This window comes from Alternaria hordeiaustralica (assembly GCF_023758085.1).
Source record: "Alternaria hordeiaustralica strain BMP 2776 chromosome Unknown scaffold_26, whole genome shotgun sequence".
In the NCBI taxonomy this organism is placed as follows: domain Eukaryota; kingdom Fungi; phylum Ascomycota; class Dothideomycetes; order Pleosporales; family Pleosporaceae; genus Alternaria; species Alternaria hordeiaustralica.
The window spans coordinates 1-115,198 of NW_026056798.1; the positions used below are offsets into that span (position 1 = coordinate 1).

Consider the following 115,198-nt stretch of genomic DNA (forward strand, 5'->3'; position numbering starts at 1 on the left):
CACAACCCAACCTCATCACCACCACACCCCCCCCCCCCCCCCACCCCCCCCCCCCCCTTACACACTCCTCCTTCTTTCTGGACCCATCCCCCCCACCATCCCCCGCTCAACCATCCCCCTCGCAACTCCCCCAACAACCCCCCTATACCATTCCCTATACTCTCTATACTCCTCCTCGCCCATGTCATCGTGCAGACCACCCATCTCCAACCCCCCAGCATCAAGCCAAGCGTCAAGATCAAGGAGGACTTCATCTAGGAAATCGAAGGATTTTTTGTGATCATGGTTGTTGTCTGGTATACCGCTTTCGCTTTGTGTGTAGAGAGGGCTGTAGAGGGAGCTAAGAAAAGGGTGGAGAAGAGGGTCGTCGTTGCTGTAGACTGAGCTTGATGCTGGACTGTGTGGACTGGCGTCGTCTTCCTCTCCCTCGGCCATCTCGACATCTCCAGCATCATCGTCGTTGTTGAATCTAGAATCCGTTGGCCCAGGTTGCTCGGTGTAGCGATCGTCTGGCTCAGCCATAGCTTCCGATCGACAAGACGTGACACTATCCCTCCTACTCCTGCTCCTCAACGAAGACGCCAGCGCATCCATACCGAAACACGTATCATCTAGCCGCGAGTGCAACGTCCCATCACCATCCCGCTCTCGCCCAGTCCCGTCCGAATCCATCGTCGCTGTATCCACGCTCATCCTCGAACGTATCTCATCATAAACCGATGATGAGGACGAGGCTGAAGGTATCGTCGGGATACCATCACGTTCCCGTTCGTACTTGCAGAACCTGCAGTTCTTCGCTAAACATGGCATTTTCATTTTCGTGAGGATATGCTGGGGTGTCGTTGTGAATGGTTTATCTGGATGGATGTGCATGAGTGTGAAAGTGTTGGCTTTTGAGAGAGAGTGTGTGGGTGAAGTGATATAGATGGTTATGCGAGAACAGAGTCGGTACTTTGTAGCTTTTTATATGTTCCTGGCTGAGTACAATGTCTGTACGACCACATGTGTCTTCAAGGAAAAGGTAGTAAGACAGTCTGGGTTACTGTCTTGGTGTTTGTTATGGGTCAGGTGTGAATCTTTTGGCTCGAAGACAACTGATGCGATCCACTCACGTGTGCATGTCTTGAATATGGGGAGACAATGGCATTGATGACCGGGCTTGACCCTCAACTAGTGAGTCACATCGGCGGTACAGTCAATATTGGAAGAGATGTCGGGTTACTATGGTATCATTCTATATCTCGCTCAACTACTATCTAAAATACACTCGCTCGTACATAGAATTAGTCTGCTCCACTCCTACCCCCACCTTTCCACTCCCAGTCCATCCATGCATACCAATCTAGCTCCTATCTACAAAAGCATACTCCCGCGCACGCTCTCAAGACTCCTCCCTCCATAATGCTGCAAGCGCCTAGCACGCACAAAAACATGCCAACGCTCACACGCACTCCATTCGCCAGATACGCTCGCTCGCTCAGCCATGTGTGAAGCAGAAAATGCTTCTTCAAAGAAAGCCAAAAACACGTGTGAAACTCCGGGGTATAGGATACTTTCTCCCAACCGCTAAAACGCCAGATGGAAAAAAGCAACAAATCAAAAGTGTGGATATAATTGGTCCAGAGGTGAGATGGATGTTTCGATGATACATCGCGGGGAAAGAGAGAGATTCTTATTCGAAAGAATGTAGATGCTTAGTACTAGAAGGCGATATTAGGGAACGGGGGTTAGGACCAAGCCAGGATCCAGGCGCGAAGTGAAAGTTGGGGGTGAATAAGGAGGTTTCGCTAACAGTGATTGCGTGATGTTGCTGTCCTTCGTTTGGAAACAAGAGGTATCGATCAGGTCTGCGCCGGTCCGTCGAGGTGAATTGTCCGATTTGCAAGTGCCTATCTCCAAATCGGTCTGTCTCCTACGCTTGACTGGCGACCACTAACACGGCTTGAAGTGCGACTTTCGGCCAAGCTATCAAGCCTGCTGCTGGAGCGTCCAGGAGGGGTCGACTTAGCAGGAGGAGTTGACTTGGTGGCCTCGGAAGTGGATGAGGTGCGCTGTCTAGGTGTAGGTAACAGACTGCTGCGACGGCTGGCTGCGGCACTCGGGGGGCGTGATGCGCGACGGGCCACCGGACTTTCTTCCTTGGCAGGGCTCTTGCCGCTTTCTACTACGGTCGAGACACGACGGCTAGACGCTGGTGTACTTGTACTTGAGGAAGACAGGGGTGTAGATCGTATCGGCAGCTTGCCCTTTGCAGGAGTAACGGGAGAGGAGGTCATTGGGCTTGGCATCAATCGAGCAGGGCGCTGCTGTCCTGGAGTGGTAGATGGAGAACGACTGGATGCAGTCGGCGAAAGAGCTGAGGAGCGACTCAATGGGCTTCTGAGGGGTATCGACGAACGGCTCGCTGAGCCCCCTCGCGATCCGTCGGGTGATCCGTCTTTCCGGAAGGGCGAAGGCGTAGTCAGAGTCAAGGGCTTAAAGTTGTGTCCGACGACAGTGTCGCGCATGTGCGTGTCCGAGTTCCAACGGGGCTTGGGCCCAGGCCTATCGGTCGGCGTCTTCGCGCGGGCTTGACTAGCTGCGGTGCCAGCCATGGCGCGGGAAGGTGTAAAGTCCAAACGTGCGGAACGCTCGAGTGTAGATTTGCGAGAAGCGACACTCTCAGCACCTAGTGGTATGCTGGAGTATCGGCGGTTGGGAGGGGCCGACGATTTCAAACTCGCAACACTGGACTGACGAGGCTTCTTGCTTACCGGAGTAATAGAAGGCCGCTGTCCACTACTCTTACGGCTCATGACGACACTCGAAGCGGGGGATGTGCCTGGTGTGTCAAGGCTTGACTGTGGTAAGGAGCCCTCTGTCAGTACGGTGGAGACTGAGTCGCGAAGCTTTCGCGATGTAGTGAAGTCGTTCAAGATGATGTCCGTGTTTCCAGTCACGTCTTCCAAGTCCTCCACCTTTGCGCGGACGTCTTTTTGGATACGCAGGATCTCACCGTTGACTGTGGACCTGTGCTTCATCTCGATATCGATGAGCTCAAGCACACGCCTCATAGATGGAGGGTAGTGATCTCGCTTGTCTTTGTAGGTGGCGATGCGCGTAGCCAGTTTCTCCTCGTCGCTGTCTTCGATGGCCTGCTGCAGTCTTTCGATGCTCTTCATGCACGAGTCGTACATGGCAGCAGCCTTGCTGTGGGCTTGACGGAAGCTGTGCACCCATTTGTCTTCGCCCAACTCTTGCCTCAGCGCATCTGCGTCGGCTTCAAGCTTAGCCTCTTCCTCTTCTAGCGATTCCTTCCTCCGTACCAGTTCGTCACAGGCGGAGGGAAAGATGGTGCTCGCGCGCATTTGGAAGGCGCTGAGTCGCATAGGGAGGAAATCGAGCGAAGCGCGCAGTGGCTGTAGCTTGGCGAAGAGGGCTAGCAGTCGCGAGTTCTCTTGTTCGATCTGCGGGATGGGTGAGGTGGGCGAGACGATGGACAGGCTGGGTGGCATACTAAGCCGCTTGCTGTTGATTATCGACTGCTTCCGGGGGATTACCTCAACGACGGTCTCGAGCTCGGAAATGTCAAACTTCTCTGGAGCTTCGGCGACTGAGTCGGAGATGACGCGGTGTCTGCGCTCCTCCATCTCAAATATCAGACGACTAAGGTTTCTGACCTCGGCGCCGATTTCGCCAAGCACGTTGTTCCACAGCTCTTCCCACTCCATGGCGACTTCGACCTGGTTCTTGATGTTCTTGAGCGTCTGCTTGATCTCGCCCCAGTTCATGACGATGTCCTCCATCTGGCTGACAAGCGTCGTCTGGTCTTTGGTGGGCAGGAGCGCAATGTCGGAACGCGACTGCAGGTCTTCTATCGCGCTAATGTAGACGTTGACGAGCCCTTCGAACTTGCCGATGGCGGCGTCCACCTCTTCCAGGCCTTCTCTTCCGGCAGCTGCGGCCCACTCTACGTCATCGTCGGCGTCGAGGCCGCTGAGGACCTCTTTCGTCTTGGAGATCCATAGGCGGATGTCGTTGGCTGCCTTGTGGAGGGCGCGTCCGGCCTGGGTGGAAGTCGGGAGGGCGGTGATTTCGGAGGCGATGGTTGTGGGCGGCAGCTTCATCGAAGTCAGCTGCTGGATCTGGTTGGTGAAGCTGGCCTTGGAGAGGGTGTAGATGGAGTTGGCGCGGGGGTAGTGGCGCTTCTCGAAGTAGGACGCGATGTCGATGCCATTGTTGTCGTCGAGGACGGATGGCTCCTCTTCGGGTACGGGGGCGGGTAGGGGTGGCGTGTCTTTGGGTGGGGGAGTAGGCGCGGCCATGGGCTCTGGCTCGGCAGGTGCGGTGGGCTCAGGGTCGGCAGGCGCGACAGGTTCTGGTTTGGCAGGCGCGACAGTGGGTGCTGGTTCGGCGGGCGGTGCGGGCGCGGGTTCGGGTTCAGCAGCGGTAATGGTGCCGCTGAGTGCTTTTTCCGACTTGGTGACGTCGGGCAGGCGGTACTTTTGCAGGTCGAGCTCTATTTCGGCTTCTGACTCAGACGGGAGAACTTTATCGCTGGTGCTGACGACGCTGCTGTGGTCGCTGTCAAAGTCGGGCTCCATCACCAGCGTGGGCACGCTCTCGCCCGTCGACTGGGGCACGAGCGGCGTCTCTCCAGCGGCGGGAGCCTGACCAGCCTTTCCGGACCACGCAGTGCCGCGGCGCTCGACTTCGAGGCTGCGGGCTTTGCGGAACTCGTCCAGGCGGCGCAGGCGGTCCTCCTCGATGCGGCCGACGTCGACGGCGCTCTTGTTGTTGGTGTCGGCAATCTGGTTGAGGAATTTCATGCGTGCCAGCAGGCCCGGGGAGACATTTCTCGCGAGTTTGGTGGTGCTCTCAATGTGGGCGGGCGTGTGCCGAAGGGGTTTGGGCGAGGATGACGACGTCGTGGTCGTCGGTGGTGGGTTCGGCGGTGTCTTCGCTGGCAAGTCAACGGCAGTCGCGGCGGGGCTGCTGTCGAGAACTGAAGGCGGCGCGGCCGTGTCGCTCATTGAGCATGTCTGTGTGGACCTCGAGGATGCCTCCAGGTCGCGTTCAGACAAAAGAGGAGGCTGCGCAGGACTGGTATCGCTATGCACGGATCAAAAGATCAATCGGGAGATGAATCGACGTTCTTTGGGTTGGCGCCGAACTCGCGTTAGCTTAGTATCTGCACGCGTTGCTTCTGTTTAACAACAATGCGGTGTGGCGCAACAACAATGAAGAGGTTTACAGTGCTTGCGCGCGTGGTGTGTGTCCATTGTGTGTCTTTGGAGGAGGCGTTCCATAGGTCTAGAGACATCCGTTCACAAAACGTCCCGCTTGTGTCTCACCGGGCGCCGCTGTGCCCAATTTCCGCCAGCAGCCAGCTCCCCCCTGCTATCAGTGCTTTCATTCCCACTCATTCCACTCATTGGCACTCAAGGTGCAACGCCTCGGTCTGTGCCAACCTTTCTAGACGCCTCGGTCGTCGATCTTATCGTTTGTGTTATACACGTTCACTATGTGCTATGCATGGTCATGTGCTCTCTACCCCGTATCGTGGTGGACCCATCCCCGGTCCTTTGAGCTGGACGGACTTGGATCGAACGGGATTTCCGATTGAGGACCTATTATACATTGGTACACATTATTTACATTCCGACTTGACTGTATATAACACTATAGATCTGCAAGCCGCAGGTGCAAAGGGGGTATCTATCTCAAGCCGCCTCCTATCGGCACGCTCTGAGCGGAATGGTAAAAGAGCCCTGCTTCCAACCAGGGAATACTCTTTGAGGAAATTCTCTATGGTGTGGAGTTGAGATTTGGGTGGACATGAGCTTCGTGCAAATTAGATAAAGGGTTAAGTGGGAAACATGGACAAGAAATGAAAGAAGGGTGAGATCCATGAATACTTTGCCATAAGGCCACTTCACAGCGCCTCGTAATTCGGGTCGATCTGTAGTGTAGGGGTTCTCGTTTGGTTCTTCTGCTTTTGCCATTCCGACGTGATTTCCTCACGCACGCCCTGGCACCATTGCAGGATGGCAGCATCGAACTTCTTCCACGCTTCTGCGTCCTCGCCGTGGACCACGTCCATGACATTAACGTCGAGTTTGATGTCCCAGCGTAGCTCGGCGGCTTTGACCCAGTAGCGCAGGTTGTCAGCGCAGCGATACGGCTTGGCTGTGTCGGTGTGGTACGTCTTGATCTCTTCAAAGTGTCGTTTTGACTTTCGGACGAGAGTGTTGTGGAGATGTACGAGGCGCAGTCCGTTCTGTAGCGCGGCCAGGAAGGGTGTTGGGAGTTCGGAGTCAGCAGCGCTGGTCCACTCAGGCAGGGGCTCTGGATTGCTGTCAAACGACTTGAGGAAGAGCAGCTCCCTCTCGCGTTCTTTGCCCGTCCAGTCACCCTCGCGCCACGACCAGCTTTCTCTTTCTGCAAGTTCCAAGCGCTCCTTCTCCTCTTCCGTGTCGAGCAGTGTGCCGATGTCGTCGACCCACTGCTTAAGTTGGGTGACTTCATACGGCTGCACGCCGTTTCCAAAGTTGCGAATGGCGAGACGTTTCAGTACCTCGAGTGTATCGTATAGTTCCTTTCGGATCGTCCGTTCCGACTTGATGGCGTAGAGTCGTTGTGGTTCTTCGTGTGCAGTGTAGTAGTTCTTCGCGGCGCGGATCGCGAGGGTGGTGACGTCCAAGAGGTTTATGCCTTGTACTTCGTGCCAGCCTGACGCTTCCTCGCCACCGTTCTTCGCGGTCTTTCCGTCCGGCTGAACATCAGAGAAGCCCTTCTCGAGTTCGTGCAGATGCTTCATAGACTCGGCCAGCGATTCGCGTAGCTCGCGACGCAGGACAGTCATATCAGGCGGCGGCGGGACGTAGACGGGGTTGTTCTTGTAGGTGCTGACGGTAGGCGGGAGCATCATGGGCTCGGGGTCCTCCCACTGCATGGACGCCGTCTCGTCAAGCGGTGACTCAACGAAGCCCACTGGGTCGTTCATCCCGTCTGGCGACGCCAGCGACATGGTCGAGAAGTCGGCATCGAGGCCGGGCGACATTGGTTCGTTGCCGCTCGCTGTTCGCGATCCGGGCTTGCGGCCTTTGGCCACGCGTCCCGTCGCGGTGTCGAGCAGGCCCGTCCGCGCGAAGTAGTACTGGAGATGTGCGATAGTGCCCAGGTTCATGACACTCTCTCTGTTCTTGGCCGACTTGGAGAATTCGGTGCCCTCGGGGCGCATGTAACCACGTCGCCTGCCGCCATCGGAGAGACGCGAGCTCACTGAGCGCGCCGACGAGACAGACGACGCGGTGGAAACTGAGCGGTCGAGCGGGGGAATTGCGCCGATGGCCAGCGATGGGGTTGCCCACGGGTCGGGCGAGGTTGAACGTGCGGGTGGGGAGTTGGGCGTGTCCATGGTGGTTGACAGGGGTGGCAGGTGCAGGGCCGTCGCAGTCGTGAGACTCCTTATCAGCAGAGAGATTCGGTGTTTTCGAATCCTAGGCATTTACGGAGCGGTGGCGGGTTATCTAGCACTGCTCTTGTTTGCGGAGCCTCCTGGGCAATGTGCGGTTGTTGCTATGTCAGTCGGGGTTGCGATAGGGGGCGTTTGATTAGAGGTTTCAGTAACGGGGAGCGACGCGAGATTGTATCCGAAAACAACGCGTGACTAGCGGCACCACATCGCCCTGAGCGTCCTCACCGATGCAATCTCCGTATAGCCGCGAACGCAGGCCATTGCGATTATCCTTTGATGTGAACAGGTGTCAAAAGCAAATTCTCCTTTGCCGCGCCAGATGCCTCCCGCCCGCCTAAGGTTGCTTCTGGCCCCGCAATCCAGGTGAAAGCTCAAGGGTTCCTTCCCGAAGTAGCGTGTACCTTTCGCAATAACGATGACGTCGCACGCCTGCATGAGCATACGCCCTATATTACAAGCAGACATTTGCATGAATTTGATCTAACAGACACCCCTCTCGCAACAACCCCACTCACATGAGACGCTTCTTTGCAACTACAGCCAGAATGTCAAGCAAGCGAGTGCGTTGTCTGCCCACGTCACTAGTGGCAAAGCTGATGTAGCCACTCAGATCCAGTACAAAGTCGAGGGCGAGGTGCAGGGCGTCAACTTCCGATCCTTCACGCAAAAACAAGCAAAATCTATCGGTGTAACGGGCTTCGTGACCAATGCATCCGATGGGAGTGTGCGTATTTGACTCATACTTGCGTCGACCACCACTCACACCAGGCAGGTCCAAGGCGAGGCTCAGGGCAGCGAGGACAAGATCAAAGAGTTCGTTCAACACCTGAACAAGGGACCGTCGGCTGCATCAGTCTCAAAGGTTGACCATTCGGACATCTCGACCAAAGACGGTGAAGGCGGTTTCAACGTCCAGTAGTTGGTACTCGGCTCCCCAAACACAACCTTGGAAGACTCAACACACCTGCCGGCATTGACATGAACCAACATCTGCCAATCATGTATGTCCTGCGCTACCGTAGCCCATCAATGGCATGAAAAGAGTAGTGTAATAGCATGCATCAATTATGTGCGATATCGGACATTCCCAACCACAGGTTTTGTCTCGAGCACGCTGGCTACCTGACTATCATGATTGAGCTATAGTGCAGCAACATACATCGCGCACCGATAATATACTTGCTCAAAAAGCATCTTGCTCGTGACTTGCCGTGCGCACAATCTGGCCGACTCGACGGCAGTCTTCGCCCTTTGTCCATTGGTCATCGGCACGATGCTAGAAGTTTTCTCTCTAGGTGAAGCAAGAGCCCGTCGCTAGTGTGTCGATGAAGCCTAGACAGCTCGCACGTCCACAGGTGTGATTGATCTGAGTCGAAGATCGATATGCTGAAGTTACCAACACCACCTAGACATAGCACCGCGTCTTGAGGTAGCAGCCACAAAGCATTCTACCGCTCAATGTTAATCATGAACCCATGTACCAGGCCACCAAAGCCACAGACGAAAGATTACTATCATGGTACAGCGATATTTCGAGGTTGCGCCGTGGCGTCAGCCCTATCAGCGGGTCTACGGCAAACGACGAGACCCCGATCTCAGTCAGCGAGCCCCCGACGAGCTTCTTCCGGAAGCAGCGACCACGCATCCGACGCAACAACATCGTCCGTTCACTTTACACGGTTCCGAAAAACTACCAAGCTTACCTTTGATGAATCGAATATACTTTCGTCTCTTTTTTTCGTCGCCAAAGTCCCCCTTTGAGCTGTTGGACAGGGGCATGGCAAATGTCTTGGCAGGGCGATCCCGGTTCCTTCCGTCAGCTGAATCACCACTCCTCTCAGCCACCTCAAACTCGTCTTTGCACGCGACCGTTTGCGCCCGTACTGGACGACTGCTGACACTTCCGACCTTTGGAACGAAGCCCATTCGCTCGCCGATTCCGCCGCAGGACGGGTATGGCGCGGTGTAGCGGCGGCATCCCATGCCCATTCCTGCTTCACCCTAATGATGACTGAACGCGCCAGGCAGACACGAGTACTGCTTGATAGTTTTTTTTAGGTGTCAGATATAAAGGACCAACGTGTGCCTCAGCCGTGCTTCTAGCTAACCATCAGCACTTACCATTGCAGTCGACATCACCCCTTACCCTACATACGCCTACTCAACATATACAAGTATACCCTAAACCGCAGATGATCTCCACCAGAGCAGCAACACGGGGATCAAACACCTCGAAGCGGGCTACGGCTCAGCTTATCAAGTCCTTCCAGAGCTACAATGCTGGATTCCGGCCTACATTCGTTGCGGTACAGCACTTCCAATCACCAGCTGGTCAGAGGCACTTCACCTCTTCACCAAATGGCGGAGCCAAGATTGTAGAGTTCTTTGAGAAGCATCCAACAGAAAAGGTCCGCAAGACGCATGCAGCATGGCCTCATCCAGGTACGTACCTTCCAAGTACACAACGCCTTGACAACTAGCTAATACCTATCAGTATACACCGAAGAGCAGATGAACCAAGTCACGATCGCGCACCGAGAAGCGAAGACCATGTCCGACAAGGTCGCCCTCATCGCCGTAAAGATCCTACGCTGGGGTCTCGATAAGGCAACTGGATACAAGCATCAAAAGGCTGTGGATGTGGATGCCAAAGACCCACTGGCAAAGCGGAAGGCTTTTGCAATGAATGAAGAGAAGTATCTCATTCGGAATGTCTTCTTGGAGAGCGTGGCTGGTGTACCCGGCATGGTCGCTGGTATGCTTCGCCACTTGCACTCCATGAGACGGATGAAGCGCGACAATGGATGGTATGCAGACTCGCTTATTGGAATACGAACGCGTTGCTAATACATCATTCGCCAGGATTGAATCGTTACTCGAAGAAAGCTACAACGAACGAATGCACCTACTTGTCTTCCTCAAGATGCAAAAGCCAGGACGCTTCATGCGTCTGATGGTACTTGGCGCCCAAGGCGTGTGGTGTAATGCCTTGTTCTTCGCCTACCTCCTCAGTCCCCGCACCGTCCATCGATTCGTAGGCTATCTCGAAGAGGAAGCCGTCATCACATACACACGCCAGATCGAGGATCTCGATGCTGGCCGCCTGCCCAAGTGGGCGAAGATGGAGGCACCCGAGATCGCGGTAGACTACTGGCAGATGCCTGAAGGCCACCGCACAATGCGAGATCTGCTCCTCTACAGTGCGTATACCCCTGATCCTTCCATGCAGCACAGCCCACTAACCCAATCCTAGTCCGCGCAGACGAATCCAAGCACCGAGAGGTTAATCACACGTTCGGTAACCTCGACCAGAAGGACGACCCTAACCCATACGTGAGCGAATACCGGAACCCTGAGGAGCCTCATCCGACCAAGGACCTTGCCCACATGAAGCCGACAGGCTGGGAGCGACACGAGATTATCTGAGGACCTCCATTGCTTTACTTGTTAGCGATTTGCTCGGCATACACGGCGTCTTTGGTTTCCATTCTCCGCTCTCTTACAAAATTGCATTTCGGCGTTACAAGACATCTTGGAATATTGGAAAAACGATACCCAGATCACGATGAGTGTCATGAGGAGTAGATGCATCATGTATCCCTAGACTTTCGGACCTTCTACAGATTCAGATTCAATTTCAGTTCCAAGCGGTGTGCTCCCATCGGATCCGCATTTCGATATACAGTAGCTCCAGCACAATAGCCGGTGGTGTTGCTAGGTATAGCAATAATTTGATATCACGAAGCTTCATCGGTATTCAACACAGAGTCGCTAGGGGGATCGCGGCACATCCGGAGTTGGAGTAGGCTCGAAGAAGGACCGCCCAGGACCAGGGCGCATTTCGCGCTGACTGGCGGCCTGAACGACCGATGCCAAGTTCAACGCGAATGCAACGCGTGCCCCAGCCTCCTCCTTGACTTGCAGAATAGCGCTTTCAGGGAAGCGGAAACTTTCCGGTCAGCGTCTGCATAAACATCTCCACGTAAGCCCCAGCCCATGCATTCATGACGAGTCAGTCACACAGTGGCGCGTGTCGCGCAGCCTCGTGCAGCCTCAAAAAAGGAACCTCGCGGTAGCCTGCCGATCTGGACAAGCCCAAGACCAAGACCGCCAAACCTCAATATCGTCCTAATGCAGCTACTGCTGAGTATGATTCGATAAAAACACACGTTCGCTTCGCTATGCTGTGGCCGATGCAGAGTTGCGATCGCTGAGGTTTACAGTTTAGTGGACACGAACTGTACATGTACCTCGGGAATAAGGTAACATCGTGACATTGAGTGACGCCTTTGGGTTTGCGGCTCACAGGATCTAGTAGCAAGTCGATGTGAACTATCTCGACGGACAGGGTGTACGACAGTAGGAAGCCATTCCTTTCCCGTACGAGACCGTTTACAACGACTGGTTTACCGTTCTTCCGTGGTTCGAAGCGGAGCTAACCCCGCACTTACTCGCACTAGCTTCGACGCCAAGGGCAGACCTCCTCTCAACGTGAGGCATAACGACTACGGCACTGGGTGGGTGGGGGAGTGGAGTTGGAAGGATGGCGATGGATGCCATGTCTATGCTGACTCTCACTTTACCATCGATGCCATCAACGCCGATGATAACCTCCAATACATCGATGCCTCCGTTAACAACGATTGCGCCGAGCGCGTGAGGCACTCACAGTACATCCGTGCATCCAGCATCTCTCGTGGAAGAATGCGGATGTGGGGTGCAGTAGTCGCCATGAGACGTCAGCGCCGCAAGACCCCCGCAGAGGGACGCGAGCTAATCCCTCTTGCCGCAGCTGCATGAGCTTCCAGGGCTATCATCCTTGAAGCTGCTTGGAGCTCTGGAAAGCACAGCATAGAGTGCTTGAACCTGTCTGGCCATTGCGAAAGCCCGCCCAAAGATACCGGATCAATTCCTTCTCTGTGCATCTGTAATGAACAAAGTCATGTCTCGGTTATCACTTTCCCGACGGCGGCTCACTCAAACGCCTCGCTCATTCCTGTTTATACGTGATACGCTGAATCTCGACGCCTGGGGACGCTACATCGGCCTCTCAGCTTCGGGTCCGCAATGCTTACCCCCAAGAGTGGGCCTGTGTACGCAACCGAGCATGTCTTCTTACTGGATATGTTGCTTCTCCGCACCCAACTAGCAAACATGCGACAAATGCAGCGTCTATCCCAGTCCGGTCTTTATCCAGTACCGTCGGGACGGTATGTACCCTTGCGCGAGCATTCCGACCAATCATTGTTTGCGCACCTACCCTGTGGAAGTCCGGCATAGACGCAGCCTACCTTGCGGATCCGCAAGTTTAACATGCCGCTCCCCTTCGAATGGCCTCGACGGCGACCCCTGCGGTCCCATGATGGATGGTCGCAGCCAACGTCTAAGCCTCTTTGGCTGGGGAGGCTGGCCAAATGGTACATGTCCCCTCTTCGGTGCATGCATCTTGCTGCTATCGGAATTGACGGCTGATGGACAGCGCGTAGTGACACAGCCTAGATGACGGACCCTCCTTGAAGCCGAAGATCCTGGAGATGCGGGGTCTGAACAGTTTAAAGAGACGTCGTGCCTTCGACTGAGAAGAGCATCATGCCCAGTTGACTTGTCTCCTGCGGTCAACGATACAACAATAACACCTTTCTAATTATATCTTTATCTCATCGACAGCCTTCAAGATGACGATTCCCGATGAGGTCGACATCATCGTGTGTGGAGGCGGTTCTTGTGGTTGTGTGGTTGCTGGACGTCTGGCCAATCTCGACCACAACCTCCAGGTCCTCTTGATTGAGGGTGGAGAGAACAACTTGAACAACCCATGGGTCTTCCGTCCGGGTATCTACCCGAGGAACATGAAGTTGGACAGCAAGACTGCCACTTTCTACTACTCTCGTCCCTCGGAGTGGCTCGATGGCCGCCGAGCTGTTGTGCCCGTCGCCAACATCCTCGGAGGTGGATCATCCATTAACTTCATGGTAAGAGCTTCCCATCCACATTCTCATTAGCAGTTATTGACTTCCCATTAGATGTACACCCGTGCCTCCGCGTCCGACTACGACGATTTCCAGGCCAAGGGTTGGACCACCAAGGAACTCATTCCTTTGATGAAGAAGCACGAGACCTACCAACGTTCCTGCAACAACCGCGACATCCACGGTTTTGAGGGACCCATCAAGGTCTCGTTCGGTAACTACACCTACCCGATCAAGGAGGACTTCCTCCGTGCCACCGAATCTCAGGGCATCCCGACCACCGACGATCTCCAGGACTTGACCACTGGCCATGGTGCCGAGCACTGGCTCAAGTGGATCAACCGCGACACCGGACGACGATCTGACTCTGCTCACGGCTACATCCACAGCACCCGCGCTGTTCACCAGAACCTGCACCTCCTCACTAGTAACAAGGTTGAGAAGGTCATTCTTGAGGGAGACCGCGCCGTTGGCGTCAAGGTTGTCCCGACCAAGCCTCTCCACCCCGAACAGCAGATGTCGAGGGTCATCAAGGCTCGCAAGCAGATCATCGTCTCCGGTGGTACTCTGAGCTCTCCTCTCATCCTTCAGCGCTCTGGTATCGGTGACCCAGAGAAGCTCCGCAAGGCTGGCGTCAAGCCTCTTGTCGATCTTCCTGGTGTTGGTCTCAACTTCCAGGATCATTACTTGACCTTCGCCACCTACCGCGCTAAGCCTCACGTCGAATCATTCGACGACTTTGTCCGTGGCGACCCCAAGGTCCAGGAGGCTGTCTTCCAGCAATGGAACATCAACGGCACTGGCCCACTCGCCACCAACGGTATCGAGGCTGGTGTCAAGATCCGACCGACCGAGGAAGAACTCAACATGATGGACAGCTGGCCATGCAAGGAGTTCCGCTCTGGCTGGGACTCGTACTTCAAGGACAAGCCCGACAAGCCCGTCATGCATTACTCCGTCATTGCTGGTTGGTTCGGTGACCACATGGTCATGCCACCGGGCAAGTTCTTCACCATGTTTCACTTCCTCGAGTATCCCTTCTCTCGTGGTTCCACGCACATTGTGTCGCCAAACCCGTACGAGGCCCCCGACTTCGACGCTGGCTTCATGAACGACAAGCGCGACATGGCTCCTATGGTCTGGGGTTACATCAAGTCTCGTGAGACTGCCCGCCGCATGGACGCCTACGCCGGTGAGGTGCAGGCTATGCACCCCTTCTACGCCTACGACAGCCCAGCCCGTGCCAAGGATATGGATCTTCAAACCACCAACGCCTACGCGCTCCCTGGTAACATCACGGCCGGTATCCAGCACGGATCTTGGACTATGCCCATCGAGAAGGGTCGTGCAGCCAAGCCCAACTTCTTGAGCTCGAGCTGCCAGGACATTCAGGAGGACTTGCAGTACTCCACCGAGGACATCAAGCACATTGAGGACTGGACCAAGCGTATGTATCCCCTTACTCATGATTCGTCGAACTTCTCACTAACACACTACAGGCCACGTTGAGACCACCTGGCACTCGCTCGGTACTTGCTCCATGGCACCCAGGAACGGCAACTCCATCGTCAAGCACGGTGTGCTCGACGAGCGCCTCAACGTCCACGGCGTCAAGGGCCTCAAGGTCGCCGACTTGTCCATCTGCCCCGACAACGTCGGTTGCAACACGTACTCGACTGCGCTCCTCATTGGCGAGAAGTGCGCCGTGCTTACGGGTGAGGACTTGGGCTACAGCGGCAGCGCCCTCGACATGAAGGTCCCCAACTACCACGCCCCGAGGGAGATTGCTGGATTGTCGCGCTTGTAAAAAGTCGCTGGGATAGGATGTCTGTTATATAGTTTTCATGATTCAAATGAGTTAATGTTATGTTGTGTATAGTTACATTTGTGTCTCGTCATTGTGATTGTGGTTGTGACGTTTGGTTGTGACTGCTGGCTTACTCTTCCGACGATGTCGTGATCACGCTAGTACCCATCTCCACCTCATTCATTGGTTGTTCCTGAAGTGCTAGCCGCTGACCCACATCGCATGAAATGTTTAGTCGGAGACCGGAGGCACCGCGTACCTCGCTGTGTAAGCCTTCTTGTCTGTCTTTACATTCCACTTTTCCTTTTCCCTTCCTAGTCATCGCGGACAGTCGCCAAACCCAGCCACCATGTCCGCACTAACCCTCAAACGTGCATCGCAAACCGCGACCAAGATCACGCGACCAGCCTTCCAACACACCATCCGCAATCTAGCAACCGTATCACCAGTACAAATAACGACCCGCAACCACAAAATCGTCGTAATCGGCGGCGGCTCAGCCGGCATATCCCTCTCTCACCAACTCCTGCGCAAAGGAAACTTTTCTCAAGACGACATCGCCATCATAGACCCCGCGCAATGGCACCACTACCAACCAGGCTGGACGCTCGTAGGCGGCGGTCTAAAAAAGAAAGAAGATCTGCGCCGCCCCTTGAAAGAGCTCATGGATCCACGCTTCAGATTCTACAACAGCGCTGTAGGAAGCTTTGCACCAGAGGAAAATTACGTCCTGACGAGTAACGGCGAGAAGATCGGGTATGAACAGCTGGTCGTTGTGCCCGGTATCACGCTTGACTATGGTAGTGTGAGTGGCTTGAAGGAGGCGTTGGAGGAGAAAGATGCCATGGTGAGCACGATCTACGACTACGCGTACTGCGATAAGGCGTATGCGAATGTGAAGAAATTCAAAAAGGGTGATGCGGTGTTTACGCAGCCAGCCGGCGTGGTCAAGTGTGCGGGCGCGCCGCAAAAGATCATGTGGCTTGCGTTGGATTACTGGAAGGATGCTGGGCTGTATCCGAAGGATATCAACGTCGCTTTTGCGACGGGATTGCCTACGATGTTCGGTGTGCCGAAATAGTAAGTCTTCTCCTCTGCCTGCCAGCATGTAAACGAGGCAGAAATGTGCTAACACCCCACCAGCGCAGCAACGCTCGAAAAGCTCCGCGAAGAACGCGGCGTAGAAGGTCTCTTCCAACACGACCTTACTTCCATCAACGGCAACACCGCAACCTTCACATCCCCCAACTCCCCCACCCCAGTAAAGAAACACTTCGACTTCCTGCACGTCGCGCCCAAGAACGTGCCTTGGGCGTTCATCAAATCTAGCGCTCTCGCAAACGAAGCAGGCTACGTTTCTGTCTCGGATTCTACAACGCAACACACTTCTTACCCCAACATCTGGTCCATAGGCGACGCGTCCTCTTTACCGACATCTAAAACCGTGGCTGCCATCACGGCTGAAGCACCGGTGTTGGTGTCTAACGTACTCTCAGCGATGGAGGGCAAGGAGCTGACGGCTAGTTACGATGGGTACACGTCTTGTCCGTTGCTGACGGGGAGGAAGGAGGTGTTGCTTGCGGAGTTTATGTATGGGGGTGTGCCGAAGGAGACGTTCAATGGGCTGCTGGGAATTGACCAAGGGGTGCCGCGGAAGGCGTTTTACTGGCTGAAGAAGGACTTTTTTCCGTGGGTTTATGGGAAGTATCATGTCAAGGGCGAGTGGGCGGGGCCGAAGGGGCTGGCTAGGTGAGTGGAAAGTGGGATGGGTTCGCGCCACGTGTGGCCGGGTAGACGAATCGTCGGCATGTGAGTGTATTTTGGCGCTTGGGAAGCTGCGGAGGCATTGTTAATCTATTTCAGAAATACCTACCTTCGTGATCTGAATCCAAGTATTATCGTAGCTGTTGCAGCAGCATACTGTGCAATAATCGTGGGCAATCGCTTGTTGCTTGTGATTGGTGGTGCTAAACAGAACTTACAGAGCTATGGCCGCGTACCGTATCAGCTAAAGGAAACTCGTCGAGATTGTGCGCCTGTTTACTGACGTCTTTTTGAACAAGTGCCTCATTGGAAGGTCAAAGCCAGATAAAGCGTTGTCGCCGGCCTGTGGCGGCGCAATTGGTTTTGCGCGGTCCGTCAAGCACCGCGACTGCGAATTGACGGGTACGTGCTCACCTGGGCAGTCTAGCGCTTGTGCCACCTCTGACACTTCCATTACCTCCGCCGTTTCTATTACTTCTACCACCCTCACCAGCCCTACCACGCCCATCACCTCCACCACCTCCACCACTTGCGATCCGCCATCAATCCCTGCAGCTAAGACATATTGGCGACCTTGCCCGTCTACCCATCTCTATTTGCACCATGACGAAACCCAACCTTCGAAGGTACCCGCGCGTACATCATCACCGGTATCTACAAGATCAACGAACTTGGTGAGAAGGAATACCACCTGACCCTGAGAACTTGGAGCGCCGTAACTGGATTTGAAGAGCGCGACGTCAGAAACTGGGTCACACAGACGGTCTTACCTTCATTGCCCTTGTTCATTGAATGGCGAGATGGCTGCCTCAGCCTCGAAGACAAGCCTGCTGCAGTTATACGTCAAGACATGATGCAGTTCATGAGCGATGACTTGTGTTGGAGAACGTTCTCATTTGGGACTGAACATGGCGGCACGGGTTGCTTTTGTACGAGCAGGGTAGGAGGATACATGACACTTTCAATTTTTCAAGGAACTGGCAACAACCACCCTGGCGACAACGTCGGCGTTTGCAGTCACCCAGTCTCTCGGATGAGGCCCCCAGAAGACGACAAAGTGGCGAATGCTTCACCGGTGCGGCCTCTATTTGCTAGCCGGGCACCGAAAACGATAATACAGCGAAGGAAACAAGAGGACATCTGAGCGTATGACACTCATGCTGGCATGCATTTCCACGACATGAGGGGACTGTATGAATGCAGTAAATGCCCAAAGCTTTGGTACGACCTGAACCTTCTAGCTTCACACGAGATCAGGTGTAAAGGCAAGGAGAGTTCGAAGTACGCGCGGTTCGACGGCGCACATCGGGCTGAATACATACCTCAGTCAACAACTGGCAAAGCGAGAGGCGTGCTCGCCGGGGCAAGGTCTTCCAGTGCCGCACCGAAAGCATGGAAGTCTGGAGAAGAAGACATGGCAAAAGGCCTACCGATATTCGCCAGAAAAGTCTTCGACACGTTGATTGACGACCACGGTAGCGACCTGGATGTCCCGGGAACACTTGTCGCGTTGTATGACGTCCACACGTCATGCGTTCCAACGGGAAAGTACTGCCAAGCACACACTACCATCGATCCGTCCATAAGGTCGTACTATGCTCGCGCGTACAAGTCTACCAACACGATCGACAAGAGCTTAGAGGATTTCGCCGCTCGCGGGATCAAGCCCTTCGTCCTGTCTATAGGTCTAGATGGCCTTGCGTGCAAGGTTGAACTGATACTCCCGTGGCTCAAACGCTCGCCGCCATTCACCCTAATAATCCGGGAGACTGAGTTAGTATATGGTATGGAAGCAGCATATTTCCCTCGGCAAGAATTCAGCTTTCACCATGGGCTTTTCGAGTCCCACGACCTCCTTGCGGGATTGTCCACACAAACGGCGGTAGATGACGCCGACAAGAGCCTACTGGTGGCCTGGAAGGCTTGCCAAGACTGGAAAGACTACGGTCAAGCACACAACGGTCGCTCGATTGGGCGCGACGGCGAACCGCAACGCGTGCTCAAGAAGGCAAAACGTGGCCCAAAGATATCGCCCGTGGCTCCGACTGGCAGAATCACCAACATTCTCAAAGCAGCATGAGCCACACAAGGACATAGATCATGCAAACCGCCACGACTACATTATACCTGGTCTTTACGACTCTACGAAGTCACGACACCCTCGCTACGTGTTTATCTTCCTACCATTTATCTGTTTAATTGTTACGCCGGTAGAGCATGTCATATGCCATATGGCGAGGAACTCTCGGACTACATCAATTGAGAAGGTCTCGCTAAAATAGTTGGCGAGAGGAGGTAGAAGACTAGCACGTCTCGTACTACGGTTTCGTGTATACGAGATGGCGACATAGGCGTTAATGACACTCATCTCGATAAACACAGTAGAGAGTTGTGTATACATCATTGTCTTCAAAAAGCGGATTGAAGGCGTATTTACGCTATGTCCTTCGGGGTCTAGACGGGCACGTAGCAGACTACGTCAAAACCTTTGTTCGAAGACGTCGCCAGGTCCAAGATGGTCATGAGAGGGCAGCTCGGTGACGACGCCGAGATCATTGAGTGTCTTCCGCCAGGAGGAGCGAGGATCCATTGCGATCAGGTGAGCAGCGGTTAGGAGATGTCCACAAACGCCACCAGATTTGCGGCCTCCACTGGCCGAATCTCATGGAGTACCTGTACCAAGCCCTTTCAACGATGGCTTTACGTATTCAACAGTCGCGCAACGCGGGCACGCGCTATCACCACCAACGGGATATGTTATCTCCTAGCCGTTGTTTAGTATTAGGATTCATCTTAACGATAGCTATTGTAATCTTCCCTGTCAGCTTTGACAATTAGTTATATCGATGGTGCACTGTATAGTAGCTTCCTGGCTATCCCCTGTCATACAGCTAGCATCCTGGCAACTCTAGCTGTAGCTTTCTAGTGCACGTATTGGCCTTAGTCATCGTTATTCATGCTGCAACGTAGCCATCCAGCTGGCTTATGCGTGTCACTTGTAAGTTCTCCAGAAGCTATCTTCTCTCCAAAGGCATGTCTGTCACTGGTGGATTGGAGCTGACCACACCGGCTTCGTGGCGCCTCTGGTAAATGCCCTCGATCAACAGTCGCACGATCGGAGCCGACCTACTCTACCGATCTGCCCTTGCCCTTGCCTTTGGCCTTTGTGATAGCATCCTCCTTGGCTGATTGCACGTCTTTGTCGTCGCGGCCTCGCACACGATCCCGGACTATGCCGAATACACCTTTCGCGATCTCCTCTGTCGTCATCTTCTCCCGGTCCTCGAGGCCCTCACTTGCAGATTGCAGCTCACCAAAAGCGGCAAACATGGAGTTGGCTTTCTTGATCATGCCCGCCTCATGCAGCTCCTGGTAAGTTCCTTCGGTGAACAAGCGCACAATTTCGACCTCTTCTTCTTGTCCAAAACGATAGACTCGTGAGGCCGCCTGATGCTCTGTAGCCCAATTGAACGCCGGCTCAACATGCACGACGGTAGCACAACGATGTTGAGCGTCATGGTCAGCGATGTTGAGAGCATACGTTGTTATGAGGATTTGCGGCATGTCCTCTTCGTTGAAGGCCCGGATATTCTAGTGACGCTCGTCCGGAGGCATGTTGGTGTCCAGGAGGACCGCACGAATTCCAAGGAACTCCACAAGCTTCAGGAACATCTCAGCAGATCTGGGGAATTGGAAGGTTGCGAAGATCTTCCGGTGGCTGGCGACCTTGGTGTTACCCAAGATCACCCGCTGGATTTCCCAAAGCAAGTACTTTATCCTGGGCGAGCCCCACAAGAATTGCCGTAGAACCTCTTCGTCGCTATCCAGCGGGCGATCTATATCCTCTGGGTTCAAGGCTCCAGCTGTCTTCATCCTCGCGGTGAGAAGAGGGAGAACCTCGCGCCGCTGCGCACGGATGGCCGCCGTCGACATATTGTCGAGCCCGGAGAAGCCGATGTGCGTACACAGCACCGACAGCTTTGCGAACTTGGATCCGATCTTTGCTAAGTCCGTCTTGGAGTCCTTCACCTTCGCGCTCTTTGCCACCGAGGCCGCTTCGACGTGCTCGGCAAACTCACGCTGGTATCTGTCTTCCCGCTCGTTGTAGGTAGCCAAGTCATCAGCGGTAGTCAGGGCTTCCCCACGAGGACTGACACAGGATCTTTTCATCGCTTTTCAGTGGGCGATTCTTATCTTCCGAGTTCAAGGCTCCAGCTTTCTTCATTCTGGCGGTGAGAAGATGAAGACCCTCCTTTCGCATCGCGCGAATTGCCCATATTGACATTCGAGCCATGAGAACCCAATGTGGGTGCAGAGCACCGAAAATTTGGAGAATCTGGAGCTGGGGCTTCTATGCACTGCCTTTCTGGGTTTCTTTTGGCGGCCGTATGCTTCCATGTAGCTACCCAGGGTGTCGCTTTCGAATTGTCAGACAACTGTAAATGGTTTGTATTCCTCTGCAATATTTATATATTGATACCCGGTATCTTCTTGTTGGGTTTTAGGCTTCTAACTATGTATAATCCCATGGATCAAACCATCGGTAAAGCTAGTGTCTTCTCCAAGCTGATTGATAACATTGTTGGACAGATGGATTAAGGAATTGTAGGCTCCTCGATACCTACATCACGAAAGCATGAACCAAAAACAAGTTCAATGTTTCCTCTGGTCTCGACAACGTCATTACTGAGCAAGTTTCTTGACAGAACCAACATGGCAAGGATCTTGTGGACGCGTGTGGCGACGATCTTTACATCCACTTCATCCATGATGGCCTTCTTGATATGCCTTCCAATGTAATAACGGAAGGCTGCTGTTGAACAGCACTTCAAGCTGTCAAGATTGGCCGGGTGGTAATTGTCGTATGGGTTTTCTGGGAAAGGTGCTGGTGTGTCTACCAGTACTGATCGGCCATCCACCTTCTGCCGGGATTTACGGTCGAGACTTGACAGTTGGTCGCGGTGGTACTTCAGCAGCGCGGTCTAGTACGCGCACTACCAGCCGTACCATATCTCTGTCCTGATCTCCATGTCACCAAGACCATCCATCGAGTTGTAGTCGCTCTTCTAACCCCCGATCGACTCAGAGCGGTCCTTAACGACAGTGTGATGCAGTGCCTGGAAGAAGCGATCGAGTAGTACTTGTTACTATTCGAGACCCTGGAATAGTACATATCGTTGGGGCTCTCCTGAACCGGAGCCGGCACGTCCTTCACGATGATACGACCGTCGATCTTCGTGTGGTCTTTGCGATCCAGGCTTGGTGGACGATCACCGTTGTATCTTATGAGCGCAGGCCAGTGCGAGCACTGCCACCCGTCTTCGATGGACTCCTTGATTTGTTGAGCATCTAGCTCGTCCACCAAGCTGCAGTCGCTGTGCCAATCCTCGAGGGGCTCAGAGCGGTTGTTTACGCCGGTCGCCAAGCCCTCATTGAACTGGTCATACCGCGACTCTCGAACCTTGTCAGTGCTGTGGTTGAGTTTAGGTTGGCGACCCATCCCCATCCGACGAACTCCAGGAAAGCCAAGTACCCATCAAAGTCCAGGATAGTGTCAACAACAGACGAACCTGTGAAGACAGCATTGAAGTAGGCGTCAAACGACATCAGGACTTTTCCTTGGCGAGTCCGATCACATCTACGGATGCATTGAGCCTCATCAAGAATGATGCGGAGAAAGAGCTTGTGCCGTTGCCCACGCGCACTCTGGGTATCTTTCAGGTTTTGTAGCTGGCTGTAATTTGCCACCACTACTGTGTGGCCCGCACGAGCTGACACGTACACGCTGCGCCTTTCGTCGAAAAGGAGTCGCTGCTTGCGAGCACCAGCTTCCTCGCCGTGGTTGTAGACGTCACCGTCGATTTTCAGTTGATTGATATCGCGGCTTGCCTCGTCTTTTCGCACTTGCGGATGCATTGTCTTACGTCCTATATGATCCTCAAGAGTCTATCGCGTTCTCCTCACTTCCTCTTGCCGTCTTTGAAGACTTGGAGCTGATTGTATGTAGCCGCCGCAACGGTTGGACCTGCTCGGATTGACGCATAAGCTGCGTGCTTGGGGTAAAACAAGAGGCGCTCCCTCCGAGCTCTGGGTGGTTGACTGTATTGTAGACGTCTCATTCGGTCGATCTTGTGACCGTGGTAGTATAATTCTCTGAAGTGGTCCTGGTTCATCAGTCCTCCGCGCGCCGGGCATCGACTCGGAGTTGCCATAGATAGTGATGACGTCCCGCTCGGTCAGACTAGCGCGAGCATCGCGTAGAGCCACCTGCCACGAGAACATTAGTGGCGACTGGCGTCCTATCGTTCACCATGGCATGTGATACAGGCGAGGTAATTGAGTGAGGCGCTAGACCAGTCGGAGTAGCTAGCTTTTGAAACAGAAACGGACCCGGTGAGGTGGGCGCTCCTCCAGTGATTGGGGTAGGCGTTGCTTCGGTTGAGTGAGTTACCAGGTCAGTCAGAGCACCTAGATGGGGTTGGTTGAGGGCGGCAAAGCCTTTGATCGCGGAAAGAAAGACCGAATGTCCTGCGTCTTGCGGGCCAGGGCGACTTGGGTTGGCTTCTTACGCACCATCTTATACTGTCTAGGCATCGTAGTGCGAGTGAAGGGTGGTGGGATGAAGAAACTTGTTTCGCGACGCGTTATGATCTTAGCGAGACGGCGCGTCACGCACGCGAACTGCGCTCCACCGACCGCGTAGAAACAAATTGAACTGCGCGAACACACTATCTCAGTGCTGGTAGAGTGAACTTCCATAGTATTGCTAGCTCCAGGGAGACACGCACACTGTGCGTATGTTAAGTTTTGTTGAAATGAGCATTAGGTCAGTCAAGGGTTCCTCTGGACCCTGTTGGAAGCGCCAAGGCCGATGCGACTGCCTGTATCGTAGGTGAAAGTGAGAGAAGAGAAAAGGTGAAGGCAGAATCAACGCTACCAGGACCATTTAAGCTCTTTCCACCCTTTTCTTACTGCCTGTCTTCACACCACCTCGCCACATCCTCTGCGACTTGCACTTCGGAAAGAGATGAATACCGATCAGAACAGCGCTGATCCTGGTGCTGGCAAAGCGATGGCGTGGCGAGAGAGTCCCGGAACTGTACAGCCGGATGCCAACTTCACACTGTACGAGCTGGAGCTCACCGACGGCAACTTCCCAGGACATATTCAAATCGCGATTCCAAAGCCCCCGTCCACGGACAGCACCCACCCCAGCTCTTCCCACTGCGAAAACACCAACTCGAAACGTCTGCATCCTTCGGCGTCTACAAATGCGAGGAATTTGAAGCGTAAACGCACTGGTGATGATGCAGCTCGAGCATCGAAAAGGGCCCCATCACCAACGTTTTGTGGGGGAAGAATTGCAGATCTAAGAGGTCCACCAATGGCCATACAGCCAGCATCGAAAAGGGCCCCATCACCAACGTTTCGTAGGGGAAGACTTGCAGATCTGAGAGGTGAACCGATGCCCTTACAGCCAGAGGTTCCTCCTGTGGACACATTCGAGTTCTTGGAATGGGTAAGAAGCGAAATAGTGGGTTATGCGCCAGCAGTTGCCAAACGAATGCTATCAGCGATCGGCTGTTTGAGAGGTCCAGATACTCGGGAGCTTGGCTTCGAGATTGCGTTGAAGATTTTGGGCAGACACACAGCCACGCTGGTGGAAGAAGCGAAAGAGATGAAAACCAGGTACGACAAGGTCCAGAAGTCAGGTGGCCCTGGCGCTAAGTCTGTCTTGCGAACTATCGAACAGGCAACTCGTCAGCTCGACAAGAGAAGGGACGATTTCGCCGAGCGAGTGACGGCTTTCGAAGCGGAAGCGAAGGCATGAGGTGGGATGACAAGAGACGCAGCGAAGCCGTCCGTGGACAGCATTGTTGATGTCGGCTCTCCCAAGTTGTCAGTCAGTTAGTCATGGTTGAGTAGTCATTGGTTTGACCGGTCAGCAATTAGTCCTTCCGCGAGGCTCAAGTACATAGGTACGTGGCTATACTCCCGAGGTCGTCCATTCACTTCATACACGATCTTCCCCCTTTTGTTTTGGCGCTTGCCGACAGCTTAGGCTAACGACCATTACCTTAGAATACGTACGGGAAACAACATACTCAATGAACCAGCATTGAGATTTCAGGATTTATCGGAGCTCTGCATTCCTCAAAGGTCTATTGTCGAATAGTGATGGGATGATGGTAAGAGATGTTCGAAGTTATCAAGTTCAAGTTCAGCTCAACGTCCCCGCACTTACCGCCCGATTACCCGTCAAACCTCCAGCCCCACGAACACGTCCCACCTTCCTGTCGCCACAACTCAACATTTCTAGCCCTCCTCCACGAGATCCACCCAAAATTTCAGTTCTCGATCTCCAACGCCGGCATTCTATTGTTGACATTGTGTAAGTATCAAGTCCAAATTTCTTCATCAATCAGCAACCAATTCACAGAATTGAAGGCACTTTGGCGTACGAGCTACCCAGTCCATCTATCATCAACGCTTGCTAATCCCAAATTTCAGGGAGTGGTTAACGCGCTGGCCTGCTAGTCCTCTGTCTAGAGGGAAGTTAGCCAGTTCCTTCGGGAGCGTGTGTTCGAATCACACAGGTGTCGCTTTAAGGCGTTGTGGCGGGTAAGCTACATCTTCTCTAAACCTCCAAGCCCGCTTACTAATTTCGGGTTTCTAGAGTGGTTATCGCGCAAGACTAGAAATCTTGTTCCTTCGGGAGCGTCAGTTCGAATCTGGCCAACGTCGTCTTTTTGCTCTAGTGGTGGCCTCGTGGTGGTGGTGGTGTTGATAGTGCGATGTTGAGATTTACTTTTTTGGGGCGGGGGAGTTGGGCTTGAACGTTAGAACATTAATGCGAAGCCTGCAGTAATCTTGTCTTCTAAGGAACATCAAACAAGTGCGATGGTGCTGTAGCATGTTGAGTAATATTCAACGTGCACTGAAGACATGGTTCAAGTACTTCTGTATCTTGTTGAATGCTGTGATTAGACTTGAGGTTATTGGCTGATCTCTCGTGATCTCCTTACCTACGATACCCTTCTACATTGACGACCTCCTAATCGATAGTACAGATGACCTTGCCCTTAGTCTTGTTCTCCTCCAACAGCCTATGCGCATCCTGCACCTTCTCCCATGGCAGCACCTTCTCCACAAACAGCTTGAAGCTTCCGTCCTTCATCTTAGGCAACGCATGCTCCACAAGCTGATCCCTCAGCTTGCCTTGGTAGTCCTCGTCTCTCGATCGCAGACTGCTTCCAACAAAGGTACACCTCTTCCTGATGAATGCGCTGATATCTGTTCCCTCAGGCACCTTGGTTCCACCCATGAAGCCCAGATTAACAATAACACCATCTTTGGCGATAGCATCAAGGTTTGCTTGGAAGTAGGATGCACCGATGAAATCCACGATGATGTCTACGCCCTTGCCATCTGTAGCCTTCATGACCTCTTCCGCCCAGTTCTGAGATGTTGTGTTGAATGCGGCGGTTGCACCGAGTTCTTTGACGGCGAAGTCGCATTTGGCGTCTTGACGTGCGGTTGCGTAGACGGCGGAGGCGTTATCGGCGAGGGAGAGTTGGATACCGGCGATCGAGACTGAAGAGGCGGCGGCGTGCCAGAGGATGGTTTTGCCAGCAGCGAATTGGCCGACGAGGTACATGGCTTGGGTTGCTGTGATCCAGGTCTACGAGGACTTTGTTAGCAAAACGATAATTTACGGTGCGCTGGACGCTACGAGAAGGCATTGACTTACCTCAGGAATACCCGCGCATTGCTCCCAAGTCAACTCCTTTGGTTTCCGTACCAACATATGTGTCGACACTGCAATGTACTCGGCATACGCTCCTCCATATGCCAGACCAAAGACCTCGTCTCCCGTCTTGAAGCCCTCCTTGCCCCCGCCTTCTGCGCTCAACTCTGCGATTGTACCCGAGAACTCTACACCAAGGATCTTTGAAGCACCAGGGGGTACTGGGTACATTCCTTCACGTTGCAATAGGTCCATGCGATTCAGACCAAAAGCTTTGATCTTGACGAGCGCTTGCGACTTTCCGAGCTTCGGCTTGGGGATGTCGGTGATGTGGAGGTTCTCGATTGGGCCTTTGCCATCTTTGATGTCTTCGCGAAGTTAGCGGATTCAGCGTTGAAAAGTACAATGATATCGGTACGCACCTACTGCGCGCATCGTGTCGCTCATTGTAACAGTCGAATGGGGTTGTTGGCCGTTGAAAATGAATACCAGTCAATTGAAAGGTGGAAAAGTGGCGCTTTACAATTAGTGAAAGGTTGTCAGAGAGATTGTCAGATTGTCAGATTGTCAGATTGTCAGAATGTCAGAAATTCATAAGGAAAGTGGTAGTCTGTTCCGAGGCCATTCCGGTAGCTACGGAAATGATTGGTAATGACGTTTGAGGGGCAGCTAGTCATTGAGCTTGAGCTATAGTGGGGTCGGACAACATAGGCCGCGGCAATAGACTCGTAATGGTATGGTACAACTTGCTTCATTCGGGGGTTTGTCCGCGCGGAACGTCGTGTGCATCTATCTAACATCCATCATTCGAAGCTCTCATGTACATTACTAAATACTACCAAACGTGATGCAGTCGCTCGAAAGAGACAAGCACGATTCTAGTTGACGAACAAGGTGTCGTCGTCGATGTTGTACTGCTTGATGAGCTGAGCCAGCTTGTTGGCCTCCGCGGCGTAGTTGAGCTTGTTCAAGTTCTGAACCTGATAACGCGGCCTGCAGAATATTAGCAGATGTCAAACCACGACGTGCAGTATACTCACTTTGGCTGATCCTGGTATGTCTCCATCTTTGCCCGCACCCTGAAGTTGAACGTCTTGCATGTAGCCTCTTGCATGACATTCATGAAGTTTTGCGTGTTGTTCTCATCATCTTCCATCTTGATCTTCATGGCATCGTTTGCCGACATGCCAACAATGTCTTGTCCAGCTTCGTCGAAACAGCTGAGCCACAGCGTGCCAGTGTGGTCGCCAACGTTGACGCTAAGCACATAGCGGTATTGAGGTTCAGGGTAGGTAGCCTGGCACTTCTCGCACCACCAGGCACCAGGGTTCTCCTCAATGACCTTCTTGTTGCAACCGGTGTTCGAACACGCAGGGTATGCAATGGTAGTATTCTTGACGTACAAGACAGATGCTCGGAGGCTTAGCCATGTGGGTGTGTCTTGGAGGTAAGCTTCCTCCTCGATGACTGCCGAGATGGGTTTGACTTCGTTCTTGGAACCACCTGAAGCCGAGGTCAAGTTCTGGTGTGTAGAGAATGTCGCAGTCTGTCCAGCAGCATTGAACCATCCTTGCAGCTTGTGAGCCTCATCAATGTCTGGGTCTACCATCATAGTGCCAGAGCTCAGCAGACTCAGGCTTCGTCCGCCAAAGTCGGAGACCTTGGCTCCCTTGAATGCAATAATGGATTCTAGCGGCGCTTCGAAGCTCTCGGCGGCTTTGCCCCAGATGGTAAGTCTGACAGACGTCTGGCTGTCATCGGCTAGTGTCAATTCTCGCTTGCTGTAGTCCTTGTTGGTGTTCTTCGATGTTATCGTAGTAACCTCTGCGACCTCCTTCAAAACACCGATAGTATCGACCGTTGCGTCCTTCTCGATGGTGTTCAGGTCACCAATCTTGGTGAAATTGAATCGTATCTGTGGTTTGTTCTCCTGATCCTCCGCCTTCTCAACTTCGGTGTCGCGTTCGAATTGCAGTTCGTAGTCGTTAGGCAGGTTGGAGAATTGCTTCTTAGCAAGCGTGACTCGGCAAGGTGCTGAAATGTAGTATACGGTGCCCACCTCGAAGACGGGGTAAAGCTTATCGGCGATTTCGGTGAAAGCCGTCGCTCGGATCTCGCCGGTGTCATCGAGTAGGTTTACGCTGAACAGCTTGCCCGTTCCCTTCTGGTTGTGCCATTCTTTCATATCGCTCTTGGCTGTGCATCGTGCGCGGATAGTCCACTTGTGTGCATATGGCGAAAGAGACTCGATGGGGTAGAGGTTGGGATGCGAGGAAGTACCGGGATTGCTCTGGTGAGTAGGGAGGGATCGCTGTTGTTGTTGAGGGGCAGGCGCGGGCTTCGATCCGTAGAAGTTGTTGCCTGAGATGGCTGCGGGTTGTGCCTCAGCGGCCTTGGTGTCGAGAGCTTCGGGCTGTCCAATCTTGTCGAGTTCGCCGTATTGCGACAGGACCTCCAGTTCCATGATGATCAGGATGCTGGCAATTGTTAGGACAGAAGACTTATCAGGGAAGAAAATACGTACTTCTTATCCTTGACACGCTGAGGGTTGTACTTGAGGAGGCGAACTATCGAGCCCTTCTTAAGCTGACCAGAAGTGACAATGTCGTTGGCGGCTGCATGGGATTAGCTACGTCCGTATAGTGCCTGCGCTTGACTTACTCGTCGCGATCATAGTCTGTATGAAGTTGCGAATGTCGCTCAAGACAACGCGGAAGCGCTGCACTGGGTTCGCCTCGCCCGCCTTGGGCTCCATCGTCTTGATCTGCACGCATTGCAGGACGGGATTTTCTACGAAGCAGCCGCTGGGCTGGAAGATGCTCCTAGGCGGTGTCAGAGTGCGACATAGAATTCTTCATCGTGCCATTACTCACTGAATAGCGCCTTGCGTGATTGCTCCCTCTGCCATGGTGACTGTGTATGTGTGTTTGCGTGGTGTTGAGATGGCGTGTGTCGGTGGCGGGCACACGTCGAAGATGAGAAAGCGCGTCGACGCGTCTCGACACGTGACTCAGTGGCCCCGCTCTAACCGCATCCACGCGTCCAAGTGGCTCTGGGGCTGTGCGGGGCTACGTAATTGGCTTGGACCCTTCACAGCCAGCTGCAGCTCACTCATACCAGCTTTCGCGTATATCGACTCAACACTACACAATCTACAGAAATCATGGCGGACAACGACATTGCTACGCGCGCACCCGAGAGTGATGCGCAGGAGAAGCCTCAAGAGCAAGCCCAAGAGGCAGCAGCGGAGAGCGTCTTCCCCGGAGACACCAGAGCGCAAGAAGGGCCAAGCATGGGTGTAAGTCAAGTCATTGTCACAGGAAACTGCACATGCATGCCCAAAGTTCTGTTGCTCAAGATACCTTGAGTGTGTTGTGGATACCTGCATCTAGTGCCCCAGCTCTTACTCCCATATACTGATTATCCAGGAACACTGCACCACAGATCGTCCAACACCTTCCGGCGAGAAACCTACCGGCGACCTCACGAAGCTAGGCGGCGTCGAATGCTACATCGCGAAACCGGCCGACTACCCACACTCGCCCTCAAAGCTCCTGCTTATGCTGACAGGCGGCACTGGCGTCAAGTCTACAAACAACCAGCTGCAGGCTGACAAGTACGCTTCGGAAGGCTACCTCGTCGTCATGCCCGATCAGTTCGACAACGACCCAGCGCCGAACACTGTTGACATGACAGAGATACCCAAGGAAGCATCATGGCTAGAATCGGTCAAGCTGAGGACCGCAGAGGGCATCAAGTCATTCATGATTGACATGTGGCTCGCTCGGCATACTCCTGAAAAGGTCCTTCCGCTGCTGCACAAGGTTGTTGAGAGTGCAAAGGAAGAGTACGCCGATGCTGTTGCCAACGGTGGAGGAATCTATGGCATCGGCTACTGTTTCGGCGCCAAGTACATCCTCATGTTGGCATCCGAGCTGCCTGACACTGTTGCCTGGGGTCAAGAAACACAGAAAGATGTAGAGCAAGGCACGACGAAGAAAGAACCCGTTCTTAAGGCCGGCGCTGTTGCGCACCCAACCATGACATACAAAGAGGACCTCGAAGCTGTCAAGTCACCCGTCTACATTGCCGCGGTCAAAGACGACCCTATGTTCTCGGAAGAAGACGCATTGACACCTGGTCGCAGAGCCATGGAGACGAACAAAGTCGAGCACGAGGTTCAGGTCTTCGAGGGCGTACCTCACGGTTTTGCTGTATACGGAGACTATGAGGATGCCAAGATCAAGCAGTCACAAGCGCAAGCTTTCGGTCAAATGTTGGGCTGGATACAGTCTCACTAAGGCTGTTGTACAACAAATATACGTGCCTTGGCATTCTACGGATGCGTACCATACGCACACGATCCGGCTATGTTGGTACCACGGCGTTACGGTAGGTAGGCATGGCGAAAGCCAAATCTGAATTCTATCTCATCAACGATCCAATTAGACATGGAAAGCTTTTGTGTCTTTTATGTTTCCTCTGACGCGTTTTCTGTCTCATTGTACGTTCTTGCTGCATCTGCTAAAATGCATTCTAGTGGCAAGCTTGTTTCCGATAGTCTAACCTTGATATGCAGCAGATCTTCAAGACTGTTCCGCGTCACTTTGAGTATCGTGCGTCTCTTTTACGCCCCAATTCGACGGCTTAGGCAAAACGTCAGAATGGGGTGATATACCCTGCAATATTCCTGATGGGTAACCGCTTCAATGCACTGATCCCTGCTCCAACGTCATCCATCGGGATACTGTAATTGCATGCAGAAATCCAAGACTGCCATATTCTCCCGGCGTCACAAAGCTCTTGTGGCGGTCAAGACGTGAGCAAATACATATAAGCTCGAAGTTCGAGGAGAATCATTCAATGTCAGAATCAGATATTCATCGCTCATACTCCGCATCATGAATTCATTACTTCTACTCGCCGTTGTTATCATCCAGCTTCACCATGTTGTCGGACTTACGATCGCATCCTATCCCCTTTGGATAGAGCGGACGCCTCAGCCCTACGCCATCGAGAACTTCTACAACGGCAGTACGCCTGCAATTCTCATATCAGGTGGTGTCCCCGACATCCTTTCCAACCAAAGCGTCGACCTCAGCGCCAACGCCGAAACACCAAGTATCAGACAATATGTCGATCACCGCAACATCCGCCTCATCTACGTCATCTGCGAGGTTTCGTACCGCCTCGTCGCCGATAGAAGGAAGGGTATCAACAAACTTGAAGATCTGAAGGGCAAGAGGATTGGCAGTTTTCTGGGTTCGAGTGCGGAAGTGTTCGTACACAATATGATGAGTAGTGTTGGTGTGAAGGATAATGAGTACGAAGGGGTTAATGCGTGGTGGTGTATGAAGACGCCGTGTGCAAACGATACTCTGCCGTACCTTCTCAACAACGGAAGCCTGGATGCGTTCGGTATTTGGGAAACTTCTGTTGAGCTTGGCGCTAGGGCTTTGGGGGATGACGCGATCATCTTCCAAAACGCATCAATCTACAGAGAAGTCTATGCGCTTTTCTCTACTACAGAAGCTCTCGACAATCCCTCGAGGCGCAAGGACATTGTGGAATTTGTGAGGGCGCTTGACAAAACACGGGACGTATTCACGAATACGCCGAAGGAAAAGAATGTTTTTGATTACGTGGCTAAGACTGTTGATGCAGATGTGGAGGTTGTGGAGGCTGTTTGGAAACACCATAACTGGAGTGGACGGTGGGATGATGGGATGATAGACTTTTTGGTCGAGGAGGATGGGTATCTAGCGAAGCAGGATAACAGGACGATCACTCCGAGGGAGGAGCTGGAGAAGATGTTGGATTCGAGTGTTATTGATGAGTTGTAGAGGATGAATTAGGGTCATTTTCTGGGACTACATAGCTCAATACTGGCTGGAGGGGTACCTGAGCTGCAATGCATGTTGCAAGGCTATTTTGGCGTACTCTTGCAATTCAGTATAGCTTTGGCCTTGAGGAGAGGGAGAGGCTCAATGACACTGCGCTATCCACCAGCTGGACCCTGCATGACTCGCGTCTCAGTAAATTTCCAGGCCCCTCAACTGCCCCTCCAGACACTTGGAGAACACAACACCAACACTACTGACATAATCATGGACGACCCGGAATTCGATACTCAGACTGATCTCCAGACGCAGAGCATATTGCTCGCCGCTGCGAACCACGACACCGCCTCCCTCCGCAACCTTCTGCGCAACTCTTCCGCGAACGTCCAAGATTCCGAGACTGGTTTTACGCCTCTGCACGCCGCAATCGCTGCCTGTGAGCCCGACGAAGATGACGCAAAACAAGTCAACGGAAACTCAAATGGAGAAGCAGCGGACGGGGCGGAAGATGCGAAGAACGAAATGGACAGCGCTGTAAAGACCCTCAAATTCCTTTTCGAGAACGGTGCGATATGGAACGACTTGGATTCAAATGGCGAAACACCGGGATGCATCGCGCATCGATTGGGCCTGAAGGAACTATACGAGCTCTGTGTCGACGCAGGCGTGCGCGCAGAGATGCTGCTGAGTCGCATGGAGCAATACCAGCTTCTTGGAGACGATGATTCAGACGAAGAGGACGAGGAGGATGATGAGGTGGAAGAGGTGGCTGAAGGCGTCGAGGTAGTGGACATCAGCCAGGAAGAAACACAAGGCGATGAATCAACCGAGAACCCCAATTATCTCTCTTCCAAGCTCACGTTCGACCGCGACCGATTACTGGACGATTCTTCGAACGGAGTCATGATGGAATGGGAGACAACACTCATGCGCAGATCTGCCGAATTATTGGTGCCGGCAGAAGGGCTTCGCGTTCTGAACGTCGGTCATGGAATGGGTATCATCGACGGTATTTTGCAGGAAAAGAAGCCAAAGGCTCACCACATCATCGAGGCACACCCAGATGTCATCAAGCGCATGAAAGAGCAGGGGTGGCATGAGAAGCCGGGCGTTGTCATCCACGAGGGCCGCTGGCAGGACATTGTACCAGGCCTGGTCGAAAAGGGCGAGCTGTTCGACGCGATCTACTTTGATACCTTCGCCGAAGAATACAAAGCACTACGCGAGTTCTTCACAGAACATGTCATCGGGCTCCTCGATCCTGCCGGTGGTTCCGATGGCGAAGGAGGCAAGTTCGGCTTTTTCAACGGCATGGGAGCAGATCGCCAGATTGTCTACGACGTTTACAACAAGATCGTAGAATTCGATCTCTTCGAGGCTGGTTTCGACACAGAATGGGAAACGGTCCCTGTACCGAACTTGGATGATAAGGGTGAATGGGAGGGTGTGAGGCGGAAGTACTGGGTACTCAATGAGTACAAGCTGCCGACATGCAGTTTCATCGGTTGAGAATAGATAATTCCAATAATTGATCTGGAGATGGACTTGATGATGAACAGTATTGGAGAATCTATCAAGCGATTACGGAGACTTTCCAGGCTCGATGAAGCGATTCTTCCAAGCCTTACTCCGGAACACCGCGCTGAAAATAAGATGCGATAATCTCTAGTTGCCATTCAAACCGTCCATGAGACCGTGCATCTGTAGCAGCTTGTTATATCGGTTCTGTTGCGGTTCAACCAACTGCTTTGCTGCCTCCGCCCCTACGACAGGCATCGCCTTCAGTCCATCATTCTTCAACTTCTTCGGAACCATCCTAGGATCCAGCAAGCCGACCTGCACAAGAACAGAAGCTTGATCCCAATACATATGCTCTGAAACCAGCTTGTCTCCTCTTACCGCCACGATACTGACCATGGGTATCTCCACCCGCTTGTTCGTTGGCGGCACGCCTGGCAGCACCCAGTCAACCTCGTCCGAATGCGTAAAAGACACGACCATCTCGTCCACTATACGGTTGACACCCATAGTCCTCGAGACCAATCGTATGGAAAAGTCATCCACCAAACTAGGTACGAAGAACTCTCCGTAAAACTCCGCAAGCTTCTTCCTTCCCACCCCACCCTGCATAGTCGGCAAGATCGTGACATGCGGACTATCCTGCGTCATGTTCTTCACCACACTCATACTCGCTCGATCTGGGTCGTCGTCTTCGAACCTCGCGTTCCAGTGACTCAGCGCAATCGGTTCTAGGTCCACGTTCTTTCCAAATCCTTTTCGTATACATGCTAGCGCTCTTGTCCATGCCAGGTTCGCCTCCACCTCCGAATACGCTCGCGAAGATGGATCCGCAAATCCCGTGGCACACTTCTCGTACCGATACAGCTTCCATTCGCACATATCTGGTCTTGGGCTAGACTGGCTGAGTCCCGCTATGTGGACTTGCAGCTGATGCGAATTCGGATACATGGTCTTTGGGCTCGGTAACACACTTGGGTAAAACGCTATGATAGCGCAGCATTTCGCCAACGGCTTCTGTGCTGTTTTCAAGACGACGCTCGCTGCGTCGCCATAAGCTATTATCGCGTAGTTCTCGCCCAGGTTCAAATTTATGGATAGTTCTTTCAGGGACCGGATGTAGGCTGCTTGGTTTTGCGTGTTGGGATCGTAGGGCAGGTATTGCGCATCGTAGCCTTCTTCGCGCCAGGACAGCAGCGCTTTCTCTGGGGCTGGTAGAGCGCAGGTGAGATAAATGCGCGGCGGGCCGGAGTTGAATTTCAGGAAGCCGCCTGTTCCGGGCTTGTTGTCGAAGGACGTTATGGACATATTGGGCGATGGGGAAGCGAGTGTAGCTAGGCAAGCGCTGCCGAAGACGATTCGAGTGTGAACACAACGTCTTCGGCGCGCGGGGCTGGGCCTTCAACGGCTTTTCATTTCTTGTTTCTCCGCTGCGAGGCGCGTGGCCCTGATCCCCAGCCACATCGACCAAGTTTCATGTGGAAAGCTCGGGGTTCGACAATGCGGGATGACGTCATGTTCGAGATTCGGAGTGGGGCACTCGCGTGGCATGTCTGCGACGGCAGGCAACAACGAGTGTTTATCTCGTGCTTATGCTCAAGACCTATAGGAACGCGAATGAAACCTGCAAGGTAATTCATCTTCAAGAAAGCCCTTCACTCTTATTTCCCGGTGTATCCACAGGTTCTTCTGTTCTTCTCACGTACGAACCGCAATGACCAAATTCCCGATTCACGTTCAGCTCCACAGCCGCTACAACGTCTTCGACGCATCAGAGAAGCTACCATTCAGTGTAGTGTTTGGTCTTTGTCGGTTACAAAAGTCTGATACAGACCCTCGATCAATACTGATTGACACAGTCGGTTCAGTCTTCGATGTGCCTTACGCCATAGCGCATGGCCTGTTAACCCTGCATGAAGAACGCCCCGGGGAAGCTAGGCAATGGGTTGAAGTGGATGTAAGCTCGCTTGGAGAGGTTGATGCGAACAATCGAGGTTGCATTTCAGTTCCATCCCGGGTTCATCGAACAAAGAGCTGGAGACATGATATCACGGTATATCTATGCGCTATTGATCTCCAGGGCGTGTTAGCGTCAGTTTTGAAGCCGGGAAAGAGATACAAAATAAGACTCGCAAGTCGCGACCTTGGAGTCAAGAAATGGACATACAGTAACCAAGAGGATTTTGCCGACAGCGACGGAGATAGCGAGGAAGTGAGACTAGTCAACAGCTGGCGCCACGGTAATGCAGCTTTCAAGGTCGTCGATGACCTGAAGTTTCCACCGCGACTAGTGACGAGCATGTGTCTCGTCAATGATATATCGTTGGAAATCACTGTCGTTAATAGTGGCTCCGAGACTGTGACCGTACAGTCACGGGGCCAGCAGAAGTTCCTCGCCCCATGGGGTCCTTCAGCTACCGAAACGAATACCCTCGACGGTCGCCGCAGGGTCATTGATCAGTCAGAGCTGAATCGTCTGCCCACATCAAGTTTTCTCATCGTCAATGCCGCGACTGGTAAAATGATGCACAGGCAACAGACCAGCATCTGCCAATTGCGGCATGCGAAAACCGACCTGAGAGCCAAGATGGATGAGTTGGTCACTTTGAAACCTGGAATCCCATTAGTGAGTTCATTCGATACTGGACGCACGCTCCGAAGCCTTGAGGATGGCCGATATATAGTTCGGATGCGTCCAAAGGGTTGCACATGGTGGTGTGGTGAGCTGGAGAAGGAAGAGGGAGAAGGCGACAGGGTTCCCGCCCGTTTGTGGAAGGGTTTCACTGTTCCAATCATGCTGGCTTCAGAGGATGAGTTGGACATAACCATCAAGGATGGGAAAGTAGATGGAAAGGTGTGAGATATGGTCGGTGGCTTCGCTGGTGCTAATGCACGCACGCTGACGTCATGCTGGATATGTCGCGTGGCATACGCGTGGCAGGGTCGTTGCTGCTGTCCGCGCGCAACATCAATTCGTACTCCAGATGCTTGCGATGGATGTCCGACAGAATGCCTCCGCGGTGTTGGAATTATTACTGCACGAAGAGGTAGAGACGGCCGATTTCGGACCGGCGGGGCTTTTTGATTCGACATGACGCCATGTCGAAAAGTCCCCGTTTTACTAATCGACGTTGCCGCCGCGAACCACCCTCCAAAGCTCCAGAACACATCTCAGATACCTGATCGTATTCTGAAAACCTCACAATGGCTTCATTCTTCCCTCGTGCAGCTTCTCGAGCTCTGCGCGCTTCGGCGCGTCCTGCCCTGAGGGTACAGCGCCCTGCTGCCCCGCTACTCCGTCGCGGAATCGCGCTTCCAGCTGAGCAGCCACGACTGAGGCTGGGATCCATTGGTATGTAGTGTCTGGAGTATATCTCAGATCAACGGTACTGACTACGCGCAGCGCCTAACTTCCAGGCGAAGACCACCCATGGCGACATGGTAAGCTTCTCCGACGAATGCTGCGCAACGCATGCTGACTTCAAGTAGGACTTCCACAAGTTCTTGGACAACAAGTGGACTATCCTCTTCAGCCACCCTGCCGACTTCACACCCGTGTGTACGACTGAGCTTGGAGCCTTTGCGAAGCTCAAGGATGAATTCGATGCGCGAGGCGTCCAGATGATTGGCTTGGTACGCGTCTATCGGCTCATTGACAGATCAAGATCGGCCTACTGACATTGCTATAGAGCGCCAACGACCTGAGCTCTCACGACCAGTGGATTGCCGATATCAACGAGACCTCCAACACCACCGTGCAGTTTCCCATCATCGCCGATGCCGACCGCCACGTCGCTTTCCTCTACGATATGATCTCGCAAGACGACCTCGATGCGCTCCAGAAGAACGGCGGCATTGCCTTCACCATCCGCTCGGTATTCATCATCGATCCAGCGAAGAAGATCCGTCTTACAATGTCATACCCCGCGAGCACCGGCAGGAACACCGCGGAGGTACTGAGAGTCATCGACAGCTTGCAGACAGGAGACAAGAAGGGCATCGCTACACCCATTGACTGGCAGAAGGGCCAAGACGTCATCGTGCCACCCAGCGTCAGCACTGAGGATGCCAGGAAGAAGTTTGGTGATGTCAGGGAGGTCAAGAAGTACCTGCGCTTCACTAACGTCGGGCAATAGACGGACAACAAGCGGTGGTGTAAGATAGATCGTTACCAATCCTATTGGAGGTGGTCTCGGGTGTAACGGCACAGAAAGGCGGAGGGGCGTTGGCTTGGGGCGTGGGCAAGGCTGCCCAGCACTGTCCATCACCATCGTTCACGTTCATATCATTCCAGCGTTTACTACTACTCGCGATGACAAAAATGGCAGTTCTGAAGTGTGCGTCACTTGCCGTCCTCCGACTTCGATCCCTAAGCTACATTCAGAATAGACTTAATACTTCGAATAGCCTCCTCTGATTCCCTCTCCGCAAGGGATCCAACAAAATACTGGCAGTGCGTTGCGTCTAGTCGTGCTCTGATTGCAAAAACTTGTTCAGAGTACGTCCTGATAAGGAACCAGATATCTTCGTAGTCTTTTCGTTCTTGTCTAAAATGATATGCATTCAGCTTGCTAGCCATTGCGCTCACTACGTCAATGATAGGAAGCTGCTTTGGTCCGAGTTTTGTGTTGTAGGTCACAATCTCTGAGTTGTTTTGAATGTCGGTAGGGGCGCCGAGAGAGCCTGTGGCGGAAGTTATCGATTTGTCCATCATAGTCAGCCGCGAGAAAACAAAGAGTGAAGCTTGCCTCCGAGGATTATATCTACGGCAACCCAGAGTTCTGGAACACCAGGATCCAAGGGGCCGCCGACCAGAACGAAAATTCTCATCACGCCGGACGTAGGGCCAGCAGGACGACGGACTCTATGACCTCAGTTCGTCGCTGGACAGATTAATGGCATGTTGAGTTGCTCACCTGGCTTGCACGGAAAGCACATCGATGGCCCGTTGCATCGTACATCCGACAGCCACGTCAACGTCTTGGGTATCGCGAATGCTTCCTCGAAGCTTCAGCGCAAATCCGCCCATAAAGGCGTAGGGGACGGCGTTGACTTGGAATACCCGAGACATGAGGTCTGCTACAGCGAATAATTGAGAGGTAACAGCACGATTTGCCGCAGCCACCAAGGCATGCTGTTGTTCAGGGCTATACGTTCCCGGTTGTTGTTGAGTTGCCCGGGAACGAGACATCCCGAAGATAAAAAGTTTGACTGAGAAGATGAGATGAAAGTCGAGTATTGTAATATACCTAGGTAGATATTATACAGAACAACGTGTATCTGACTGGAAGACGAAGAGTCGGCAGTAGCTAGTCTGAGAATGTGGTACAACATTTGATCCATTTTATGAGCAGTTCAAGTCACCAACAGATAAGAGGATCTCAAAATTGAAAGCGCGCGCGAATTTGACCATCGCGAATCCTGGCGCGAACTGTTTCGTTGTGAAAGGAGTGTGTGCCTTGAGCGTGTGTTTCATGATCATAGCGCGTTAAGTGCAACTGAATGGCACATCAGCGCTTAACTGCGCCGCGGCGAACCGCCTCCTTGTCCACCAGTGTCGCAGCTGAACAGAAGTTTAGCCAAAAACGACGAAACTTTGTCTTCAATTCTTGGTCATTTGAGTTCGAAGATACGACGGTAAACCAGACCACAATAGTTTCGGCGATCGTGGATTGGTGGTCGGGTATTTGATGTTGACAAACTCCAAATCACATCCAGACTTGCTTTTTCTCAATCACCAAACGGAATTTGTTGAGACATAGACGATTGTAATGCTCCGAGCTATCATAGAGATCTCTGCGTTGTTACTAAGCCTGCGTCCGCGCCTTATACGTAGTCCCTCTCCGTAGACCTTGGATCCGGGGATGCTACACCACGAAATCGCGTGGCCCAATATCCTTCGGCCAATTCCGCGCCAATACGACGCTCCTTGGTTCGGACAACGTCATTCCAGGACTCTTTCAGATTGATCGGTTTGTTTGGAATTTCCAGGAGACACGAGGTGAGGTCAAGTGGAACCGAAGCCCGGATCTTCTCGTTCTTTCGCCATACCCACGCTAGATCATTTTCGGCATCAAGGTTCAAATGCTCTAAGCCCCATTGTTCGGTCAGATTCATGCCGTCTATAAGGTCTGTGAGTGCTACCATATCGTTAGTGTCGAGAAGACTTTGTGCGAATACTTCTAGTATCGGGTACGGGAGACCCATGTGGCTACGCTCAAAATTGGTGGATACGCATTCGATGTGCGCGTCTTCCGAGGGGATCAATGTGAAGCACAGTGCTTTGTTTACGACTTTGAACCGGGGGAAAGTGTGCAGTAGCGACCGCGGGGCGGGTGGGCGCGGCGCATAGGTTTCGTAAGTGGCGGCTGAGCCCAGAAGTGCAGACGCTTCTTCAATCTGTTCTGTGGGCACGCACACCTCCCAGTCCTAGTAGTTCAGGTCAGCAGTGCAAGGATTGAGACAATCTAGAGAACGGGGCGTCACAATGAGCTTACCCTGCGTACCCTTCCGGCGCCGTAGTAGATCAGAGCGGAAATACCAACGAGACAACAGGTAATGCCAGCTCCATCTAGTAGCTTTGCCACTTGTAGAATCTCTAAAGTGCCGTGTCCCCCGCAACTTGGCAGCTCATCGTCGGGGCTCCTATTGATGACAGCGGGGTCATTGAAGTGCTCGACGGGGATCGGTTTGGGAAACGGCAGGTGAGTCAAGTCCCGTTTCTCCTCCGTTGTGTTGTGTGCCATGGTGCACTTTCTTTATACAGGCTGGGGATCGGAAAGAACGGTGGATTGATGACAAAATTGAAAGGGGGCGATAGCGCACGCGCGGGTGCTCGCGCCTAGGCTAAGGTGTTCGACCGCGGCTTTGAGAACGCGGTTGGCGATAGGTACTGATGTTGCAGGTGGGAGACGTCTGCGCTGCAGCGTAGCGAATGTTGTTGTCGCTGAGAACTGCACTCTGGTGTGAAGATGTTGCTTGAGACGACCGCTCCGCCCCGCTCCGCCCCACGCCACAAGCGTGGCACTGGAGGTATCCATGGGTATCTCTTAGCAGTAACTAATAAGATTCAGCACATTTTGAATGCGATCACCAAATCCAAGACCTCTGATGTATGTTTTCGTTATGCTACTTAGCTTGAGTAGTCACACCTATCAAACATGCCTGGCAGGAGGCTAAGGTACAGCCGCGCCACTTGTAACGGCCTTTCCGCATCTGGACGCATGCACGGGTTCGCAAGTGCCAGGCCAGCGAGGACCCTGGAGGCCATGATTCGTCAAGAAATAACATATCGTTTTGGCCCCCAGTCGCCGCACAAAAATCGTCTTACACAATCCCCCAGTATAACTTCGACCTGAATTAGCACCACCATGGCAGCTTCCTACACTAACTTTTGTGGCTGTATTATCCACCACATTTTTAAATCCTGGAATATTTCAAGTCATACCAGTAAACGATTTATCGAGGGCAATGTCTACAACGACTGAAGTTCTGCGAGGTATTTCAATTGTTCAATGTTCGTTTCAATGCTCTCTGACGAGTGTTTGCATATAGATGTTCCATCCTCACGACCAAGCCCCCATGAATCTATCGCAGACCCCTACTGGACTAAAGAAGCGCTCTTCGGGTTGTTCGGCATTCTGCTCGTCGTACTCATCCCTTGCATTGGTCTGCTATTTAAAGCTTGGCTGGCCAGACGTCGAGGCACGAAGCTATGGAGAAGAGACTCTAATGGTATGCTTGCTGACCAACTCTCGTCATTACAGTATTGACTGAACACAGGTACCAACGATGTCACTGCAGGTCATTCTAGAACACGACGAGGAAGGAAAGCTCGCAGCAAAAGAGGTCAGAACAATACGGTCGTTATCATGTGCTGAGGCTCGGATGTTGGAAGACGGATGGACAACAACGGTGTTCCGGTTTGAGGTATGGGGTGCCACGCAAACGATACAAGCGCGTCGGCGTTGAGGGAGTTCGGGGGTCATCTTTTGGGTTTGATTAGCATCGCAAGCAACGTATGGAGTCTTACTGGCATATATTCCTATCCGATCTCAATATCAGGGTATCATGCGCGATCTTCCTCTACATCCCGGCTGGTGCCGCGGATGACAGCCTGACGACCTGCCCTCCATCGCCTCCAGCTTCTTTCTTCCATCCAAGCACCTCGTCTTTGTTCCTCTCCTTGTTGACTTCCCACGGGTTGATGAATCCAGCGCTCAAGTTTCCCGTCTTGACACCTTGGATGGCCAACTTCTGCTTCGCCTGCGCAATGTACGCATTCAGATAACCTTGGGTGATGAGACTACCGCATATGCATTCCAACTCCAGCAAGTCATACTCGTGAGTATACGGCTGCACCCCTTCCATGCCGATAAAGTCCGGGTCGATGTATGTCGATTTGCTTGTTGATGCATGATCCTGGTAGATGTGACCAAAGTTGCGACGACCTGGACCACGGTCTTGCGCGGCCATTGCGGCATTTTTGATGAGCGAGCGTGCTTCTAGGAAGCGAAATACAAGGACAGCTGCATTGAGGTCGAGCAAAGCAGCCGACTTCGATGCTTCCCCTATGCTTCCAGTAAGGATGAATACCTTGCGGAGGAGTGACCACCATACGAGGGGCTCGCAATAGTTCCCGATTGGGTAGAAAATACGGTATTTGATCATGAATTCGGCACTTGGGTGGGAAAGATCCAGGTTCGTTATCCGACGGAACGTTTCTAGGTCTCCCCTACGAATCGCACGACACAGCGGTTCGAACACTTCCCGGAAGCCCATGCATGCAGGGTCGTTGTAGATGAGTTCGTTTGGGAAACGACCGAGGAGTATGTTGGCAGCGACAAGGCAGACTGCGATTAAGCGGCGTTGCTTTGGACACTGCCCGTGGCAACCTCTGTATGCTAGCTCCAGAACGAGCTGAGCTCCGTAGAAGTTGGTGTTGCTGAAGTGGTACCGCCCGAGGTAATAAAGGAAGGTAATGCGCTCCGCAGCCGGGTAGATGTGTAATGGTGGTGAGGAGTTCGATATGTTATTGAAGATGGTCTCGCAGCTCCCCAGCTTATCGGCCTGGAAGAGGGTCTTCAAACATATGTTTGCCATCTTGTAGATTCCAACCTTCTTCCCGTCAGGCTTACCGTCCTTGATACCTCCGGGTACAGTGTTGCGGTCGTTGAGACATATGATGAAGGCCTGTCGCACGATATTCGCTGCCCGCTCTGGCAATGACTCGCTTTGGCCATCCTCGTCCGCGTCGGTGGTAATGAGATGCATCGTCAAGTCCGGTCTCTTCTCTAATCCAATCGCTACTCTTGCGAATACCTTGGCATAATACATGATGGTAGGAAGCATCAGAATGCCCTTGGTTGGATGCTGCAAAGCGCTATTTGCTCGTCTGGCGTCGCGTTAGCATGAAGTAATTTGATGGCTACTTCCATCAACATACGACTGGAGATCTGTCATCAGCTCGAAAATCAACACAAGATTCTCTGCGTCCATGTCTCGGAGAAAGGTCATCCATCCGACAAGGAAGGTGACCAGCGAACCCCAAGACTGAATAGGTCTACCCTCCTCATCCTCAGACTCTGCAGTCTCAGTGACGACTCGCCTGACAAGATCCTCGAGACGTTTCTCAGACTGTTCGTTGTTCGCAGGGTAATTCTGCTGCAAGGACTGGATGAGCTCTTGATGGTCTGGCGGGAAAACATTGCCTTCGCCTGGCTCCAGCAGTACGATGGACTGCAATTGATGCGGATCTCCGGCTTGTATCGCAACGTTAACTGCCGTGCATAAGCGCGTCTCTACATCGGGTTGACCCCGGAAGAACGACATGGCTACAAAAGCCACCGTTGGTGGTTGAGGAAGGATTGAGCTAGAGGGTGGAGCGCAAATAGAAGTAGCTGCCCAGGTGCCCGCTTTCGCATTAGCGTCAGGTCCTAGCTCCAGACCTCGCTATCCGCCCCATCCCTGTCGACGATCCGGACGAGGTCTCTCATTCGTTCCATCAGCTTGGGTCGACTTTGGCTGCTAGGATACTACTGGAAGCAGTAAACGTGGGAAGATTACCTTTCAATAATTTAAGGATACTTTCAACTACCCGTCTTGCCAGCAGGCGGAATCAAGCCAGCCCAACGATGGCTCAGTGTTGTCAAAAGCAACGTTGCAGCCCAAATGGCTTTCACATGTCACCTGCAGGACAATGCAACGGGCCCACCGTGACATCACAAGTCGTAATATGCGAAACACAACATCGGAAACTGCACGTTTCCGCAAGGCTCCGTGTGAAAAGCTGAACGTCACGTAAAATGGATCAAGGTCATGCATATCAAGATGCCGCAGCCATCTTCTCGTCTCCGTCTCTCCATCTCCATTCTCTCCCAACGAGAGAAATTCAACCGTCACGATGGGCTACTTTATGAGCTACATCAAATACTTCCTCACTCACCCCATTCTCTTCATCTACGAAGTCATACAATATGTGCTCGACTTTGTGCTCTCGCCAGCACCGCCGCCACCGCATGCAAACCTCGTACGACCTAAGATCGCAGTCATCGGTGCGGGCCTGACAGGCGTATCCGCTGCATCGCACATTGTCGGCCATGGCTTCGATTGTCGTATCTTCGAAGCCGGATCCAAGAAGAACCTTGGTGGAATTTGGAGCCGGGTGAACAATACGTCTGGTCTACAAATCCACTCGCTCATGTACCGATTCCACCCTTCGGTGCATTGGAGCCAAGGATATCCGGATCGCCAGCAGATTGTATCACAGATCAGGTCACTTTGGGAACGGTACGGTCTTGAGAGTAAGACGGAGTTCAATATACGGGTTGAGAAGGTGTACAAAGATCCTCATGGACGATGGATCATCAACGACCCCTCTCACGGACGATTCGATGGCGTCATTGCTGCGATTGGCACCTGTGGTGATCCCAAGATGCCCACGCTTCCCGGCCAAGAGCACTTTAAGGGTGAAATCTGGCACAGTTCGCAACTCGACGGTAAAGTGGCCAAAGGAAAGAAGGTCGCCATCATAGGCGGCGGTGCCTCAGCCGTCGAGGCCCTAGAATTCGTCGCCAGCGCAGAAGCAGAGCACGCCAACGTACTGGCTCGATCCGAGAAATGGATTATTCCGAGAAACCCATTCATCGACAGTCTTCTCGCTTTCAACATATTCGGGATGGAGACCATCTTCAGTTGGATTCCGGAGTATATCCTCCGTCTCTTCTTCTACCGCGATCTCTACGACATTTCACCAGCATCCAACAGCGGAAAGGGTCTCTTCACCGAAACACCGATGGTAAACGACTCAGTCCTTGACCTCATCCGCTCAGGTGAAGCATCATGGCTCCGCGGCGATATCCTGGGCTACGACCAGTCTGGCACCGGCATCAAATTTAACAAGCGCGCACGAGGTGTCCCCAAGAACGGACCTGGTTCCGAGAAACTGGTCGAAGCCGACATCGTCATCATGGCGACCGGTTACAAGCGTCCAAGCCTAGGCTTCCTACCAGATGAGGTCTTTCAAGAGCCATACGAACCGCCGAACTGGTACCTTCAAGTCTTCCCACCAGAACACCCTTCCATTTGCGCAAACAACTGCACCTACGTCAACGCCATCGGCACGGTCGGCAACTACCACATCGGCATCTACACGCGCTTCCTACTCATGTACCTCGTTGACCCTCTCGCTCGACCGCGTACTTGGTGGATGAAGCGCTGGATCGACATGACGCGGTTCATCAAGACCAAGGCTCCTGGTGGCGCTTTCGACTTCTTCACGTACTCGGAGCTCATCTACTGGTTCGTGTTCACGATCGCGATCAACCCGTTCAGGTGGAAGTGGGCGGCTTTTGTGTTGTGCGGTATTGGTAAGGGATTGCCGTTGAGTGTGGTCGAGCAGGAAGACAGGGCAAGGGATGGCCTGGGTATGAGGCATATTCTAAGCAACCATGATAACGGGGAGGATTAGACGTGTATCGAAGCGCGATGTAACCGTAGATGTTTAATTCGAGAGGTTCTTCTACCCCAAATATATGCTCGGGAGATTGTAACCATCGTGCGCAATATGGTTTAATTTGTACCGCTGTCTTGCTGGGTGTCTGGTTGCTTCGTTCGTGGGGGTGACATGTCAACTTGACTCCACGGGTCGCATCAAGGCTCTGATCCCTTCTCTCGCGGCATCTAGAACCTCATTCAAGTAAACTTTCGGCTTCCAAGGGTGGGTGTGACGTGATCTCATGGACCCTGACAGCTGCTCCCGAGCTTCTTCAATTTCACCTACGATGCAATCTCTCGACTAGAACACCATCTAAATAAACTTTGAGCATCGCAGGGCGGGAGAGGCGTGATGTCAAAGACCCTGATGACCACTTCTGTAGTTCCTCGAAATGACAGACGATGCAATCTCTCGATTTAGCAAGCTTTTGGCATTCTAGGATGGAATTGACGTGATCTCAAAGACCCTGATGAGCACACCCGTACTTCCTCAAGATGACATCGGAGGCAATCTCTCCACTAGAACACCACCTAAGCAAAGTTTTGACATCCCAGGGTGCGAGGAACGTGTTCTCAAAGATCGGTCCAAGGTTATTTCCGCTCCCGAGCCTCTTCAGTCTGTCGACGATGTCACGATGCAATCTCTCAACACAGATCACATGATCTAAGTCCGCAAAAACGAAGCACGTGCAACGCAAGTTGCCTGTTGTAAGAATGAAGCGGGCTTACCAGTCATTAAATATCCCAATCTTGCTCTGTGAGGTTACTGTCTACCGTGTTCACTAAGAAAAGGAGCAGGCGGTGAGGTTTTCCTATCGATATCGCAGATTGCATGGTCGGTGCCTCTGCCACAAACTCCACCCCCTTTTGCACATTTTGAAAAGTTTGCTCGGATGCTCATAATTTACTGACTCTTGAGGGTATTCGGATGATACGAATAGAGTTGTGCAAAGAGGGACCGGCTGGGTACACATGAGGCGCGTCTGACCCCATGCATCGCCATGGCAACAGTGTTGCAAATGCGAAAGGCGCCGGGCAAAACCACACCGTCATGCGGAGGGATGAATCGCAAAGATTGGCAACGGACGATATGCGCGAGGGTATGTTTGGAAAATCATGAGGATGTACCCCGCGGGAAGACGAAACCGCGTTGCAGATTTAAATATACCCTTCTTTGTGGTGGTGATCTGAATCTGACGATGCGGATGCTCACCGGATGTCCCCGCAGTCACAGGCTGAAAGGGAAAGCGCATGTCACAGCGTCCCGCGTTGTCTCAGGAATCGCACCTTCCGAAAACGCCAGGCCGCAAGCGAAGGCGCCGCATGCATCGATGTGAAACCCGTGCTTCTTGTTGGACGCCGAACCCTCGAGGTACATTACTATAGTAACTATAAGTGAATCCTTTGTCACACGAAAGAGGGTCTGATGTGCAACGTGCTGGCCGAGAACGGGATGCACGCGACGCAAGGGATTGAATTTCCGAGATGGCTGATACTGGTGAACGCTTCAAGGAGCTCCAGGAGCTGTCTGGGTTTTCATGGTGAGTGACCCTCGGGCCCGAAACATGTCCCGCGATGTGTCTTGGGAATCATGGGCAGAGTTTTTCTTCACACAGAGTGTCCACCATGATGAAGCTCTTCCTGCACATCATGTCGGATGCGTCCGGCCAGGTGCTGACACGATATGGACGACGAGACACCATGACAAAGAGTTACGGCTAAGCTGCCACCAGTGACGAGAGTGCAGATTTTCAGGGTCTCGAAACGCGAGGCCTGCTCTGGCGGCGTCGTGAAGCGGGTCCCGAGGTCTGGGGTATATGACGCAGACCCTGTGGTGAGACTCGCCTTCACCTATTTAGGTCAGGTGATGGCGCGAAGTCGGTTGTTTGTGTATACGAAGCTCGACGCGTCGCACCTGGCGACGAGACGATGGTTTTTCGAGGCGCTTGCAACAAGCGCCACAGGTTGGCCGTGCGAAGGCTTGTCGTGTGTCTGGCGGTCCACAAAAGGAGGGGTCAGCCCGTTGGTGGTGGGGTCCAGCCGATCGTGTGCCGTTATGAAGGTTTTGTGCAGAGGTGTGGTGGGCAGAGCCGCCGTTCTCGAACAGCGACTCAGCTCGCCTCTAAATGGCACCACAGCGACTATGACAGCGGCCCCCGGCCTCTCCGAAAGCCATGGGGGGTCTGCGCTGACGTCTGTTGTTGTTGTCGTGTTGTTGCGGCTCTTAGCGAGGGTCGGTGGTCGACAGGTCGACAGTTGTCTGAACTGGTTTGCAGCAGTAGGCGCAAACAGGCGGCCGAGAATAGCAAAGTTGGCAGTTCATCTCAGCCTTATTGCCTATGACGTTTGCAACATGTCGCCATCGCGATCCCAGAGGGGAGAGCTCGATCGCGAGCACGGGACTAGAGCGGTAGCGCGTTGGATGGAGCCATTCCTGTTTTATGCAGCCGCTTAGGGCTAAGGGGATCAGAGGGCGAACGGGCCGGGGTGAGCTCACGTCGTCAAGCCAGCGGCGCCTGCGACGTCGGTCTCGCTGCACCGAATACAGTCTGAAAATCTCCCGCCCGCCCAATGAGTCGCCGACAGAGGAGGCAGCCAATGGCGACGCGTGCAAGCCATGTTACAGCGAGGCGGTTCCCTGGCAGCGACGCCAAGGCTCGTCGCTGGGCCGTACGATGACGAAAGCATGCGCAGATGCAGACCGAGCTTGCCTGATCAAAACAGCTCGCGCTTCGTGAACGAGGCTGGAGATGGGGTAGATGATGCCGAATCTAGCCAGCGCTCTGCCGTAGCGTGCATAGAATCTGGATAGTCACGATAGTGTACACGGTGGGCAGAGAGGGGTCGCCGTTCGGTAGCGAGTGCAGCTGGTTTCCCTGGGAGACGGTTGGTACGTTACGCAGGACGGCTAGACGCTCCACGCAGCCCACGCAGAACCACTCCGAGGGGAGAAATTCTCTCGGCGGCGCGAGTTTAGGCGGAGAGCGAACGTATGGTTTCACGTATCGTGCTGGGCTTACAGGGAGCATCCATTCCGCTTGCGTCTGACCCGTGCCGAGCTAGGCAATTGCTTCTCTGGCAACCATGGCAGGAGTGCGCTTTGGCTGCTTTGTCGAGCTTTATCTGAGATCGAGGCCGGACTGAAGCAGCGCGCGTTGGAGCAGTGTGGCCGTGGTGCCGTACCGTACTGCTATTCAATGGGTACTGCGCGAGGTGGAACAGCTGCGAACGGTTGTTTACGGGCGTGCAGCGTGACTTAGCTGCAGCTGCACGGCGACTACGCGACAGCCTACGCGTGGGATCGCGATCAAATCATGGGCCGGTGTACCTGCGGCGGAATTAGAGGCTGCGGATCAACAGCACCGCTTGGGCGTGGGTGCATAGCCGGGCAAGCAAACTCCAGTCCCCAGTATTCTTTGTCCCGTGCTGAGCAGTGAGGCCTCCGGTGTGTGCAAGCGCCTAGCTCTCAAGCCCACGCCCTGGTCGTCGGCCCTAACCTGGCCCAGCAGCGGGCTACCCCAGCAACCACGGCATGCTCAAATCCAGTGCGTGACCGGGCTCCGCTTCTCTCTTCTCTACCCTTCTCGTCCCCAAGAAGGCCCAATCCCCTCTTAAGTTGGCTGAGCGGATCTTGGACGACGGTTATCGCCAGTATCACTACGGCAAGAGCTACCTCGTTCACCATCCACCTGCCGACCCTCTCCCGGACCCTCTCAGCCTCAGCCTCGCCCATGTCCGGAGCCCGCCCGTAGCATCTCTACCGACATCGACACCATCACCACCAGCATCTTCAGAGATTGGAATTAGCTTTCCTGTCTTGTATGCTTATCGCCAGTATTGCATCCTCCCGTCCGACCTCACTTCAGTCCCGACGTGCAAACGCTCGCTCCGCCCGTTGCCCGGTACGACAATAACCACGACCAACACGAAACCAATCCGCCATGGAGATGTCTTCGCCGCTCGCCGCCATGCACCCGCCGCCCATCCCCGGCCCCTGGGGATACCGCCGTGACCTGCCGCAGTCGAAGCCGCTGTTCGGAGGAGCACACAGCCTGGGCCCCAAGAGCTTCAACTTCCGCGACCTCAGCATGAAGAAGAGTGGGGGGGACTACTTCACCCTGCAGCCCATGCGAGGCTCGTCACCCACCACCAGCCTGGCCGCTGACATGTCGAGCAACCTGCACATGGACCAGAGGTACAATCCCTCCTTTGTCTCTTTGATATTGGCAGCACACTAACGCGCTTGTTTCAGCCCCCAGCTCGCCACGCCGCGTCGGTCGCTCTTCACGTCGAATCTCTTTCACCAGATCGACACCCGGGGTAAGTGGCTGCGCACTCCAAACTGGAAGTACAAGGGCTAACAGGTCCAAACAGAAACCACGACCCCACTGGCTCGATGGGAAGGCGTTACGACTCCGCCAATTCCCTCGTCCTCGCCCGGCTTTGCACCAGACTCCATGGACATCTCGCCTCTCCCCCACAAGGCGCCCTTCAGCTTCATCAACGACCGCTGCCTGCCCCTACCCTCTCCCTCCCCAGAGGTGACCCCCGGCTCCGACAGCGACATGCTCACCCCATGTGATGAGCTACCCACCCCACCCACATACTCTACGCCCTCGCTCGAGGTTCCCCGACCCGTGTCAGCCGCCGACCGCCGAAAGTCCAATCTTCTCAGGCCCTCTCTTGCGCGCCACAAGAACTACTCCACTAACACTGTGTCGTTCAAGGACCAAGACAAGCCATCGAGCACTCCGCTGCCCGCCTTCCAGTTTGGCTGCGGTGACTTCACCCGGAACTCGTCTTCACTCAGCTTGGACGAGTGCTTCACTGCTTCGCCTCCCCAAGAACGTCGTCCTACTTCCAACGGCTCTCTCTTCGCTTCAAAACCCAAGCCTTTCTCTCTCAACTCTACTGCCGCCCGTGCCAATGGTTCCCCCCTTGCCGCCGTCAGAAAACCCGCCGGTCCTCCTTCTCGTCGTCCCAGCAAGTTCCGCAGATCGTTAAGCATGTTCGAAAGCCCCGGTGAAGTAATGAATGCCAAGCAAGAACAGGATGATTATCAGCCCAGTGGGCTCCAGTCTGTGATGGATGTCGATGATGCCAACACTCTCAAGCTTCCCCACTTCACCACTACCGAGCCAGAGAGTCTCCCTCGCATCACCCACGAGACATTGGTAGAAGTGCTGGATGGTGCTTATGATCACTTGTATGACAACAAGGTCGTCATTGACTGCCGCTTCGAGTACGAATACAATGGTGGACACATTGAAGGTGCATTGAACTTCTGTGACAAGGAGAAGCTTGCCGAGCGTCTCTTCCAGGCCCCATCTAGCGAGAACACTTTGTTGGTCCTTCACTGCGAGTACTCTGCGCATCGTGCTCCTCTAATGTAAGTTCATCCCATCTTTCGGCTTTGGTCCATTCACTAACAACACCAGGGCCAAGTTTGTTCGCTCGCAAGATCGCAAGGAGAACGCGCATCAATATCCTCATCTGTCATTCCCTGAAGTGTACATCCTCGACGGCGGATACAGCTCCTTCTACCATTCACACGCCACTCGCTGCTACCCCCAAAACTACCTTCGCATGGATGCCAAAGAGCATGAACAGTCATGTGAACGTGGCCTCAACAAGCTCAAGTTCAAGTCGCGTGCCAAGCTCAACCGTGCTACCACCTTCACCTTCGGACAGCACTGCCAGATGGAAGACAGCCCTACAGCCATGGGCCGGTCAAGATCTGGAAACAATATCTTTGCCCTTGGCAATGACTCCCTGGACGTCGGACGTGTCACGGCCGCTTCCCGTCGCATGGCTTCTTATTAAGCCTGCACAACGAACAACCAACACTATAACGAAACTAAACTAACTCATGGCGGATTGATTCACGGCGTTATGGATGATTGCTGCATGGCATTGGATCCCCACAGCATTGGCGTTTGTTCCTTTTCCATTCCGGGGCGTTCGAGCGATTTCATTTGGCTTGCATCACTCTCGGAATCTTTGCACAGCGGCAACAGTCTGCATCTGATCTTTGGGGTGTCTCCCCGTTTCTTTTCTATACCCCTTGTCGCGGAGCTGTGGGCCCGGACAAAAGTTCACATTTCTTGATAGGGAACGCTGGATACCCATCTTGTCTACGGCGAGCGTTGAGCAGTCCAAAGAAGGCTGCCTCGCGAGCTTCTTCATTTCCTTTGTTACTATTACCCATCCTCAGACGGATCTCTCCTGGCCTTGCAGCGCTGAAACATTGCCTGCACATGTTCTTCAGAACAAGTATCTAAGAATCATCACGAAACCAAGTACACAAACAGGTCTACGTGCCTCCAGAGCATTAATCACCTACACGGCATCTACTGCCCTTTCCTTAATACAATTCATTTGGTATCATTCTCTACATCACACAGACTGAACTTCTTGGCTTCTCTTGTATCACCCTTCGCGCGACTCTTTCATGTATCTATTTGCCTTTACCTACTTCTATCCTCTGGTTCGTGTACATCTACAGAGAGGAACATGAGGAGGTAATGGGCTGTACATATCTGTAATGCGGATGGACGAAGGATGGCTTGAGGATGTCCTGCAGTCGACCAAGCTAGAAACAACAACGAAATCTCATCAGATTGCTCCACCTGTACCATTATCCTGATGAAGAAACCACGATGTATCATCAAACTAATGCATGCACGGTTTATATGTTGAGCCAGACACTAGCAGTGGTTCATATTGAAATACAGCGGTAGCGACGGCCGTTGATAGCTGCACCCTTAGCCCCTACCAAGGCGTCATACATGTGTAGCCTGCTTTTCCTGAGGTGTCAAGACGCGTCGGAACCAAACTGGGACGCGTCGGCGCTAGTGGTAAGCGATCCCCGCATCGCGCATCCCTGCCCCACCAAACATCTGCAATCTGCATGCACGCTCGCTGCAAGCCAACACACGCATGCATCCGGCCCGAGACATACTTCAGATCTCTGTCTTGCATCCCGCTGCTCTTCGGGTGCCTGCCGATTGCTCACCTTCGATCTCATCACCCCGCCTTACCTCGATCTCGGTGCCGCCACGATACACGCGCGCGTGAGACACGGCAGACACGCGACTTACGTACCTGACCGATACGACCGTTGGCTTTCGAGAAAAGCAAAGGGCGCATTTGTGTGGAACGGTACAATGGACATCGACGACCTTCTCGCGGAGGTCGCGGTCGATTCGACGCCAAGAGAGACACGCGATCTGCAGGAATTGACGAGGTGCTGGGTCGCGGAGAGGGTTGCGCCGGAGATATTACCGTGGCCTGAGGAGCTCATGGAGAGGGTATTGGAGCGGATTAGGAGACAGGTGAGCGCGCGGAAGACTGCAGCTTGCGCAACGCAAGGTAGCTAATGACGCAGCCAGATTGAACTTGTCGAAGACCAGACGGGCGACATGAACCCGAAGACGAATTTCAAGCTCATAATTATACAGACGGAGCTTGAGCGGTTCAAGTTCTTGGTCAGAAGTTTTCTAAGGGCGAGGATAAAAAAGGTAGAGCGCTGTGTTACCCTACTGCCAATCTGTACGGCGATACTAACAGCACGTTTGTAGATTGACGCACACCCACTACACATCCAATCGCTACATACGTCCTCTCTCGAAACGCCCTCTCCGCTCCTATCCCCATCCGAACACCAATACCTGACGTCGCATCAAGCGCTCCTCTCCTCACACTACACGTCTTCGTTCCTCTCGCAGTTCCCGGCATCGCTACAACGGCTCGATGATACCACGGGTGGCATAAGCATGATTGATAAGCCGGATGAGGACAAAGCGGTCTTCGTCAGGGCGTTGCGTGATGTAGGAGAGATATTCGTGGAAGGAACAGATCGGCGGTTTGAGATGAAGAGGGGCGATGTCTGGGTCGTGAGGTGGAGTGCGGTGAGGGCTTGGTGTGTGGGGTGTGGTACGGGAGATGTTGAGTTGATATGAGGCAGAAGTAGGGTCATACCGCGAGCGAGAAGAGAATAATCTAAAGTGGTATCGCGCCAGCCGGGCGATTCCAGATTTCACAAGGAGATCGCGTCAAGGACGACGTGAGGAAGCTCTGAGCGTGAGCGTACTCCAGACGAGTCCGATACAGTGAAAGCCAGAGACGCAAATCTACTCTCAAAGACAGAACCTAGCACGAGCAATCTGCATCGCCCACGCTTCCTCAATCCACTTGACAAGGGAATTATTGGGTAATATGACCTGCGAAAGGTAGTTCTTTTGGATAGTCTCGGGCCACAATGATGATTGTCACCTCCATATGATTGTCACCTCCATGCAATATCTTTATCTTCCTGCAACGTTCCCTACACAATGATAGTTCAACATATGATCTGACACACAATTCAAACGTCCATCGCTTCCAGTACTTCCGCAATGGTTCCAAGCGACAGAACGACATGCGCGAGTTAACATCCATTTTGGGGTCAGACGGTCAACATAGGCACATGGTCTACTGCACTCGAAGTTTTGAGAAGAACAGGCGACTTCGACGATGCACGATGGTAGTTCAGATGACCAGAGACAGAAACAACACATCACCGTTGTTGAGAGTATGTTTCGGTGGTCGTGCTACATTCTTCTTCTCCTTCTCCACATGAGGTGTACCGCCTTCGGTTTTGGTAATGATTTGTAAATGTGAGCTGAGTTAAAGAGTTGTAAGGGCGCAACGAATCTTTATATAAACACCCGGTGACGCTAGTCGCAGACATTTTGGTTGCGAGATCGGCATTTGGAGGTATATATGTAGGATATGTATACAGTGAGAGCACATGGTTGAGTCTTGTACGAAATTTGGACGACAGAACAGCATGGCAACTACGTAGGCCGATTTTGAGACGCACGAAGACAACAGGCGATATCGAATTATCCCACGGGTATTTTGTTTTTGGTAGGGACGTCTCTCTCTCTCTCTCTCTCTTCTCCACATGGACTTCCTTCAGCTGGCTTTTGTTGGTAAATAGAAAGATGTTTGGTATTGGAGAACAGTAAGCAGAGAAGAACGAGGGTTTATATAGAAGTTTCGAGAGGCTAGTCGCACGCGTAATTCAGCTACCTTTGAGACTTCGAAGACATGCGGCAGTCCAAGGGTCTTGCAGCGTGGCAAGGCCATGTAATAAGCTGGGGGTGTTTTTGGGAGCGGTTTTGCGAAGTGAATGGGGAGCCTTTCTTCATGCCATTGAGCTTGTATCTTTTACTTGGATAATTTAGCACTTCTGGTACGTAAGCTATAGAGTAAAATCTGCGCGTAAAGGAGCGATGGGTGGATTCTGTCCTAAAGTTCTGATGATTGTAGAGTACGAAATAATCATTTGGATTTGTTCATGAGATAAAATATTGGTTCAACGGCGACTTCTCATGTCTTGAATCCGTTCCGGTTTTGATACTGTCTTCGCAAATATGCTTTTGTGGAGTAACACTCTGAATCTAGAGGCGGACGAACATAAGGCCTTGTAAACGAGTTTTGGAGATTGGCGAAGCTGATAGTGAGGAAGTAAGGGAAGTAGAATTGTTGTAGCCAGGTACTTAAATACCCCTTACTCCCAGATTATGATATGGTGCGCAAGATTCTTATAACATCCCGTGTACTTTAGGATACACATGGATATATCCTAGTTAGACTTTGATCATACAGTGCGGGTGTATACTCAAGCAGAGAGGCATCTAGATTGCGCCACACAAACATGGGCCGAACCAAAGAACTTTTGGAGAAGGGAAAGAAAGACCTTGACCGGTCATCATCTGTGATTTGGTGATTTTTGAATATTGCAGAGTTGCGCAATTGTAGAAGAGAAGACCAGAGACGACGGACAGATCTTTATTTATACTGCCAACACCTCTAACCGAGAAACATAGCGCACCGACGAACATGTTACGATGCCGCTGTTCGCGTCAACGCCTTTCATCGGACATAAACGGTCTTTTTGGCAATTTCAGAGTCCTCACGACGACTACGCGCGAGGTTTTCAGCCCCAGAGAAGCGTTCAAACCAACATGTTTCTATGGAAAAGCGATTTTGTTCCACACAGAGCGAATAATCTCATTGGTCTGTTAGTCCTGTGTTTTGATAGCTTGCAAAGTAAGAAGAATAAGATACAGATGGTAGTCGTTAAGAGAGCGAGCTTTATACTCCCCAAGACCGGCCTCAACACATGAGTATGGTATGTGTTGTCTTTGGTGCAGTCTCGTACCGCACATGTTAAAAGCTCGTTCCCACATTTGTGCCACCCGAGAGGTCTCTCTCATCGATGACATCAATCTGGTTTTTGTAGCATCTGCAGTCACCAGCGCAAACATGAGATACCCGTCAAAGTCTTTTGAAGGCCGGACAGGCAACACCATACAACGTGGCGTCGTGGATTTTGGTAGCCGTCTTTACGGAGATATGAAGGAAGGAAGGTATCGACCACTCCGCAGACTTTATATCGACAGTGCACGAGCGCAAGAGCGCAAGACAGGTCATGACACCTCTTTCAGTGTTTTCTGGTCTCCACATCGGCGATACATGGCAATCTCGTACCTCGTTTTGTGGACTTTGCACAAGTGGACATATATAGGGTGCTTTGGGTTTTGGTTCTCAGGGAAAACACATGTTGATGAAAATATTCGGTTTGTAGAAAACGTCAAAAAAGTAGAATTAGTAGAGAGTGGAGGAAGGGAAGAGAGATGCGGCTTTTATATAGCCTGCAGTAGCACGTGCATAGTCGGGCTCTCAGTGTGAGTTCTCGCAAGAGCATCGTTCGCACATGAGACGAAGTCTTGCTATGGAGATGAGTGCATGCGTTTCATTTCGGCGAATCTGTCAACACCACATTGAAGTCCGCATATCTGCATTCCGCACGGCATAACTGTACGCACCAAACACATCATTGAGAACAACAACTTCCATTGCGCATTGTAACGCTTCTACACCACCAAACTCTACCCAACGCTCTATATTCAAACAACAGTACTATACCCTCCACCATACCCTCTCCGTCCCTTCCACCTAACATACCACTTCCTCCCCTCGTCCGCCCAAAATACACAACTCGCCACCGCAACAAGATGCGCGAGGTCGCCCAAACCCAGGGCCTCGGTCTGGAAAACGCTTTGCAGCGGTGGAAAGTAAATAACAGCCAGCTGTCCAAGCAAACTGCCCGCGACGGCGTAATTAAACATCTTGTTGTCGAAGACACCAATCTCGCCTGCAAGAACGGATTTGCTGGAGGAGCGGCACGTTAGTGCGTTGAACATGTCGAAGAGGACGAAGCAGGTAAAGGTCATGGTTGTGTCGCGGGCGGTGACGAGGTTGTCGGTGGACATCTCGAGGTAGTAGGTTGTGAGGGTGCCGAGCATGATGATGGTGGCGGATTGGAGGACGCGTTGGATGAGGGGGCGGGTTAGGACGCGGGCGTGGCGTGGGCGAGGGGGTAGCGCCATGACGGCTGGGTCGACGGGTTCTACACCGAGGGACTGTGCTGGTGGACCGTCCATAAGGATATCTGGAGGTGATTGTTAGTAGATGTCAATGAGAACGGGATTAGAGAAACTCACTGATCCACAGAATCTGCATGGCATTGAGCGGATTCTGGAAGCCGAGGAATGTGCTAAGGAGTACCAAGCTCAGTGCTGCCGCGCTGGTGCTGAGTTGGAAGGTGAGGAAGTTTTGGATGTTGTAAAAGATGCCCTTGCCCTCTTCGATCGCATTGAGAATGGTCGCAAAGTTGTCATCTGTCAGAATCATGTCTGCGGCCTCTTTGGCGACATCCGTGCCCAGTCGACCCATGGAGATACCGATATCTGCTTTCTTGAGTGCAGGCGCGTCGTTGACACCATCACCAGTCATTGCCACAACATCGCCTCGTGATTGTAGTGCCCGGACAATCTTCATCTTGTGCTCAGGACTAGTTCGCGCAAAGATCGAGGTTGTCGCAATAGCCTGTGCAAGCTCTTCCTCGCTCATGTGATCCAATTCGTCACCACGAATGACTGAGCGTCCAAGTGCTGAGTTTGGCATAATTGGCATACCCAGACTCTTGCCGATGGCGACTGCTGTGGTCTCTGCATCTCCTGTAATCATGATAACCTTGACTTTGCCGGCCATGAGTCTCCGAATGGCTCTCTCTACACCCTTACGCGGTGGATCGTTCATGCCAACCAAGCCAGCGAACGCAAGACCACGGTATTGTTCATCGTCACCAAGTGCCGAGCTGGTGGATGGTGCAGGTGAGGCTGTACCACTGGCATTCCTCTTTTTCCCTTTGGATGCACCACTTGCGAAGCCGAGCACGCGTAAGCCTTCTTGCGCCATTGCATCGGCGGCCTTCATCGCTTCCTGCTTGCGTGCCTGGTCCAGTGCAACCTCTTTCCCTTGTGCCGTGACATACGTATCACAGCGGTCCAGAACCCGTTCCAGTGCGCCTTTGATGTATGCGTGCTCAGATCCAGGGGTGAGGTTGCCAGAATTACCGCCAACGACGACCCCCATCCACTTCCTCTCTGAGCTGAACGGTGTCTCGAACTTGCGTTCGCCGAGTCTTTCCCGGATATCGTCTTCCCCAAAAGCATCCATCAGGTCTAAGAGCGCGACATCGGTAGGTTGACCGACCCATCGGCTCTTGGCAGCTGTATTGTCGTCACCTCCTAGAGTCGAAGAAAGAACCGCTGCCGTGGACGCGGAGGCTGCCTGGTCGCTCAACAAGCGGGCATTGTTGACAATGTTGCCAATTCGTAGTATGTTGCGGGTCGGCGAATCGAGGTCCGTGGAGTCGTGCTTCGTCTTTACGTCAATCGGTGCTGCTTCGTCAAAGTGCCATATCTTCGTAACGGTCATATGGTTCGTGGTCAACGTGCCTGGTCCAAGTCAGCAAATGCCACATGCGTGAAGAATGGTTGACTCACCCGTCTTGTCAGTACACACGACGTTGACAGAAGCCAGCGTCTCAACACTAGGTAGCCGTCGAACAATGGCGTCGCGTTTGGACATCCTCAGCACACCCAGCGCAAGCGTGACAGTGACAATAATCGGCAGTCCTTCGGGGATAGCGGCGACAGCGAGTGAGACGGCGATCTGGAAGACCTCAATGAACTTCCAACCGCGCCACAGCCCTACCAGACCAATTAAGGCAATGACTCCAAAAGACATGTAACTCAGGTCTTTGCCCAGACGGTCCATGGAAAGTTGTAGAGGCGTCCGCGGGCTTTCGATCTGCTGTAGAGATGCAGAAATGGCACCAAACTCCGTGTTGCCTCCTGTACCGACGACGATTCCTTGTCCGTAACCCGATCTAACCAATGTACCCATGAAAGCAATGTTCTTCTGATCGTTCAGTCGTATATCAGCGCCGACCGTTCCTGCGGCTTCGGACGCGTAGAAAGGTGAAGATGGTCGTTGTAAGCCCGGTGGGGGTGTGATGGTGTCTGGCGACTTGGAGACAGGCTCATTCTCTCCGGTGAGGTTCGACTCGTCGATGCTGAGGTCTGCGGCGTGCGTGATACGAATGTCGGCGGGTATACGGTCTCCAGTGTGGAAAAGGACGAGGTCGCCAGGTACCAATAGTGTCGCAGATATGGTAGTCGACTTCCGCTCCGCAGCTGACAGGGCCGAAGTGGTGTCCTTCAGATTCTCCAACTCAACGTCGTCAGTTGCCGTACCATTCGGTATGCGACCGTTCCGTGGTTGCTCGACCCCAGCGCGAATGATGTGTGCCGAATGCGGAACCAGCTGGTTCAGCGCCTCAATTGACTTCTCCGAGCGGTATTCCTGCACGAAGCCCACTGTCACCACGATGGTCACAGCCACTGCAATGCTCACAGCATCATCTAAGTTGCCCAGTATGAGGGAGACAGCAGCGGACCCGAGCAGCAGCAAGATCAGCGTCTCCTTGAATTGCTTGAGGAAGCGAAGCCAGAGCGGTTCGGGCTCTTCGTGGGGGAGTTCGTTGAGGCCGTGGGTGTGGATGCGCGCCGAGGCGTCCGAAGCAGAGAGGCCATGTGTAATCGACGTCGAGAGCTTGTGGGCCGTGTCCTGAGCCGAGAGGAGGGAATGGGCAGATGTTATTGACTATTCACACGTGTCAGCGGCGTCTCCAAAACTCCGGAGCGCATGGCGTACTGAGGGCGTGGTGCTGCGCTTGATGGCTTCTGGCGGCTGCAGCATGGGCGAAGAGGGCCGCGAAGACTTGGAGGGCAGGCCCGCGGCATTGTAGAGGGGCAATGAGGACGTGGATGCTTTTGACATGTTGGCATGGCCAGGAGTCGACTGTTGCGCCGCCGTCCAACGTGGCCTATCCGTCCAGAGCTAGCGTGGGAAAAGATGCGCGTCGCCGTGGATTATCGCATTGGTGCTAGTAGTAATAATGCGGCTTTGATTGGCGAGCGGGACGAGACAAGGAAATGGCGAGTCGACTGCGGGTTGTCGTTGGGGATGGTGTTGCTCAATGTCGATGGTGCACCAAAACGTCAAAGCACCGGTACTCTCGAGCAGGGGTCTCCATCGAGCGTCTGGTCACCACTTTCACACCAACTACTGTTTGACTTCACAGCACTAGACCCATCTGACGACGTGGTCTGTTTTGAAACACTCAATGTAACCTCTATTTGTAGCTTAGGGTTGTGTTGCCTACCATGTGTCGGCTTCTCGCAGCGTCGAGTGACGCCTTGGCAGGTACGTGTCCGCCGCACGACCAAGTGATGGCGCGACTTTTCGTAGCTCTGCGTGTGATGTCATGCACCAGCCTCTCTCAAACTCTACAGCTGTGGCTGAAGTCCGCGCAATTTCCTCATCGTCATCTTGTAGAACTTGGATTTACTTTGATTAAACGCTACTTGAGTAATAATATACCTTCCCCTCGAACAACCGCCGAGCAGTCCGCGAGACAACGCACCTATCGACAAAAGCAAACGACTCCGAGCTGGTTGCCAGAACATCAACCCTGATCGACCCGCTCGAATGCGAAAGACAGACTCTCCTTTGGCTCGGTAGAAGATCCGAAGAGCTACCATCAGAGTCTGAGCAGGGACTCGGTGTCCGCTCAGGTGAAGACGACTGCCAGGAGGACTGCACCTTGCTGCCGGATGCAAGTCCGTGGGCTACAGTACCTTCTATGCACACTGCCGACGCCAAGCATGCCGCACCTGTGAGTTGCAAGCTCGGGTGGGGTTTGCCCATACTGAACGCTTGGACATGAACGTCCGGCGTGCCTTCCGGGCCATGGTCACCTGGTTGAGGAGATGAAACGATTGCCAGCTTCGGTGTACCACGGACCTTTGCAGCAGCGTCTATATCAGAAGCAAGACCCATCAAAACGGCGCCAGTACATCGTATTGACTCCATGTCCTTGAGGTAGACGGCCGTGTCCTTGCTCCCCCTCCTCAGGCTTGACGGAAATGTTCGTCCGTCGATTAGGACGAAAGGGTTCGCTGCGTCTATCAACGTCGCCTTGACTGAGAATCGATTGCCGTCTTGTCCTTTCACATGTATAGTATCACATCGTCTCCCCGTAGGAAAGAGAGTTCCGGTCATGCTCCCGGCAGGATCCACAAAGGCCACTTTTACTTCACTTCCGGTTCCCTTGACGCCGGGTATCGCGTAGTCTCCGTCTTCATCAAACGACCCGTCCTCGTCTACTTGAATAGTATCGACGATGACCCGCGAAGTGTTCGTATTGAAGATCCGTACATCGAGCTAAAGAAGAATGAGTATCCTATTCGTCTCAATTACAATATAAGAACTTACCGTCTTCTCTCCGGGACTTGCACGCACTAACCCCTCTTGTAGCGCGAATGGTCCTACACCAGCGCACATGTTTCCACAGTTTCCGCTGAAGTCGACTGCCTCCTGACCCACTGCTACTTGTACAAAAGTGTAATCGATATCAACGCCCATTCGTGATGATGGCGAAACAACTGCAACCTTGGAAGTCGTTGAAGTAGCCCCTCCTACGCCGTCAATCTGTCGAGCGTCTGAGCCTTGAGAGCCCATGGCGGCAAGTAATGGGCCAGCCCACGCTGATTGGGAAGATGGCAAGTCGTGACGATGAATGAAGAGACCTTTTGAAGTACCAGCACGCATCAAAACGGCTGGTAGGCTGTGTCGCACTCTTTTCGGGGCGCTTTCGTGTGCCATTGGGAGTTCAGGTATGCGGATCGGCGAGATGTGTGAGACAGTCGAGGCGTGTGCCTTTTGGAGAATGGATGGTTTGAGAATTGTGCGTAGCATCTATAGAGGATGATGCTACGGTTCAAGGTGGTGAAGTTGATGAAGTTGGTGCTTCGTTTCTAGCTTGAAATGTGTCATCATATCGGGCAATGCACTTCTCTATATATGCCTTCGTTCCAAAAATGTTCGGGTAGAAACGACCAGGAGTACGGGCCGCAGTGTATTCGACGGATAGGCATGAGACTCTTCCCGTTAGTGCGTTAGATGCCGTGGGATCTTGACATGCTGCGGAAAGCCTAGCCGCGGTAAAACCTCGGCTTTCTTCCCGCGGGACTCGATGCCCCACAGAATCCAACGCAGTGACAGGAAGAGCATCTTCTTGTGTGCGCTCGTCTCGTGATGATCCGATGATAATGACAATGACTTTTAATGGTACTTTGGGTGACAGGGAGAGCTTCATGTCGCCATACCCATCTCTTACATGTCCCAATTCATGGCTGGGAATTGATCAAGTTCTGATCCGTTGAAACCGTAAAGGAGGTCATCCACCGAAAATGGTTGCTCACTGAAGGGTTGTTGTTGGTCCTGATACGCCCAGTTACCAGAATTTCCGTAGGGCATGTTCGCCGTCTCCATGGTATTGTACGCCGACGGCGGCACTCCAGGTACAGCCATGTCGGCAGCAGGGTCCATTGAACCTGGCTGCGCTAGATGCGTAGAGTCCTGATCTCGGACAAAACTCTGGATAATGCCATCGATATCGAAGCTTTGTAGGCTTGGTTCGCGATTCATTGCACTGCCCAAAGAAACGTCTGGTGCGCTGCTGTGGTTGTCTTCACCACTGCCGATGTGTATGTCATTCAGCTCGGGTGCAACAACACCCAATCTCTTCATTAGGCTCTGGATAATGGCATTGGCGCGTCGTACAGCCCAATTAGTCTCTTGGTTGTCGCGGAAAACGGCTAAGCAAGTCTCTAGGCTCTTATGAGCTTGTGAGCCGGCACCACGCTTGGCTGCAATACGGGCATGCACAGTGGCAGCAACATAAGTCGCATAGGAAATCAGGTAAGGGGCTCTCCGCACACTGAAAGTTTTGTCGTATGCTCTCAGGAGCTGTACAATAGCATCCGCCGCAGTGGCGCACGCCATAAACGAGTTCACGGAGATGGCGCGTGATGTATTGTAGAGATGCCCATCTGCGACGAAGGGTCGGTGCAAGAGAATCGTGAGAACATGGTACAAGGCGCTAGTGTTGTTTTAGTACATCCGTGGCGTGTGCAGCGTTATAATCACTTACTGTAAGCTTAGAACATGCGGAGGAGGTGTCGCCGCTACTTCCGCTACATCTACCGTGAGGTGTTCGGGCAGAAGCCCACGCCATGTTAACAGCTTTTGATGTATGCTCTCCAACTTGGTGGACAGCTCTGTAGGGCTTACGTCGAAGCTTCTTTCGGTATAGATGGTGCTGAGTATGTCGCTCAGAATAACCGAGAGCTGGCAAAGGTGTCGAAACGTGGAGATACTATATGCCGGCGAACCTAGATAGACGGCGTCTGGTTGCGTGGAATAGGAAAAGGGCGTCCAATGCTCAAGTTCTTCGTAGGTGTCGAGAAATTTGGTGGGTACGAGTGTCTCCGTCATGCTCACTGGGCGACCTTGATAGAGGCTTTGGATCTTGTCGACGACTGCGCTTTTAGTTAGTGTGATGATGAGCGATATGAATATCATACCTACCAAATGCTGCCCAGAAAACGCGACGTCGGATCTCATGGTCCTCATCAGAAAGCTTACGATACCCTGCAAATTCAGGCTTATCAACGTGAAGACCAAGGTCAACGATCATGCGAAACGCCAACCCAGCGTACAGCCAGGCAGCACTGCGCTCATCGCCAAGAGCAAACAACGAGTTGGTCATAACTAGCAACGCTTGAATTGTTGTGATTTCGCTCTTGTCCAAAGCGCCTCCCAGGAGTTCTCTCACTCTTTCACGAAATTGCCAACCAGCAGTGCGGACATCGTCTGCTACACGGCGAACTTCGTGCCGTGGGCTGAACTTACTTGCGCCGAAGTAGATGGCATTCAAGAGAAGTTTGGAGAAGTACGGACCGCCGCATGCCATGTCACGCATAAAGGCTGGGCGATAGGTAGTAAGGAAAGAATGGTGTTGCCGGTTCCAATGTAATGACAATAGATGCATACCAAGCTCAGGTTCGACGCCGTCGAAGTCGAGCTTCTTAAGTCGAAAGTTGACGGTCTCAAGTTGTCTCTGACGAGCAGCTTCAGCAACGAGACCTTTTTCGATCCATTCATCTGACATTTGGGGTCGTGCTTCAGCAGCATATCGATCATTGGTGCCTTCGTCAAATAAAGTGCTCGTGCGCCCATGATAGCTAGAGGAGCCATTGGGAGCGACAACAATGCGCGACACGCTTTGGGGTGTAGTTGCGGGGGTCTGTGCAACAGGTGCAGAAGCAGCAATTGATGGTGTCGACTCTGATGTTCTGTCTGACGCTCTCTCGGATGTTCTTGCTGCTCGCGGCGTCTTGCGCGGACGACTGGTAGCATGCTGTGCGTCATCTATAGATATAGGCTCGTAATGACAAATTGTATCATGCGTTTTGCAACTTGCGCAGATTGGCTTTTCAGCACTGCATTTGATCTGCCAGCCTCAGTATGCAACTCCTCGACGATGGCATGCAGACGTCCAGTAACGAACCTTCCTCCGCCGGCAGAACGTACACGCCTCGGCAGCCCTTTTGCGCGTGCGGCCTGTCACCGGCCCATTCGCAGGCATCACGGTATGCGATGACTAGCACGACGGGAATGTTGGTCGGTGATGTTTCCGCCGAAGTTCGAGAGGTGGGTAGGTGGAAACGGGAAGGCCGCGAAGACGCAGTTGCCGACCTCGGGATGATCTGCCGTGGCGCACCTGCCTCAAGATGGACAACCCCAACTTCTTCCGAGCAATACACGGTAACACCACGCACACTTCCTAGAAGTCATCAACCCCAGTCGATCAACCGACTGTCTCAGACATCATTTGGAGAAAGGAATTAACGATCCATAAAGGTAGTACTGAATTCATTCCGTTTTTCAAGCTAATGTAACTATCCTAATACAATCGTACAGGGGACCAATTTCCCACAAACACCGTACCTCACAAAAACACCAAAACACCAGTCAAAGCCCGTCTCCAACGTGAAAAGAGTCATACATGAAAAGGGTATCCAGCCAACACCGACAGATGATACCAAGCCCCAAAGAAGGTCGGAGAAACACAGATTGTTGAACATTTAGGCAGATACAGACACCTCAGGTGGTCCCTGGAACATGGCCTCAGCGGGCGCGTCGGGATCTCCTGTAGGTGCTGCTTGAGCCTGGGATGCCAGCTCGCCACTAGCACCAGTCTCTGCCCATTGTCCCCAAAGGCCACGCTTAGCGCGAATGCGTAGAGGGCCACCAAGCTCGTTAGCTGGCTGCTCAACTTTGATGGCATCCTTGGTCGCCAGTACCAACATTTCAAAGAACATCTTCGTCGCGTCTGTCCGTGATGTGCGGGCCTCTGGGAAGGCATCCTGGAAAACGATGCTGGTCTTCTGTCGTACCGACTCGCTCTCTTCAGCTTCGGGTCCAAACTGTTCTCGCAAGAAATGGACAGCATGCTTTGTGCCTAGCGATACGGGCCCGGCTTCGTCGGGATGGACGAGCGGCGCGGTTGTGTCGTCGAAGTTGTCTGGAACAGGCGAGAAAATGTCCTCTTCGTCATCACCAACCTGTTGGAAACCAGGGTCATCGGGAAGTTGAACGATATCGTCGGATCCCGCAAGCGTGGGGTCGTTGTCGCCACCAAGGCCAAGGTCACCGCCTCCCAAAGTCGGCTCATCCTGCTCAAATTCCAGCTGCAGTTGTGGCGTCTTCTCTCCTTCGGCTGCGGCCTCGTCTTCGGTAGCGTCATTGTCGGCAATTGCACCACCTCGCTTGCGCTTCTGGGCTGGGCGTGAGACAACTTCTAGGGAAAGAATACCTCGAAGCTCTGGAGCCCATCCTTGGCTTCGTCCGTCGCCCAGTATGCTTGAGATAAACCCTCCGGACTTTTGCATGTTCATCAAAGCCATCAGAAGAGGGTCACGAGGCAGGAACGATGCAGGCTTGAGGATCTTCTCGCGGTTGTTCTGTTGCTCCCTCAACTGGTGACTTGAGATCATAGTTTCGGCATCAGCTGCAATGACCCTCCTGCGCTTGGCGCGGGCTTGATGGATTGATTCTTCCTCTTCCTGCTCTGGCTCTGGCTCAAACACGGTGACGTTCTGTTCGGCAACCTCCTGTTCAAGACGTGTGGCCTCCTCCTCTCCCAACTCGGAGAGCGGTGACTCTTCACGTTGTCGCACAGGGAAGTCGCCGGCGATCGAGCCTGCAGGAAGTTCGGTGTCCATGTCCATACCGCCCATAGTAATATCCAGATCATCGTCCAAATTGAGTTCATGGCCGCGGGCGAGTTCAGTGGGAGGATCTTCGCCAAGGTCGATGCCGAGATCGTCGTCATCCACGATCATGTCTTTGCCTAGCCCGGTGAACTCTTCGGACCGACGTCGTTCCAAAGGTGCGTTACGGCCGACTTCAATGCTGGTACCCTCGTCGTAGGCGGCTGTCGGCTCCAAGTCATCATCCTCTCCAATGTCTAGGTTTAGGTCGTCATCCGGCAGTTCCATGGGCTCCCCACGCGCCTGCTCAATGCTGCCGGAAAGGAACTGGCTGTTGTCCCAATCGGGGACTGTGGTGTTGCCGAGGTTGAGGCTGCCGCTAAGAGGCTGGGAGAGAAGAAAAGAAGGGTCGGGCATGGGAGCCAACAGATCGAGATCGGTGATCTGATCCTGTAGCATGAGGTTTGTGGGATTGGCGACGTGAGTCTGGGCGGGCGCATCGATGTTTCCGGGACGGAAGGCCTGCACAAGGGTCAGAGGTGGTCATGTCACGCAGTCAAACTTGGAACCTACCATCCTGATCTTCCACAGCGCTTCCTGACAGTCATCCTGGAGGTAGTTGACCTTCTTGTTGTAGATGCGAACCTCGCCGAGGAGCAACTGCGCGTTCAACCGCAATGCAAGCGGACCGCCAGCGGCCACCTCGGGTCGGATAATGACCTCGCAACTCTCTGGGATCTTGTGCTGCAGCACCTGGGCCTTGGTGAGCTTCTTCTGTTGATTCGAGGCAAGCCAGACGTGCGCAAGCGCGCCCTGCTTGAATAGGAGGTCCTCTGGAAGAAACATGGTGGTGGTTGGGTAGATCGGTTTGTGGGCGGGGTGGTGGAGGAGTCGCGCTGTTGTTTACGTCGACGCGTCGCGGCCAAGTCGATGCGCGTGGCGTGAAAGCGCGCCGACAATGTCAAAATTGGAGCCCCGAAGTGCGCGCAGATGCAGCAATGGTAGTGATGGTCAAAAATGGTTGAGCGACGATGGTGTTGCGGATGCGCTCGGTCGTTGAAGGATGAATGAGGCTGGTTAGGGCTGGCTGGGATTAGATGGCAAACACGACAGCCCTCGCTTAGTCATAGGCCTGTCGCAAGACCAAGCCCAACTTCACCTTCCACGCACGTCATCTTCCATTCCATGCTGCCCAGGTACTTTCACGATACAACAAGTTGCTACATACTTCGGTAGACGATGGACACACATATTCTGGCCTTGTACACATTAGAGGCAACAACTTTTCATACAACTTAGACAATTGACTCAGTCAACTGTTTCATTACGCAGACTTGACTTCATATGGAAGCCTCAGCAACTACTAGGTACCTCAGATCCGCCGACTCCACCTCAATCCTGGACTACTCGCTTCCACATATCTCACATCGACCTTCCTCCCTCTGGCGGCAAACCCCTCCCTAAGCCACACCACCAACCGCTCAATCAACGGCGCACAGTCCACCAAAACGTTCTGCATACAGTGCCGATCACTTACCCTGATCCTAGGCCAAGCCTCGATCGTCAACGTCTGCAAACTTTCTACCTCCAAGAGATCTGCCAGCTGGTAGATCGCAATGACATCTTCTAGCTCTCTGATGCGCGTTTGATCGAATGTCCATAGATCAAAAGTCCCTAGCGTTGTAGGAGGGATAATAACATCCTCGGCCCAGTTACATGAGTCAATAGTCATGTACCCAACTTCGAATTTTAATGCAACTTCCCTTAAACCTGTACATCGATTCATGAGTTCGATGTAAGTGTTCTTAGCCCCAGCAATTGGTTGGTAGCGGCCGAAGAGTTGGAAATCGAGTTTACGAATTGCGGCAAAGCCTGAATCGTCATCGCCTAGACTCTCCAGGAATATCGTGAATCGTACTGCTTGCTCTGGGTAGATGAGGTAGAATTCGGTCGTCCGTAGAAGGTACAGGGATACATCGACGCGCGTGGCTTGGTTCACGCGACAGAGTTGTTCGAGCCACTGGAGGTAGAAAGGGTCGCCTCCACGCCGGGTGTCTACGGGGCCGAAGTTCAAGGGCTGAGACTGAGAAGTAAGGTCCTCTGGGAGTATCGCATGACGGTAGATGATCTCGCGGAGCTCAAGTGGCAGAGTTGGAAAAGGTATAGTAGATTGCGCTGCAGCGTTAGTCGGGTTCATTTTGTTCATGATGCTTGGTGGAAAGAGTGTAATAGAGAATTTCGTTTGTTTTCCGCAGTGCTCTGTTTGCTGTTTGCGAGAGCAGGGGAAGACATGTCTTTCAGGTCAACTAATGAGTGTTCTGGTACTATTGGCTTCGTGAAGAGCACTGCTTCATGGTACCAGCACGCAATGCGACCAAGTTGAATTGGTCACTCCTTCTATCGTTCACGCTCCCTGTGCCTGCGCGCGTATCGCAACGAGTTTGTTATCGACGGACCATGTCAGCAAAGGGGTTGTCAATGGACTGAAAAATTTCGGACACCTCCAAGATGTTAACATTGCCATTGACCGTGTGAACTGGTATTGCTGGATGTGCACCCTGTCTAAGAATCTGCAGGCAGAGGAATTAATCGCGCAAGATAGTGACACTCAGCGTCGAGTAAATTGAATGGGATGACATTGAATGGAACGGAAGTTGAAGTGTATGGGAGAGCGGCAGACGGCCGAGCAAGGAAATGAGGCGACGGTCTACTGGAAACCTCCAATCGCTCTCAGCATAACCATGCATGACTGACTCCTGCTGCGACTTACTTCAGCATGCTGCCTGGATCTATCATGTTTCATAATGTTCAGTAAACAGTGGACTTCTGGTCCCTGTGGTCCTTGAAGTACGATAAGCGATGGATCCGCCCGCTGATCATCAAACCCACTGACACCCACAAGGCTGGAAGGCGGAATTCGGGGTGCAGCGCTGCCCGTAGGCAAAGTTGTTGAGACCCGATTGCGTTTGGCCGTGCGACGGGTGCGGATGCACCGGACGGTTTGATTAACGGTCGCAGATCGGGCGTCCGGAGCAACCCACTGCGAACCACTCGCATCTAGTTCTCGCACGAGGTCGAAACTTCGACCGGTTTCGCAGTAACAGCAGTTCGCATCTTCTGAGATCAGGCCAGATCTGGTGGATAAATCTTTCGCCGTGAGGCCATATCGATCTCGCGCATGTAGGAGTGCCGATCTTCATAAAAACGAACAAAGTCTCGAACGCGCACTCCGGCCTCCACTTCAGCCATCTTCTGATATCAGGTACGCTATCTTATCGGTGTCGCGACTCGCGAGCTTACGCCCGCAGTTGTTTCCGGTGTCGAGCGGGCCGGCTTATCATGTTCTGAGGCAGCAGTGCCAGGACCACATGGCACACATGCGCCATGATTACTGCCTCACGTAGGGTACGACTGCAGCACCACGTAATCGAAGAGGGCTGAAGTGCGACAGGCTAACGCCATGTGTGGGTTCTCTGGAGTGGCTTTCTTGGGTCTTGGTGCTGACGAGCGCACGGATGAAGTGGCCGTGCAAGTCTTGGACTCGTTGCCCACTTTAAGCCGCTTTCCAGAATTTGTTTGAAACGAGGTTCTACTGTGCCTGTCCCTGTACAGTCAACTTGGCTGTTTGAGTGATTAGTCGTGTGTCCACATGGATGTTATCCCGTGCAACAACCTGTTGATGGTCGCCTGAACAACCGCCGTGGTGGCTGAGCGTCACCGAGTACGTATGAGGTATGCAGGCGACTGCGAAGTGCCGGAATGGACGGGAGAGCGAAAAATCAAGGTTTTGGCGCTAACTTGGGCGATGAACAACCAGGGCAGGGTCTCGTGCATGCGTAAGAGGAGACCCTGGCCATTGAGTAAGAGCGCACTGACCGCCGACATTCTGGCCTCGGGTCTCTCCACTGTATAATCTACCATGACACACACATCTTCTGGACGCGTCAACTGTCATAAGAAGTTGCGGCCTCCATCGTCACAGCTGATCTTCCACCTATCTCTTCCAAGTTTTTGAAACCTGTCAGCCATCTGTCTAATCTGCGCTTCATAGCTATAAGCCACGCATCGTGCATCTGCAGAACTTGGGCATCTTCACATTAACTCCATTCGGCACTCCAATCACACTATTATTGGACCCATCCGCACGCTACCAAGACACGCCAACGGACCCCATCGATTACGGCTACTTTAACGCCCGAATACGCAATTACTACCCTGCATATCTTGCATTTGCTGGCTACATCATCGGGCATTCACAACCCACCGGCGCATATATTACGAAGTGTGCCCTCGGCTTCAGGATTATCTAAATCCAGCACACTACAAAGTCTCTCGATCGCAAGTCGCACACAGCTACACCACCACAACTACTCTATCACTCTACTACTCACCGACAACAACCAACCTCAACAACACGAATCCACAATGTTCTCTTGCGCCAACTACGAGCGAGGATGCCGGGGTCGCTGCAACCGCATGAACGGACGATGCGATAGCTGCCACACACTCAACCTCCAAGTCCGCAGCAACAGCGCCTCATCCACATCATCCACCAACGGTCTACCATCAGCTGCCTACTCAGCCATGACCAACTCATTCGCATCGCTGTCACAACTCAACTCTCAATCATCGTCGACAAGGGCGCAATAACCGCCGGGCCCTAGGCCTTCACCCTCATGACATTCGACGAATCATTCAAACATCAGCGACTTAGCGGCACAGTGTGCAGGCAACACTCTTCAGCTTCGACTTTGCGATTTGGGAAACTTTATTGGAGCACATCGGTTTAGCATTTACACGGCGCGATCTTTTCTTTCAGTTGTATGATATACCATTTTCATTTTTTCATCGCTTTGAAGGACCACTGCAGGCGTTTGGCAGGGCACGCAAGAGGCGGAGCGTTAGGCAGAGTTTCCCTCGGAGGACTTGACAAACTCCCACCACCACAACAATCAAACCCAAATTACCTCACCTGCATCTCCTCATGCACTCGTGATTCTTTCCATGCGCAGAGCACCCTGTCGGCATCACACCTGCCACAATCCGTAAGACAAGACTTTCTCCTAGCCCCACAGTCGTGTCTAGATCTCACCCTCATCCATCCGCCCATCACGCAAAACCCACAACCACGAGCCTTCACGCTTCAAGGCCCGATCCCTTTCTCTCCTTTCACGGCAATCACGGGTCCATATTTCCGTACAAAACGTCGCTCTATTTCCTTATTCCCTATAGCCTCTACACAGAATACGTCCGTGATGTCCCGTAGCTGGGGGACGCAGGCTAAAAAGCCCACTCTTTGTAGGAATCCAGACCACCGGCGCACGGAGTAGTAGGCAGGGCCTAGAAGTCGATATCGATCGAGCGTTGTGCTGGGGATCGGCTCGCTTGGACGGGCAGGTGGTGCAGCGCGCCTTTGGTGGCCGCTGCACTGTGACGTCAGTCGCGCTTCTCACCACGTCCTGCTTCGTTTCTCGCATGTGCGCAGACGTGCGTTTCAGCTCCGAGGCAAGCGGGTCCTCCACGGAGCCCACTCGTAGGCGCGGAGAGGTTGCGAGAGGCTTCTTTTCGGTGTTGTCATGCTGCTTTCTTTTGATTAAACTTTGACGATGTCTGCTTTCCGAGATGCTGCCGCGGGAACCAACCTCGCACAACGAAAGGCCTGGACCTCAGGTGACGGCAAAATGGTGCCGAGGCCAATAGACTCGTGCATGGTGGTTGTGATGCATGGCATTTTCGCATTCCCATGCCCGGGTTCATGCATTTGTGCCCATTGTTTCGCCGAAGGCTGCATCAAACAGCCGTAAAGTGTGTTGTTGTTGTCGCTGTTGTTGCCCAGGTGTAGTCGCGCCGATGTTTGCATGCGCCTTGCTGCAGTTACACCACCCCCAGCACTTCTACAGGGCATCAACGTTGGCTCTTGCGGAACCCAACATGCTACGTCTTCGATCTTCCTGCTCGCCAAACCTGGCGCATGTCAAAGCTGCATCGTGGACGTCGAAGCTATGATGTTGATCAACAAAATCCTTCGCGCCCAATTTTAGCATCGTGATCGTGACAGCGATGGAGCTTCCACTTGCACTTCCTTTTGCTCACATCTCTTGACAGCCTATCGGAGTCGATGACCCGAGGCTCGGACCTTCACTACCGGCACTCGATAAGTGCGGTGACAAGCGAAAGCGAAGAAAGATATTAGTGCCATCGACTCGAGGGTCCATAAAACCAGTGAGTTGCTAGCTGAGCATAAGCGCGAGACGTGGCTTTTCGGGAAGGAAAGACGCTTGTTTTCCTACGTCATGCCGTTGGAAAAGCTGAAGTGTCTCCACCATCGTGAGAAGTCTGGAACCTCAGACTCAGTCGTACCGATGGTCTACATGCGGTTTGTGCAGTTCTTTTGTCATTGGAGTCAGTAGTCACGTGTTCTGGGGATTCCCATTTCACTTCCAGCTGTCTGAGTGGGCACCGCTATATGGAGGGAGCAGGTGTTATCGAACACAATGTGCACACTACCATCCACATGATCTACTTCAATGAAGATGAGTGATCACTATCCAGTCCGCACTCTTAACAATCATCTTGTCTTGACGCGCAACAATTCCGGGTTTCACTCGGTGAAGCAGCTGCGTAATCACTTCATTCAAGCCACCAACTAGCAAAGCCTCAACGACCGTTGGGATACTCACCTATAGAACCCGCGCACAACGTAGTACAAGACACTTGAGTCACACCTCCTCGCATCAACAACCACCAACTATTCTTGAGAGTATGACTCCCCAGAATATCCCCGCTGACAAAATCTCTCACGAACTACCGATATCGCTACCCGGACCGGAAAGGCGTCACGTGGAAGCGCGACAGTAGGACAAGTGAGCTGAATAGGGTATGCATGACGAGCTGAATAAGCCGCATAGCACCAGCCGTTGCAATATCGAACGATGCAGCTTATACAGCTACGCAGTAACACGGTCCGATGAACCTATGGCTGCCCAGCGATGTGCTTACTCAACAACGTCTTGTGGTGCGGGAGTGATTGTTTCTAGAAGGAGGAGGCTCGAGGTGCATGCAGCCCTACCCGTGTGAGGAAAGCTTAGTTGGCTGTGAGTGTAAGGCATAGGCTCGTGATGGGAAGGCTAGTAGGATAATGGTGTATGTTGGACGTTGCGGTGGGATAAACATCATGCACGTCTTTAACCACAACCCTAGTACATGATCCAATCACCCGCTTCCAATACAGTGGCTAGCGAAGGCTGAGTCGGTCTACCAGCCAGCCACAACGTCTACCCACTACCATGATGCCCCATGCCCTACCTCAGCGACTCCCAAACAGGCAAGCATTTCGTGCACCCCAATGCCCGACGTCCTCCCGTTGAGCCACCCCGTATCTACCCGTACTCGCATAACCACCCTTCCCCATGTCCGATGCCAAATCCCCCATCAAACATCACGTACGTAAATAAATCCTGCTTATCAAATGCCACACCAAGCACCTACAAGCCTCACGCGCCCTGTGCTTTCCCATACCGCTCCTCCGCTGAATAATCGCGGGATGGGCGATGAGAAGAGCAAATAGCGTGCTGGCTAGACGCACGTAGGTAAATGATCAGCATAACGGATTGTGACGCGTGGGTGTCTCCGCGCAGTTCATGGCGTTGTGATATGGAGTACATATCCCCATTTGAAGCGGCTATAGTTCCTGTTTGTTGATGGAGAGTAGCATCAGCTTTCCTCTTTCCTGCTTCCTGCTTGCTTCTTTCCAGTTTGGAAGTGAGGTACTTGCCAAGATCGGATATCGAGGTCTTGTTTCAACTTTGATTACAGGTACAGTGAAGTTGCCAAGATATTAAGCTTTGTGGATAAGCTCTTCCTTCCAGAAGCATGTCGGCGCCTTGGTCAGAATCCGCCCCGCGAAGGAAAGCCAATTACAAAGTCCGCTTTCGACATGGTGTGTATCCTGATTTGGAAAGTCAGGCTACCAGGGCCGATATCAAGAAGTACGACTACTTCTTTGGTGCGGCGCAGAGATGGGTTGGTACGCCAGGAACATGTAGGTACAAGTCATGTGGTGGTCTTGTTGAGTCGATGCTAATGACTGTCTTGTAGTGGACTTTGTCGACGAATCGTCACTCATAGCTGAAGAGTTCGAGGGCCCCGGAAGTACTGACAAAAGGAAGACATCAAGACATCTGGTTCGCTCCAGGACGGCTGAGAAGATACCACAGTCGGTATCGAGGAAGAGTTCGCAAGTAAGAGAGCGACACATGCGCCCGACGAGTCGAAGCTGGAATGATCGAGTGCTCATACCCGCAGCACCACAGACCACGCCTGACCTATGGCAGCTTCCGTCGCATATCCGGCGACACACAAGCCCGGCACCTGGCTCAGTCTCAAGTCTCTCCAGCCTTGACGAGCCCCTGCCGGGAACTTGGAACTCTGGCATCCCCTCGCCACATCCATTCGTTCCAACGAACCATGCTTCACCGGTAGCATGGCCGATACCTAACCCAATCGAAGCATATCTTTTTCGGTTCTGGGTAGAGAAAGCATCAGACGCACTAGACATAATGAGTCCTGCTAGCGTCTTCAAAAATATCGTCCCAAAGCTCGCTTTGACAAGCCCGATGCTCATGAACGCCATCTTCATGATTTCCGGACAGTGTATACTGCGCTTCGATCCGTATTTCCCCACCAGACCATACGACTACCATGAGAGACTATTGCAGAGTCTCATACCGTATATTGCCGAGAAGGGACAAATTGAAGATGAGGCGACGCTGGTGGCCGCCATGTTGCTGCGAAACTTTGAGGACTTCCATGGTACGTGAACACGAGGAATTGCGCGGAGATCAGCTGACATTCAAATAGCGGGTACACAAGGACAATCACATCTCTCGACGTTTGAACTCTTCTATGGTCCTGGAGGTTGGGTCTTCGATATGTCTAGCCCGGTTGTACAAGCTGCTCTGGTACTCCATGTGCATACCGAAGTCAGCCAAGCATTGCTCAACCAACCCACTCTGCGCATTAATTATGAAAACTTCATTCTGCCAGCTCTAATATCGCCAATCGATGAAGTCTCGTGGGGAAATCGAATATTATGGCTGACTGCGCGCATCTTGCAGTGGGCGCAAAAGAGCGTGCGGACGATGGCCGAGTGGCAGTATCTTCACAGTTTGGTCGATGAGTGGGAAAGAAGGCGACCCGCAAGCTTCGATGCCTTCTTTTACCAGGAAGGCAACCCACATGCCGTTGGAGGATATCCGGAATTGTGGTTCTCTGGCGCTTGTCATGGTGAGTCTAATTAATCGTCAGCTCACGGACTGTTTGCTAACAGGCGACAGCGGAGGCGAACCAACAGCTGCGAATATGTCACATTGCACTGGCGGTCTACAATCCAGGGACGAATATGCAAGGCGTACATGATGAAGTCTTGAGAGGTTTGAGAGAGATGATAGCTATCGCTCGGTGCAACGCTCATTGTATTTCTGCGCAATGGGACGCCACGTATACAGTACATAAGTTTGGCACCGTACTGCAGGATGACCAGGACCGATGCAAGATGATCGAGTTTCTAGAAGAGGTGCAGGCCACAGGCATGCCGACACGCACGTCGATCGAGCATCTCCAAGACCAGTGGAACTGGAGATGGAACCATTACGCAGGAGAAATAAATTAATTCCATAGGAGAATGTGGTCGTCCATATGATTACCTGGTCAGAGACCCAGCAAGGAACAGACTGCCCATGACCACACCCAGGAAGGTGATGAGAATGATCCTGCCCTTGCCGGTCAGAGCGAGATACGACATGACGCCTACGATAAGCTCCCACCGTCGAGCTGCGTCTCTCCTGGCTTTCCACTGTGGGTTGACCTCAAAGGGTGGCCTGGAGAGAACGTCATTCACGCCCATCTTGATAGGCTTGTCATCAACGCGCACAGATAGAGCAACCGGTCGATGGTCGGACGTCGGCTGTACGGGCAAGGCGGTGTAAATCTGCGGCTCAAGGTCTGATGAAGATCCGGATGGGAGGTAGAGGATTCGGTCGCACCATGAGGGATACCGATGTTTCGACCACTCCCATGAGTCGTCCTCTCCAGATCGCTTGGGCGCGTTGGAGTTCTTGCCATGTGAGGTGGCGTACTTGTATGTAGGCGGGAAGTTGATAGGCATTTCTTGGAAGCCATGCAGGGTGCGTTTAGCGTCCTTTTCTCTTATCAGTTGGTCCTTCTTCAGCAGATGTGAGTAGTGTGTTGGCGACGATTCGGACGCTGTCGGCTGAGGGTATGATTGATGCGCACCCTCTTCTGGTGGGCTATCGTGTGTGCGGTAGTTCAAGTCGCCGTAGAAGAATACGTGGTTGCCAGGCGTAAAGAGACCGTTGTGGTCGGCTGGTGTCTCAGACGATGGGCCAAGCAGCGGTCGCTCTTCGCTTGAGCTGTACGGGGAGTCATCGTTGTTGACAAAAACCAGGTTCCGCACCAGATTCTCCCAGTCTTTGTTCCGCGCGTCAATATTGCTCTCCATGGGCGCAAGATGGGCGGCCGCAAAGGTGAGATCGAGAGTATCTTCAGAGTCGGGGCACGAGAAGCCGACGCGCATGGCAACGGCGCCCTTGTTGCCCATGTTGGAGAAGCCGACGCCTGCGCCTGCCGACTGTATCCATTGTATCCTCTGTATGACGTGGGGTTTGGCGAAGAGCATCAGGGCCGTCATGCCCAGGCTGCGCGTCGCAATGTGCTCGAGTGAGTCGCTGCCATTGCTGCGGAGGTCGGCGGCAAGCTGGACGGTCGTGGTCACGCGGTCAAAGTAGGGCTTCAGATAGGAGCCTCCGAGGAACGAGTAGGCGATGGGCGCAACCTCCTGCAGGGATATGGCGACGATGTCGGGCAGAGGCGTGTCTTTGGGGAGGGCGTCGAAGAAGGAAGGCGCGAGGGACTGGGGATCGACAAGGTTGCGCGCCGCATTGAAGGTAAGGAGGTAGAGTTCAAACATGACGGATCACGATGGCGTCGTGTCGCTGCGGACGCGTCGGTCAGCACAATTCCGGCTTGTTGAGGGCGATCACGATGTGGCACCAGGGATGACGAGGGCGGGGAAGGTGCAAACGAGGGCTTGGAAGGTACGAACAGAGTTATTGCTGGAATTAACAACACACGTAAGACGTCTACAGTACAGGTAAGGGCATGCACGGGGAGGGTGGTGGTGCACCCGTGGACGCGTCTGGTGGCAGGCAAGTGGCTGCAGCGTGGGGTAGCAGGCGGTCAGGATTTGCTGAGCTGCGGTAGTGCGGAGAGGACAAACGGCTAGGGCGGCTCCACTGAGCGCTCTGGAAGTGGAGTGCCAACCGCGACGGCGTGTCATTTCAAATTTTCAATGGAGACAGTCACCCAGACAGGCCAGGATGCAGTGTGCGGAGTGTGCGGAGGTGGGAGTGCATGCGGGATGGCCTCGCCAAATCCTGGCCCTGCATAGACCTGTCGTCAGAGGCGTCCGTCAACAAAACGCGGTGGGGGAAAAGCTCAAGCTCTTGGAAGGACCGAAATTATTTGGCAGCTGCTTGGGCATCGTGAGCTTCACTCCCAACCTCACTTGATTCTTCTTCTTCACTTCCCGCTTCTTGCCCTGTTCTAGCTTGCTTCCTTCCTGAGTCGTATCACATTGACTCGAGAGCCTTCTAGAATCACCCCAGATAATCTACTTTACCACGACGCCTACTTTCTCCTCCTAATTCAGAGCCTCTCTCTAACAACCGCGACACCCAATTGAATTGGGCATTCTACCATAGCCATGTTCCGATCTCAGGTTTTCCGTCAAGTCGCACGCGCGGCCAGAGCCCAAGCTCCCCGTGCCACCTTCAGACCAGCACAGTCAGCTATTTCCTCACAGCGACATTTCACGTCCTCGCCTAGTCGCTTCGACAAGGACCCCTCCAACGAGGACGATGTCAACGCTGCAACCACATCGGGCGAGCCTGGTGAGAGTGGGGAGCACGAGGGTCAGTATGCACGTACCCGAGACGACATTGTCGTCGAGTACCCAGAAGAGAAGGACCTACCACCCTCCAACCCCGTCGTGGGTCGTGGAGGTGAGCACTTCAAGCGCACTTTGGCTTCGTTCTCCATGGAGGGCAAGGTCGCTGTCGTCACTGGTGGAGCCCGAGGTCTGGGTTTAGTCATGGCGCAGGCCTTGGTGACCTCTGGAGCCGATGTAGCCATTGTCGACATGAACAAGGAAGAGGGTGAGCGGTCTGCCAAGGGCCTGCTCGATATCTTCAAGAAGGAGAACCCAGGGTCTCGGAGGTAAGAAACCCATATGCAGAACCAACGACCTCAACTAAGTCAAAATATAGAATTCCCAAGGTCACAGCACATTTCTGCGACGTCTCGAGCCCGACGTCTGTCAACCAATCTTTCGCCGAGATTCTGAAGAAGCACGGCAAGGTCGACAACCTCGTTACATCGGCTGGCTTCACCGAGAACTACGATGCCATCTCCTACCCCCATGACCGCATACAGAAGCTCTGGGGAGTCAATGTTGACGGTACCTACCTGTACTCTGTGGCAGTCGCGAAGCACCTCATGGAGAGGAAGGTACCGGGCAGCATCGTCATGATCGGTAGCATGTCCGGAGCCATTGTCAACGTCCCACAGCCGCAGGCTCCGTACAACGCCGCTAAGGCAGCTGTCAGACATCTGGCCTCCAGTTTGGCGGTTGAGTGGGCTGGCGCTGGCATTCGTGTCAACTGCATCTCGCCCGGATACATGCTTACTGCGCTGTAAGTACACTGAGAGACGATGATTGCGCAAGTGCTAAGAAAGTTGTAGCACCAAGAAGATTCTCGACGACAACCCAGACCTTCAGAAGCAGTGGACTTCTCTCATTCCCGTTGGTAAGATGGGACGTCCTGAGGACTTGATGGGTGCCGTCACCTTCTTGTCTAGTGACGCGAGTTCCTACGTTACTGTAAGTGATGTTCAGCCGCACCGATGAGCAACAACTGACCAAACCCAGGGTGCCGATCTCCGAGTTGACGGAGCGTACACATGCACTTAAGCCAGGGCTGACAGTGGAGTAACGTGGGCGAGAGCGCAAGAATGTACGATAGGGTGAAGAAGTCTACCAGCTGGAGTGATAGTTTGGGCGCAGTCTGGCGACAGGAGGCGATATGGTAGCTTCAATAATAGTATGAGAATCTTCAGATAATCAACCATCGAAAAAGACGCGACCCACTCTCGTTTCTGTCCGCGTGAACTTGACTCTTGCACTGTCTTTGAAATTGGCGGGTGCGTCATAATCTTGGGCGGATCATGATAAAGCTGCCCAGCGCGTGTCTTAGTCATCCCGGTTCTCAGCCTCTTTGTGGCCGTGCGACTCCACCAACACCAGCCCTGCATAAAGCTCCAGTCCCTCCAAGGCGCTTCACGAGGGCTAATCTAGTCGCGTCATGTGGCATAAACAGTCACGCAATACAGCATAACCAACCCTCACTCTGCTTCTTTGGCCGGCCCGAAGCCATGTTCAACATCTCGAATTTGGTGCAGAAGGCGCAGCAGTACATCGAACCCACGCTCAACACCATAGCCGCTCCCGCATCGTCAGACCGCCGACCCTCCAAAGCCACCCTCTTCCGCTACCAATTCCGCCTCCCCGACTCGCAGAACCCCCTCCAAGAGATTACCGCCGAGCTTACTCTTCAACCCCACCATTCCACGAGGGGCCCCGGCGACGTCACATCGGAGAAGGAGCGCAGCCAGGGCAATCACTATGTCGGAAAGCTGCACCTGAGCGAGCAGTATCTCTGCTTCTCCACACAGGGCTCAAGCTTCGCCAATACTGCGAGTTTGAGCTCCTCCAGCAGCTTCACTGGGCAGACTCACGGCGCGGGACCTGCGGGCAACGGTTTCACATTACCGCTATGCGGCATACGACGGGTGGAGCGGCTGCATAGTCAGAGCTACATGTTCGCGCTGGCGATAACAACATGGAACGGCATACCAGACTCGAAATCGCAGGTGCCTGCTGGTCAGAAGCTTACGATTCAGCTCGCGGGGTCGCGACAGGCGTGCGAACGCTTTTGCGATGCTCTCAAGAAGGGACTGAGAGAGGGCGTCAAGGAGGTAGACAATCTGCGCAAGGTCGTGGGGCAATGCTACTCGGAGTATCTTCTCACAGACGCCGACCAGAAGAAGGCCGGAGATGATGGCAAGCAAGCGCGAGAACACCCAGATACCGGCCTAGGCATGATCTTCAAATATCCAGGCAACGCACGGAAGCTGAGGGATGCGACAAAAATACGACTATGGCGCGAGTATCTTAGAGGTATGACCACCAAGCGTGCTTAAAGACGTTACTAACATGCAGCAGATAACGGCCGAAGCGCAACTCTCATCCGACAACCTACCTTCCACAAGCTCATTCGCGTCGGTCTGCCGAATCGGTTACGAGGCGAGATGTGGGAGCTCACTTCGGGCGCCTTCTTCTTGCGCCTACAGAACCCGAACCTCTACACCGAGACCCTAGCAAAGTTCTCCGGTCGAGAGTCGTTAGCGATCGATGAAATTGAGAAGGATCTCAACAGGAGTCTGCCGGAATACCCAGGCTTTCAGTCCGAAGAGGGAATCGGTCGGCTCCGACGAGTCTTGACGGCATACAGCTGGACAAACGAGGAGGTTGGCTACTGCCAGGCGATGAACATTGTGGTCGCAGCATTGCTGATGTATGTGTACCCCTTGATATACAGCTGCTTTTGTCTAACGAAACAAGTTACATGTCCGAGACTCAGGCCTTTTTCCTCCTATCCGTGCTGTGTGACCGCCTCCTGCCCGGCTACTACTCACAAACCATGTACGGCACTTTGCTGGACCAGAAGGTCTTCGAATCGCTCGTCGAAAAGACGATGCCCATACTATGGGATCATCTGGTCAAATCAGACGTGCAGTTGTCTGTTGTTTCTCTACCTTGGTTTCTCTCGCTCTATATCAACTCTATGCCTCTAATATTTGCTTTCCGCGTTCTTGATGTTTTCTTCCTCGAAGGCCCCAAGGTTCTCTTCCAAATCGGCCTAGCTATCCTGCGTATCAATGGCGAGGAACTACTCGACGCTACAGATGACGGCACCTTCATCTCAGTCTTGAAGTCGTACTTCTCAAGGCTTGACGAATCTGCCCACCCGAAGTCTGAGAACCCCAAACTGCGAGCAGTCACTAGATTCCAAGAGCTCATGGTGGTCGCGTTCAAAGAATTTGCGGGCATCACACAGAACACCATCTCCGAGCAGCGGGCAAAGCACAAGGATGCCGTACTTGAGAACATCGAAAACTTCGCCAAGCGTACATCAATACGCAACCTCGGTCCCGATAGCAAGAAGCTGAGTGTGAATGACCTTGGCTTCTTGTACGACAAATTCTACGCAGTGTTGTACGAGCGACAGCAAAGAGCTGAGATCATGCAACAAGAGGCTGAGCGCAAGGCAAAGGCCAGCAGGATGAAAGCGACTGAGGTTGTGATGGGTACATCTGGAAACGCGGAGAAGGGCCGTGTGGCACTTGGACCCAGCCCTACCCAGATGGACTACGATGCTTTTAGAGAGTTCCTGGCTGGTAAGTCATGCAGTATCGTTTCTATCTATATGTGCTTACGGTAATACAGGTATCGCAAAGTGGGCAATCACTGACTCACCGAGCTCCCCACCCGAGGGCAGTGGTACGCAGTCTCCACACTCGTACTTTGGAAACAGTCTGAGGAAACGACCCCCAATGTCACCATGGGGTTCAGGACCGGAGCCAGCAGATCACGAGTTCATGCGACGCTTATTCCGGCGGTGGGATGTGGACATGACCGACTCATTATCGTTACAGAACGTTGTCACTGGCTTTGCACACGTAAAAGGCACCAAGGACATCATGTCCAACATCAGCTACTTCTTCGAACTCTACGATGACGACGGCGATGGCAGGGTAGATCGTGAGGGTATCTTGAGAATCTCGGAAGCCCTTCTTTTCCTTTCAAGACGAGGCGTCCACGACCCAAGTCCAGCTGCCTCGTCACTTGACGTAAGCTCGGAGGCAGGCTCAGAACGCATCGGTCGCGACGAACAGTTCCTGAGTAGCGTCTCCGCCTTCATTCGGCATTGCTTCGAATACGCTGACCCCGATCACCCTTCTAATCAGTCAAATAAGGCAGTCGACCAGGTCTCAGAAGAGGTTGACAACTTCGCTATTGGCGATGACGAAGAAGATGATCTGATAGACTTTGGATCTGAGCCATCAACACCAAAAGCCACAGCAACCGCGTTCGAGAAGTCAGAAAAGAACCCAATGTCGCCAACACCATCAAATCATACCACTGAATCAGACGTTGCAGAGCGCAACGACAAGGCAAAGTCGGCAAACCTTGCGCTTGACCCGAACAAGCCTCTTCACATAACGCTTCCTACTTTCCGCATGGTCATTCTCGCCGACGACGCACTACTGAATTTCTTCGAAGTCGGCTTCTCATCGTCCTTCCGCCTGGCCGACGAGACGCTGTCCTCGGGATCCAGCTTCCACAACCTCACCACTTTCGCTAACGCTGGAAGGCAAGGCGGCGGAGGTGGAGGATTGGGTGGTGTTGTTGGCGGCGCTGGCGCTGGTGTTGTGCCACCCGGCAAGGGCCTACGAGGCATGCTCGACAACATCGTCAACGACGGAATGCGCGTCGCAACCGAAGTCAGAAGGCGATATGATGAAGCTCAAAAGGAGCTGGATAAGGAAGCTCGACACGGACGAGAAGATGATGACGATGATGAGGAGGTTGATGCGAAAGACCTGGACCTCCTGGAGGGTGCCGAGACGGTGGACGTGGGCGCATCAAAGGGGGAAGCACCGCTGGACCTACTGTCACCAACAGGTACTGGGGAAGAGATCAAGCCGGCTAGGAACCGGTCGGCTAGTGATGCGAGTAGAAGAGTGCTTGAGTTTGAGCGGTAGCATTTGGCTTGTAGCAGGAGTAATCTCTTTGGAGTTTAGGATTATCTCAAGACCTTGCTTCTGGTCTCTTCTGTGTAGACTCATGTATGGAAACGTTCAAAGTTATCTTCTGTGCACCAAGATTGGTGATGTCGCCTACGTTTCATAGCCCATAGTCGGAGGGCGGAGACCCCTGACAGCTATCCGACGTCAACCGCGTGCGTGTCTCTAGCTCTCCACAGCTACCCCGCAAGTCTCGTACCTGGCCCGCGGCTCAGTTCCGAACGAAGCTCACTAACATCAGCTATTCTCCACACGAGCATATCTCACGATGCACGAGTACCCTTCCTTACCTCCGATGCATTCCGCGTCTGAAGATGCTTCGGTCGCTCTTTGCTCGTGCTGCAAGGTCCCGTAGGCCTGCTTACTGCGCACGACGCGGTCTACTCACACAAGCATACAGCATCGGACCCAATGAGGCATGTTCCAAGCTTCCCGATGATGTGATGGTGGAGACTGACGTTATCATAGCCGCCATTGCTCGAGAAGACGGTGCCACAGCACTTTGACGAGGTTGTGAGGCAATACGGTGACCGCAACGCGTGCGTGCCGAGTGGATGAAGCTGTAAAGACGCGTTGCTGATACTCATACAGAGTGATATCGCACCATCAACGTATACGCCTGACGTACGATGCGCTCGATCGCGACTCGAACAGGCTTGCCAGGGGACTGCAGAAGCTTGGCGTGAAGAAGGGGGAAAGAGTCGCCGTCAGTCTAGGAAACAATGCTGAGTTCGCTACTGTATGTTGGAAGCATTTTGGAGACGTATAGTTGCTGACCAGGGGAAAGCTCACGTACGCGCTGTTCAAACTTGGAGCGATACTGGTCTGTAGCCAACCGGCTAGAAGCATGGGTACTAGCAGCTAACAGCTATACAGGTGCCACTCAATCCCTCGTTCAACGCACCCCAAGTCCTCAACGCGATCAATCACCTAGATGCCGCGCATCTCATCATCGGAGCCGAAACGAACCTCCCGCGTAAAGACCCGCGATCCAATATCTCGCTCCTCACGCACTTGATACCCAACCTCGCGGGCTCGACCCTCGAATCTGAACTCGTCCCGTCGCTGAAGAATGTCATACTGGTAAATAATGTGCAAGGCAGGGTGGATCTAGGAGACTATAGGAGTCTAAAGAGATACGAGCACGTATTCGAGGATGGCGCGCAGGACAATGCGTTTGAAGATCAAGGCCTGCATCCGGATGACATCGTCAACATCCAATTTACGTCTGGCACTACAAGCATGCCGAAAGCTGCGTGCTTAAGTCATAGGAGTATCTTGAACAACGGAAATAGCATCGGCGATAGGATGCTATTAACGCCAGACGACGTTGTGTGCTGTCCGCCTCCATTGTTCCAGTAAGTCCTTGTAGCGATCTACCGTCAACATCAACTGACTCCTTGTAGTTGCTTTGGATGCATTCTAGGATACATGGCCACGGCTACCCACGGTAGCGCCATCGTCTTTCCAACCGAAGCCTTCAATGCCCTCGCCACACTCGAAGCCGTTCGCGAATACAAGTGCACAGCCCTCTATGGCGTCCCCACCATGTTCGTAGCTGAACTGGAGCTGCTGGCTCACGGTGCTGTACCCAAAGATGGCTTTCAATATCTGCGTACCGGCATCGCAGCAGGCTCTGCGATTCCCTCGGAACTCATGCGCAAGCTACACAAGAACCTGAATTTGACTGAGTTGACCATCTGTTACGGCATGACCGAGACCTCTCCTGTATCGGCCATGACCACCACAGACGACCCCATCGAAAAGCGCATCGACAGCGTCGGCCGTCTCCTTCCACACGTTCGCGCCAAAGTCGTCAGTCCGTCAGACTGGTCGCGTACACTTGACGTAGGCCAACGCGGCGAACTCGCAGTGTCAGGCTACCTTCTCATGAAAGGGTACTGGGGTGATACAGCACGCACAGAGGAAGTTCTACAACCGGACGAAGACGGTATGCTATGGATGCATACCGGGGATGAGGCGTCCATGGACGAAGAAGGATACATCAAGATTACTGGCAGGATAAAAGATCTGATCATCAAAGGGGGCGAGAACATCCATCCGCTAGAGGTCGAGAATTGTCTCTTCGCTCATCCTGCTATCAGCGAGGTTAGCGTGGTGGGTCTACCCGACGAGCGGTACGGTGAGGTTGTCGCAGCCTTCATAGTTACGCATGCTGGCGATGATGGGAACGTGACCGCGGACGAAGTGCGAAACTGGAACAGGGAGAAATTGAGCCATCATTTAGGTAAGTCCATGAGCTCCTAGAACATCGAATTCGAAGCCTCGGGCCCGCCTAGGAACTATGCTGACTGTATGCACTAGTGCCGAAGTACGTCTTTTGGGTCGACAACTACCCCAAGACTGCGAGCGGAAAGATCCAGAAATTCAAGTTAAAAGAGCGAGGAATTGCGCTCTTGCAGGAGGGTAAAGGACTAATCTAAAGCTCTGTGCACCTTGCGCCCTGTAATAAGAAACATACTTCTCTTGACTGTCGTGGGTATCGTGGATCTGATGACTAATTCCGAACAGAGACTTTCTTGACGAATTTGCAGGCCCTACAACATCATCATTAGCAGTAACGTCTGTCGCTAACCGAGGCCTTCACAAATCTATTCCTAGCTAAAAGCATGCGGTCAACAAGGATCTTGATGTATAGTACTTTATACGAGGAACATGTGTGGGTCGGCTCAACATACTGCATTCAGGCGCGTAAGCCACGCAGCTTTGCACTATCTTGGTTTCCCAACGCGGGCAAGAGCGTCTGGACACAAAATTTGTTACCCGCGTTATGGACCGTTCTTGGACGAAGAAGCGAAGCCTAGGATAAGGCTTACAACCTTGCTGGCCGATTTGCGCTGAATGCGTGGGTCATTCGCTTGAGCCCTCTTGATGCATGAAGCGCGCCCTCCAACGCACTCGCACGCATAACTTTCGATTTATAATCGCGCCTTTTCTTGCACACCGGACTATCTGTTATTTAACACTCACGTACTAGTTATCCGTTACGTTGTCGCTCTTGACATCTCCTCATTCTCTATAAGAGTGCGTAGGCTAGCTAGCATTCGAAGCTCAACGTGTCTTACTGTGGGAACGTATAAATACACAGCCCCTTCATCTTCTACTTGAAGAGACAGTCCCAGTAGGCTCTCGTCTTCACACACGCGAACATGTCCAACCCAGCAACAAACACCAAGACGCCTACTCCGTCCAACCCCTCCTCTCTAAAACCTCGCTATGAGATCCGTAAACTGGGACCCAAACATCTCCCCTGGGCCACAGCCATCCTAGCCCACAGCCACGGTTTTCACTCCACGATCTGGCAGCATATCTGGCCCGACAAAGCACTCGGCCGCTGGACACTAGAAAGCGCCAGTAAACTCGAGTACCTCGTAGCCCACCAAATCGACTCTGGCCTATCCTACGGCGTCTTCGACACGGAATACGAATTCAAAACCGCAGAGGCGAAAGAAGCAGGCGGGAAGCTGTTCTGGGATGTCAACGAACCGGAGGAGAACAGCGTGGAGCAAACCCAAGGACGGAAAGCAGAGGGCTTGAGACTACTCCGCCAGATGGACTTCCCATTGGTCAGCATAGCGTTGTCGTACGATAACTTCGTCCCTCTCGATCCCGCGAAGATGGGCCCGGTAGACGAAGCGATACCAGAGTTCGGTCCGCTCTTCGGCGCTCTGAGGAAGCTCGACCCGAGGGATCCAGCGGAGTGGAAAGCTACCGCACCAGGCCAGGTGCTGATGCGCAACGCGACGTCTACACGCCACGACTATGAGGGTGAGGGTGTTGCGTCGGGCGCGGCGCGCTGGCTGCGGCGCGAGGCCAAGTTGATGGGGTTTAGAGGTATTCAGATTGAGTGTATTGCGGATGCTGTGACGCATCTTTGGAGCGATGGTGTGGAGGAGCCGTTTAAAGGGAGGGTGGTTAGTGAGTTTGGTACGGAGAACTGGGAGGATGAGGAGGGACAAAGGCCATTTGGTTTGGCGAGGCAGAGGTGTACTAAGTGTTGGGTTGATCTGTAGGCTGGTGGTAAGTGAGAGGATGAGAAGAGAGTGGATTTGGATTTGAACGCCCTAATGGTTGCTCAATTGATTGTGCTGCGTGGAAGCGTCCTCTACTGGTACTGAGTGATGAGACCTCTGACGTCAGTGCCCAGTTGGTGTACATCAGCCGACGGGCACAGTCAAGAACTGCAACACTTTCTGAACCACAACAAGCTCTGATCGCATGTCACACACGACCTTGGAATCAATCGAAAGACTATAGTAATTCCGATACCCGGTAACATCGACAAAATGACCGATTTTCGCCCGCGGGCTGAAGCCGAGCTTCTCGTTACAAGAACATGCTATCTCTCGAACGATCCCGTCTTCTTCATAGTCCTCATCATCGCAGAGTACAATTTCAAAGAGGGAGTTATATACCTCCAAGATGGTCTCGCAGGCTCGAGGCTTTACCATCCCATGAACTCCAGCCAATTTATTCAGTGTCTCGACAACGAGACGGGTGAGGAAGTTGAAGTCGTGCACCAAGGCACAGAGCCAGTTCTCTTTCGTGAAGACCAAAGCGAAGTCATTTTTACGACAGGGAGGCCCAGTAAATCCTGCGAAATGCAGTTCATTACTACTGCTCTCCGACCAGATAGGAAGTACAGACTGTGCTTCAAACCGACAACCCCAATTTCGCATTGGCCAGTCAGCGCGGTGAATACTTCGACTTCTCTTTCGAGAAGCCCGGGCGGTTTGCTATCTGCGTATGAACTTCCTACACCAGCCACACCGACTATATCCTGGCAGGCCGCCAACGGCAACGACACAATCATCTTCGAGACCCGAAGTTCGCGACCAAAGACACCAAAAGTCACCGTCTCTCTATCAGCTCCATCGACTTACTCTCTCTCCTCTCCCACCAAGAAACTCGCTTTCACGCTCACGTTCTCGACGGACGCCGCGTATCTCTTTACAGTCCATGCAGATCGCGCATGGGTCAAGTCTCTTCAATCCGACTTGGCAATCCTTGACGCAACGTCGCGCTGCAAGCTCGAACCCTGTCTAGATGTATATCGAGAGCATTACGAAAATGAAAGACACGAGTTTATACGATTCGAAGGAACGTATACGGAGCACCGAGAGTTGGATTTCGGAGGCGGGAATTTAAGTAGGTTGGAGCTAGAGGTTGGGAAGGAGTATATACTCTGTCATCTGGGCGGGTCGTGGTGGTGGACGGAGGATACGGTCGATGAGGTAATGGACTACCTTGCTTCTTGGAGTAGTGCAGGGTTGGAGGTGGGTACGAAAATCGATTTTGAGGGCGCAAGGGAAGTGAAGTTTACGATGGTGGAGTAATGATCCTCTGAGGGTATACGAGCAGTCGGTTGATGTGCATCTTAAGTGTCACAGCCAAGATAGTTTTGGAATGATACGACTATGTGAAGCCGTTGCGCAGTCTTGGAACAAGACTGAGGGGCATGTAGCCGTCAATACACTGGTACCGTCCATTCCTCGAGCAGCACATCAACGATGTCTCTGTCCACTGGACTCGAGGCCGTTTCGGTTTCCCTCATCTCCTCATTCTCCTCTAGCTTCAACACTAGGTCAGCAGCATCCTTGGTACAGGGCTCATCCTCATCTTTCACCAAACGCCGTCTTTTCCTTGACGAACGCTGGCCAGCGTCCTGCTCCGTTCCATCATCTGGCAACCGTGACGGGTATGGATCTATCATGGACGCGTTCGAAGGCGTGCGGGCTTGGTGAGACGGGTTGCTAAGCACAGAGAAGTCGGACGGCGCCATCGGCCGTGCATATCCACTCGAAGAGGATGACCTGAGATTGTACGGGTACCATGGAGCCGGCGTCATAGCTTCCATTGCTACCGACATGTAACCAGCCCGTGAGTATTCCCGTTGGTACTGAATACGCGAAGGTCTATTAACGACTCTTTTCTCTTCGCGGGTATGGAGGCTTTCACTTCCAGGTGAGTCCTCCGCATCGGGCTCTACGTATCCTGATGATGAACTGGATGGGACAGGAGCGCCTAGCTGTGGAGCAGTGTTCTCAGGTCCAGTAGGAAAGCCTTGAGTATGCTCGGCAATATTGATTCCACGACAGGTTCTCTCTGGAAGCTCCTCTTTCCCAAGGTTCCGCTTTATGCAGCTGCCACACGGATAGTCATAATCGCACTACGGCCAATTAGCACAATACGCGAAAGTGCTACGATGTAGTTTACCTTGAGGTTAAGGCTTTTACAGTTGTGGCAGGCTCCCACTGAGCGCATTATAATCGCATTGCTCTTCTGCTCTTCTGATAACCCACGTTTCCGGGTTGATGCACGTTTCCCCTTCTTAGCTTTTGTTATTCTGCGAGAGCCTGGTCTCGGCCAACCATAGACGTGTGGAGGTAAGTGCGGATCTTCTCTCTCACTCTTCTCAGACTGAACAGGTACACTCTCTATCATCGAACTATCCATCATCAACTGGCTTTCCCCATCTTGTTTCTGTTCAGGAGGTGGATTGCTTCTCCTTTCCCGACAGTTCAAGAACATCAACTGATACATATAGTCTTGCAGCGCAGTGTTAGCGCTCCGCGGTTGTGGTAAGAGAGTTGAATCTGCGGTCAGCATAGGAGACTGGGTATGCAGCGAGCTTTCGACTCCGCTTTGTGATGACTGAGATATCTCAGGAACCGTAGGTCTGCTGTAAGTCGGCATAGAAGAACTAGAAGTAGAGGCTGGTGGCAGCATGGGCCTGTTGAGCATGGGCATAGCAGGACTAGGCAGGTTTTGAATCATACCTGACGTTGGCTGCATTACAGCATGCGAATGAGCTTGTTGGTGCTGCGCTTGAGCCTGTTGTTGAGCCGTAGATTGCACCTGCCTTTGAATCCGCGCCCACGTCTGCGATAATGTTTCAGGAGTCTGCTGAGCCAGTGCTGACTGTCCTTGACCAAGACTATGTCGTTGTTGCTGACTAGACAGATCCAACGGAAAGTCTGAGGCTGCACTTCCACTCGGCACTGGAGGGTAGGGGGACATTTGCGCAGAGGATGACAGAACTGGTTCGATCGAATCGGCTGATGTAAGAGGCGGGCGCTGAGAGGCCTGTATCGATGGCATGGTTTCGAGATGGTTTGCTTGCTGAGGCTCTGAGTGCTGTTCTGCGGGGAAATTGAAATCAAGCAATTGAAACGGCGTGGTCTCCCTCGGAACGTGAAGAAAGCTGTCAAAGTCAAAGCACTCCAAAGTACCCCCGCTGTCGTATAACTCAAAGGAATCACCGGCTCTCGACTCTCCGAAATTGGCCTCTTTCACCGAAGGTTTAATTCCTGGTTCAAACTTTCGGCAGAAGCGTATATACATCTTGTGTACGTGTCGCTTTCGATGTTGCTTCTTGTCGACACCAAAGCTCTTCTGTAACATTGTGATGCGCTTCAGAAGTTTCTTCACATGGTCCGCTGCTCTTGCCAGTTCTTCGGTCGAGATCTGCTCCTCATTATCATCGCCTGACATCGTAGCGTCGCTATCAGAAGTGTCTGAATCATCTGCGGATGAGAGTTCGATGTTAATGGTGTCTTTCTGAGGCTTTGAAGGGTTCTCTAGCGGAGGGAGCTTCATAACGGGAGCGCTAGTCATAAGCTCCAAAGTTGGAACACGGGAGGCGATGCTTGACCCTCGGAGGGTTACTTCGTCATCGATTGCGATATGGCAGAATCTATTTTCGAGGGCCTGTAGGCTTTTGAGTGAGTCCTGCTGTCGTTGGTGCAACTCGCGGATCTTGTCACGCTCTTCATCCAAGACACCTTTTTCCATTCTTCTGTCGCTGATGTTAGCTGTATTGTGCGCACAGCAGTGCACTATCTTGGCTCACCCTCGAGCCTGGCCTTGGGCTAATTGCAAAACATGTAGCAAAAGCACAAGACTGTTCTTCAAACTCTCGAGCCTCCTTCGGTTTAATTCGACCCGCTGTTCCTTCATCGGCCAAGCCAGCTTACCCATCACGCTCAAACTCTTTTTTCCATTCTTGCCAACCTTCCTCCTCTTCTCTACCATCTCTGATACTTCGTCGAAGACGCTTTGGCACTTCTTGATGATGTTGCCAGCGTCCTGGATAGCCTTCTTCGACACGATGGATCCGGCCTCCTCGGACTCAAACACCCTGCCTACGCTTTCAAGCGCATTCGATGTGAGCTCTACATCATCGGCAATGTCCTTGACGTCTTGGTCTGCCCGCGCGGCTGAGTTTGTAAAGTTGTACAACGCGACGCTGAGCTTGGCGCCAGCCCCCGCAATCTGGATGATGCTAGCTGCGAGGCCTATGACTTCGGCCATCATAGGGTACTTGCTGTGTGCGCATTACTTGTCCGTTCGAAAGTGTCGCATTGCAAGTGCTAGGATTGAGCACGAAGATAAGGGCGGATCGAGTGGGAAAGCAGGCTTCGCAGGAAGGCTGAGTGCCTGCATGACCCGCTGCGGCTGAGGCGTGGCTGAATGCTGTGAAGACCTTGCCTTGAGGATTAGAGCCAATGAGGATGCCTTCGTACATGCGATGCTGTACAGCGCTGTGAGCAATGCAGGCAAAGATATGCGACAATTGTTTCGCGTACAGACCTGATAGGTGTCCTACGTAGTGCTTGGGTCCAGTGCAGGTGCATGTGGCCCTCAGGTGTGCCTGCCTGTTTCAATCCCTGAGTTCCGCGCCTCCGCATCCAATCACCATCTCACACCGGTCGACTGAAGAAAAAGACGAGCTCCTCTCCATTTCCACAAATTGTACCTTGACAATGACACGTGCACCAAAGAGTGAATGGGCAAGCAGCTCTCTTCGATGTTATCGCGGCCGAGCTTCGCACAATGATACACCAGATGCAGGATAAACAAGCGGAAGAGTTGGGAGAGCATACAGTGCAGAAACTTTGAAAGAATAAGGTCGGTCTAGCGCATCATGCAGGATGTGGATGGTACAAACATTATGTTTTGAAGCTAGGCTCTGGGTATATAGCGAAACAGCATGGCAATGCAAGAAAAAAAGTAGGAATGACGTGTGACTTCGTCGAGCGCCCTCAGCTACCCTCCGCCTACTTGACATGTACAAGTTCGGGCGTCTGCTGGTAGTAATCCTGTTGCCCAGTACCATAGCCGTACGTGACCTGCTGTTGCGTAACGGGCGCGTAAGTTTGTTCGGTCTTCTCGACCGTCTGGTTCCAGGAGACGTGTTTGGCAATGCCCAGTAGCGTTATGAAAGCCAGACATTTGGCTAAGCCAATGATGTAAGACAAAGCCAGCGCTACGCCAAGGGAAGGTACTACGGGCCAGTAGATACTGGATGAGTAGACTACCCCCAACGAGGCGTTCACGAATAGGGTAACGTAGAGGGCGGTAACCCAGCCGAAGAGGTCCTGGGGATGTTAGCAAATGTACCAGCACAGAGTAGCTGCCATGGACTTACACCTCCGGGTAAGCGTCTTGATCTCAGTGCCGAAACGTTTGAAAGAGACATAGCCGCCGAAATAATAACAACGATCATCCATACAATGTCGTAGGCAAGATCGAGACCATTCGAAACTAGTAACGCAAAGTCCCAATTGGATTCCAGGGAGTTGTCCGCCAATGCGACGTAGGCAAACATGATAACATCTGCTAGGATGACAGCATACGCAACGCCAATAGTAATCAGAAGTACGGTCTTGGAACCAGATGACATGTTCCCAAATTGCTTGTGCAGCATGGAGTTCAGGACGTAGACGAACACGAACAGCAGCGCAGCATTGGCCAAACTGCTCATGATGGCGGAGGCAACGTTGATATTCCAATAATCAATGTAGTTGATATTGTCGCACTGTGCCATGACTTGGCTTACGAGACTCAAGATACGTGCGCTGGAGCATGTTAGCACTTCTAAAGCCTGGGAAAGATACTCTGTCCTTACATGACCTGGAGGAAAAGGGCTACAACGAAAGGCACACCAATCAACTTCTTTCCGGCACCGCTCTTCTTGCGGATAAAGAACGTCGATATGAAAATGACCGTGTACAGAACCAGGAACAGCACCACAAATGCAAGCGCGGCTTGAGCGTACGGTGTAGTAAAGGCGTGCGTGCATGAAGCATTGCTGTAATAGGTGCCACCACCGCCGCTGCGTCTGGGTGCCATGGCAAAAGGGTGTTGGTGCTGATCAAGTCCCTACGTTGGATTTCCGAAGTCAATGGGATGTGAGTTGGCGTTGGACTGACGGTAAGACGCGAGACACCCGTGGACAGTTCGCGGCGACCTCAAGAGTATTTCAGCAATAACAACTGCATGCTGCATTGGTGCTCCGCCTTCTCACAGCCTGCAGCCTACCCGTTTTTCCCGTTTTTGGGATTAAGTCAGGGGCAGCTGAAGCGTCGCTAAGCCTCTCAAAGCATTTGTCGGGCGCCTTACTGTGCCAGAAGGATCGAAGCGAGAGTGCGCGAGATCCTGTGGACGCCTTGGAGCCGGGGTGTCAAAGCCTCAGCGCGTAGACATATTATCTGGCAAACCCCGAGCGCAGTGCATTTGAAAGCAAAAGTATACTGGCTTGGGTTTCTCGTAGGAAGTCATGTCCGCAGTATGTTGAAATGAGACGGGGAGGCTGGTTGCGGGTTATGTCGGGATCAACGCTGTTGCCGACTCTAAACAAAAAAAGACAGGGCTGTGCCTCAAATAGCAGTGGTCTGCGGGTAGTCCGGCTCTGCAAGCGGCTCAAGAGAGTGTCGCGTCGCAAAGTGGAACGCACGGCATGACAGGAAGGCCGCCCAAAGGTGACCAGGTGATCGCCCGGGCAATTTAGCCTTGCGAGTGGCTGGAGCTTCACGTGACGTGGCTAGTGCAGTGGGCGGATCAGTTTCCGCGATGCAGGGCGCGGCATTACATCATGTTCGTCGCCTCAACCAATATCCATCACCCGGCGCGTCTCATTCACGCGCATCTATTCTTTCGGAGGATAGGAGGTCAGCTGCTCTGATTCATCTTATCATAGCTCGGCCGTCGTCTTACATCTGGCCGTGAGCTCGCAACATCCACCTGTTCCGATGATTCCGTTACAAGGGACCCACGCCACAAGTCTCCCTACCAGCCACGGACATCCGGTATATATCCTCAGACTGCCGCGTTCCCATCTCCAAATCGCAAACTACTAAGGACGACACAGACAGGAAGTTAGAAATTCAATAACCCTATTTATACTCCTGGCGCACGAGAAATCAGCAATGGCACAGGTATTGCAGGGACTCTCGACGCGACCCGCGCTCGGTAGTCACGACACGTGGACGGCCAACGCAGCATCGGAAACACTGGATGTGGACGGCGCAACAACATTAAGTCCGAACGATGAGCAAGCAGCAGACTCACGAAGCAGAAGCACAACAGCGATACCATCCGATGACAGTGGTTCAGAAACGCAGTTGGTCGAGAACCCCAGAGGCCGTAGAAAGAGCATCCAGGTTGTTTTAGAGCAATCGGGAAAGAAAGGCGAATATACCTTCACTGCCAAAGATCCGGTATTCCAAGAGGTTCTCCAGTCAGGTCTGCGGCGAGAGGCCGAGAAACTCAATGGGAAGACCAAAGGGAAACCGCGCGATCTTGTCTTCACACAACAATTTACCACGTTCGATCGCCAAAACGCGTCCGCGGCGCACTCCCCATTCCATGGATTCTTCACACTCTTCTGGATTGCGATGGCTTTGTTACTCGCGCGAATAGCAGCAGGTAACTACAGGACGAAAGGCTCCGTATTTGGAGATGCAGAAATTCTGCACTTGATGATCGACAAAGATTTGTTCGTCATGTTGACGACTGATGTCGCAATGTGTGTAGCAACCAGCTTTGGCTTCTTCCTGCACAAGGCCATTGCCAACGACTATCTGACTTGGAATGGCTCAGGCTGGCTCATACAGTCCTTGTGGCAGACTTTCTTCACCTGCACCATCATATGGGTTACTTTCTGGCGGGACTGGCCTTGGACTCATACCGTATTCATCGTCCTACACGTCTTTGTGTTGCTAATGAAGCAACACGCCTACTCTTTCTACAACGGCTACTGTATGTGATCCGCACTTGATTAGGAGAGCTGAGCTGACCATCAATAGTATCGCGAGTGTATCGACGACGCAATCTGCTGCGTGAGAAGCTACGGCAGCTCGATGATATCAAAGCGCAGGAGGGCCCGACCCAAACAAATCCTCCGACTGAGGCGCTGACTGCTTCCGGTCTTGATAGCTCGGATCAAGGCCAGTTGACGCGTCGAGGAAGTGTTGGGCCAAAGTATTCTACTAATCTATCGAAAGAAGAGTCCGAGATTGCGTCTATCGGCAAAGCTATTGAAACTGGGAACCCGCTGGATTCGGAGCAAATTGAAGCCTTCCGACGGGTGCTCAACACTGAGATCACGATTCTCGATGAAGAGCTCCGTGGAAAGTGCACTACCACTGATAACGTCTACCCGAACAATTTGACGTTTTACAACTTTGTAGAGTGGGCTTGCCTTCCCACACTTGTCTACGATCTAGAGTACCCCCGCCAGGAACGCATCAACTGGTGGTACGTCGCGGAGAAGTCAGCGGCTACCTTGGGAGTGATTTGGATTATGATCATCATCTCGCAAGCATACATCTATCCTGTGGTCGTAGAGACTATGCGACACAAAGAGGCTGGCATGTCGCTCGATGAGCGATGGAAAGAGTTTCCATGGGTTGGTAAGTGCCACATCACTATGAGACCGTCGAATATACCGCTAATGAGCTCCCCTTATAGTATCCGATATGCTCTTCCCCCTTCTCCTCGAACAGCTTCTCAGCTGGTACGTCATATGGGAGTGTCTACTCAACGTGTTGGCCGAAGTCACACGATTCGCCGACCGCGGTTTCTACGGCGCATGGTGGAACTCCGTATCCTTCGATCAATACGCTCGCGACTGGAACCGACCCGTCCACAACTTCCTGCTTCGGCATGTCTACCACTCCTCGATCTCGTTCTTCCATCTATCGAAGATGCAGGCAACGTTCTTCACTTTCTTACTCAGCGCTATTGTGCATGAAGTTCTCATGTTCTGTTTATTCAAGAAGGTCAGGGGATATCTATTTACGTTCCAGTTGACGCAGCTGCCGCTGGCAGCGTTCAGCAAGACGAAATTCATGAAAGGGAGAGATACGTTGGGGAACATCGTGTTTTGGTTTGGTCTCTTCATTGGACCTAGTGTCATCACCAGCTTGTACCTTATCGTTTAGATGTACTAGTGCGTCGTAGACTCTCACCTCTCTTTCATGCGATAAATTTGTTGCTTAGTCTTTGACGCCATCAGTTCTCTGAGGCTTGTGCGCCTTTGCTTCTCTCCTCCTTCAACACTTCCAATACTCTTCGCGTCAACCTATCGCGCTCACCAACATCCACAGTACCGTATGCATCCTGCGACTGCTTGAAGATCTTCTTCTCCCATCCGTCTCCAACATTCGGCTTCCCCGCATCACGCCAACAATCTTGCACCGTACCCCCAATATTCTTAAAGAAGCCTTCTAGTCCCGCCGGTCCACCGCCAGCATGATAGCTCTTGAACGGGCCAGCAACTGCCCACCGTGGCCCCATACTACTTTCTACAATGCTATCCAGCTCCTCCACCGAAACAACGCCCTCGTCTACTAGATGAATAGCTTCGCGCAACAGCGCAAATGCCAGTCTATTCGCCACAAAGCCAGTCGTCTCTTTCTTGATATGTATCGGTACTCTCCCACGACCCGTCCAAAACTCCTGCGTCCGTTTGATGACTTCCTCCGAGGTATCCGGCGACGGCACTAGTTCCAGCAACGGCATGATATGCGGCGGGTTATATGGATGCACGACCAACAACCTCGACTTGTCCTGCATGTCTTGCGCTTGTTGCGACGCCGGAATACCAGATGTGCTGCTCCAAAAAAGCGAGTGCTCTGGTGCATGTTTCTCCACGTTCGCCCATAGCTCTTTCTTAAAGGCGAGATTCTCCGGACCGGATTCTTGGATGATGTGGGCGTCTTCTACAGCTGATTCGAGGGATTTGGCGATGCGAATGTTGGAGATAGCGGCTGCGGCGGGTTCTTCTGCGAAGAATTTCGGTAGATTTTCTTCGACGTATTGGTCGACATCTGGCCGGGTGTCGTAGATGGTGAGTTGAGATGGGCCGAGGAGGTGTGAGAGGTGGAATGCGGCGAAAGATAGGCCAATGGTTCCGGTGCCGATGAGAGTGATTCTGAGATCTTTGTTGCTTTCTACTTTCAAGATAGGGTCTTGTTGCGAGTCTCCTGCGTCGGACATGTTGGTTGTGGAGATGGTGGATCGGTTCGGCTAGTCGTGGTGAGAGGTTTGGAAGTCGCGGTAGCTGTCTGGGTATGGGCCTCCTTATATCTGAACTCTGTTTACTAATGGTTTTGAAGTTCCACTCAAACTTCGTAACAAGATGAATTGGTGTGTGGCAATGAAGCGGCTCTTACACACCCTGGCTCGGATGTTACCCGAAATAACGTCAGAAGGACTGCCGATCTTAACCGCTTTCAGATAGCTCGGGAGCTGCTCCTTCCCCGCCTTGCACCTTATCCCCGCTCCATGAGCGACTCGAGCGCTGCGAATCCGATAGAGATGAGCGCGCCGAGGAGGAATGGTGGCAGTCGCCTATTAGAAGGCATGGAGGCAGTCCATCCATGGTCACTCGCTTCTTGACCCGTCACCTTCTGTACTGCGCTTTTCAGTACGATTCTACAGCGCTGGTTTCCTCGCATCAGTTTATCCGGTTATAAGTCGCGTGCCGTTTGCGATCCATTGCGGAGCCAATTGCATCAATATGGTAATCTTCAAGTCCAGGCAGCCGCCTATCGATCGTAAGTTGTCAAAAGTCGAATCTACCATGCCAATGCATTATCATTGATGCTGACCGCTATAGTACCAACCGAATTGACGGACTGGGACTGGCTCTTCGACTCCGCCTACTCGCCTATCAACAAATACCCACCGAACGAACTAGCTGGGTTCCAAAACGCGATCACGAAGGAGCGTGTGAACTGGGCTGATGTGAAGAAATACTCCACCTATATATCTACTGCGCTGGTCAAGAAGTATGGCCTCAAAGAAGGCGAGACAGTGGCGCTGTTCAGCCAGAATACTGTCTGGTACCCGGTAGCGATGTTTGCAGGACTCCGCGTAGGAGCGAAGATCAGCGGTGCTAGTCCAGCATACAACGTTGAAGAGATGACATTCGCGCTGAAGACCGCGGACGCAAAGTTCTTGATGACTACACCCGGTAGTATGGAGATCGCAGCTGCGAGCGCAAAGGCTGCAGGCTTACCGCAGTCCAATGTGTTCTTACTGGAGGGCGAGTTACCTGAATACACCACCGTTCAGGATCTAATCCGTATGGGAGAGTCGTATGGCGACTCCGGGCAGACATCCGCATTCAAGCTGCCTCCTGGCAAGAAGAACAAGGACGTTTGCGGTTTTCTGTCTTTCTCCTCTGGAACGACTGGCTTGCCAAAGGCTGTGATGATCAGTCACCAGAATGTCATAGCGCAATGCCTTCAGGTACAGCAGATCACGCCTGAAACCCAGAAAAAGATCATGGCCGTACTGCCACTATTCCACATTACCGGTAAGATCTCCCGTGTACGAACTGCGTGGGAGATATACACTGACTTCGTACACCGTCATTTTAGGTCTCGTCCATCAGATGCATCTGCCGGTCTTGCTTAATGCCGAGGTCGTCATGCTCCCACAATTCACGATGGAGAAGATGTTGGATGTCATCGTTGAGTACAAGCTTAGCGAGCTTCTACTGGTACCACCGATTCTCATCCGACTCGTGCGCGACCCATTGGTCGACAAGTACGATCTCAGCCATGTCACACGCTTTTCATCGGGCGCCGCACCACTCTCGGAAGAGATCATTCAGCAGCTTCAGAAGAAGTTTCCCAATACCGGGTTCAAACAAGGCTACGGGATGACGGAGTCTTGTTCATGCATTACCGCGCATCCCCCTTCCAAGTTCTCGTACAAGTACGCTCACTCTGGTGGTGCGATCGTAGCTTCGACCGAAGTCAAGATCATCAAAGACGATGGCACGGAAGGCGACGTTGGAGAGGATGGCGAAGTTCTCGCTCGTGGGCCACAAGTTGTCATGGGCTACCTCAACAATGAGAAAGCTACTCGCGACACTTTCGATGCTGATGGCTTCCTTCATACTGGCGATCGCGGTGCCATTGATGAAGAGGGCATGATTCACATCTCCGATCGTATCAAGGAATTGATCAAAGTGAAGGGCATTGGTGTTGCGCCGGCTGAACTCGAAGACTTGCTTCTGGGCCATTCGAAGGTCGAAGATGTCGCAGTGATGAGCGTCAAGGATGATTACTCTGGTGAGCTGCCGAAAGCGTACGTTGCATTGAAGCCGGGAACGGAAGAGAGTACAGCGATCGGGAAAGACATCATCGCGTATGTCAAGGAGAAGAAGGTCAGATACAAGTGGGTCAAGGAAGTGGAGTTCATCAATGAGATTCCGAAGAGCCCTTCCGGCAAGATTCTGAGGAGAGTGCTAAGGGACAAGGAGAAGAGCGGGAAGTTTGGGTTTGTTGTTAAGGACGAGCCTAGGGCAAGGCTGTAGAGACAAAACTTCACCTCATGCAAAGCGTTTTTACATTGATGAAATAGGTGTCTTACAAAGGCTCTAAGCCGTATTGGACACAACAGGATCAAGATACAGTCTACACTGTTCATGCGAAGGATGCAGGGGTACCACCATGCGGCGTAGCTGTATTAGAAACTTCAGCCTTGCTCAGCCTTCTGCGGGGCAATCGTAAATCACCTTTCTCCCCTGTGCTCACTTGAGAAAATCATCGGCCACCAACACAGTGTCAAAGCATCTATCGTCTCTACTAACCACAAGACTATCCAGAAAATGGCCGAAGCCCTTGCAGTGCTTGGAGCGATGTCATATGTGATTGAAGCGATCGATGAGGCATACAAATTGTCCGGTGCCGTAGCCCGGGCGCCGATCAAGACGGTAGAAACCCTGTATTTCTTCACATCACGCTACGGACCATCAGGTATCTTCATATGGATCTTTGGAAGCCGAGAGGTGTGGCAAATGCAGATGCAGGTATTAGGCAGTCTTGATGATGCAGACGCTATAAATTTCAAAAAGTCGATCCAGCAAGAGAGCAGTATCATAGCCGTAGCTGTAAGTATAGGAAATCTAAACTTCCAAGGCGCAGTAATCTAACTCTAACCCAGGCCACCATCCTTGCCCAGATTGCTATCACTGCACTATCCCTAGAAAACCTGAGCCGGATGCACTGGACTGCTCGCGCCTTCTTCATTTCGAGTCTGGTCTCATCGATTATAGCTGTTTACTATGCGACGAAGCAGTACCGTGTCCTGGGGCGCTGTTTGTACGCTGAGCAAGTGAAAGCGTGGATCCAAAACCAGAAGAAGAAGAAGACGGAATGGGCCTTGAGCAATCCTACAAAAGTCGCTTCTGTAGCCTCCGTTATCACTGTTTCAGCGCCGAACATGCTTCTATCCTTCTCACTCAACTCCTTCTTGGTGGGGTTAGGTATCTACCTAGGGTTCACCTGGACTCAAAGCTTGGATGAAACAGCGGGAGATAACGGCAGCCGCGCTGTATTTATCACTTACATCGTCGGACTGTGTGTGTGCTATGGGACTTACGCATTATCAAGCACTGTTGCGGCGGATCAAAGCTATATTAGCGAACGCGAATGGCTTCGAAGGTATATTGCCACGGATCTTCACTCAAGGCTGCAGGCACTTGCGGTTGCGAACGAAGCCGCTTCAACACGAACACCTCCGGACCCAGATGTGGAGAGAGGAACACCGCTGAATGCTATCCCCGAGACGTTGAGCGGGGAAGCGCGACATGGAGACATTTTACATGAGGATACCCGGAAAGAGCTGTTGGTACTGTTTCAGGAAGCCGCAGATATGCGTAAAGCATCCGCAAAGGTTGACGAGCGTTTAGCTCGGCTTTTGGAAAGGCTCGGAGAGGAAACTGGCGCATGATCAGCCTGTCCATGTGGACTAGCTGCTCATTGATGGAAGAGGAAGGGCCTGGCCAATGATGGAGTGCAGAGGCGACGTTGTGTATAACACATACAGAACGATTTTCGCATGTGTATCAATCTGCTTGAAGGCGAGTATGATTTCCAATGTAGCCCGTACCACGAAAGGCATGGATGACAAATGACGTGTGAGGGCGTGGTGGGGTCGGCGTTTGTGCCCCTCCGACAGGGTCTTGGATCAGAAAAGTTACTCGAAGAAGGTGCAATTTTACATTTCTAAGCAACGAACTGCGCTCCGTCATATAACTTCGCGCAAATAGCAGTGCGCGCTTTCTTGTACCCAGATCTCTCACACATTTCAAAAATCGAATCAGATTGCCGACAAAATGGCCATCACGAACCCGACGCCCAACCAGCCCCAGCACGACGAGGACGACATCGACGTACATGATGTGGACAATACCCTAGACGCCGAGGAGGCGGAAGAGATTGTGGAGGACGATGGCGACGTGCCCATGGACTCAGACGACGAGGGTGACGAGGGTCGCCAAGAGATGGAGATGGAGATCAACCTCCAAAACGACTCGGTCGCACATTTCGACGAGCACAAGGACAGCATCTTCTGCATAGCGCAACACCCCGTACACCACGAGATCATCGCGACAGGAGGCGGCGACGATGTCGGCTATATCATCGACGCGTCTTCAGCCGCAGCGGCGCAACCGAGCAGCGACGGACAGCCTACCGAGCGCGAGGGCCTCAAGAGCATCTTCACACTAGACGGACACAAGGACTCGGTCAACGCCATCACATTCACCCAGCCAAAGGGTCAATTCGTCGCGACAGCTGGCTTGGACGGAAAACTGCGCGTCTGGCAGGGCGTCCCCGACGGCAAGAAGTGGAAGTTCCTGGCAGAGGCACAAGAGGTCGAGGAGATCAACTGGGTCATCCCAAACCCGTCGCCCGACCACCCCAACGTCGTCGCGCTCGGAGCCAACGACGGTTCAGTGTGGGTATACCAGATCAGCACAGAAAAGAACAACGAGCTACAGGTCCTACAAGCATACTACCTCCACACCGAGACCTGCACTGCCGGCACATGGTCGCCCGACGGCTCGCTCCTCGCTACCATCTCCGAAGACTCGAGTCTATACGTGTGGGACGTGTTTGGCGATGCTGCATCCCAAGGTCTTACAGCGACCACCGATTCGCAAGCCGTGGTTGGTTTGACAGGCCTGGACGAGCGCTTCCGCGTTGAGGGCGGACTATACTCAGTCGGCATCCCGCCCTCGGGCGCATTCGTCGCGGTCGGTGGCCCCGAAGGCCAAATCCGCATCGTCGGACTCCCCCGTCTTTCTCTCGCTGCGCCCGCGCAAGCATCTACATCATCGAGCGGCGGAGGCGCAAAGAACAAAGCTGGAGGAGGCAAGCAGGCTGGCGCCAAAGGCGGTGCTTCGTCAGCTGGCCAAGCTGGCCAGATCTTGGCGAGTCTCCAAGCTGGAAGCGACAACGTCGAGTGCATGAGCTTCTCCTCCGCACCCCTCACACTCATGGCCGCCGGTAATGTCGACGGCTCCATCACCCTCTTCGACACCGCACACCGCTTCGCCGTCCGAAGGCGGATAGAAGACGCACACGCCGATGACGAGTCACCACAAGCTGTCGTTAAGCTCGACTTCGTCGCCAAGGAAGGCCCCGGAGGTTGGCTGTTGACCAGTGTGGGATACGACGGTGTTTTGAAGCGATGGGATGCACGAGGTGGAACGGCTGCGGCTGGAAAGGGCCTTGTAGGCGAGTGGAAGGGACACCGGGGAGGTGGTGAAGGCGGAGGTATCATGGCCTTTGTACAGGGAGATGGCGAGACAGTCGTCACGGCGGGTGACGACCATGTCGCGCTAGTTTTCAAGACGCCTTTGACCCAGTAGATTCTATACATGTCACGAAAGCAACCATCCCGTACGAACGACATCTCATTCAATCATGCCCATCTATGTGGACGCCAGCGTCACCTTCTACAGCACAGAATCTTACGAAACGAGTCAAACAGGTACCACTACACCCCCGGACCCGCTAGCCATGACCGCCAATCTCACGGACACGTCTGTATCGCACCGGGCAAAGTCTCCACTGCCATCAACACTTTGCCAACAAGTTGCTCCATGTGGACGTTTTTGCTTCACGCGCACTTGCTTTTCTCTGGTAGGAGCTATTGGACGCCGGCTAGAGTGCTGGCGGTCGTGGTCTAGATGGAATGTACGCTACTGTATATGCAGTACAAGAGCGTGTGTGTGCGCGGAGAAACAGAGCAGAGAGAGGAGTTGGGTGGAATCAGCCTGCTCTGAAGCATGAGCCCAGCCTTTATGTGTAGCCAGTGTCTGGATCTGGTACGAGCGTAGCAGTGTAGTTTCCATGTCGTGTCTTGAATCGAGACGTAGAGGGATGTCAAAGATACCTAGGTACCAACATGGACAAACTAGCACTTTGTCAGGATCGCAATGCTTGCGCGACGAATGCCACTGCCCAGACGAGTCTACATGAAAGCACTTGATGTACAGTAGATCTACCGTTTACAACAGTAAAAGAACTTATCCCAGCAATTCACAAAGTGCGGGTACAGCACCCAAGCGCGATATCAACCATGATCCTATGGCCCACGGCCCAAGAGCCCGCTTCGAATCGTTCCAACGTTCCCTTCCAGAACAAGTAGCCACGTACCGACCGTTTCGCCACCGCGCAGCCCGTTAGCGCTTTCTCCAGAGAACTGTGAGATTGGCATTCAACGGTGAAAGTCGCCTCCCCTTCCTTGCTTGGAGGCAGAGAAGAATCTGGTGTTGTGTGGCTCCCCTTCAGCCTTATGACGTTATGTATCTCCACTCACTCCATGTATCCACCTGTGGGTTACGGGCGCTCATCTTCATCTGCTATCTACCGAGATACTTCCATGCGAGATTCCTGTTTCGGAGGCGAATATACGTAAGAAGAACCGAATTGAGATTTCTTGCCTGCAAGCTGCATGCCTCGTGGGATAGTGGAGGCCCTGGACGGCCTGTCCGAGGTCGCGCCGGAAAAGTGCTCCCTGGCCAATGGGAGATGGGTTGCCTTTTGTAGACGATCGACGGACTTCGCGTATACATGTAAAGTGACAGACATGCTTACTGAATTTTGACAAGGGGTAGTTAATGCAAGGTCGTCACTTTTGAGCAGAGAATTTCGTTGTCGTCGTGCGGAGTCGTGGAGACGTTAAGAGACGTCAGGTAATGGCTTCGCAATGAGGCTTACTACACAGGCTCGTATTCTCCGCCTCCCAAGAAAGGATCGCAAGAGGAATCTACTTCGATTCGCTTATCTGCAGTATCCTGTCCCGTCCCATTACCTCACAATCCCTTACGTATACTAATCAAGCGAGGCATCTTCGCGACAAAGTGTTCCGTCAGTCTATTACTTCCTTTTTCTGGCCAAGACTGGGATCCCTGTGAACGGGAAGCAGCAATGCAACTTAGGCCTGGTAGAATCGGCTGATATGACGCAATAACGGGACCCCGTCGTCAGCTGGAGACGACGGTGTCAAGGGTGAAAGATGCGGAATTCTGAGTACGCTAACCAGGGGGAGAGAGGATGGAGGAACCCGGATCTTCACCTCGCATGAACAGGGTGTCGTATGCTACGCGATAGGCAAACTCGTCCGTAGCTAATGAAGGTACAGAAAACTTGTAAAGCTCGCGAAGGAAGAATGTTGGAGCTTCGTCATGCTGCTCATAATATGCATAATCATTCCTGCCATGTAAAATTACGTAGGCAATTTCCGGGAATGCTACTGCGGATACGCGTACGAAGGCATACAGACTTCCCTATCTCTGCACACACCTGTCGTATCCCACTCAGGTACTCTGCTCTGAACGACATCTGCAACAGTGGGTCTTATTCCCTGGCGAGTATGACATACGACTCATAGCTCAGCACATCGTAGCATCCCATATGTGGTAAACCATCAAAACTCTACGCGAGCTGAAGATCTAGCGTGCTCGGCTTCGAACAGGTGTCTGTTGGGGTTTCGAGTGGTAATGTTCAGTGTGTGTTCCATAGGAGAGCGAAGGCAGCTGAACCATGAGTGCGAATCCCGTGATGCCACGGTTGCCTGTTTCTAGGGGTAGAAATTTCGCGCGCGCTGCTCGGCTTCGAACGTCACTGATGGGGCCAGAGTAGCGAGTTGACCCACCGCGTACCTGCAATGGGTAACTGGAAGCGCATCATTGCTAGGCTAGCTGCTTGTATGTCTGTTTCTGGACAGTCCTACGGCGCGGAAGATCGCGCCGTTGAGAAGGGCCGAATTGTCAGGTGGCAGGCTAATCGTATCAATTGTCATGGCCGGCAGGAAAGCTATGTTGGGATGCGAACCGTTGAATTCCGCGGGCGTTAAACAGTTGTCCTATACCTCGGGACCAAGATAGCTTCAATCCGGGCATTCTTTCCGTGAGCCAATGAGAGTATCGCATGCTGTGTGATACCCGTCTGGGGCTGACTTGACGTGTGACAGGATGTGGGGATTGCTAGACGAAGTCGGTAAGCGAGATGTGATCCCAAAGACGTCGGTGGAGTAGCAGGGTCCGCGTTATCGAAACCTGGATCGATTGAGCTGAACGGAATGAGAGTACGGAGGATCACTGGGGAGAGGTCATTGTGTTGCTGAATATACTCATTCATATCGAAGTGACTACTTGAAGAAGATATGCAGTAATCGCCTTTCCGTTTTTATACTTTGTAGAATCTAGGCAGTACACTCGCACGCGATGGGACACCAATCCCATCAACCGCTCAAACGCCATGTCGTCGAAATCGTGGCCACTGCAGCAGGCAATATCAGGCAAGCTGGTCATTGTAGCAATGTAGAAAAAGAAAAGAAGCTTTTGGTTGCCCAGAGAAAGGCAAAGCCCAGGGGTATCGTGAAATCGTTGGAAGAAGTGAAGAACAGTGACAAGCCAGCAGCCCACATTGCATATCAAAGGTCAAGGCAGAGCGATGTCAAATGCATCAATACTGGAAAGCCTTGGTGGCGAGAGTGTGCAAGTTGGCTTCCTAAGCCTCCATGTCGTCCATGTCTTCGTCGGTAAAGTCCTTGAGGAGCTCGAGCCCATGGAAATCGTCGACATCGGCGGAGCTCATGGAAACCATGCTCTGCTGTCGTGCGTGTTGGTTGGAAAATCCAGGGCTCTGCATATTGGAGTTCTGCATATGGGGGCTCTGGTTGCTGTGGCTATGCCGTGGTGTTGCGTGGTGGCCAGGCATACCAGGTGCAGGGGCGTCCATGCCGAGAAGGCCGCCGGCGCACCGCGCTAGGTACTCGTCGACAGCCCAGAAGCCGCAGCCGGCGTGGCGTAGAACTTCGTTCTTCAGGTCGAGGACTTCTTCGCGTAAAAGCGCAATATTCTCCTTGAGCATCTTGTTCTTTGCGGAGAATTCGCGAGCGCGTCCCTCGAGGCTGTCGATGTACTCCTTCTTGCGCTGCCTGCACTTGTGGGCAGCTACACGGTTCTTCTCGAGGTGCGTCTGGCGAGCGGACGATACTTGGAAAGGGTAGCCGTCTGCAGTGTAGGCCTCGACCATCTGTGGCTGCGACTTGGGCCTGCCCCGCTTGCGCTTCGGCGGCTGAGGGTTGCCGTCGGCGTTATCCTGTTGTTGCACAACGGGGACGCTAGGCAGAGAGCCGGCAACCGCGTCTTGATTGGCCGAGTCCTGGCGGCTGGTGCGTCGTCGCTTTGCAGGCGGCATCTGAGGAGAGGCTTCCTGCTTGGGCCAAAAGACAGTCTCGTTGCGGAGTTGCTCGACAGGAATGGACGTCTCGCGCTCGTTCCGAGCGTCCCGAGGGGCGTGTGCTGGTGAGGGCTCCTCAGGCGGGGTGACTTGGCCGTAGCGCTCCATGGTGGCATGTGTAAGCAGCGAGGGTGGAATGGAGAAGGCTTGCTGGGGAGGCATTGAGGTGGGATTGCTGAAGGCGTTTGCCCACTTGTCCTGCTGGGAGGGGCCATTGAGGCTGTTCATGGCTGTGAAAGCGTCGCCAGCCCACTCAAACTGTGGTTGCTGTTGGATTGCTGTCATGGTGGACGACGTTGTTTGTTGTTGGTGTGGTGGGGGCACGGAAGGTATGGTGCGCAGGCCTGAGGCGGGAGGTTCCTTATATGGGCAGGAGGGAGCTGGGGGATGCAGGGCGGAGCAAAGGTCCGACAGAGCTTATGTGATCAAGGCAAGAAGCAGCGGGCCAGGGCAGTTGTGAGGGAAGAAGGAAGAGAGCCGCGGGAGCAAAGATCGCCTGGCATGGGATTTCAAACAATGGGGGCTTTGGCAGCATGCGGAACTGAGGAAAGCGATTCAAACGAGCAGGGGCAGGCCTTGGGACCGTGCGATTGGTGGGTTCTGCGGTGCGTTACGTAGTGCGCCTTCCCGATCGACGATGAAGAGGCAATCGCTACCCAGCCCGCACCAAGCTCGAGAATCTCGGCCTCTAGCGTCTGTTATGCTCGATCGCGATGGCCTGCCGCGCCCTGCCAGTTGCTGCCACTACTGGAGCCCGTCCGAATTTGCGTCTTTACAACATGCGCTTTTGCAGTTCCGCCATGACCAAAACGGGACAGTCCACTTGCCTAGCCATCCCAGTTTTCTCAGCCCAAACTACTGACCAGGCACCTAGCTCGACACAATGGTAGACAGCTTTTGCCGCCTTGGATTGGCTGCGAACCTCGTTTGCGCTACTCCGAGCGGTCTCCGCCATGCGAGAGTGGAGCGAGGCCTATGACGTTGTAACGGCTCGCTCCGCGGAACACGTCCGGGCTGAGAGCTGGGCCAACCGTCACGCTATAGCTCCACATGGGACCGTTCACGGCAATCACCTGGAAACATGATCCCACCCAATCACCGACGGCTCTGCATCCTGCTCCATCACATCTACACTCGACGATAGCTGACTCCGAGTACTGCTTGTACATCTGCCGTTGTTCATCTGTGCCAAAATGCAGCCGTCACCATTGCCGCCTCCAACGCTCATGCTCCCGCAAGAGTGCTAGTAGATACCAAGGCGCTGCGGCAGACACCTAGAACCAACACAGACCGTAGCGCACGATAACGGCAGGCCACGATGCTCCATATCTCATGTATTCTGTCGATCACAAAGTGCAAGCATGTTGGCCCAGACGAGTTTCGCCGCCCGGTATTACAGGGTTGGAGTGGCGCATCGGAAAGTTGGCTGCCCAACATGGGAAAATTGAGAAATCCCATCTTTTTGCTTTGAAATCCGATCAGACCCCGCCCTGACCTAGCACGCTTGCAGACCTTGCATCATCACACGTTAGCGCCAAGTGCCAATCACAATTAATTTCCGCTTCCTTCACTATCCTCCCATTCTCACTCGCATGCATCTTGACGCCGCTTGCTCACAGTGAGCTCACGTCTTGCCTAGATTCTCTCGTTGAACTGCACCGCAACCTATAGGAAGCTCTTCTTCAACAACCCAGATCCTTCATGATGATAGCCTCTTCAACAACCCAGGTCCTTCACGATGATAGCCAAACTGCGTGATCCCATTCGTTGCGGTGAACATCGCCTCTATCTGATCCACCCCAACATCGCTTGTAAACTCAAAAATCGCGGGAACTGTAGCAAGCTGAAAGCCGCATTAAACGGTTACTCAAATCGTTACTCACTCAATGCCCAACGAAAAGCCAAGGTGGCGATCACCGTCGCACGCTGTAATGATGCGCTATCTGCCGGGAGACCTCTGTCACCTTGTGACACCCCACGAGGCCTCCATACAACGTAGAACTTTCGGTCTGACGTGCTTGACGCGCCTAACAGCTACTCGAAATCGTGTTGCACCCTGAGAACAGCGTTCGTTGGTAATCATTACTACTACTACTGCGCCTATTCCAGCCTATGCCGACCTCAATATTTGAGTATGCAGGCTAGTGTTCATCATTACAACCTCACCCGGGAACTTCGACGTTCATATGTCATAGACGTATACCACTTTTGGACTCGCACTATTACTAACGACAGCGATCCTTTGAGAAGAGATATTCGAGAAATTGATTCCATAATTAAGATGCGACCACCGTGTTTACCTGCGTCGTTGCCCACGCGTAATCTGTTCGGAAGGTACATGTCGTTCGGGCATCGAAGGCAGGCTAGGTCGATGAAGGTAACTCGGTGAGGTAATGCAGCATAAGGAAATACGATGCCAAACGATTGGCGATGCCTGAAGCATCGCGGTGTCAATAGAACCAAGGCAATGAGACCGCTCGGGTAGAGAGTCCAGCACGTTCTCCTGTCCGTTCAGGGCCGGGTCATGTCTCAATTCATCCTATTTCACTCTCTCTTTCCGAATCTGACGCTTAGCATAAGGACGTATCGATAGGTAGACGAATACACATCTTTCGACGACATTTCCACGATCATGTCACGTGGCTGCTGGCCGATGCAATTGGGATAGCGTGTCTTGGCGGGAAAGCGCGACGCGCATCGCGTCGTCGGCGCAACAGTGGGAAACACGCTCGCCCACGACCACAACCACGGCCCCGCTATGTCCTGAAAAACGCCATCACGATCGCATAAACGTCGAACGCGCGTCCGTATACATCACTCAGTCCGACCTCTCGCGCATCGCGATTGCGCCCAACCGCCGCCATGGGGTACATCAAGCAGATCACGATTCAGGGCTTCAAGAGCTACAAGGAGCAGATGCAAATCGAGCCTTTCTCGCCCAATTGCAACGTCGTCGTTGGTCGTAATGGATCGGGAAAGAGTAACTTCTTCGCCGCCGTGCGCTTTGTGCTAGGCGACGATTACCACAACTTGGGTCGTGAAGAGCGTCAGGCGCTGCTACACGAAGGATCCGGCTCAGCAGTCATGTCAGCATATGTCGAGGTATGCTTCGACAACACCGAAGACCGCTTCCAGACTGGCAAACCCGAGTTCTTTCTCCGCCGTACCATCGGCGCAAAGAAGGACGAGTATTCAGTCAACCGCAAGAACGCTACCAAATCCGAAGTCATGCAGATCCTCGAATCCGCTGGCTTCTCGCGATCGAACCCCTACTACATCGTCCCGCAAGGTCGTGTCACCGCGCTTACCAACATGAAAGACTCTGAGCGCTTGAAGCTGCTGAAAGAGATCTCCGGCTCCAACGTCTACGAAGAGCGACGCGCCAACAGTCTCAAGCTTCTGTCCGAGACCGAAAACAAATGCGGAGCTGTCGATGGTGTAATCGACTCCATCAACGGGCGTCTAAACGAACTCGAGGGCGAGAAGGAGGAATTGGAAGCGTGGAGCCGGAACGACAAGGAGCGCCGGTCGTTGATGTACATTTTGAAGTCCCGGGAGGAGGCTGACCTAGAAGCCTTGATTGAGAAGATCGACCATATGGAGAACCAGGGTCGTGAGATGAAGGAGGCCGACGAGGCAGCATTTGTACAGACCGAGGCCGACATCGCGCAAATCGACATGGATATCAACAGGCGAAGAGGCGACTTGGACGTTCTGCGGGAAGATCGCGTGCAGTCTGAACAAGAACGCAAGTCAGCGACACTGGAGAAGGCCAAGATCGAGCTCGAGCTCAAATCGTTGCAGGATAACCAGTCGGCCGCCCAACGAACGAAGAAGTCGCGGGATACACAAACGAAGTCGCTCCAACAACAGATACGCGCACGAGAGACCGAACTCAAGAAGCTGATACCCCAATACAACGCAAAGAAAGAAGAGGAAGAAGCCGTCAGGTCACAGTTGCTAGAAGCTGAAGGCCAACAGAAGCGTCTCGAGGAGAAGCAGGGTCGGACAGCTTTCTTTACAACCAAACGACAACGAGACGATGCATTGCGCGCTCAAATCGAAGAGTGCAATGCTGACCTTAGCCGTCGCAAGGCTGTTCTAATGCAGACTAATGAAGAGATTACTCAACTGGAGAGCGACGTTGAGCGTCTTGAAACCGAGATCGCTGAACTACGATCAACCATTGAGAGCGAAGGAGACGCTAGTGTCAACCTTTCAGCCAAAGTCGAGCAAGCAAAGGATGCCTACAAAGCGGTACACGACGAGCAGACGAACCTCTACCGAGAAGAAAACAGGGTCAATACTCAACTTACAAACTCGCAAGCCGAGCTTCGAAAAGCAGAAAGCACGTTCTCTCGACTGCTTGATCATGGCACTAGTCGTGGTCTGGAGTCTCTCCGTAGATACCAAAAAGAGGGGGGGCTAGAGGGGGTGCATGGTACCATTGCAGACCTACTCGATGTCAACAACGACTACAGAGCCGTGACCGAAGCAGCAGCTGAGGGTGCGCTCTTTAACGTTGTCGTGGATAACGATGAAGTCTCCAGTAAGCTGATTGATCGGCTCATCAAAGACAAGGGCGGACGTATTACTTTTATTCCCCTTAATCGCATCCGGGCTCATGACATGAACCTTCCTGCGACAGGGGACATGCAGCCACTTTTGCCAAAGTTGATGTACGATGAAAGATTCGAGGATGCATTCAGACATGTGTTCGGCAAGATCGTTGTCTGCCCTGACTTGACTGCGTGCAAGAAGAACGCAAAGCAATACAACGTTCGTGCGTACACTCTTGACGGAGATAACGCTTCGCGCAAGGGTCAATACCGAGGAGGTTACCACGACCCGTCCAAGTCAAAGATTCGGGCTTACCAAACATTGGCCGAGATCCGCACACAATATGATGAGCTGCAGCAGCGGAAGCGAGATATTGCCACCGAACTTGAGCAAAAGCGTCAACAGCTCACTGCGGCACTCAGCGAGGTTCGACGGCGGGAATACGAGAAGGACAAGGGCGAAAACAGCTATGCGCCTATGCGGGAAGAAGTACGAATGAAGCAAAGAACCCTTCGAGACATACAGGACAGCCTTGCTAGAAAGAGGATGACCGCTTCAGCACTTCAGTCAACAATCAATCAGCTCGGCGCACAACAGAGTGACTGGGAGGCTGAGATTGCTTCCAAGTTTGAGAAAGCGCTGTCTAACGATGAGGAGCAAATGTTGATCACACTTCGAAGCACTGTACAAGACTTGAAGCGGCAATTCGCACGAGCCAAGGAAGAGCGCGCCATGCTAGAATCCCAAAAGGACGAGGCTGAGCTCGATCTTACGGAAAATCTCCAGCCAGAGCTTGATAACATCCTATCACAACAGGGCGGCGCAGGGGGGTCTACGGGCCAGTCGACGCGTTTACGAGAATGTGAACGAGCTCTAGATGCTGTCAATCAAACCATCGCGGACCTCGACCAACAGATCCAAGAAATCGACGCCCAGATTGAAGACATCCGGGCCCAGTTGAGCGAGCTGGAGAACTCAAGAAACGAAAAGGAATCTAGCAATAGGCAATTGGCAAAGGCTATGGCTAGGCAAGAGCAGGCCATGTCCAAGAAGGACTCCGATCGTAGTCGTTACACAGACCGACTAGCGGAAGTTAAGCGGGATATCCGTGATCTGGGTACCCTTCCTGAAGATGTCAATCGGAAATACACTCGATGGGACACGACAAAGGTAAGCTTCACTTTCGCCTCTTCAAACCTGCACACAGCTGACATTACCACAAGGTTACCAAAGAACTCACCAAGGCCAACCAAGCGCTCAAGAGCTTCGCCCACGTCAACAAGAAAGCATTCGAACATTACGAGAACTTTACGCGCCAGCGACGGACCCTAACAGAACGCCGCGCCGAACTGGACACATCACGCAAATCCATCGAGAATCTCATCGATGTGCTAGACCAGCGCAAAGATGAGGCCATCGCCCGTACCTTCAAGCAAGTCGCCGCAGCTTTCGGCGAAGTTTTCCAGCAACTTGTTCCCATCGGCCGCGGTCGCCTCATCATCAACCGCAAATCGGACCGTGACGCACGTGGAGACATCTCTGACGACGAGGATATGGAGGAACAAGAGACCCAGGGGAAGAAGAGCAAGGTCGAAGAGTACACAGGTGTGAGCATCGCTGTATCCTTCAACAGCAAGCACGACGAGCAGCAAAAGATCGGTCAGCTCTCTGGAGGCCAAAAGTCGCTCTGCGCGCTCGCCCTCATCTTTGCTATCCAAAAGTGCGATCCCGCGCCCTTCTACCTCTTTGACGAAATCGATGCCAATCTCGACGCGCAGTATCGAACTGCTGTTGCGCAGATGCTGGAGCGATTGAGTGGTCATGGTGGAAAGAACGCGGATGGAGGTGGTCAGTTCATCTGCACCACTTTCAGGCCTGAGATGGTACACGTGGCGGATCGATGCTATGGTGTTACCTACACGAACAAGACGAGTAGCATCGATGTTGTTGATAGAGAAGCGGCGCTTGAGTTTGTCGAAGGTATGCAGAAGGCTTAATATGGGTATCAGCACAAGCATTATGCAAGTCGATGAAGGAAGTGTACTATGGAACTGTATGAGTCTTTTACGCAAGAGGAGGGTGCGCTTGTTTTGTGTCAATTCACGATTTTCATGTGTGCGATTATGGCGACTGGACTGGGAACGTGTTCGTAGGACTAGTCAGCTATGATTCTTCTGTCTTTATTTCCTGAAGTCCGTAACTCTACTCCAATCTGTGTTTTGTGCAGTGTAATGTACCGCGAGTTTGCCAGTCTGGTTGAAAAGGCGCTTTTACTACATCTTGACCTTGGACAAAGCAGCAAGAAGAAAGCTTGATTCTCAACCTTTTGGGTATTGGTAGAGAGCTATAGTAGATTTGAACGACTCCTTGATGATACCCACTTGCTCTCATATACTCATTTCAACGATTGATACGAGGGCTGGGGCAGCTTCTCTGGTAGCAGCAACGTGATCGACTTGTCAAAATGGGGCGTACGGCACCTGCCCACTGGATGCACAATGGAAACAAAACATCATCATGGATGTAAGCTGCTGTCTACAAGCCTCTATAGTAGCCTGTGAAGTTCGCCTGACAACCAACGCGCAGCCTTGGCACTGGAGTTTGAGTCAAGAAAAGCGAATCCGACTGGAAGTCTGCTCAAATCAATTTCCCCCGATTTTGTTCTCCTCCTGACCATAATCCGAGGCGAAGGTGAGCCAACTGCCGCACGCTCGAACAAATTACAGCCAAATAGCGACGTGCTCGCTCTTCCTTCCGTGTCTCTACACACGGCGACGGTACCCGATCTATTGATTATCAAAGCCGCATCGTCTCTTCTAGACCCTGCCTCCTGCCTCGCATATTGCAAATCATGCCATATACTGGCATTGATCGGTGTCGCGAATAAGCAAGTTCGAGCAAAGTGTGGGTTTCGTGCTGGAAGAGTTCGTCTCGAGATCGGGTTCTTCGCTGTACATCGTTGCATGTACACAGCTGAGGGGCTTGGCCCATGCGCTTCGAAAAGAGGAATTCGTGTCGAGAATCGGGGTTTACTAAGGGGATCGCGAGAGGGGTATCCACGAGCTAGCCGTGTTTAGCGCTGACGGGTTTAT

At 52.9% G+C, this 115,198-nt stretch overlaps 38 protein-coding genes across 38 annotated transcripts; 21 read left to right on the forward strand and 17 right to left on the reverse strand.

The window, feature by feature from the left end:
* Window positions 1-160: 160 nt before the first annotated feature.
* Window positions 161-522, reverse strand: J4E84_009089 (uncharacterized protein; the record flags this gene model as incomplete). Its single annotated transcript, XM_049391654.1, has 1 exon — window positions 161-522. A coding segment is annotated over one exon (362 nt), but the record flags the coding sequence as incomplete, so codon positions are not given.
* Window positions 523-2,184: 1,662 nt separating this feature from the next.
* Window positions 2,185-5,012, reverse strand: J4E84_009090 (uncharacterized protein; the record flags this gene model as incomplete). Its single annotated transcript, XM_049391655.1, has 2 exons — window positions 2,185-2,356; window positions 2,395-5,012. 2 exons carry the CDS (start codon window positions 5,010-5,012, stop codon window positions 2,185-2,187), a joined length of 2,790 nt encoding a protein of 929 aa, XP_049240520.1.
* Window positions 5,013-5,914: 902 nt separating this feature from the next.
* On the reverse strand, window positions 5,915-7,399 carry J4E84_009091 (uncharacterized protein; the record flags this gene model as incomplete). Its single annotated transcript, XM_049391656.1, has 1 exon — window positions 5,915-7,399. The coding sequence occupies one exon, from the start codon at window positions 7,397-7,399 to the stop codon at window positions 5,915-5,917; it is 1,485 nt and encodes a 494-aa protein (XP_049240521.1).
* A 605-nt stretch (window positions 7,400-8,004) lies between these two features.
* J4E84_009092 (uncharacterized protein) lies at window positions 8,005-8,378 on the forward strand (the record flags this gene model as incomplete). The annotated part of the gene is made up of 3 exons (XM_049391657.1): window positions 8,005-8,019; window positions 8,070-8,183; window positions 8,232-8,378. 3 exons carry the CDS (start codon window positions 8,005-8,007, stop codon window positions 8,376-8,378), a joined length of 276 nt encoding a protein of 91 aa, XP_049240522.1.
* A 1,273-nt stretch (window positions 8,379-9,651) lies between these two features.
* Window positions 9,652-10,885, forward strand: AOX1_1 (Alternative oxidase, mitochondrial precursor; the record flags this gene model as incomplete). Its single annotated transcript, XM_049391658.1, has 4 exons — window positions 9,652-9,901; window positions 9,954-10,266; window positions 10,322-10,659; window positions 10,713-10,885. The coding sequence occupies 4 exons, from the start codon at window positions 9,652-9,654 to the stop codon at window positions 10,883-10,885; spliced, it is 1,074 nt and encodes a 357-aa protein (XP_049240523.1).
* A 2,249-nt stretch (window positions 10,886-13,134) lies between these two features.
* On the forward strand, window positions 13,135-15,235 carry AOX1_2 (Alternative oxidase, mitochondrial precursor; the record flags this gene model as incomplete). The annotated part of the gene is made up of 3 exons (XM_049391659.1): window positions 13,135-13,431; window positions 13,483-14,875; window positions 14,928-15,235. 3 exons carry the CDS (start codon window positions 13,135-13,137, stop codon window positions 15,233-15,235), a joined length of 1,998 nt encoding a protein of 665 aa, XP_049240524.1.
* Window positions 15,236-15,584: 349 nt separating this feature from the next.
* J4E84_009095 (uncharacterized protein) lies at window positions 15,585-16,988 on the forward strand (the record flags this gene model as incomplete). Its single annotated transcript, XM_049391660.1, has 2 exons — window positions 15,585-16,315; window positions 16,379-16,988. 2 exons carry the CDS (start codon window positions 15,585-15,587, stop codon window positions 16,986-16,988), a joined length of 1,341 nt encoding a protein of 446 aa, XP_049240525.1.
* A 1,191-nt stretch (window positions 16,989-18,179) lies between these two features.
* J4E84_009096 (uncharacterized protein) lies at window positions 18,180-19,079 on the forward strand (the record flags this gene model as incomplete). Its single annotated transcript, XM_049391661.1, has 1 exon — window positions 18,180-19,079. One exon carries the CDS (start codon window positions 18,180-18,182, stop codon window positions 19,077-19,079), a length of 900 nt encoding a protein of 299 aa, XP_049240526.1.
* A 1,046-nt stretch (window positions 19,080-20,125) lies between these two features.
* On the reverse strand, window positions 20,126-22,505 carry J4E84_009097 (uncharacterized protein; the record flags this gene model as incomplete). Its single annotated transcript, XM_049391662.1, has 4 exons — window positions 20,126-20,590; window positions 20,633-21,149; window positions 21,713-21,981; window positions 22,071-22,505. 4 exons carry the CDS (start codon window positions 22,503-22,505, stop codon window positions 20,126-20,128), a joined length of 1,686 nt encoding a protein of 561 aa, XP_049240527.1.
* Window positions 22,506-24,514: 2,009 nt separating this feature from the next.
* J4E84_009098 (uncharacterized protein) lies at window positions 24,515-24,830 on the forward strand (the record flags this gene model as incomplete). Its single annotated transcript, XM_049391663.1, has 2 exons — window positions 24,515-24,518; window positions 24,598-24,830. 2 exons carry the CDS (start codon window positions 24,515-24,517, stop codon window positions 24,828-24,830), a joined length of 237 nt encoding a protein of 78 aa, XP_049240528.1.
* A 1,224-nt stretch (window positions 24,831-26,054) lies between these two features.
* On the reverse strand, window positions 26,055-27,194 carry J4E84_009099 (uncharacterized protein; the record flags this gene model as incomplete). The annotated part of the gene is made up of 3 exons (XM_049391664.1): window positions 26,055-26,681; window positions 26,751-27,115; window positions 27,170-27,194. The coding sequence occupies 3 exons, from the start codon at window positions 27,192-27,194 to the stop codon at window positions 26,055-26,057; spliced, it is 1,017 nt and encodes a 338-aa protein (XP_049240529.1).
* Window positions 27,195-27,625: 431 nt separating this feature from the next.
* Window positions 27,626-29,655, reverse strand: J4E84_009100 (uncharacterized protein; the record flags this gene model as incomplete). The annotated part of the gene is made up of 5 exons (XM_049391665.1): window positions 27,626-27,740; window positions 27,788-29,224; window positions 29,272-29,362; window positions 29,409-29,569; window positions 29,621-29,655. The coding sequence occupies 5 exons, from the start codon at window positions 29,653-29,655 to the stop codon at window positions 27,626-27,628; spliced, it is 1,839 nt and encodes a 612-aa protein (XP_049240530.1).
* A 255-nt stretch (window positions 29,656-29,910) lies between these two features.
* Window positions 29,911-31,048, forward strand: J4E84_009101 (uncharacterized protein; the record flags this gene model as incomplete). Its single annotated transcript, XM_049391666.1, has 2 exons — window positions 29,911-30,045; window positions 30,176-31,048. The coding sequence occupies 2 exons, from the start codon at window positions 29,911-29,913 to the stop codon at window positions 31,046-31,048; spliced, it is 1,008 nt and encodes a 335-aa protein (XP_049240531.1).
* Window positions 31,049-31,694: 646 nt separating this feature from the next.
* On the forward strand, window positions 31,695-32,590 carry J4E84_009102 (uncharacterized protein; the record flags this gene model as incomplete). Its single annotated transcript, XM_049391667.1, has 2 exons — window positions 31,695-31,699; window positions 31,783-32,590. 2 exons carry the CDS (start codon window positions 31,695-31,697, stop codon window positions 32,588-32,590), a joined length of 813 nt encoding a protein of 270 aa, XP_049240532.1.
* Window positions 32,591-32,854: 264 nt separating this feature from the next.
* On the forward strand, window positions 32,855-34,096 carry J4E84_009103 (uncharacterized protein; the record flags this gene model as incomplete). Its single annotated transcript, XM_049391668.1, has 1 exon — window positions 32,855-34,096. The coding sequence occupies one exon, from the start codon at window positions 32,855-32,857 to the stop codon at window positions 34,094-34,096; it is 1,242 nt and encodes a 413-aa protein (XP_049240533.1).
* Window positions 34,097-34,252: 156 nt separating this feature from the next.
* On the reverse strand, window positions 34,253-35,413 carry J4E84_009104 (uncharacterized protein; the record flags this gene model as incomplete). The annotated part of the gene is made up of 1 exon (XM_049391669.1): window positions 34,253-35,413. One exon carries the CDS (start codon window positions 35,411-35,413, stop codon window positions 34,253-34,255), a length of 1,161 nt encoding a protein of 386 aa, XP_049240534.1.
* A 991-nt stretch (window positions 35,414-36,404) lies between these two features.
* On the forward strand, window positions 36,405-38,241 carry J4E84_009105 (uncharacterized protein; the record flags this gene model as incomplete). The annotated part of the gene is made up of 5 exons (XM_049391670.1): window positions 36,405-36,731; window positions 37,382-37,457; window positions 37,509-37,546; window positions 37,595-37,738; window positions 37,795-38,241. The coding sequence occupies 5 exons, from the start codon at window positions 36,405-36,407 to the stop codon at window positions 38,239-38,241; spliced, it is 1,032 nt and encodes a 343-aa protein (XP_049240535.1).
* A 1,690-nt stretch (window positions 38,242-39,931) lies between these two features.
* Window positions 39,932-40,851, reverse strand: J4E84_009106 (uncharacterized protein; the record flags this gene model as incomplete). The annotated part of the gene is made up of 2 exons (XM_049391671.1): window positions 39,932-40,534; window positions 40,603-40,851. 2 exons carry the CDS (start codon window positions 40,849-40,851, stop codon window positions 39,932-39,934), a joined length of 852 nt encoding a protein of 283 aa, XP_049240536.1.
* Window positions 40,852-42,190: 1,339 nt separating this feature from the next.
* On the reverse strand, window positions 42,191-43,936 carry J4E84_009107 (uncharacterized protein; the record flags this gene model as incomplete). Its single annotated transcript, XM_049391672.1, has 2 exons — window positions 42,191-43,499; window positions 43,551-43,936. The coding sequence occupies 2 exons, from the start codon at window positions 43,934-43,936 to the stop codon at window positions 42,191-42,193; spliced, it is 1,695 nt and encodes a 564-aa protein (XP_049240537.1).
* Window positions 43,937-44,507: 571 nt separating this feature from the next.
* Window positions 44,508-46,073, forward strand: J4E84_009108 (uncharacterized protein; the record flags this gene model as incomplete). Its single annotated transcript, XM_049391673.1, has 1 exon — window positions 44,508-46,073. The coding sequence occupies one exon, from the start codon at window positions 44,508-44,510 to the stop codon at window positions 46,071-46,073; it is 1,566 nt and encodes a 521-aa protein (XP_049240538.1).
* Window positions 46,074-50,040: 3,967 nt separating this feature from the next.
* J4E84_009109 (uncharacterized protein) lies at window positions 50,041-51,922 on the forward strand (the record flags this gene model as incomplete). Its single annotated transcript, XM_049391674.1, has 4 exons — window positions 50,041-50,294; window positions 50,352-50,419; window positions 50,474-51,488; window positions 51,538-51,922. The coding sequence occupies 4 exons, from the start codon at window positions 50,041-50,043 to the stop codon at window positions 51,920-51,922; spliced, it is 1,722 nt and encodes a 573-aa protein (XP_049240539.1).
* A 1,343-nt stretch (window positions 51,923-53,265) lies between these two features.
* J4E84_009110 (uncharacterized protein) lies at window positions 53,266-54,060 on the forward strand (the record flags this gene model as incomplete). Its single annotated transcript, XM_049391675.1, has 3 exons — window positions 53,266-53,433; window positions 53,491-53,619; window positions 53,680-54,060. 3 exons carry the CDS (start codon window positions 53,266-53,268, stop codon window positions 54,058-54,060), a joined length of 678 nt encoding a protein of 225 aa, XP_049240540.1.
* Window positions 54,061-57,057: 2,997 nt separating this feature from the next.
* On the reverse strand, window positions 57,058-62,227 carry J4E84_009111 (uncharacterized protein; the record flags this gene model as incomplete). The annotated part of the gene is made up of 6 exons (XM_049391676.1): window positions 57,058-57,602; window positions 57,655-58,953; window positions 59,002-60,163; window positions 60,215-60,400; window positions 60,944-61,786; window positions 61,838-62,227. The coding sequence occupies 6 exons, from the start codon at window positions 62,225-62,227 to the stop codon at window positions 57,058-57,060; spliced, it is 4,425 nt and encodes a 1,474-aa protein (XP_049240541.1).
* Window positions 62,228-62,737: 510 nt separating this feature from the next.
* On the reverse strand, window positions 62,738-64,577 carry J4E84_009112 (uncharacterized protein; the record flags this gene model as incomplete). The annotated part of the gene is made up of 3 exons (XM_049391677.1): window positions 62,738-63,506; window positions 63,558-63,945; window positions 63,995-64,577. The coding sequence occupies 3 exons, from the start codon at window positions 64,575-64,577 to the stop codon at window positions 62,738-62,740; spliced, it is 1,740 nt and encodes a 579-aa protein (XP_049240542.1).
* A 976-nt stretch (window positions 64,578-65,553) lies between these two features.
* On the reverse strand, window positions 65,554-67,527 carry J4E84_009113 (uncharacterized protein; the record flags this gene model as incomplete). Its single annotated transcript, XM_049391678.1, has 2 exons — window positions 65,554-67,203; window positions 67,255-67,527. The coding sequence occupies 2 exons, from the start codon at window positions 67,525-67,527 to the stop codon at window positions 65,554-65,556; spliced, it is 1,923 nt and encodes a 640-aa protein (XP_049240543.1).
* Window positions 67,528-76,381: 8,854 nt separating this feature from the next.
* On the reverse strand, window positions 76,382-77,668 carry J4E84_009114 (uncharacterized protein; the record flags this gene model as incomplete). The annotated part of the gene is made up of 1 exon (XM_049391679.1): window positions 76,382-77,668. One exon carries the CDS (start codon window positions 77,666-77,668, stop codon window positions 76,382-76,384), a length of 1,287 nt encoding a protein of 428 aa, XP_049240544.1.
* A 795-nt stretch (window positions 77,669-78,463) lies between these two features.
* Window positions 78,464-79,729, forward strand: J4E84_009115 (uncharacterized protein; the record flags this gene model as incomplete). The annotated part of the gene is made up of 4 exons (XM_049391680.1): window positions 78,464-78,975; window positions 79,026-79,451; window positions 79,501-79,639; window positions 79,688-79,729. The coding sequence occupies 4 exons, from the start codon at window positions 78,464-78,466 to the stop codon at window positions 79,727-79,729; spliced, it is 1,119 nt and encodes a 372-aa protein (XP_049240545.1).
* A 461-nt stretch (window positions 79,730-80,190) lies between these two features.
* On the forward strand, window positions 80,191-85,953 carry J4E84_009116 (uncharacterized protein; the record flags this gene model as incomplete). The annotated part of the gene is made up of 9 exons (XM_049391681.1): window positions 80,191-80,995; window positions 81,041-81,392; window positions 81,440-82,275; window positions 82,325-83,622; window positions 84,154-84,224; window positions 84,277-84,424; window positions 84,473-84,508; window positions 84,562-85,043; window positions 85,092-85,953. 9 exons carry the CDS (start codon window positions 80,191-80,193, stop codon window positions 85,951-85,953), a joined length of 4,890 nt encoding a protein of 1,629 aa, XP_049240546.1.
* A 902-nt stretch (window positions 85,954-86,855) lies between these two features.
* On the forward strand, window positions 86,856-87,719 carry J4E84_009117 (uncharacterized protein; the record flags this gene model as incomplete). The annotated part of the gene is made up of 1 exon (XM_049391682.1): window positions 86,856-87,719. One exon carries the CDS (start codon window positions 86,856-86,858, stop codon window positions 87,717-87,719), a length of 864 nt encoding a protein of 287 aa, XP_049240547.1.
* Window positions 87,720-90,500: 2,781 nt separating this feature from the next.
* J4E84_009118 (uncharacterized protein) lies at window positions 90,501-92,019 on the reverse strand (the record flags this gene model as incomplete). Its single annotated transcript, XM_049391683.1, has 3 exons — window positions 90,501-90,540; window positions 90,587-91,504; window positions 91,559-92,019. The coding sequence occupies 3 exons, from the start codon at window positions 92,017-92,019 to the stop codon at window positions 90,501-90,503; spliced, it is 1,419 nt and encodes a 472-aa protein (XP_049240548.1).
* A 746-nt stretch (window positions 92,020-92,765) lies between these two features.
* J4E84_009119 (uncharacterized protein) lies at window positions 92,766-93,840 on the reverse strand (the record flags this gene model as incomplete). The annotated part of the gene is made up of 3 exons (XM_049391684.1): window positions 92,766-93,086; window positions 93,137-93,566; window positions 93,617-93,840. The coding sequence occupies 3 exons, from the start codon at window positions 93,838-93,840 to the stop codon at window positions 92,766-92,768; spliced, it is 975 nt and encodes a 324-aa protein (XP_049240549.1).
* Window positions 93,841-94,916: 1,076 nt separating this feature from the next.
* On the forward strand, window positions 94,917-96,932 carry J4E84_009120 (uncharacterized protein; the record flags this gene model as incomplete). Its single annotated transcript, XM_049391685.1, has 3 exons — window positions 94,917-95,748; window positions 95,796-96,401; window positions 96,460-96,932. 3 exons carry the CDS (start codon window positions 94,917-94,919, stop codon window positions 96,930-96,932), a joined length of 1,911 nt encoding a protein of 636 aa, XP_049240550.1.
* A 70-nt stretch (window positions 96,933-97,002) lies between these two features.
* On the reverse strand, window positions 97,003-97,989 carry J4E84_009121 (uncharacterized protein; the record flags this gene model as incomplete). The annotated part of the gene is made up of 1 exon (XM_049391686.1): window positions 97,003-97,989. One exon carries the CDS (start codon window positions 97,987-97,989, stop codon window positions 97,003-97,005), a length of 987 nt encoding a protein of 328 aa, XP_049240551.1.
* Window positions 97,990-98,512: 523 nt separating this feature from the next.
* J4E84_009122 (uncharacterized protein) lies at window positions 98,513-100,321 on the forward strand (the record flags this gene model as incomplete). Its single annotated transcript, XM_049391687.1, has 3 exons — window positions 98,513-98,549; window positions 98,612-99,313; window positions 99,378-100,321. The coding sequence occupies 3 exons, from the start codon at window positions 98,513-98,515 to the stop codon at window positions 100,319-100,321; spliced, it is 1,683 nt and encodes a 560-aa protein (XP_049240552.1).
* Window positions 100,322-100,615: 294 nt separating this feature from the next.
* J4E84_009123 (uncharacterized protein) lies at window positions 100,616-101,739 on the forward strand (the record flags this gene model as incomplete). Its single annotated transcript, XM_049391688.1, has 3 exons — window positions 100,616-100,897; window positions 100,951-101,262; window positions 101,485-101,739. The coding sequence occupies 3 exons, from the start codon at window positions 100,616-100,618 to the stop codon at window positions 101,737-101,739; spliced, it is 849 nt and encodes a 282-aa protein (XP_049240553.1).
* A 385-nt stretch (window positions 101,740-102,124) lies between these two features.
* Window positions 102,125-103,663, forward strand: J4E84_009124 (uncharacterized protein; the record flags this gene model as incomplete). The annotated part of the gene is made up of 1 exon (XM_049391689.1): window positions 102,125-103,663. The coding sequence occupies one exon, from the start codon at window positions 102,125-102,127 to the stop codon at window positions 103,661-103,663; it is 1,539 nt and encodes a 512-aa protein (XP_049240554.1).
* Window positions 103,664-106,811: 3,148 nt separating this feature from the next.
* J4E84_009125 (uncharacterized protein) lies at window positions 106,812-107,831 on the reverse strand (the record flags this gene model as incomplete). The annotated part of the gene is made up of 1 exon (XM_049391690.1): window positions 106,812-107,831. One exon carries the CDS (start codon window positions 107,829-107,831, stop codon window positions 106,812-106,814), a length of 1,020 nt encoding a protein of 339 aa, XP_049240555.1.
* Window positions 107,832-110,408: 2,577 nt separating this feature from the next.
* On the forward strand, window positions 110,409-114,103 carry J4E84_009126 (uncharacterized protein; the record flags this gene model as incomplete). The annotated part of the gene is made up of 2 exons (XM_049391691.1): window positions 110,409-113,276; window positions 113,330-114,103. The coding sequence occupies 2 exons, from the start codon at window positions 110,409-110,411 to the stop codon at window positions 114,101-114,103; spliced, it is 3,642 nt and encodes a 1,213-aa protein (XP_049240556.1).
* Window positions 114,104-115,198: the final 1,095 nt, after the last annotated feature.